The sequence below is a fragment of the Lepisosteus oculatus genome, chromosome 27 (genome assembly GCF_040954835.1).
Source record: "Lepisosteus oculatus isolate fLepOcu1 chromosome 27, fLepOcu1.hap2, whole genome shotgun sequence".
Classification (NCBI taxonomy): Eukaryota; Metazoa; Chordata; class Actinopteri; order Semionotiformes; family Lepisosteidae; genus Lepisosteus; species Lepisosteus oculatus.
Window position 1 is genome coordinate 2,492,370 of NC_090722.1, and position 129,585 is coordinate 2,621,954.

At 43.9% G+C, this 129,585-nt stretch overlaps 2 protein-coding genes and 1 long non-coding RNA gene across 5 annotated transcripts; 1 reads left to right on the forward strand and 2 right to left on the reverse strand.

Annotated features, from left to right (window-relative positions):
* Positions 1-450: 450 nt before the first annotated feature.
* sv2a (synaptic vesicle glycoprotein 2A) lies at positions 451-81,911 on the forward strand. 2 transcript variants are annotated; one of them, XM_015336673.2, is made up of 14 exons: positions 451-734; positions 21,795-21,898; positions 40,672-41,490; positions 52,668-52,848; positions 53,008-53,159; positions 54,095-54,228; positions 57,589-57,678; positions 62,315-62,425; positions 64,155-64,243; positions 66,679-66,843; positions 69,092-69,225; positions 70,161-70,364; positions 71,017-71,176; positions 73,114-81,911. In XM_015336673.2, the coding sequence occupies exons 3-14, from the start codon at positions 40,887-40,889 to the stop codon at positions 73,295-73,297; spliced, it is 2,208 nt and encodes a 735-aa protein (XP_015192159.1). In that variant the 5' UTR covers positions 451-734; positions 21,795-21,898; positions 40,672-40,886; the 3' UTR covers positions 73,298-81,911. The 2 variants fall into 2 exon arrangements, with proteins under 2 accessions (XP_015192159.1, XP_006641841.1); XM_006641778.3 differs by lacking the exon at positions 21,795-21,898.
* Positions 81,912-84,007: 2,096 nt separating this feature from the next.
* On the reverse strand, positions 84,008-88,174 carry bola1 (bolA family member 1). Of its 2 annotated transcripts, none has more exons than XM_006641777.3 (2): positions 88,055-88,174; positions 84,008-86,030 (listed from the first exon to the last, which is right to left on the reverse strand). In XM_006641777.3, the coding sequence occupies exons 1-2, from the start codon at positions 88,157-88,159 to the stop codon at positions 85,569-85,571; spliced, it is 567 nt and encodes a 188-aa protein (XP_006641840.2). In that variant the 5' UTR covers positions 88,160-88,174; the 3' UTR covers positions 84,008-85,568. The 2 variants fall into 2 exon arrangements, with proteins under 2 accessions (XP_006641840.2, XP_015192165.2); XM_015336679.2 differs by having other exon boundaries at positions 87,997-88,078.
* Positions 88,175-97,097: 8,923 nt separating this feature from the next.
* LOC107075465 (uncharacterized) lies at positions 97,098-100,458 on the reverse strand. The gene is made up of 3 exons (XR_001476985.2): positions 100,223-100,458; positions 98,888-98,921; positions 97,098-97,369 (listed from the first exon to the last, which is right to left on the reverse strand). It is a non-coding gene; the product is annotated as an uncharacterized lncRNA (long non-coding RNA).
* Between the last annotated feature and the right edge of the window lie 29,127 nt (positions 100,459-129,585).

A 129,585-nucleotide genomic window follows, 5' to 3' on the forward strand; every position in this document is an offset into this window, starting at 1 on the left:
GCATGGAATAAACCTATTACTTGTTCCTTTGCAGCCTACGCATACTGACGCAGCTACCCACCAGAACTACTAATTATAATAATAACATATAAAAATGATATTTCAATATTTCCTTAATAAAGGGTAGGCACCAATTTGTGGTGTACAATATGGATTTATATTACTTAAGATTTAATGTTTCTGGGTAAGGCGTGTGAACGTACTGTATAATCTTTATATAATATTTGAGTATATATTAATATTTAGGGCAACCCCATGTATGTATAGATATATGCATCACATACAGCATTTTACTGACGCAATGACCTGCCGAAGGCACACAGCTCCGAAAACCGTCTTACAACTGTTATGCAGAGCCTACTAAGTAGCTCGGAAAAGGGGGTGGCGTGCTCTCGGAGGGCAGCTTCTAACGGTAAGGGAATCGCGAAAGCTTTCTTCTCAAAACTGAAAACGCAACGCACTGCCGGCTAGTAACAAGTGACATCCCCCCAGATCTCCCTCCGTCCTCTCCCGCGGACCCTGCACGCCCCCACCGGAGCCGGCGAGTGGTGCGCCCCTTCTGGAGTGAGGCCGGGGGGGGGAGCGGGACTCCGGTACCTCTCGCATCCTTCCCAGTCTCCGCTGTGCGCCGAGCGTCAGGGAGGAGAGACGACAGCATCCTACTCGCCGCTGCTTCAGGGACAAGGGCTGCAGCGACCTGGGGCTTCGAGACCGATAAGCGTCGGCAGGAAAAGGTAAAGGACGCTGTGTTTGCTTCGTTATTTCAGCTTTTGGGACGAAGAACGAAGGTGACGTTCATTCTCCGTTTAACCGTAATAATCGTGACCTTTGTAAAGCTGATGTTAGGAATAATAACCTCGCCCTCTGTATCCAGTATTTTTTCCCACCCGGTTAAAAACGTGCTTAAGAAACGTTTGCATCTAAAAGCCATAGACAGAATTGTTCAATACATTTCTCATGCAGATTCACCTTGCTGTTCTACCATAACAGGGATAATCAGCATTTCGCAAACAATATTTAAAATGTCATGTTCAAGGATGGGTCTGTGTATCGCTGGGGGCAATATCTGATTTTATTTTCTAAAAGGGCATGCACATTTCTTGGCGTGTCATTAAAATTGCAAAAGCTGAGAGTCACTCCTGCGTGATAACACGAATCACACTGCTAGGGTTATTTTTAGCGACCGCAGCAATGGTATAAACATGTATTTGTCAACGTGGATATTTGGAGATTTGTGATTTTAATTATATTGTTTGTCGGGGGGGAAATAACGCAGTTTAAAAATGAAAAGTCAATCCGTTCGTTGGTTCCAATTTAATTTGACTTAAATCAAGCGGCGATTGCCCAGTGATGGTTAATGACAGCTGTCTCGCCTGTGCCGAGAACGAATGGTGTTTGACGGCTAATGGTGTTCAAGAAAACGAAAAATATGTTTTGGGCTGAAGGAATGACTGAAGAAGAAGTTGTATGTCTCGCATATTTTCCTGGAGACGGAGAGCGAATCTGTGCTGATTAAAAACGTGAAAATTTATTCCGGAGACCCCCGCCTCGCCCCCTCGCGAGTGGAATGCGTGGACGTGTGGGGGTTGGGGTGAACGTGAACGGTAAAGTGCATTTTTTTAAAAAAAAAACGCTGTAGTGATTAATTCGCTGACAGATACGTTGTGACCTTGCCTACTATGGATTCCAAGGTGATGTGATTTTCATACTTGGCAGTGCTGCTTTTTTTTAAGACGACAGATGAACCTTAAGAGAGAGGATAAGGTGAACGAGTTATATATATATATATCCAAATAATTTATCTTCCTCTCTCAAGGGGACGATATGACCTTGGAGGAAGTCACGCAGGGCTCGTCTTCTGTGGACTTAGTGTGAAGGCTCCGTTAGTCTAAGTACATCCCCAAATGGTTCTGTTTTTGCCGTTTGTGACAGCGCGTTAGTTCTGCTATGTCGACCTTGTCTTTAGAAACCATGTCACATACAAGTGTTTATTGGATGATGATGTGTAATACGCTGTATGGCTGCGCTTTCACCCCATATCTCTGGGTCTGCGAATCAAACAGGCATCAGCCAGGTGCAGTACAGCCTTTCGATTCTTATTGTAAAGCTGGTAAGCTGTCGTTTGGAATGATGATCTCGATCATCAAAACGTTTAACCCTTGTCAACGACAGATGCTACAACTGGCGTTTTGAGAAACTGTCCAAAAATGGACAAATGTAGGGATTCCGACGTCGAGACTAAAAGTGACTCCATACAAAGAGAATTGTAGGAATTTTGGAATATTACTGAAGTGATCATTAATCGATCAGTTAGAAATTCATCTGTGGAAGGGAACTTGGGAGAAAAGGAAAGAATCGTGGGAGGGTTATTTTGGGAATAGCCGACGTGTGTATAAAACGGGACTGCGTAAAACCCGGCGCACTGGAACGCCGGAACGCAATTGAACACTGAACAGATTTGAGTATTTTAAAACAATAAGACTTCCTGTCTGTTATTATTATATCTGTAGTGGTTCCTTCCCCACACGGTTACCACACTGGCAGGTAACATGTCTGTCATGAAAATAAATAGCTATTCTCCTTGGGCACAATTCCAGGGTAAATATATTACAGTTTAATGTGAGTTCTGAGGGCTTTGCCCCAGCATTTACAATCAGTGACACAAAACCATTTCACAATTTCCTAATAGGTACTAAACTATTGGACTGGAATTCAGGATGCCTGATTCCATCATGAAAAAGTGAAATTTTGGGGGGACAGTGATTCTAACTGCTGGGGCAAAGCCCACTTATTCTAAGATGGATCAAATGAATGACAGAGGGAGGGTGTTTTGAGCGGCTGGTCTTTTTTCCTGGACTTTGAATTGTAGACACCTATAAAATGTGAGAAAGTGAAATGATTTTGGGGCACAGATGTGAAGTGCTGGGCTGGAGCCCTATGGACTCAGATGTGTGAACAGTGTGGTCATTTCTTTCCCCAGAACTGGGCTGCAGGACAAAAGCACTTCACTTGGCATGATGACATTTATTTTTCTGCAAATGAAAATATAGATAGATTACAATAGATTACAATGAAAATAGTCCGGGGGATTAATTTTATCTGCCTGGGGGAAAGGTTCATAATATTAGTAGAATACTATTAAAGGTGTTTATTTGGATAGTTTGTAGAATAGGGACAGGCAGTTGTTGCGGAGAAACAGTGCAGAACGTTTTAAAAATGTTTTAAAAAGGGTTTAAGAACAGGACTGGCGTTCCGCCCAGGGTGTACCCTGCCCTGGGCCTGGTGCCTGCTGGGATAGGCTCCGGCTGCCGCACCGCCCTGAATTGGAAGAAGCAGGTAGAGGATGGATAGATGGATGGATAGCGTTAGTGGAGACTAAGATCTGTGCAGTTTCTGCCAGGGTTGTGGTGTCCTGGGTGTTACCCAGTCCCAGAAAATCCCCTGAAATCGTGACAGCTGCTGCTAACTGCACTGAGCAAGACGAACGCTGCTCTTCATTTTGATAGGTGGTGAGGAATGGGCAACTGCTGTACAGCTGAGATGTTTCACAATCGGCAATAAATCCTCGTGATTCCTTTGTTTGGTTTGAGCTGCACTTGGGGGCTTGATGTTTGTGCAGGACACTATTCAGTCAAGGGAATTTGTCTTTTGACAGATCTGTTCTTGCAGCAGCCTGGCCCCGTGTCCTTGAAGACCCTCCTGGATGTTTTTCAGTGTCAGGACTGTAACGGCGATCAGTGGTGGTTTTTCATGTTGTTCTGTACTCGGCTTTAAAATTGGATACCTCACTACCAGTGACTATTTAAACCTCCTCTGACATCAAATAGGGAAAAGCTCTTGCGTCCTGATTGGTGATTCAAGCAGTGTGTTTTCAGTATTTTCTTGTATTGGTCAGTTCAAAAGCAAGCGTCTTATAGATTTGCGCCCGGTTTCAATGAACAGAACCGTCAGCTGATCTTTGCCAGTTGGCCAGTCCGATCTCTTGCAGCTGAGGGCGGAGGTTCAAGGTTAGGTGTCCAGTCCTGGCCTAGGAGGGCTGGTGTATTCGCATGTTTTTTAAGGCTCTTTAAAGCTTAGGAGCTGAGAGAAGCCAATAAAGTGGTCCACAGAAACCAATAAAGAGTTTTACACCATTAAGAGCAGATGAATAATAAAGGACTAGAATTGGATACCCCTGGTTTAAACACTACACAGTCATTAACTTCCCAGGTTCCCAGTGATACCCCTGATGACCCAACACTAATGGACCAATTTACTGAGGGAGGCACAGCCTGGATTGGAACCTGGGACCAGCTGGCTGTATGGACCTCTGTACATACAGTAGGACAATCCAGGGATTCCCCTATAAGGCTCTGATTTCAATCAACTTAATTGATGAATCAGTCAATTAATTACAGTCCTTATTTTTTATTTTTCACAAGTTACAATAAGGCAATAAATAAACTGACACTAAAGGACGTTGTACTGATTTTGACAATATTTGTAGGTTAAACTGCTACTGTATGTGCTAATTGTGCTTCAGTAATTCTGAATAATTAATTACACAAGTCAAACTATCTGAGCTGAAGATGAAAATCTCTAAACAATAGCCGACTACTTGATTTCTTTTATAAATGTTAATGCTACATAGAGCTCACAAACTACTGTAGGAAATTTCACAGATGAGATGAGCCTTAAACGTGTTCTGAGCTTTACATTTATTTGATTAATTAATTGATTCATTCAATTAATTTTTTTGATTCAAATAAACAAATCAAGTAAATTGCCAAATGTACTTTTTTTGGAACAGTATGAAAATGTTTCTTGTGTACAGGTTGTGCTCTGGCAGCTCTAAAGGCACCCTGTTGAGGGATAAAAAGGTTATAAATAAGTAAAGGTGAAATGGACTGCAGATTTTTAAAACATGGTAGGCTTAATGTTGCTTCTTAAACCCCCCATGAAGTCAACAACATGACTTGAAAATGCCTTTTTTTTCAGTTTCCCAGATATTTGTCCATGATTTATCTAGTGGTGAAGGGGCCTAGATTAGAGTAGGGTTACCCTGGTGTCCTGCTCAAATTTCCTCCTGGCCTTTACCAATCATGGCCCCCATCTCTGAAATTGCTTCATCACTCTGCTCTCCTCCCCACTGAGAGCTGGTGTGTGGGGAGGACTGGTGCATCATCCAGGTGGGGCTGCACACTGGTGGTGGTGGAGGGGATCCCCATTACCTGGAAAGCGCTTTGAGTGGAGTGTCCAGAAAAGCACTATGATAGTGTAAGGATTATTATTATTAGGGTACTTCTTTAAAATACGCTTGAAAGTATTAAGTCTGCAAGGTACTGCAAACGTGGTAGGTGCTGAAGTGTGTCACTTTCATTAAAGCAGTTCAGACGATGCTCATTTTCAGATGCATAAAAAGAAGTTGCACACAGACAAATGCCTTAAGGTATTCAAAACCAAGGATAGGGTTGCAAAAGGAGGTTACTGACACCTTTAATTGTGGATCTCAAGGGACCAAGAAGAGGCAGTTTTTGCTGAGTGAGCGAAGAGGGCATTTGACACACATAATTTCTGCGGATTGTCTCATCTGTATCTTCAGACTGGAGACTCTAGGGAGCGAGCTGGCGACAGATATGCCTGGTGCTGTGGAGCTGCCTTTTGATTTAACAGGCAGGGTGATAAGAGACGCCAACAACGGGGGTGGTTAGTAAATTGTCGCTGCTTTGCAATCTTCGCTTGAGAAGGATTGCAACCTCTTTGCTGTCTGAGCAAGACGGGGTCTATTCATGTGCAGAAGTGTGTTTGCGCGTCTCGAGCGGCGGCGCGGCCCATTCCTTGAGACGCTGAGTGAGAGTGCCGGTTGAGTCCTGCAGTCCAGGCGGACCCTGTTCAAACCTGGATTATGTCATCCGCTAGGGGTTCTCAAGCAGCAGGGCACCGGTGGCTGAGCCCTGCTGGGGTTGGGCGGTTTTTATTCGGCATTCGGGTCCCTCAGATTCGTGCAGGAGGAGCGGTTGGGACCTGCACGGTGTGGTAACGTTGGTGAGTGGCCTTCAATTGGCTGGTTCTGTCATGGATGTTGGAAGGGACGAACCGTGGAGAGGCAGGAGAGCGGAAAAAGACCCTATGCGTAGCGGCAGAATGGGGGATTAGCCCGGGCTCAGCAGTTCAGGAGTCGCATAGAAACCTACGCCCTCAGGTAGCGGACGTGGGGCGACCTGGTTGCTAGGTGGGTCTCAGGACATCCGAACGTCAATGCTGAGCGAAGGTGAATGAGTGACCCGGAAATATATAGCCCCAGGGAGAGAGAGACCGGAAGGACAGCAAAGCACAGGAAACTAGGGACAGGACAGAGTAGGAGGCACTCCAGAACTCTTTGCACTGCCGAGCTCAGGCTAACTTCCCGTCTCGCCACTTCGCTTAGGGTCTTTTTCTGCTCTCCTGCCTCTCCACGGTTTGTCCCTTCCGACATCCGACAGTGCTATTGCCATCCTGTTTAGAGTATGGCACGGATCTCTTTTTATATAGAGATTGCCAATTTATATTTCTCCGCCATGCAGCAGAACGCCATCTGTTCTGTACGTGCAATCTTAGGAACGCCTGCTTGCAGAAGCTAGCGAGGGCAGTTAAAGATTAAAGTTCAGGTTGAATAGGTATATACTCTATATATTCTGTGTGAATGATAGTGTCCTGAACAGTTCTTTCTGGGCCCTATGCAGACGACACAATCCGGATAAGTGAGGAAACACTAGGAAAAAGTCATGCAGGAAAACGGAATGGAGACAGGGGGGTGTGTCCTAGGTGTGCAGGTGTCCAGGGGAAGTGAGGCGTCCGAGGCAAACGATCCATGCTGAATTCCAAACGGGAAACCGAAACAGGAGCATAAGTCCAAGGCCAGGCGATTCATCCGGGGATTAAAAACCAGGAACCAGGTCCGGACCGGCGGGGGGAGGGGGATCAGGAACAGAAAGCTAAAACCATAACGGAGCCAGACGCAGCGAGCTCTCACTAAACGGAATTCAATGAAGCTTTTAAGGAGGAACTGAAATCAGGAACAGGTGCGGGTAATGGGGCAGAACAAGGAAGGGCTGGAGCGCCCTTAAGAGGAGGAGTAGCGATCGTGACAGATAGTCAACATGCAACACTTCCTTTATGCTCAATTGCAGTGCTTTGATGCAACCAGCTCCTTTGTTAGTTGCTATATTAATTGTTCTAATTATCAGTTAAATAAGTGAGGCGTTAGTCGTTCTCTAATGGAGCTGATTGGAGAGCTTGCAAGCTGAGGCTGTACTGTACGTACTGGACAAAATCAGATTCTAATGGTATGCAGGGCTTGTGCAAACTATTTGATTAGTTTCCTAAACATTTAAGGAAGGAATCTGTTTCTTTCATTTTGAGCTCCTTTGTTTTCTGCGACTGCTTGTAATTAAGCTCTCATCCTATGTAAGTCGTCACTGGAGGTCTTTGTTTCGAGTGTAATTAAGCATTCTGTTAAGTCGGACAGATATTTCTTAACAGTGGTTAAAAGGATAACACTTAAAACTTTCACAACTAAACCCTTTATATTAAGTCACTCTTCACGGTGTTGACAATGAATCTTGTTTAGAAGAAAAAGGTATAGTCTATTAAAATAACAAACTGGTTTACTGTCACAAGTGGTAGTGCATTGTTTTCAGCTCCTATGCATGCAAAGGACAGGAAACTGTACAAAATTAAAAAACACATACTGATTATTACTGTGTGTCGAAGGAAACATACTGTATCACTTAGAACTGCAAGAACAACAGTAATCATCAGGAAAGGGACTTAATCTCTTTTGTCCTTGGCACACAGACATTTTTATTGAGCAGGCATGGCCGGTAATTGAATTATGCTTGTAACTATGTTCAGCAATCTATCAAGCCCTGAAACAAAGTAAATCCACATAATTTGTGAATGGAACTTCACTTATTTAAAACCATTTTAGAAAGATGGAATCAACTTTAACTTTCAATAAATAAAACAAATAAGACCATCTGCAATTAAAGTTCAGCTGAAACCCCACCAAGAAGAAAGTCTTTGCAATGTTACGTGTGAGACTTCACAAAAAATACCATTTAAAAGGAGAGCAAGAGGACTGAAGATAGCTGAGCAGTGCAGGTGTATGAATGGGCTCACAGACCATGCTCTTGGTTGACTATTCACCACTAATTGCTCTTCTGCGTAGTTCCCTCGAGCATTTAGTATAAAAATGACTCGTAGTAAAACTATATAAAGATCATATATTAAATAATTAAATATATGTAATAACATTTCTTTGGGAGTTCAACCCCACGGTTGGGAGTGAATTTAGATGGCATCTCTTCTGTTTACACACATCCTCATGGGGAAATTAGGCTTTTTCTATTTTTAAATTGGTGTATTTCTCAGGAATACGTTTCCTGTTAAATTGAGAACTAGTTGTACTTTAATTTCCAAAAACATCATTAAATAGTGTTTCGTTTGCTGCTCAGTGCTATATGTAACAAGTGATCCTTTCCGGGAAGAATGGTAAAATTGTACACAGGACCCCACTGCAATCTCCACAGTTGAATCTCTTCATCGTTTCTTCTGCCCAATTCTTTGCTTCATGGGCTGACAATGTCAGTGTGTGACTCATGTCATGAGTGATGGCTCAGGACATGAGGCACAGATAACTCTCAAATATTCCCTCTTAAAATATCACCCTGCCTCTCACAGCTGGCAGCCCACTGAAGCTCAGCAGGGCTGAGCCTGACTAGTACTTGGATGGGAGACCTCCTGGGAAAGCTGAGGTTGCTGCTGGAAGAGGTGTTAGTGGGGACAGCAGGGGGCGCTAAGCCTCCAGTCCATGTGGGTCCTAATGCCCCAGTATAGTGATGGGGGACACTATACTGTAAAACAGGCATCGACCTTCGGATGAGACGTAAAACTGAGGTCCTGACTCTCTGTGGTCATTAAAAATCCCAGGGCGTTTCTCGAAAAGAGTAGGGGTGTTACCCCAGTGTCCTGGCCAAATTTCCCATTGGCCCTGACCAATCATGGCCTCCTAATAATCCGCGTCTCTGAACTGGCTTCATCACTCTGCTCTCCTCCCCACTGAGAGCTGGTGTGTGGGGAGCGGACTGGTGCATCATCCAGGTGGGGCTGCACACTGGTGGTGGTGGAGGGGATCCCCATTACCTGTAAAGTGCTTTGAGTGGAGTGTCCAGAAAAGCACTATATAAGTGTAAGCAATTATGATTGTTAATTATGATAAAAATGCCTTTAAACCAGTCAGATATCACTTGCATGGGGAGACACCAGTTGGAGATGTATTCATTAGGAAATTAAATTCACTGCCTGTGCCTTCATTTTCAATATCGGTGTGCTTTTCAATTGCAGTTATTCCTAATGGACTCGTTGTATTGCCATAAGAAAGGTTGTCCTTGCGCTGTACTCCTGTAAGTGAGTGTGACAGCTGTGCTGCTCTTTTTTCATGCACGGTGCTTCTAATGACCTGAATCTGTGTTAGTGCTGTATATTAAGCAGTTTAAACTATAGTATACAGGATAAAGAACCACTTGAAACTGAATATAATGAAAATGTCAGAAAAAAGTCTGAGAACATTACCCTGCTGTTCTGAGTTGTTCCAATCATTTAACGTTAACAGTTTGTTTAAAGACCAGAAATACTGGATATACACCCCAAGTTGCTAGGGCTTCCTATTTCAAGCTGTCACTTATATTAATACGGCTATCTACTTCCTAGTGAGTCCTGCAGGAACTGCGTGTGACACACAGTGCTCTGACCTTCTTTATTAATCCTTTTGCCAATTTCCATCAAGGATTCTCAAGTCCAGAGAGCCACAAGGTCTTGGGTTGTGCACCTGCGCTTAAGTGTGACTGATTTCATTAAGCACTTAATTGGATGGATAATTTTCTTTATTTTATCCTTTTCATTTGTGCGGGAAATGAGAACCGGAGGATAATGCAGACACAGGGATGCAGGGAGGCCTGATCCGTGATTATTTCAGGCTTTTTGCTCTCCATTTTTGCTATCCATCCATCCAGCAGCCATATCACCCTGCAACTCACAACTGGCAGCCAAATGAAACTCAGCAGGTGTGAGCTTGGTCAGTACCTGCATGGGAGACCTGCTGGGAAAAACTAAGGTTGCTGCTGGAAGAGGTGTTAGTGGGGTCAGCAGGGGGCGCTCACCCTGTGGTCTGTGTGGGTCCTAATGTCCCAGTATAGTGACAGGGACACTATACTGTAAACAGGCGCCGTCCTTCGGATGAGACGTAAAACCAAGGTCCTGACTCTCTGCTGTCATTAAAAATCCCAGGGTGTTTCTCAAAAAGAGTAGGGGTGTTACCCCTGTGTCCTGGCCAAATTTCCCCCTGGCCTTTCCCAATCATGGCCCCAGAATAATCCCCATCTATGAACTGGCTTCATCACTCTGCTCTCTTCCCCACTGAGAGCTGGTGTGTGGGGAGCGTTCTGGCGCACTATGGCTGCCGTCACATCATCCAGGTGGGGCTGCACACTGGTGGTGGTGGAGGGGATACCCATAACCTGTAAAGCGCTTTGAGTGGAGTGTCCAGAAAAGTGCTATATAAGTGTAAGCAGTTATTAATTATTATTATTATTATTATTATTATTATTATTATTTATGCGTCATCCAGTGGTATGTCTTGGAAATGTAAAAAGGCTGGTATAATACCCCTTGCCTGGAAAAGCAGCAAAGAGAGACAAAACTGGAGCAGAGGTGACAAAAACAACGTACAAACGGAAAGATCATTTGGCAGCAAGATTCTGGGCAGTAATCAGGAGGGATTCAGAAAAGGCAGGTCTTGGTTATAAAACCTCTTCATGAGATTTTGAATACGCTACAGCTGTAATGGATAAAAACAGGGCATATGTTATGGTTTATTTAGATTTTAACAAGGAAGATGATAGGAATTAGATAGACTTCAAGACTGGGCGAGCAATGTCACTTGAAATTTTTGTTGTACACAGATTTGTATTTTTTTGGCAGCGACCTGCTTCGTGCCAGCCAGACAGGTAAGCTTTGTGCAGAGACGGGGATGTTATTGACTCGTGGACATTTTCTCCTATGTCAGCCGTCGAACTCCATAACTCTTTCAGAGTCACCAGTGGTCCCTCTGACCAGTCTCCTACTGGTCCGGCTGCTCAGTTTGGGGCTAGCGTCTAGGTGACACAATTACACTCCCCATTTCTTCATGATGGACTTCACCACGGTCAAATATATATTCAGGGTCTTTGTGTTTTTATACTCTTCTCCTGATCTATGCCTTTCTACAGCTCTGTTCCTGAGTTTTTTTTAAATCTCCTTGGTCAACAGGGTTGACTTTTTGCTTGAAATTCTCTACCTGGCTGAGGGATCTTACAGAGACGGCTGTATTTATTCTGAATTTATGTCAACCATGATCTAACGCACGTAGACAAAGGCCACACGGTTGACTGGGTGGCTCATTAACACATTTGTGCTCTGGATCAAATTCAGGTTTGCCAAAGTAAAGTGGGTGAATACCCCCTCAATCAGAATGCTTTAGCCCTTTGACCCTCTTTGACCCTTAAAATTGTTCTGTTTGAACATCCAAGATGTGATTACAAGCGTTCGTTTTAAAATGTGCATACATTTACAATTCAACAACATTGGATGTCCATCCAAAGCATGGGTGGTGAAATGAGCATATTTGGTTTAAAAGATGTAAATCAAGGGTGTTAAAGTTGTGAAATGCACTAGTGAGGCTTCATTTAGAGTGGGCATTGTAGAACAATTCTAGATCTAGATCAAAGAGAGATGTTATTCAGAAGCCAGCAACACAACTCTTCCAGCAGACCATTAAGACAGGGCTCGTACCCAGGGACTGGAGAACTGCGGATGTAGTGCCCATCCATAAAAAGGGTGACAAAACTGGACCAGCTACTCCTAAACCTGTAGGTTTGACTTCTATTACGTGTAGAGTAATGGAAACAATTAAATAGAGGATCTCCTATATGGAAATACAGTAATATCCTAGGATATATTCTGGATTTAGGAAAGTTAGGTCTTGCCTGACCAACATGTTAGCATTAAAGGATAAACAGTCAAGGATGCACATTGGCATACGATATGGTGCATTTAGATTTTCAGAATGTGATGTTCCCTAATAGACAATTCTCACGTTGCACGTTTTAGGCATTCGAGAAACTGTGAGGGTTTGGATTGAGAAATGGTTACTAAACAGAGAACAGAGAAGTGAAACCTCTAACTGGGACGATGTAGTTACTGGAGAACTGCAAGGATACAAGGGAACATGGTCATACAGAAGTGTAACAGACTGCAAAAAATGAAAGAGTTTAGTTTTGAAGTACGCGGGGAGCCTGTCACATTCAGACCCCTCAAGGGCATTGTGAAAATGAACCTTACGGAGTTCTTCAGAATCAACAAGGGAACAGGAACCAGGGCACAGAAATAGAAACTAGGAGGAAGTGTGTTTTTTAAAACCGAGAACCTCCTGAAATCAATAACTTCCTCAAGACCATTCGGGCTAAAAGGGCTCCTCTTGTTTCTCCACTTTCTAGTTTCTGTGTGTTCAGTGACGCGCGTCGCTCACGTGAACGGTGAAGAGTTAGGTGGCTGTGGTCAAGCCTTGTCACTTTGCTTCTGTGAGCCGAGCTGTTGTAGCGAAGAGGCACCCCTGGGTGGTCTCCAGGCCACTGTCCAGACAGACAGACAGACTGGCCGGCACCCTCGAAGACAGAGTGGGCTCAGTGCCTCCTCATCGCAATGTAATATATACTGTATACATATTTCTGCGAAGATTTGTAAAGTGAAATGCATTGTTCTTTTTATCTTTATTGGAATTTGTTTTTTACGTTGAGAATTGGTGTTCATGAACAATTCAGGAAGCACCAGACAAGGTTCTGAACAACCACTGAAGAAAGTGCCAAACAACTACTGAACACGTCCCCTTTAATCCCACATCTGGTTAATGGGCGTGCTGCTGCTGGTGTCCAATACTTAGTACACCTTCCAGCCCTGCCCATTCTGCCTCGGGGCAGGGCTGGAGGTCAGATAGCTGCTGCAGTGCTGTGGTTTCTGCATTGTTAAGCAGGTTGGCTCGATCGATATGACCTCTCGCATACCAGTGTACGGGAAATGAAGACGTTGTCCATCCATCCATGATCTAACTGCTCTTTCCAGTTCAGGGTCACAGGGGAGTATCTCTCCATGCAATGGGCGCAAATCAGGGTACATCCTGGGCAGGATGCCAGTCCGTCTCGGGACAGATACAGACAGAGACACCCACACCAGGGCCAGTTTTCCCAGAAACCGATTAACCCACCAGCATGTCTTTGGCCTGTGGGAGGAAACCAGAGGAAATCCTTGCAAACCCAGGGAGAACATTGAAACTCCGTTTCCAGCCATTTTACTCTGAAAATCCCTCTATTAGCATCACTAACAAAAGCTAGACTTCCTCCAGTACTGACCACCAGAGTGAAATTGGGGAGATGCAGCTCTCACCCAGGCCCCCTTCCTTTCAGCAGTGATCATGGAAATGTCAGGTTGGTACTGTGTTTGAGTTGCGTTCAGGCCTTTCGTGTGAGCTGTCGTTTGGTAACAGCTGTGTCTCTTGACTGCCGTTCAGATGTACAGAAAAGGAAACAGAGACGAGCACATGTGTGACAGTCCGTCTGGAATTGCGGTACCCTGGCATTTATTTGTCAACTGTTGCCGCATCTGCAATGAATATTTATCTGCGGGGCTTTCTGTCAGAAATTGGGAATCGTGACTGCTGGATATCAGCGCCCGTAACGTCACTGACAACACTGACAGCTGTGAGGCATCCTTGCAGTGAAGCTCGTAAGGCAGATTAATTTGCACATTGATAAATTAAACAAAAGTAACAGTGGTTTTCAGACAGAAAGTCTAGTACTGTATGTACTGAAGTTACAGTATTTAATGTTTGTGTGTGGGTGACTGTAAGCCCTTTAAAGACAGCTGATAACAGCTTTAAACAGAACAGAAATGTGGGACATTAGATGTCAAGTACCTCTTTAAAACTCTAAGGAAGTTTTGGGTCTGTGTTTGTATCGTGACTTCTGATATTCCATGGAGAGCAGCTTTGACTCTGGCTGTGTGGCCTCTCTGTTCTGTTTGCCCAGCGACAATTTTCTGTTTTTGTGTCAGAGGGGGAGTATCAACAGTCTCGGTGTGTTTGAGATGTGAGTCACTCCGGAGGATGGAAAGTGCTAATGTAAGCACTAAAGCTTACATTATAGCTCGCTACAACCACGGCTGCTGGTGCTGCTGTCCCTTCCATTGTGTGTCTCTGTGTGGGCCCACCAGGTAGATACATCTGTTCTGACCAGACTATCCTATTCTCCTCCCCGCATGTAAGGATGGCGCCCAGGCTGGGGACCATCTGAGTTGGATGCTGCATCACTGCCATGGATCCAAGAGGGACATCGTGGATATAGCTATCGTTTAGGAGGAATTTACTGGTCTACAGAGATCTGCATGGAGTACTGACACACAGAAGACATGATGGATGGATGGATGGATATATGGATGGATGAATACCCTTATTCATGTATTCCTTTTTTTAATTGTATAATGTTAGCATGCCCAAAGGGGTTGGGCAACCAGTTGACCTAGGACTCCCAGAGGTTTTTCTTTTCCTTACTAAGGAGTGTTTGGTTCCTCTCCTCCGTTTTCTTCTGGTCTTGTGTTCTGTATTTACAAAATGTATGGTCACTTGCATTATTAAGCGCCTTGGGGCAACCTTGTGGTGAAAGGTGCTATATAAAAATCAATTGAATTGAGAGCCAAAGAGCTGAGAATCTGATTATTACTTATGCACATGGTCAGCTGTGAGGCAGCAATAATAATAATAATAATAATAATAATTCCTTACACTTATATAGCGGTTTTCTGGACACTCCACTCAAAGCGCTTTACAGGTAATGGGGATCCCCTCCACCACCACCAGTGTGCAGCCCCACCTGGATGATGCGACGGCAGCCACAGTGCGCCAGAACGCTCCCCACACACCAGCTCTCAGTGGGGAGGAGAGCAGAGTAATGAAGCCAGTTCATAGAGGGGGATTATTAGGAGGCCATGACTGATAAGGGCCAACACCCTGGGATTTTTAATGACCACAGAGAGTCAGGACCTCGGTTTGACATCTCATCCGAAGGACGGCGCCTTTTTACAGTATAGTGTCCCCGTCACTATACTGGGGCATTAGGACCCACATGGACCACAGCGCCCCCTGCTGGCCCCACTAACACCTCTTCCAGCAGCAACCTTAGTTTTTCTCAGGAGGGCTCTCATCCAGGTACTGACCAGGCTCACACCTGCTGAGTTTCAGCGGGCTGCCAGCTGTGAGTTGCAGAGTGATATGGCTGCTGGCAATGTGCTGCTGAGAACAAGTGCCTGGGGAATGTGATCGGGTATAGCATTGTGGCACTAGTGAGAGCAGGATGTATGTCCAAGTCTAAGAAATTGGACATACACCTCAAGTCAGACATTAATAAAGGTAATATTTTTTTTTCCATCTGGTATATCTTGTGTGCATTTAGCTCACATGTAATGGCTTCCAGTGCTCATGCTTTTAGACCTGGCAAATGCAAGGCACCTTCATGAGTGTGCATGCCTGTTTAAGACAGACAGCTTGTCAAATCCAAGATCTGATTTTCTGCCTTTGCATTCATTTGCAAGCTCCGAAGCACTCGCTGACAGGTGAAAAACAGCTTCTGACAATCAGAACCTGAACTCATTACAAGGATGACTGTCACCATTTGTTTCCACTAATCTCCGTGTGTCTGCTGCAGCTGTAGGAATTTAAGTGTTTAAACAGAGAGATCAGTTGCATCTTAATAATAAAAATTACTAATCTTTTCGAGAAACACCCTGGGATTTTTTAATGACCACAGAGAGTCAGGACCTCAGTTTTACAACTCATCCAAAGGATGGCGCCCTTTTTACAGTCTAGTGTCCCCGTCACTATACTGGGGCATTAGGACCAACACAGACTGCAGGGTGAGCGCCCCCTGCTGGCCCCCACTAACACCTCTTCCAGCAGCAGCCATTGCTTTCCCAGGAGTCTCCCATCCAGGTACTGACCAGACTCACACCTGCTGAGCTCCAGTGGGGCTGCCTGCTGTGAGCTGCAGGATGATATGGTTGCTGACAAAGTTAGTTTTAAGTTAAGTTTTATGCCCAGGCGTAACTCAGGTGACACACGGAAGTCCTGTTTGTGCACTATGAGTACATCTGATGTGTTTCTGATTTCTAAGCCCGACGGAGCTAAGTCAGGGGTGCATGCTGGTGCACTCTAGCCCGGGCGGCATCTTGAAATGAGCAGGGCAATACCGAGACTTGCTCTCATTCTCAGGCTTGTTTGTCCCGAGTCTTTTGGTTGTCGCCATCTAGAGGCAAGGAGGTCAAACGCACAGGGTACAGCCTCACAAAGCCCCACAAAGCCAGTCTAGCTGGGTGAAAATCCTGCAGGTACTTTCCATACCAGTATCCCCCCCAGGGGAACCTGACAGAAGAACAAACCACGGACAGTGATGGGGATTCTCCATGCAACGGCTCGCAGCCATTGAAAACAAGCAGTTGTCGATGGGAGCCCATTGCTCTGGACAAAATGCCCTCATAAACGGTTGCAATTATTTTTCTTTCTCTCCTCTGTCCCCTGCCCTGTATCCAGCCTCTCTCTTGGTCATCCAGCGCCCCTGCTCTCCATCATGCTCCGCTCAGCTGCACACAGCCTCCGCAGTCTGTGTCCTCCCAGAGGACGCTCAAAGTGAATGTGTCACCGGTGTTTTCCTTGGGAACTGTTGTTATGCAATACATGCGTTTGGGGGTGGGAGGGCTTTTATCAATGAAAAGTCGAACAAGCTCTGACCGTTCAGGCCTGCACTTGTCAGACCGTTTTTGTATTAAATTCACTCCCCCACAGAGGGAGAGCCTGCGGATTTCAATTTGAATCTACCATGAAGCCAAGCTGTAGTCCACAGAGGTGGCTGAAGGTGCACATGGGGAATTCAGAAGTGCACCTCGATGCGCAGTTAAAGCTTGACAGATAAGTGGGCTGAAGCATTATTAATGTTGTTCAATAGACACTTTTTAAGAGCCGTTTGCTTAAAGTACAGTGTGAGTTAATGACATGGTGGAACATTGTGAATATGGCTAGCCACAGGAGTCATCTCTGGCTCTACATCTCCACTTGGCTGCCTGTGGTGTCTTAGGAACTGGAATTGAAATGTTTTTTCCTTTCACTTTTTAAAGAAAAAATGCCTCAAAATGCCTTTCCTTCAATTTTTTTAAAGGAGAAATCACATGGAGGGGTCTTTCGCTGAAGTATTTTTTCTGGAAAATCACTTTTGTGTGATTTGTGTGAATTTTGTGTGAACCTCTCACGAAAAGCACTTCAATTAATTAGGCAGGTACTTTGTCTTTGCTGTTAAGACCTTGATTAATATTTCATTTTGGGTGTTCCTGTAAGACCTGATGACAATTGGACTGTGACTGCAATGGGCAAAGCCTGACAATCTGTCAAACCCAACACCAAGTGCAACATGTCATGTCATGTCATGTACCAGACCGCTGTGTACCACACCGCTGTGTACCACACGGTGTCACGTGAAGCCGGAGCCTACCCAGCAAGCAGCGAGCACAAGGCAGGGTGCACCCTGGAGGGAGCGCCAGTCCATCACAGGGCAAGTGAAAGCCAGTCACACATGGGGACAGTTTGGAGGCCACGGTAAAGGCCGAGAGGAGAAATTTGGCCCAGACACCAAGATAACTCCCTACTCTTATCGAGAAATGTCACAGCTCAGTCTAATCACAATAAAGTCGCCGGTAGTCTGACAAAGTTCCCAACAATTATAATCAAGCACCTGCTAATTACCGCAAACGGTGCTGTCTGGACTAATGACCCAATCACACTCCCCGATCACTACCACACCCCTGGAACCCCAGAATACTGAGGGACTCTTAACCCTCATCACAGCACTTAGCATTGGGTAAATGAGCAGAGCTCTCTCTCTCGTGTCTTCCCTGCGTCTCTGTGCGATTCCCCTGCTAACCTACTGGCTAAACGTCCTGATCTATATTAGAACTATGACTTCGGATTGCGTCCTTGTACTGTTGCTCTTCTGATATTCTGGCTGACGGCTTGCACCGGTTAAGGACTACGGCTTTGGATAAGTACTCCCTGTTTTCTCCTTACCTGTCTTTGCCCAGTGTTCCACCTTTTTCTCTCCGGACATTACAAGATCTTTAATGACCACTGAGAGTCAGGACCTTGGTTTAACGTCAGATCCGGAAGACGGCGCCCAGACTATAATGTCCCCGCCACTATACTGGGGCATTAGGACCCACACAGACCGCAGGGTGAGCGCCCCCCCCTGGTCCCACTAACACCTCTTCCAGCAGCAATTGTAGCTTCCCAGTAGGTCTCCCATCCAGGTACTGGTCAGGCTCAACCCTGCTGAGCTTCAGTGGGGCTGCCAGCTGAGAGCTGCAGGGTGATATGGCAAATGTAACATGTAAAACTACAGTATACTGTTTTGTTTTTTTTATCCCCGACATCTTTCTCACGGGAAAGAGACTTTTTCTTGAGCAACACAAGTGATTCTTAGATAAGAAACAAAAAGCTGTTTCGTACCCTTCCAATTATGTCTTCCAATTACGTGAGGACCATAATTAGTACTCCGCGGCCACAGTGGTATTGACCCAGTGGACGAAGTGACGATGACCTGGAGCGTCTCACCCAGAGAAGCTGTGCAGTCCCTGCAGTGGTGAGGCTATTGCCCAACCTGCGTGTTCCTGCCTCAGGCTCATTACAGAGGACTGTGGCCAGAGTTGCTGTCTATATTTTTGTATTTTTACTAGTTGAGCCTGACACTGTATTGAGATGAATGGTAAAAGTTCTCTCTTTCCATAGAGCACCTGCAGTTCGGGTTTCCTGATTATTTTGGGAGAATGTGTACTCCAGTTCATCCTGTGTGTGTGTATAGAAATAGGAAACATCTATTCTATGATGCAGGTGATACATGATTCCGAACTAGTAATCAATAATTCCGGGATGTCTTGGACTAGTTTTTAGCCCTTTAATTGTTAAGAACAGTTACATTCTTAACCAGCAGAAGGAAGAGGCACACACAGATGGCTGGGAGTTAGGTAAGTATAACAGCTTCAGATATCCAAAGATCACATTGGAGATATGGCACTTAAATAGCTACTTTTAAAACCCAATCTTCAATACTGCCTTTTCAGGATATGTGGCTTTGTAGTTGTGTTTCTCTTAACTGGTGAATGCCTCAATTTGCTGGAGGTGCTGTTGGTTGCATTTAAAGCTCTTCCAATCCAAGGGTAAAATTTTAGTGTGCAGGCTAACCCAAAGTCACCCACCACCATCTGTTCAGAACAATGCTGCAACATTGCTTATCTCATCATGGTGTCACAACAGCCATTTCAGGTTGTTTCTTGTGGTCTTTTTGTTAACAAGTTTTCTCTGATTCCATATGGAAAATCCATAAATTGCAGCATGGCTTTTCTTCATGCATCTGATGTTTAGTGTGTAGAGCCCTTTGCATAGCAACAAGACCCAGGACTGAGGAACAGACCAGTCTGAGGAAGCAGGCAGAGGAAACAGCTAGTCAAAACTGCATATGAATGGGTAGACAGTGGGTTGGGACAGTCAGTACAACTTCAGTGTGTTTCAGACATGGAGTTGTGGTCAGGGACGCTAGGGGGTAGAGATGGTTATAGAATGAGCCACAGCTGGGACAGGTGAAGTGGATGAAAACAGTGAAGAGGAGTGAGGAGTCTCACTACAGTTGTGTGTAATTAAGGTTTACAGTACTAGAGAGATTTGTAAGAAACTTTAAGATTACAGACGTCAACTTGCTTGACATATTTAAGATCCTACCATTTTATTATCTATTCTAAAAGTCATTTTCAGTTTGCTCATAGACCCACAATGTCAAATCTCCCATCACCATCATTATCATACTGATGCCAAAGACAATGGCAATGATAATGGTCATTTGCACTAGGCTGCCCTGTCGAATGCTGGGTTTCATTGGAGTGACATATTCTGTCTGGAGCAGAAGGAATGACCTAATGTGTTGTATGCTCCATGATTTAAAAAAGTAAAGACTGGAAAGCATGCTGTGTTTTGGGAAAGATGACTGATGGACCACAAGTTTGCTGCAGCCCACGCCTCTGGTGCAACACTTAAGGTTACAGCAGACTTGGCTAATGCATTGACTCGGAGCATTATTCAGCATGCAAAAATTAACTTAACAAAATAATAATAATAATTAATAATTGCTTACACTTTTTCTGGACACTCCACTCAAAGCGCTTTACAGGTAATGGGGATCCCCTCCATCACCACCACCAGTGTGTATCCCCACCTGGATGATGCGACGGCAGCCATAGTGCACCAGAATGCTCACCACACATCAGCTATCAGTGGGGGAGGAGAGCAGAGTGATGAAGCCAATACATAGATGGGGATTATTAGGAGGCCATGATTGGTAAGGGCCGATGGGAAATTTGCCCAGGAAGCCGAGGTTACACCCCTACTCTTTTTGAGAAACATCCGAAGGACGGTGCCTGTTTACAGTATAGCGTCCCCGTCACTATACTGGGGCATTAGGACCCACATGGACCGCAGGGTGAGCACCCCCTGCTGGCCCCACTAACACCTCTTCCAGCAGCAACCTCAGTTTTTCCCAGGAGTCTCCCATCCAGGTACTGACCAGGCTCACACCTGCTGAGCTTCAGTGGGTTGCTAAAGAGACCGTCATTAGATTTGACGTGTTTTGGAAAGGCTAGTAAGTGGTCCCAAATCTCCAAGGACATCTAGTGAAAGTGGTGTTGCCAAGCATTATGACTGTAACCACCGCTGGCCCAACCCTCTCTTAAGGACATTGTCTATTATTTTGCTATTGCAACGTAATGCAATAGGACGAATCTAAAAGTTTTTAAGTGTGTGGCATCACATGAGTCTGCAGTTGCTAATTCCCTCTCGGTTTGACTGCGGTTGAGTTTGTCAGCAGGGCTTGGCAGCGTGGCTGGTTTTGGCCAGAACCCAGCCAGGGTAATGACATAATCAGCTGTGAACTAATAGCCCAATCTGTTTTCTCTTTTTTTTCCTATTTGGGAAGAATCCCTAGAGATCAGTGGCACATACGTATGCTGCCCCTCTTCCATCTGCTTGCAATTGTCATCTGAACCTCTTGAATTTGCCTTCTTTTGAAGACGAAGCTCATTTTCAAATTGCTCGGATTGCCTCAGTTTTATGCCCTAACCCCACTAACACAGACCCAGTATTAATCTCTCCATTAGCCAGCTCATCCATCCTCTTTGCGCTCAGAGAGGCAGTGAAAAAAACAGCTTATCTCTGCTTTCTGATGTGCCCCAGATGTTATTCTTGCTTATAAGCATTGTGTCTTACCGGAACCAATTTTTCAAGATGTGTTATCTAGGAGAGAGAAGAAAAAGTCCCATCCAGAAAGCTGACTGCCAGATTGTTTCTGTCTCCTCTGTTCAAACAGTTTCTGATTTGCATAATAAGGAGCAAGGAGATCACTGGCTGCTGTCTGCTTATCTGTGGGATGCTTGGTTTATCTGTGGGATCAGTGAGTGTGAGTGCCTAAGGCCTGTATTTAAATGTTCGTAACACTTCACGTGTGTGTCCACTTTCATGTTTTTTCATGCGATTCTTTTATTTTGGCTCTTAAGTGCAGCATGTCTTGCTCTTCCGCCTCATTGGTTTAATTTTGGCTTCTGTCTTTCAGTTGCCTTTGACGTGCAAGCAGAAAGTAAAGGGTCCTTCCACACAGAAAAAAGAGAGTCGAATACGCAAGGTTTTCGGCTCTGGAGCTTCCCTCAGGAGTTCAAGGTAAAGGGGAAACTGACAGTCTGACGCACACATTCCGAGGGATAGTATGAAAAGCAGTATCGGTGAACTGTTAGGATTAAGAAACAGATTCATCCATTGTGTAACAGCTGGGGGAGCCTATGCATGATTTTGGCCTTCGATATCTTTCTTGCATTTTGAGCTGTGAAGGGACAGAAACAGAAGGGTCTGTGTCTCCATGGCTGAGGGAAGTAAGAGAAGCACTGCTTATAAAAGCTTTCCTTTCATGTGAAGTAGTGGGAGATATACTCAGTGGCCACTTTATTAACGCAACTAGCTACAAACAGCGAATCATGTGGCTACAACTCAATATAAAAAGCACGCAGCATGAATGTGTGGCCAAAAATCTGCAGGAACTGCTATCGAGTCGGCATGGACCAAAATCCCTAAGGAATGTTTCCAGCACCTTGTTGAATCCGTGCTGCGAAGAATTCAGACTGTTCTGGAGGCAAAAGGGGGTCCTACCCAGGAAAAGATAGGTGTACCTAATAAAGTGGCCAGTGGAGTGTATTACAGTCTTGTACAGGTTTGAGCATAATAAATGTCACTTAACATACAGTTGCAAGAAAAAGTTTGTGAACCCTTTGGAATTACCTGGATTTCTGCATTAATTACTCATACAAATGTGGTCTGATCTTCAACTAAGTCACTATAATACACAAACACAATGTGCTTAAACTAATAACACAAAGCATTGTACTTCTTGTCAGTACTAAACACATCATTTAAACATTCACAGTCTAAGTTGGAAAAAGTATGAGAACTTCTAGGCTGATGACTTCTCCCAAAGCTAACTGGAGTCAGGTCTTCCAATCAGTGAGATGAGATTGGAGGTGTGGATTGGAGGTGCCCTTCCCTATAAAAAAGGCACACAAAGATTGGTTACTGACAGCATCTGGTCTTCTCAAGAGAGAGCTGTTCATGTGAACCATGCCCTGAGCACAAGAAATTCCAAAGGGTTCACAAACCTTTTCTTGCAACTGTAAGCACTGTACATCAGTACACAAAGTAAATTATGAGCAGTCCTTTTAAATATTTGGTCTGAAATCAGATTCATCCCATATGAGAAAAAGCAGCTGTGAGATCCATAAATTAATTAACAGGTTAAACTAGGAAACTATTCTCAGTTCAACAGCTCTCAAACAAGATAACTGAATTCCTGTTACACAATTACCTTTAAGACGTTTTTTTCAGTTTCAGCACATTGAAGATGCAGAGATGATTTTTTTGTATTGTGTCGTTTTACAAGTAATCCTTCAGTAGATTTAGTATTTTGCCATAATCACTGCTGTTCTATGAAAATAATTCAGACTTGATTCAGGAAGTGAACTGTTCTATTTATGAGCATCTATTATTTTCCAGTGAAGGATTGTTGATATTATAGCCCTGACTGGTTGATAAGTAAGGCCACTGCCCTGCTGGTTGCTAGAGAAGGCTTCTGCACACTGTTGCTAAGGGAGGCCTTTCTGCAGGCTTATCTCAATGTACACATTACAAGTGGGATTATAAAAACAGCTAAGGAAATTCTTGCATTGACAGACTGGAGCTATGGGACTCTGCTACCCAGCTGATAACAAATCCGAACTCAGCAATTGGTCTGCAATAAACTGATAGTCAAAACCGAAAATTCAAATGCAGGAGATTATAGTCACTGTAATTAACAAATACTGCTGAAATGCTCCTCAATACCGCAGTGCTGCTTTTTGACGCAGCAAATATCCGATGAATTTCTGGGGTCTTGTGGCGCCATTTCTTTAGAAAATGGTTCATGGCATGTACTGTAGCAATGTTTCAGTTTATCTGTTTGTTTGTTTTTGTTGTTGACAACTGACCTCTTGTCGGTATGGATCTTTAATACATTTGTTGTTTAAAAAAATGTGTTTTCAATGTCCTGAGAAAATCTTTTAGATTGTTTCACTGTAGCATTACAGTAATGACTGATGAAGTTTGTAGTTAAGACAGTACAAACTGCACAAACTGGAATTTTGAAGATGTAAGGGAAAGTATTGTAATGGTCATCTTTTATGTAATTAAACAGCAACCGAAAGGTCACAAAATACCATGTGTATTTTTAGAGGATTAGTTGTAACCACACCTTTAAGGAAAATATTTTTAAAAAATTGTGTTCTCAAACACTTTCACTAATGCCTTTTGTCAGTATAGATGTGTGAGAAACAAAACAGAAACTGTGAACAACAGCCTTTGTAGCTCCAAATCCAAAGTGCCTTTTAGAAAACTCTCTCATCCTGGTTATAGTCTTAGCAATGTAGACTGTTCCCCACACATGAGGTTAAAGTGGATGGATCACCTTTGATGAAAAAAGACCATGTGGAGTTAATTAGAAACCCTACTGCCATTGCATAAAAGCAACTTTTACCAAGCTTTGAGTTGAGAGCTCCCTTTGGCGTCATCTCAATCCATTAAAATGGAATGAAGTTACAGTATGTAATTAAGTCTTTTATCATTAGCAAATGAGTGCTGGAGCAGTATCACTCAGGGTTTAACGGAATTACAATCAATTTTTCTGCTAAATAAAGACTACACGCACTTAGGGAGTTGTCTGTTTGTTTCAAAGTGGAGGCTAACAGCAGACTAGACCACACTGAGTTCTGACCTAGTTGAGTACCATAAACTAAGCAAGGCTTAGTTTGGATGCCTGGATGGTGTTGTAGTTGAATAGGCGACCTTTTAAGGATGCCGGGTTGCCACGGTCATTGTGAACTGATCTGTAGTTAACAAATACTCTTTCCAGAAGAGGAAGTTCTCAGTTCTGGGCCCTGAGTCCTCCTGAATTTCCCTGTTCTTGAGCTTTGTTAACAGCTTAAGAAAGGCCACAGATGTGATGAAGCATTTCAACAGAAATGCAGTTTTGGTTATTTGAAGTTCAGTGGTTTGAGAGTTCCATCAGGCAGTCTCAGAAGGAGCCCTTTGAATCAACACCATGGTTAAAGACTTGGTTCTTGGTTCTTTTGACCCTGACTCAGCAGCAGCCAGGTCAGCTGCTACTTTATCAGTGTTTGTAGATTGCTGGCGGGCTACCCAGCTTAGTGGACTCTGACACAGGTTGCATTTGAGAGCTACACTTGTATTCCAGCCACAGAGAAAGACTGGAACTCCTAACTTTTGGGGTGAACTCGATGGGGAGACTGTCCCGGTCTTGCCTTTCAGAACATGGAGCAAACCCACTCCTCAGAGAGTATTCCAGGGAGGAGGCTCGACACATCCCTTGGGAAAGACAACCAGCTTCTCCCTACAGCTGTCCAGCCTCACTGTCTGTGCCCAACCTATCCCCTCTAACGTCCACAGCCGAAAGACTGATGTTAACAGGAAACTGCGATTTAAAATCTGCGATGTTAAACGATTGACTCTCTGTGTATCCCTCCATGTATCTCCTTCACCTATTTTAAAGCGAGGCCTCAGCTGCAGCAGTGTGTCGTGTGTCAGGTTGCAGGTTACAGGTTTGGAGGTCTAAATGACCTTTAAAACCATGACCTTCGGAAACCCAAAACTCTTTTCCAGATGCTAAAACTTAGTAATGCCCTCCGAGTGCCAGCTGCTCCGTTATGCCTTGCTTATAACACAGGAAACTGGGGGAGCCAGGGTGCCCCGAGGGCTCTGAGGAGGCTTGTGACTAAGCACTCAGAGCTGAAGCCACAGCGAGGAGAATGTGTAGGACGGTGAATGACATAAGAACAACTGCAAAGGAATGGAGTTCAGCCCTTTGATAGTTATTAGTTCATTGGTCTGTTCATCCAGCTAAATGGCTCCAGGGACCTTAAGTAAAGTGGCTGCTTCCAGACTTGTTCCAGACACCCACAACCCTTTGTGTAATGAAAAGCATCCTGTTTTCTTTAACTGCACATTGTGCCTTATTTCATAATTGGTTTTGACATAGTCCTGTTGACTCTGTATTATCCAGTACTATTCTTCAAATATAGTACTATATACAGTATATACTATTTCTTTGTGCAAAAACAGTACCATTCAATTAATATTTCAAATGATCCTAAGTTAACTAATTGCATTAAAAATGTAAAATTAAGCTAACGCATCATTCCTAGTTCTTTTCTGTGGTACCAGGCTATAAACATCCCCATTTTTCCATAACACAGTACTTGTGAGTGTGAGAAAATTAGACTTCTGGGCCTTTGCAGCCTGTATTAGTTGAGCGCTAGACTTGTATGATGTATTTGAAGATGTACTGCCATATATATGCGGGAGGTAAAACAGAAATCATAACAAAATATGTGAATGAGGCAAGTGGCGCTATTAGACAAGAAGAATTAGGCATTTGAAGAATAGTTCTATTCTAGTGGCCAGCAGCCATATCACTCTGCAACTCCCAGCTGGCAGCCCCACTGAAGCTCAGCAGGTGTGAGCCTGGTCAGTACCTGGATGGGAGACTCCTGGGAAAAACTAAGGTTGCTGCTGGAAGAGGTGTTAGTGGGGCCAGCAGGGGGCGCCCACCCTGCAGTCTATGTGGGTCCTCATGCCCCAGTATAGTGATGGGGACACAGGCACTGTCCTTCGGATGAGGCGTAAAACCGAGGTCCTGACTCTCTGTGGTCATTAAAAATCCCAGGATGTTTCTCAAAAAGAGTAGGGGTGTAACGCCGGCGTCCTGGACAAATTTCCCATTGGCCCTTACCAATCATCGCCTCATAATAATCCTCATCTGTGAATGGGCTTCATTACTCTGCTCTCCTCCACACTGAGAGCTGATGTGTGGGGAGCGTTCTGGCGCACTATGGCTGCCATCGCATCATCCAGGTGGGGGTACACACTGGTGGTGGTGTAGGGGAGTCCCCATTACCTGTAAAGCACTTTGAGTGGAGTGTCCAAAAAAGTGCTATATAAGTGTAAGCAATTAATTATTAATTATTATTAGGCACAGATATTGTGAGTATTAGTGATCTGCTTTCTTTAGATCCTGAAAAAATAACTCAGTTCTGTGAATACTAGATAGGCACAAATACAATAAGAATAACATGGTTACTTTCAAGACATGACTGGATGATCAGTTATCTACAAACTACCAATCTACATGGACCACCTCTCATTTGTAACTGCATGTTCTTAAAAAGAGAAGTTGAGGAAATGCTACAGAGAAAACTCATTGTCTTCCCTTAAAGAATGAGTGCTGTGAGGTGAAGTTAAACATTTTTATACTCTTGACACATAACAATACTCTTTTACAGTGCCTTTCTAAAGTCCCACCTATAACATCATTTTGATGAATGGCAAGTAATGTTTACAATTTTGTTTTCGACTAAACTTTTTTCAAAATTCAAAACTGAATGTCACAAAACTGTACTGATCATCCTGAGCACAGCTATAGGTGAAGGGGATTAGGTGGCAAGAAAAAAGAAAATGTGCTCATTTAATTTTACTCTTTGCATAAGTGTCAACGAATTAACATAAATTTGTACTTGGTGGAAACAACTTTGATAGCAATAATTGTTTTTTGGATACATCTCTACCAGATCCATCCAGTGGGAGTTCATAACCCTTACCCATTCTGCTGGCAATATTGCCCTAGTTCTTTGTGGATTGTTGGAAGACTGCAATCTTAAAATGTTGCTTTTAAATCTACTGGATTCAAGTATGATTTGGACTAAACAGCTCAATCTCTGTCAGACCAAGCCAGACCACGTCTGTGGGTCTCACTGAAATGTGAATTTTTGGCACTCTTCTTGCCTGCCTCTAGGTTTTTTCTACTAGGATTCACCTGTTCTTTGCACCATCCAGATTCCCAGAAGATTAGATTTTATTCACAACCGGAGGTAGCATATCTCATTTTCAGTTGCACTGAATATTCAAAACCTACTATTGAAATGTGAAAAATTAAGAGGAAGAAATTCTGACTTATCCCAAATTTACCTTATATCCAGATAGTTTGCCAAAACTTTTAATATCTCAATTGCCTCTAAAAAAGGACTTATTTATATCTGGAAGATGTGATATTACGTCATACACATAAAATCAAATGTTGTCATTTTTCTGATATACCTCTATACCCTAAACCTGTCCCGATGCTCTATAATCTTTCAAAATAAGGGCTCTGTGGCTAAACTGAAAAGCAAAGGTGAGAGGGGACACCCCTATTTAATACCCCAATTAAAATGAAAAGAACTTGATGAGCAGTTATTAATCATTGTCAGTGCCATTGTCATGGCCTTCTATATAAAATTTGAATCAATTTAATAAAATTAGGATGATAACCATACTACTCCAGTATATTAAAAAGGTAGCTCCATTCAGTTCTATCGAGCTTTTTCTGCATGAACTGTGCATACAGCAGACAATGACTTAATAAATTTACCATTAAGTATCAGATTATGGAATTTTCTTGTGTTGATAAATCCTCTTTGATCTCGATGTGTTAGTTTTGGTTGCCAATATCTTTGCCAGAATCTTATTGTCCATGTTCATTAAAATAATTGGACGATAGCTACCACATAACAAGGGATGTTTGCCCATTTTATGTATTAATTTTATTAAGGATTCCCTGAATGATAAAGATGGAGTACCTGTTGACCATTTGTTATTAAATGCCTGCAACAGAAGAGGACTAAGTTGAAGCTGGAACGTTTGATAAAATGCAGCAGTGGAGACGTCTGGTCCAGGCAATTTATTAAAAGAAAAACAGGCAATTATCTCTATTAAAAGTAGTATCTTCAAGAATATTCCTTTCTTGTGTGAAGAGTTTCAAAATATTTATATGAGGATGATGTGGATATCACCTAATATACTTCAGTCTTTGGATGTGCCTGTATCTAATTTTTAATAATAACTTAAAAACACTTTTATTTCCTTCTGATCTTTGCTGGTCGACCCACCCGCCTTGCTAATACTGCACATATTATTGTGCGCCAGGTCTTTCCTCAGTCTTCTCTGCCTTTTCTCATTCTTGACCATGCCTAAGCTGGGCTCTGTTTTTGGCTTTCAACAAATCATTATAACTTAGCTGGCAAGAAATCAGAGTACTCCAATCTCGATCATTAAAACTTTGAGACATCTTTGGCTGTAAGGCTTTGAGACAGCAGTACTGATTCCTTTATTTCTCTTTGCTTTTTGTTGTAACTGGCTACTCTACTAAATTCCCCCCTTCGACAACACTTGAGGGTCTTCCATCGGTGAACGGAGTTTGCATTGATCTGCACTCATCCTGTAACAATGACTTGTTGATTTCCATCTCCCCCTTAACATTTGTGTGCCAGGTGGAGTGAATTTTAATTGTAGGGGGCTATGTCCCAAGATAACAGTAGGGTGGAAAAATAGTATAAGATATTATGTGTAATAAAGAAATAATCTAATCTAGAAAAGGATTTATGTATATTAGAGAAAAAAATTATTATATATATATAGTCCCTCTCTTTAGGATGAATGGTTCTCCATATATCTGTTAAGTTAATATGTGTGTTAATCAACTTATTGAGTTATTGAGTCCTTACTGAGTCAGCAGCTTTCCTGATTTATCTATATTAGGGTTCATACCCAGGTTAAAGGGTCCTCCAAGAATTATAGAGGTGTTTTTAAAATATATGAGTCTGGCTTCTGTTGCTGTAATAAATACCGAGTTATCTAAATTAGAGCCATATGAAGTATATTGACAAGCATGACTAAATGTGAGTTCCATCTACCGCTTAAGAAGTAAATCTACCATTTTGAGCCTCGGTTTTATTCTCTAGCACAAATGGCACCTATTTATGAATTAAAATGGCGACCCCCCTTCTCTCCGATGAATTACCTGAGCTGAAAACATGACCAAACCAATCGGGGAGATACAGTGAATGTCTAAAGATTTTAAATGGGGTTCTTGCAGAAAAGTCGCTTGTGCTTTAAGCCTCTTTAAGTGATTAAGAATCTTCTAGCATTTAGGTGTATCGTTGGCGCTTTTGACATTCCCTGTCACAACGTTAATACAATCGTGCATCTTTAAATCCCAGTTATAAATAGGAAAGGAAGAGACTGCTCATCGCAGAGTAACCATTGTAACAATAGCTATTATCCCTCTCACCCAGAGTGTGCCCTGCAAATTCCTCGTCCCCCGTCCCCACCAGTATCCCCTCTCGGACCTTTCACTGTGGCCCTTACCACAGGGGACCATTTTTCTCTCTCACACTAAACCAAAGCAAGACATGAATAACTGGAGGGAAAAAAATGAACGGACATGAGGGCAAAGTGAAAAAGGGTTAAATGAACTAGTCATCTCCACATGGACTTGTTTTTTAGCAGCCTTAGGAGTGGTGACAGGATAACCTGAGGTAAATTAGTTTTCCTCACAAGCAAGTTGTAATTTTGGAGTCTCGGAAGAGCCCGGCATTAAGGTATAATTTATTTACTACAAGACAGACATGAATGCCCTGCTCTCGCATGCACTTTCACGACTACAGCTTCTTTCTCCTCGCTGCTATCTCCTGGGGAAACCGATAGTTAAGAAAAACCCTTTTATCTCCCTCTCCTTCTCCATCCCCATCATGTTTCAGAACGCGAGAGCCGTGCTGCTGTGGGCCGTGGTTGAGCTGTTTGTGAAGGTCCTGCACTCCTCCTTTGCCTATCATGAGAACCTCCTGAATACCACCTACCTGAGCCTTATCTGTCACAAATGCTTTCACCCCCGCCTCCGTTGGCAGCTCTTTCTCATTTTCCTTCACCCCCCCTTATAATGCTATTTGTCCTCATGCTCCCACACCGGATGTCCAGGGCTCATTTTTCTGTCGTTTTGATGAGCGCAGCGACTTTCCCGCTTGGTGTTTTGTTCTCTTCCCGAAGGTCTTCAGTTTGAGTATTATTGAGGGTCATTGCCTCTCGTAATTTGCCAACGTCACTGACAACTTTCTGCAGCAAATACAGTTTCTGCAATTTGTCAGATATTAATAATTATAATCGCTTACACTTATTTAGCGCTTTTCTGGACACACCACTCAAAGCGCTTTACAGATAATGGGGATCCCCTCCACCACCACCAGTGTGTATCCCCACCTGGATGATGCGCCAGTCCGCTCCCCACACACCAGCTCTCAGTGGGGAGGAGAGCAGAGTGATGAAGCCAGTTCAGAGATGGAGATTATTAGGAGGCCATGATTGGTAAAGGCCAGGGGGAAATTTGGCCAGGACACCGGGGTAACACCCCTACTCTTTTGGAGAGATGCCCTGGGATTTTGAATCCCAGAGAGAGATTCAGGACCTTGGTTTTATGTCTCATCCGAAGGACAGATCCTTTTGTCACTATAGTGTCCCCGTCACTGTACTGGGGGGTGTTAGGACCCACACAAACTGCAGGGGCCACCCCTGCTGGCCCCACTAACACCTCTTCCAGCAGCAACCTTAGTTTTTCCCAGGAGTCTCCCATCCAGGCTCACACCTGCTGAGCTTCATTGGGCTGTCAGTGGTGAGTTATAGGATGACATATGCTGCTGGCTGAAGTTACCTTTTCGAACAGCGCATAGCTGCTGACACAGCTTTCCTGGCTGTGCCCTCGTCAGACTCACTCGAACCCGTGTCAGTGTGTCCTGGTGTGAGTGTATAGCTGTCCGCTCGTGTTCACTCATAACTCCGCAGAAGCTGTCCGTGTAGCCCTCAAGGTCTTTATTTTTAGAAGACCCACTTCTATTAGCATCCAGTTTCATCAAGCCAATTACACAGCAATTTCTCAGCCCGTTTTCGAGCGATCAAAGGTGGAGCCTCGGCAATTCTCCTTGTCCGCCATCTTGTCTGCCTGTCAATCAGGCTGATGTCTGAAATGTGAAATCCGACAGAGGGGATGCAGAGGGACAGGTGCATTTGCTCGGATTCATTTGCTTGATTACCACTTCGGTCTCCTCGTGTTCTTTGAAAATGCGACTTATTTTGCATACAACCTAATTTTGCGGCTTTATCACTTTGAAGTGCATCGTGTTCGTTCTGAATATAAACTCCTGCTTGAAAGTGTGCTGATGGCCAGCTCAGACAGCAACACCATGTGAATAAGTGGAAACGTCACAGCATTGAATATGCACGGCACTGTATGTTTGCTAGTTTATATACAGCACATAACACTCCTTCTCATGTATTCAAACTATTTTCAGTCCTTTGGAGACTGCTGAGTAACTCAAGCACTTAAAGTGTGGCTTTGAGTGCTGGTTAAGTGTGCCCATCCAGGCATTACCAGTGGGAGACTGGCCCATGTCCCTAACCGGCCAGCAGAAGATGCCTTACTGCTCCAGTCGATGCCTTCTGCTTGATGTGGCTCCAAGTGTGTCGTACACTGGGAAGAGTCTTCACTCCCTCTGTGCTGGAGTAGGCCTGAGCCTAATTGATTCACAACTATTGATTTCAAATAGGGAGGATGTGAAACAGAAATACATTTCCGATGCCAGCATTTTGATCATTCTCGTTCTGTTTGACTAGCACGGCAAGAGCAAGTCCATCAAGGTGTGAACAGCATAACAATGGAACGGTTGTGCACCTGTGGTGACTAGTAGGGAACTGATAGGAATGTGCTCAGAGCGTTGACTTCAATAGACATACTCAGATACAGTGTGCAAGTGGAGTTCACACTTGTCTATCTGAGGACAAAAACTTAAATCTGTTTTAGAAGCTGAAATTCTCCTAGTGAAGCAAAAAAGTATAAAATAATCATTATTTTTCAAATGGCTAAAATGTTCTAAAATCTCCACAACATGTAGTTACATTGGATAATAGTTGTGAGATATCAAGCACCCTGGATTTGCATATAAAGGCCTACAGTATGTGTTCACCTATGTAAAGCTTGTAAAGCCTATAATAATAATTGCTTACACTTATATAGCGCTTTTCTGGACACTCCACTGAAAGTGCTTTACAGGTAATGGGGATCCCCTCCACCACCACCAGTGTGCAGCCCCACCTGGATGATGCGACGGCAGCCATAGTGCGCCAGAACGCTCACCACACATCAGGTCTCAGTGGGGAGGAGAGCAGAGTGATGTAGCCAATTCATAGATGGGGATTATTAGGGGGCCATGATCGGTAAGGGCCAATGGGAAATTTGGCCAGGACGCCGGGGTTACACCCCTACTCTTTTCGAGAAACACCCTGGGATTTTTAATGACCACAGAGGGTCAGGACCTCGGTTTGACATCTCATCCGAAGGACGGCGCCTGTTTACAGTATAGCGTCCCCGTCACTATACTGGGGCATTAGGACCCACATGGACCACAGGGTGAGCGCCCCCTGCTGGCCCCACTAACACCTCTTCCAGCAGCAGCCTTAGTTTTTCCCAGCAGGTTTCCCCTCCAGGTACTGACCAGGCTCACACCTGCTGGGCTTCAGTGGGCCAGTGGTGAGTTGCAGGGTGACATGGCTGCGGGTAATGAATGAAATGAAACCTCTGCGTGGTGGTAAGAGGTATAAAAGTATTTCCCTGTACAGTACATGTTTGCACATGGGACTGTCCTTGCATTAGTCTTGGATGGCCCACCAGTTAGTGAAGTGGTTCTTCCTTTCTCCCTGTGTTCTTGTGTTTTTTTTTCAAATGTTCTGGTGTCCTCCCACCTTCCAAAGACATGTGAAATAAGTTAATTGTTGTTCTCCTACTGTCGCTGTGTATCTCTGTATGCTGACCTAACATCCTGTACAGGTGGTGTCTTATCTGCTCTTCTGGAACAGACTGTGAGCTCCAGGACTCTCAGTCCTCTCTGGATGTCCCTGCACTGTGTTTTATAAGTAATGAGTCGAGTGTATCCTTGAACTTTTCCTTAAAAGAACATCAGATGTTTAGACAGATATTTAGAGCCATATGATTGTGGAAAGCTATAGCTGGAATAAAATTCAGAAAGCGCCGAGCACTGCCCACGAGAGGAAACGAACCTGAGTTGTCAACGTAGACAGAGGCACACAGCCAAAACCAAACATGAAAGCCCCAGCTGTGCTTCAGGGTTGAGACGCAGTAAAAAGAAAGCGATTGATAGATTTCTGAGCTGTCTGGTTTTTTTTTACAGAGACATTTTGAGGGCATGTTGTCCCGGGAGAGTTGCTTGGAGCTGAAAGGTTAACAGCTCTTTGCGAAGACAGGTTAGCAGAGCTGATGAGGACTCTGCCTGAATACCAAATACTCCACATGAAGCTCTTAGAAGACAGGCTGGGAGGGAGGTGTGAATTCCAAAAGAGGCCAGGACTCATTAGACTGAATTATTTCAGGGACTGGAAACTGTCAAACTACCATTTGTATCAGCGGGGTTTAATAACAGCCGGTCCCTGGGAGGAGTTGTGTGTTTTTATTTCAGCATTCCAAGTGAAGTGATGGGCGATAGTCTTCAAGGATAACAGACATGAGCTGCTATTTTACAGTGATGTTAAATTATTAGTGGGCCTATTTACCACTCAAACACTTAATTCTGCTTAGCAACTCGGAAAGGGGTGTTTCAGTTTTGTCTTTTGGTAATGAAATAAATACTGCAGTTCATTGCTAAAGATCTGAGAATGATTTTCACCATGTTGAATATAATGAGTTCATTGGTGGGAGACCCTGTAACTTCTGAGGAATGGAGTTTGACATTCTTTGGGTTTAGATGGTAGTAGTATTGGAATATTTAAAGACAAGACATTCAAAGTTCACTGATGGCTCGTTAATTTTATTACTAGACAAAATCATTTTTCATAACCAAATCAGCTGTTTGTATTTGTGTGTAGAAGCTAGCTGTCACATAGCATCTTTCAGGACCCTATGCAGACAGCACAATCCAGAAGGGAGTGAAGAGACACGAGGAAGAGCCGAGGAACAGGGCTGGTAGACGAACAGGGGGGCGTGACGAAGGTGGTCGGGGGGGTGCTCCAGGCAAACAGTCCAAAGGGTGTTCATAGGGAAATCCATAGGGAGGCAAAAACCCAGAGCCATGTGGTCCATTCTTGACAAAGACAAACGAAGTTAAAAACCGGAGTGGGATCTAGCGAAGGGTCAGGGGAATAAAAAGAGGGTAATGGGGCCAGTTGCTCCAAGCCCCAGACGCAGATGGTCAGGATGCCAGGGAAAAGGCTTGCCTTCGGACAACCCGGAAAATAGGCAAGCCTTGTGGCATCCATCTTCCAAAACCGAGCCAAGAATCATGGGAGCGTCTGGCTTTTAAAGGGGAGACTGGAACAGGAGGGAGGTGCAGGAGATCAGGCAAAATGTGAAAGAGCCGGAGCACCCTTCAGGGGGAGGGATCAGAATCATGACAGTCCCTCCCTCCTTTCCGGGGCAGCTCTGATGCCCTAAAACAAAAACAAAACCAGATGGAGTCCCGGGCTGCCGGACTGCCACCCACGGCGTCCTGGTGTTGGCTCAGTATTCTGTCAGGGAACCGATCGGTGGAATTGGAGGATCCTTATGTGTAACCATGAATCCCACAGAATGCAGAGTAGCACAGGAACAATCCAAAATACATCATCCAGGGGCTGGGACTCACACACTCACACAGGAGGCTTCTCAATAGTGAGGATGGGTTGGCGTGTGTGAAGGAATGCTGAAGGAAAAGGGACGTGGTTGGATAATTGGTCTGGGAGTGAGAATTTGTGGACTCTGGTGCACGTGGGAATGTGATGGGTTCAATTAGGAATGAGATTGTGAAGCAGTGGGTTTGGGAATGTAACGGCGTTTGCGAGGGAGAGTGTGAGGTGTGACACTAGCACGATGTAAAACTGAGGTCCTGTTTATATGAATAATAAGAATCCCCTGATTTATTTTCAAGAGAGCAAGGGGCCCAATTTTGAAACCGGTTAAGAGAAACAGAAGAGAGGTGCATTTGAAACAACAAAATTTGCTGTTTGCCATACTTATTAGTACAGTATTACCTGCAGGGGGATCCGTCACAACCCACCTGCTGTGTCGCATAAGGAGATCAGTCAGTTCATGCCAATCGATTGTTTTAAGCCAGTTCAGGCTTAAGCATCAGCCAGATCCTGAAAAGTGTCAGACAGTAGGAGTGGGAACAAGATAATTTTATTTGCCATTAGCTAGTAGTGATGATCCAAGAAGCCTTAAGAACAAAACGTTACAAATGAGAAGGGATAATTCAGCCAATATAGCTTAATTGTTTTTTTACTAGCACTGTGTTTTAAGAATATCAGATAGTTGTGTCTTGAAACAAACATTCAACAAGATGTATGTGGTTAGAGATTCACTGTTGATTCTGAAATCTTTATGTCAGTGCCATTGAGGTATTTGAATTCTTTAATTAAGCCCCCTCATAGCCTTCTCTTTTAAGACTCAAATTATTCAATGAAACTGTTTATTAAAGGGTTCCATGGAGTCAGCTTTAGCACAGTGTTCCTAGTGCTTGTTACACACACCTACAACTCTCTGTGTGAGAAGGTGTGCCTCCTTAAAATACATCTCAGGTACAAGTTCATGTATAAATGGCAGTGATTAATCCTGTAAAATAGGTCCTTCCAAGGAATAAGAAAAGCTGCAAACATTTTTTAAGCATGAACTAATTGTTCCTACAAAAAATGTCATGTAAGAGGAAGCCATTCAACATTTCATGCTCATTTGGTTGCTAGTAGCTTATTGATCAAAGAATCTCACCCAGGTATTTCTTGAATGATTTCAGAAAGCATGACATCATTAGATATACTGCATATATACACAGACAGATATACATAGACACAGACAGATATACAGACACTCCATTCTGCACCTGTGAGATTCTGATTCTATTATTCTGATTCTCTCTGCAGGATATTATTTGAGGCTTCCCTGATTGTCTGTGTAGAGTTTCCAAATGTGAATGCCAGTGTGAAATGCAAAACACGTACTGGCTTCAACTGTTATATAATTGGACTCTTATCTCCAGCCCCAGCATCTGAACCGACCCCAGATACCTGGAGGGCTTAGTAACAGATTGAGCAGGCTGACTGCTGCTCTGCAGCACTCACTACTGCATGGACTTAAAGAAACATTCAAATAAACCTCTGTCCACAAAAAGAGGGTTAATCACAAACTCACAACTGTTTCTAAAGAGAATAAAACACAAATGAAACGTACAACAGGTTAACTCATTGCGCAGTTGATTAGGTTGGCAGATGCTGTACATGAGTCATTTTTACCTCATTATATGACTTCTGTGACTCTTTATGGTAATAAAATAAAACAACTGTTAACGTAGGGTGGAAGTGCTTTATTCTTAAACTGTGTTACAACAGACTTGTTAAAGTCCCAGCATGATAGGGAATGTGACAACGGCCTCGGCCTGCTTTTCCAAATAAGAAACAGATCAATAAGACTTCATTTCATTCGCAGACCTCCAGGCATTTTATTTTCCATCCCATTATGTCTCTCTCTCCCCAGAAATATACTGTATATATCAGCCTTGCTCGTTTCTCCGCACGTTTGTAGAAATAGGTCTGGAAAAGACAGGGGGGAGCATGTTTGTAGCAGGCGGCAGCTCACCCTGTCTGCAGCTGTCAGGCTGGTTGTGTGATCACAGCCCTGTGGCTGGAGCTGCTGCCAGGCGTGTCCCTGGAGTCATGTACCAGCAGTCCGGCAACTTGCTATTTCTGCTGCCTCGCTGGGTCACAAGTCAAGGTGTACGTTTTTTGCACAGGAGGTCTACTGTCTTCCATGATATTGAAGGAACCGCTTTATAAGATAAGGTCAGATCACTTTATTGGCCCTATACAATTTCTTGCATTAGGAATTCGTCTTTTTGCAGACCCCAGCTTGCTCTCCATGAGACACACAGACAGGGAGAGAAGCTGGGGGTCAGAGCGCAGGGTCAACCATTGCACAGCACCCCTGGAGTAGATGGGGTGAAGGGCCTTGCTCAGGGGCCCAATGGAGTAGGATTCCTCTGCCGGCTGTGGGATTTGAACTGGCAACCTTCCAGGCACAGGCACAGCTCCTTAGCCACAGAGCCACCACTCTGCCCCTTTTTTTATCCCTTTTTTTGAAAAAAAAAAACTCCAAACTATAGACGGGACACCGATGGGAGCCATATTTCCTGCCTGCTTCAGCATTAGGATTATGATTATTCTCAAGATTTTTATGTATTCATTTAGCTGACAACTCCATACAAGTATACTTCATCCTTCATTAGTACCTCACATTAATACAATATCACATCTGTATTCACATCTCTGTATCTTTAAAGGAAGACCCTTCCAAATGAGGGTGCTACAGGAGACAGAATGGTCTTCAAGCATTTCACTCGGTCTTCTTGCACCTATAAGGTCAAAGGTGTAGACCTGTTAATTAAGATTATTAACTCACAAGTTTCAAGTAACTGCAGAATATGGCATGCGATGAGTTAAATGGTGAAGTGTTGTCTAGGTACTGTATATTATAGGGAGTCACAGAGAATCTGGTCGACCGGCTAGCAATGTAATCCACCTGCACTTTTTCCATTTGATTTTTAATTCCTGCATTGCAGTGTTTTACACGACATTTCCCTCCTTTGCATCTCTGGCAGCCCGACGCTCCCTGCTGGTGCCTCTCTGCTGTGTGTGTCGAACCCTGAAGTCACTCTGTGGTCTCTCAGATCTCTTCTCGAGTGTCTGAAGCCTTGTATATTAAAACATAAAAAAATTGATTTTTATGCTTCAGCATTTGAATAATTGTTTTTTTAAAATCTTTCATTACTTGTTTTTAATTGCTTAAGCTTGTTCTTTGCGTGTGTTTTATTGGATATTGTCTACAATTCCGTAAGACACAAACATGAAATTGTACTTCACAAATCAAATTTGATTTCAAAGTAGGTGCTTGATTTGTTTTTCTTTGGTTCTTCCATTGTGTTTTTATACATTAACTAAATCACTCCAACAGAAAAGTTGAGAATTATTTCAAAAGTCCTGGAAAGGGTCTTTTAGCCAAGAGCAATGTCACGTAGCATTCTTTCAGGACCCTATGCAGACAGCACAATCTGGGGGGTAGTGAGGAAAACACGGGGAAAAAGCATGCAAAGGGACTGGAAGGAAAACAGGGGGGTGTCCACAGTGTGCTGGTGTTCGGGGGAGGTGTGGCCGAGGCAAACAGTCCGATTAAATCCGAGGCAAATCCGAGAGTGTAGCAAATGTCCAAGACCGGGTCCATCCGGACCATCCTGACAGACAAACAGAGTTAAAAGCTGGAGCGGGATCCAACGGAGGGTCGGAGGAATAAAAGGGGGTAACGGGACCAGACGCTCCCAGTCCCTGACCCAGAAGGTCAGGACGCTGTAGAAGCCGATGCCGTCAAGTCGCTCCTGGACTCGCGGGTAGGCAGGGTTCCAGGCGTCCATGGCAGGAACGTCTGGTTTTTATAGCACGGGAGGCTGGAACCGGAGGCAGGTGCAGGGGATGAGTATAGAACAAGGAAGAGCCGGAGCCTCCTTTGGAGGAGGGGTTTTTCGAGCGTGACAAGCAAGGAAGTTAATATTGGAAGGTCATTAAGTGTTGTACTGACTCTAGTGCAAGGCGTTTGTGTGGTTTTCAGACCTTAAATGACTTCATTGAACCAATTAAGGGAAAAATAAATCAAAGTCTTTTCCAGGTTGTAATCGGGTGCTAATTTAAAGATGTCACTAACATCTACAGGATCCTAACACTCAAAACTCTATCAAGGTTCTAGTGCAGCTTGTAAAACCACTGTGCGTCCTCCACACGACTCATAGTCTTGAGATATCTGTTCAGTGCTTATTTTTATTTCATGTATAAGATGACATGTCGCTTCACAATGTAAGCAGAATCATCAATAGAGAATGGCGCAGAATGCAGACAAGGATTGAATTACTTTCAAGAGTCTGTGTAATCATACACAGAGAATTTGATTTAATTCTGCCTCCTGGTAGGATATCATATGACAGTCATTCCAAACTTAAAACAGTTTCTCATGCTTCTAAATTTAACATGAGTTGTCAGGAACAAATATATTTATCTAAAATATGAATCCTGCGTTTATTAATATGCTATCTGAGGTACCAGGTGTTCTACAGGAAATGAAATGTGACTTACAATAGTGATATGAATAAAAATGCATGCAGCTGTCATGTGTATGCCAATACAGTATCCCAAATTTTTTTTTGTAAAACCCATTTTCTCCTAATGCCACTAAGAGGATCATTTTGGTGTTGGTAAAAACACACATACAGAAAATACAATATTAATAAGTAGCTGTTTGATTCATATTCACATTAGGAAAAAACTGAAATATAATTCACACACAGCTTTACAAAGACTGCAACTTCAGAACAAGAATTCTGCTCGTATTCATCAGATAGAAAGAAAAAAATTAAGATTAACTCTTGTATGTGGCTGTTATTACAGTGCTCATCTACATTGCACATATTGACAGAGAACAATAGTAGGACTATGAAAAAAAATACATTCCCAAAAAAACACATCTACCCTAAAGCGCACATACCTCTGCCCTGTTAGTATTTAAGTAGGAAAAAATCCAGAACCAGCATATGATCTGGAAATGTCTTTCCATAAACTGAATTGTATTGCTATACAGTACATTATACATTTTCTAGAACTTTAAAAATATTAGTCAAAAATTTCCAAATATGGGATGTTTCCCCCCAGAATGCACACATGCTGTACGAAAGCACCTAAATGGATCTAGAAAATGTGTTTTAGAAAGCCTTTCCCCTGTCCATCTGCATCTGTGATCCAAATCTGATGCCGATCAGTTGCGTTTTTGAATGAATAAAGACGCAGAATGTGTTTCTTACATCAGAGCCAACAAAGTAGGTTGTCTTTTGTTTTAAAAAAAAACATTTTACAACCGTGTTTCTTCTGTGTAACAAAGACCTGATCTTTTCTTCCCTCCCCACCAGAATCTCAGCTTGGCAAAGGTGCTGTCCGCCGTTCCTGGTGCTGACTGGGGAGAGGGAGCTGTCCGTGGTGCTGAACCCACTAGCGCACATCGGCTCTTGCTAGAAGAGGAGACTTCCAGGAAGATCCCTTCTGACTATCTGCATGCCTTTTGGGCTTCCCTGAAAAAGGTCAAGAATTTCCAGGTGCGTTTTGTTGCCCCGCTATTTTTGCCAACATGGATGATGGGTATAGAGACCGAACAGCCTTCATCCGAGGTGCCAAGGACATCGCCAAGGAGGTGAAACGGCAGGCGGCCAAGAAGGTGGGCCGGAGCGTGGACAAGGTGGCGGACGAGTACACGAAGCGCTCCTACTCCCGCTTTGAGGAAGACGATGACGACGACTACCCCCAGCCCCAGGACGGCTACTACCGCAGCGACAGCCGGCACAACGAGGACGAGGGGGCGAACAGCGACTCCACCGAGGGCCACGACGAGGACGACGAGATCTATGAGGGCGAGTACCAGGGCATCCCGCGGGCAGAGTCGGGGAAGGCGGACGGCCTGGGGGGGCCTCAGGCCGAGGGCTTGGCGGCGACGGGTGCCCAGTTCCGGGATTTCGGGGAGCTGGCTGGCGAGAGGCGCAAGGACCGGGAGGAGCTGGCGCAGCAGTATGAGACCATCCTGCAGGAGTGTGGGCACGGCCGCTTCCAGTGGACGCTCTACTTCGTGCTGGGGCTGGCGCTGATGGCGGACGGAGTGGAGATCTTTGTGGTGGGCTTTGTGCTGCCCAGCGCCGAGAAGGACATGTGTCTCTCCGAGCCCAACAAGGGAATGCTAGGTGAGTAGTCGATCAGCAATCAATCCATCAATTAATCAACCAGTCATTCATTCATTCATTCATTCAATTAACCAATCAGTCAATCAATTAATCCGTCAATCAGTCAACCAGTCATTCATTCATTCAATCAACCAATCGGCCAGTCATTCATTCAATCAATCAGTCATTAATTCATTCAATCATTCAATCAACCAGTCATTCATTCAATCGATCAACCAGTCATGAATTAATTAATTCAATCAATCAACCAGTCAATCATTCAATCAACCAGTTAGTCAGTAATTGAAGCAATCAATCAATGTTATTTTAATATAGTGCCCTTCAACCCCGTTGCATTCTCAAGGCACTTTACATAAATTGCACATATGAAGAAGTACAATACAGCCATGTATAACTGTATAGCTGAGAAACTAAAGAAGGAAGTTACAGGACTTTAAGAACAGGTGCATTTTAAGGCAAGATTCTCTAATGTATTATTAAGGAAGAGTGTTCCAAAAATGAAGTGTTAGCACTGAGCAATGTACTGAAAAGCTGACAACTTGGATATCTAGGACAAATGAATTGACTTTTTTGGCAAGTGGATTTGTCTTTTTCCCTTAGTCTTGATTAGTCTTGAATTTGATCTCAAATCAGCCGCACATGATTTTTTCAATTTCATTGGCTGCTCCTGCAATTTTGTATCATTTGCAGACCTGAGACCTGGCTAGCTCACTAACTAGAGCAGAGTCTACATCACTGATATAAATGAAGAAAGGCAGAAGTCCTAGTACAGACCCCTCCCTGTGTTACTCCACTAATTACATCACCCTCATTTGCGCTTCCACCCCTTAACTGTACTCTCTGTTAAGGAACAGCATCAAAAGCCTTCTGAATCTCAATACATCTTAATGTATACCCTGTATGTCTCCGTTACTTGTAAAGGTGGCCATTTGGCATGTATATTGTAGCTTATTTGGTTGACAAATTATGTGAGATTCTCATCCTGTCATTTCTTAAACCTTTGTTTTCAGGGCATATTGCATTCTCACTGCTGTCAGAAAACATAGTCTGTGCTATAATTTTGCTATAACTTCTAAAAAATAGCAGTTTTAGGGCTGTAATATTATATATAGATAGAGATGATAGTGATGGATCACTCCAGTTCAAAAAGGTCACATGGTTCCTTCATTCGCACTTAATGACGTAATTCAGCTGGATGGGTGCCAATGAGAATGGTATGGATGAGGAAGTATTAACGTATGGTGCTACATTATTCTGGGTGCCCAGCAGAAATACAGTGAGAAGAAGGGAAAAGACAACTGAATTCAGTTCACTAGTGTTGAACACAAGAGTAGCAGTGCCAAGTGGTCAGTAGGTACCAGACAAAGGTGGAGACTGTTTCACTGTGACTTGGGAAAGGGAGGATCTGTACCCAGAGGTTTGACAGGCACCATGTAATGGTGTGCTAAGACCATACAGTATATTGTGAATAATTCTTTTCTGAAGCAACACATTTCTCTTGAGCGTGATGAAGCTCTTAACTGCAGACTGCTTTTGACTTCAGAAGAACTGGACTTTTTAATGTCTAAATACATCTGATGTGTTTTGCCTCATTACGTTCAATTTATACTTTTTAAACTCTGCATTGCAGATCACAAAAAGTAATGAATGCACAAAATAAAAATGCACAAAGTGCACCCTTTGACTGATCAAATGCAGTGCAATTATTTTTCAATTGTAAGCATTCTGGATACTAAACACACAGTGATGCCTAGATATGTGATTTAACAATCTGAAAGGCTTCCACTCAGATTAGAATTAGCACTGGAATTGTGTATACAGGTCATCCTGCAGGGTGTTTTAGCAGACACATGGAGATAGTGTGTTTTAGTGTACTGTGCCAGTTTGTGAATGCATGTATATGAGTGGGATTCTCAGGTTTCATCAGAACAGAAGAGGACATTCTACCCATTTTGCCCATTTGGTAGTTAAAAGCTAATTGATTTCAGCTGTTTGCTGAAAGAAATCAGGATACTGACGTTATCAACATGCTAGCTTGTTCCACACACCCCCACCCCTTGTGTACAGTTTGTTCTCTGTTTTAAATGCACTTCAATTTAATTTTCAACCGTTCCCTCCGGCTGGTGGTCAACTGTTCATTCTGAATAAATCCACTGGGGGGTTTCTGTGCACGTTTGGGGTTTTGTCTGTGACATCAGCACCAACGCCAGTGATCCATGCTTTGTCATGGCTCAGTTCTCTTATTCTTGGTCTCTAGCAAGCAGAGCTCTCCAGCTGTGATGTCAGACCCTGTTATGCAACACATCTGATTCATGCTAGAGTGCCCTCATTATGTATGCTGTGCAGCTGGGTTCTGGGGCTCAGTACAGTCCCAGCCTACATGAACACTGACACTGCTTTTGATTTTCAAATGAGCCATTCCATCTCAAACAAGCTTCTTTTTTTCCTATTAAGTGTTTGACTTGGACCAATTATTCTTTAAAAATTACTTACAGTGATTGGGATTTCCAGAATCAAAGCCTTCTTAAGTCCACACGTGTCCCCTGAAATATGGACCAAATGTAGCACAGAGGAGAGAGAGGAGAGTGAGTCTGCTCCCTGAAACTCTAGAATGCAAATGCAAAAATTGGAGAAGTGTACCTTTATCCAGATCCCAAACCTGCATCCCAGAGATGCAAGCTCTTCTTGGCACCTCAAAGAAATGCTTCGTCCTAAGTTGCATGAATCTGTATCAACATTTCATAAAAGAGAGGTGTTATTTGGTTATAATGAACAAATTAACAGTTATATTCAACCATCCCTTTTCTGTCCACTCTCTATCCACAATTGAGGGTCACTGGGGAGCCAGAGCCTATCCCAGCAAGCAATGGATACAAGGTGGGGTACACCCTGGACAGGACACCAGTCCATTGCAGGGCACACACAAATAAGCACACAATTCAATTCAATTCAATTCAAGGTGCTTTATTAGCATGACCGATGGGTACAATCAGGGTTGCCAAAGCAAATAAAAATTCACATGAAACAAAACAAAAAATAAAAGTCAAATAAACTCTACAGACATTTTACAGACATTTACAACAAAGACATGTCATAAAATATTTACATATACTGTAGACTGTACCCACTCGCTCCAGGGCCAGCTAGCCCACCAGCATGTCTCTGGCTTGTGGCAGGAATCTAGAAGAAACCCACACATACTGTACACAGGGAGAACATACAAACTCCATTGAACCCAGGGCCCTGTGTTGACTACTGCACCCCAGTGCCGCCCAACACGTATATTACAAGACATTGACATTCACATTATGTTAAACGTTAACAGTTTCATATTATATTTTGAGACATTTCTATAGAATGAAAATAAGACAACCAATAGCTTGATCTGCTTTACGGTTTTCCAAGATTTGCAGTGTTTCAAGTGCACAACAAATGAACACAACCAAAGCAATGGGCTGAGCTTTATCGTCATCACTATTTCTGGGCACATGAGAGGAATGAAGTGCAGTATATTGAAAGGACTGAGCCTTCTCAGTCACACTATGGATTGTATGGCATTTGGAAACATTTTATAAAGGATTTGATAATCACTTCTACTGTAAAATAATGGGATGTTACTAATAAAAATGCTAATGTAGTCCTGACCATAGACTGAACCATATCCCTAACCTTACTCATTTTTCTACCTGTTTGTAATATCTTTAATACCATGTTTATATATTTTTATAGTCACTTATAATGGAGATCACAATTACAGTGTGAACAAACTCTCTTTGTGCGTAGCTGAGCTGTACGTGATTTCAGCTGTTGTGCCATGACTCACATTCGAGAGTCTTGAAATAGAAGAGTGAGAGACGAGAGAAGAGAGATGGAGAGGGGGGAGGGAGAGAGAGACAGCGAGAGAGAGAGAGAGAGAGGGGGAGACTGGGAGAGAGAAACAAGAGACCGTGAAAGAAAAACAGGGAGAGTGAGAGACAGGGAGAGTTCAAATTTTTCAAAATCTTTTTTTTGTATTTCCACGTCCTAGTGCTGCTCTCCCTGTACAGTCATTTGCTTTTTGCATTCTCTAGTAGATGGTCTGTCGTAGCCTTAACAGATGCTTGTGGATTTTAAAACAGAATGCAGCTCGCTTGTCACAGTCCGTTCTACTGTTTATTTTTCCTCTAGGAAATGGTTGCAATTTCATAACACTAAAAAAGGAAAGAAGGTGATGAACAAGTAGGGAAATATTTACATATGCAAGAGACAGAAAAAGACTATTTTAGGGCACTGTATTCCTGCTGTTTCGCCCTGAATTCCCCGCAGCAGGACCTGCAGCTCCCATCCCCGCCAGTGGAGCAGCTGTGGACAGAATTGAGGAGAGGACGAGACCAAACGAGTCAGAGAGGAGCTGGCAGACAGCAGCCGAGAAAAATGTGAGAAAGGGAGTGAGGGAGAGAAATTCAGAGCAAGAGCGTGACAGAAAGAGAGAGAGAGAGAGGAGAGAATTAAAAATGGAAGTTTTCACACAGCATTGATAGCAGCAAAAGAAGAATCATAACCAAAATATCCTCTGCAGATTCGGGCAGGCGGTGTCTGTGCCTCTGCCTCTTGTTTCTGACAGTCAGCGTGCAGTGCTTTGACGCATTCTTGCAGAAAGGGGGGGCAGCCCCTCCGCTCTCCTGTCGGTCCACAGCCCTGCCTGCCCTGAGGCATCAGTTCTGTCACTTCGCTGAAGCTCACAGGCCCCTTGCATAGTCTTCTGTTAACTGCTACACTGTCGGCCCTGCTGTCTGGAGATCTCTCCTGGGCCGCTATTCTTGGAGCATCCCATTCCATCTCCTGCCAATCGGCAGTCTGGCACGACCCTGGAATACAGACAGGAAATGTTATGGACATTTGAGCTTGGGACACTTACTAGCAAGAAAATTTCAAAATGGCACATTCGCTGACAGCTTGCTTGAGCCTGTAAACCCAAACACAAGACACAGAACCTCTTCTGCAACGTGTTTTAGATCTAATCTGTCGGTGAGGGTTTGCTGGGATAGGCTCCGGCTGCACTGCAAGCCTGCATTTAAACGAAGCAGTTCGAGAATGGATGGAAGGGGGTTGGTTAGGCCGTTCGATATCTTATCTCTGGTTTTTGGTGGATTTACAGAGTAAACTGCAGTCGTTTTCCGTCCGTCCATCTTCTAACCTCTTCATCCAATTCAGGGTCGTGGGGTTGCTGGAGTCTATCCCGGCATCTATCAGGCACAAACCGGAACGCGCCCTGCGCTGGACAGGACGCTGGTCCCTCACAGGACACGCTGTAGTCCGGCAGGTCTTCAGCTCACATTATAAGATAAGATAAGATGACTTTATTGGCCATATACAATTTCTTGCATTAGGATATTTTGGTTTCACAGACCCCAGCTTTATCTCCATGAGACACACAGGCAGGGAGAGAAGCTGGGGGTCAGAGCGCAGGGTCAGCCATTTATACAGCACCCCTGGAGCAGTTGGGGTTAAGGGCCTTGCTCAGGGGCCCAATGCAGTAGGATTCCTCTGCCAGCCACAGGGTTTGAACCAGCAACCTTCTAGCCACAGGCGCAGATCCTGAGCCACAGGACCACCACTACTGTAGTTCTCATGTCTAAAGGCAGTTCAATGGAGCACTTCACTGGCGACTTTGTCCTCTTCACCTGTTTTGTAAAGTCACTTGGCAGAAACCAAGCTGTCTGAGACCAGAACTGGGCAGGTTATAAAGCAAAGGACACTGCTAAATTGACAAAACCCCACCCTGTCTTCCAGCTATGTGTGAACCGAGGAATTAACTCTTCACACTGAAGTAGCTGGTTTTTCACTTCCAGCTACAATTTTTCAGCACTCTGTGTGATACAATCACTTGGCATTTGGTAGTGTTTATGAAAGCAATCCTCACAAAGCGATCAGCATGCACTACAAATTCTCCATATGCTGCACAGCACCCTGTACGTTTCAGTGACAATCTGAATGTGTGAAATGACTTGGCAGTGGTAGAAAACGCCAGCTCTTTTGTCAAAGTCATATATACACGTGCGTGCCACACTGTGTGTACTGCACTGTGCGGAATTAGAAGTCTACATGGGGTTTTCCTAACAATACCTGAACCACTTAGTTTTAATATCGGAAAGGACACAAATGAGAGGCCATTTATCCCAGCATGCTACTATGGTTCTGTTTTCTCTGTAGTCTTATATCCAGTATAACCGATACTGGTTGTACTGAAACAAACTCCTTCCTTGAATGTAACCCTCCATCCCACCTACGAAAGGGACAGTTTAGAGTAACCAGTCAAAACAAATCTACGTTTCTTTGGGAGAGGTAGGGAAGATGGCGAAACACAGGGAGAGTGTGCACATTCCACATGGACAGGAATCCCAAACTGGAAATAAGCCTAGGACCCTGGAGCTGTGAAGCAGGAGTGCTCACCACCACCCTGTGATAGCATCACAACACCCTGGCACAGAGCGCCATGTGGAAGTGTGGAGCTGAAGAGACCAACAGGCGGTGTTTACAGATCTGCTGGTCCCTAAAGAACAACAGGCTGTTTGACAACAGCCGAACAGATTTGGTATGAATCTGGACCAGACGCTACCTTTGACTTCCCATTTATAACAGTAAGAAGGTCTTCGGAGCTATGGGTGTCATGTATTACTGGACGCCCTAGTAACAGGTAGAGGCCTAGGAGGCTGATGTAGAAGAGAGGATTCCACCAGTAAAAGTAGTAGCAGTAGTTGGCTTTGACTGGGAATCCCCAAGTGGCAGACCACTGCTGAGACAGTGCTCGCCCAACGTCCCTCCCCTAGAGGGTTACTCCAATACTCCACTATTGGTCCTGTGATTGTTGCTAAACTCCCCAGGTGTACCCTGTTATGCGTCATATTTAAAGACTAGCTCCTCCAGTCCTCGGGGCTCATCATTAGGGTAAAGATGTCACGAGGCCCGCCTAGCACCAGGAAACCCTACGTCCGTCTCCTGAGGGCATAGGCCTCATTCCCGACACCTCCCGTCTGGAGGACCTCGCCCTCGTCACCCTTGGACCTCCATGTTTTGCCCGTGTTCGTGTTTTCCCCCTTCACGGGGATTTTAACCTTGTCGCGTCCCAGGATGGATAACTTGTTGATGGACTCCAGGACTGAGCTCTGCCCTGCCTTTGGACCTGTTTGGAATTGGATGCCATTCTCCCCTGTTCACTTTCTCACGGACTGTCACTCTTATTTTGTGCACTATTAAACCCCTGTGTGTTCTCCCATACAATGCCTCCTGTTTCCTCCAGCTCTTACTGCATCACATAGGGTCTATTACAAGACCCGACACAGACTTCTGTCCATGGTCGTGACAGATCAGTCAGCCTGGACTCTCGTGGTTTTCTGGCCAACAGCAGCTCCTACACCTTGCCGTGATGTTAATGCAAGATGTGCAACTTCTCCAACTGGGGCTGCCTCTCTTGCCAGCCAGGAGCTTGCGTGCCAAGTGCTGAATGGCCCTGCAGGTTGGTATAGGTTGGCACAGGAGCACGTTTACAGTGTTGGAAAGATGGGATCAGCTAGAGTTCCCTCACTACTTTCTGAAAGCCACTGAAACCCCATTTCCTGGCACAAATCTAGCACAAATTGGTGATGATATAGAAAACGAATATTCTTCTCCCTTTTGTGCCTAGTTGTGGAAACTAGGCTTCATATTGTTGCAGGATTAGAACTTGGAGAATGCAGAGCAGAGGTCTGCACTGCGCAAGAACTGTGACGGTCGCTCGGTATCCATCGATATGACGTTGTCAAGGTTCTTTACCGTGTGACGGCTCAGTCTGAGGCATGTGAATGAAGTCTGCATTGCAGAGATGGGAGGCTTATCTGGCCTTTTTATCATCTCCCTTTCTTCTGCCTCCCGAGTCCTATTGTTGAAGAAGGTGACTTGAGTGTCCTGCTCTGATGGCTGCCTCTCATTTCCTCAGTCACCTTCGCACAACGATCTGGAGGGAAACTCACCACTGCAGCACTGTCATCCAACAGATCCTACTTTGTTCTACAGCAGACTCTCTGTACTTCACAAAAGCTGAGCTCTTAAGCTTTGGAAAGGACTGTACCATCCTATAAGAGCAATAAACAGGGACTTTGTCAACAAAACCTTTAAATGAAAATGCAATCAGCATGTGTTTTTGGATTTTACTGGTTATCTATTTTTTTTTAATCAACCTATGGCCAGTACAATAAGTAGTGAGGATTGTGGGTGATTCTCTGGCACACCTTAAGTATTAATCACTTGATATCTCACTCGCTGTGAACTCCAAATTCATCACAAGAGAGATCACACTGACTGATGGAGGGATGCTTTGCCAGGTGTCCCTTTCAATCAATTAGTGCTTCCTTTCAATCATGCATTGCAAAAGGAAAACACTCCATCAAGAGAGGCCACAGGCATGGTCTTCTAGATCACCCACACACACAGACGGTGGTGGACAATTATCTGGGATTTGAGGTAGCCCATTCCACAGATGATGTCGCCTCATGTGGTCTCATTTGAAAATGGTGAAAGGTGCAGCAATAGTCCTGACTATTAGGAAATGTCAGGAAATGCAGGATGTGAATCGCCCTTGTTTTTTGCTGCTCTGTTCACCGGATGAGTCCTTGGATTGTGTGAGCCTTGCAGACACACGTTTCAATCACAGACATTTTTAAACGTTAGATCCTACAAACACAAGATGAGCTCCCAGTCCTTGTTCTGGGGACTTCGGCTAGAAGAAGTACTTTAGACAGCTTATGTTAGTACAGGACGTTGGCTTTATAAACCACTACTGTAGTTTTGAAACTAGGCACAGAATGCAGGAAGTAGTCTAATTAAACAATCAGTTAGACTAGGCAATTAGGAGCTAAACTGCATCACAAACTAGAACCCTAGAACTTCCTGCGGCCAGGGTATCGTCATAGAAAGGGATCCCCAAACCCAGTGCTGGCTAGGCACAGCCCAGCAGGGCTTGTGGGTGTCTTGAACACATCTTAAAAGTCTGAGAGAAATGGTTCACTTGTCCCAGATTATTCTCGATTTGCTTCTTCTCCACAAATATGTCAGTTTGTTCTCGATACCCCTGCGCAGACTATATAAATCAGTGCATCCTTTATATGCCCTTAATATGCTTGTGTGCCTGGGTTCATTTTTCATTGATGATGCTGAAGTGGTCCTTCGGGTTGACCTTTGTAATTCCTTTCAGGATGTTGGATACTGGTGTCCTCGCCCTTCACGATCTCCTCAGATACGCTTCAGATGGACTCTTCCTGCCTCTGTGTTATGAGGCAGGAAGTTCTCATCCTCAACACTGGATTGTATTGTCTGCTTTATGAAAACAATGAAATACTGTATGTGTGCCAGAGCTTTTATATTTTAAAATACACCTCTGACGGCCATGACAACTCTAATCTCTCCGTCTGTGTTCTCAAAGACGGTATTCCGAACTCATACATCAGAAAGATTACCGAAACCAAACTTATCCTGCAGCTAGGATCACACATTCCCCCTTCTCTTAACGACAGACTACTCTTCTTTGAAATTTTCTCCATTCATTGGAAGTTTCATTTCACACCTCTCTACACCTATCCTGACTTCATACCTCTTGATTGGCCTCTCTGTCTGTCCCCTGCTCCCGCCTCTCACTCCTCCTCCCTCCCAGCCTTTGTTCTCCCGCTACTTTATCTTTGCCTACTGCCCTGTCTCTCTCACACCTGAAGAAGGCTCCACGGCCGAAACGTTGTGTTTTCTTTTTCATTTTTTCAGCATGGAATAAACCTATTACTTGTTCCTTTATATTTTAAAGATGACAATCACAAACCACACAATTATGAAGAGGTTAAAGTACAACTTCTAACACTATATCAGTTCTATGATGGTACTGTATCTCTCGCATAGCCTGTAGGAGGGCATTTATTACTCTCTGATTTGTAACATTTTAAATGCTAACCAAAGCCCTGATTGTTTTTTCAGAATACAATGGCATGCCCTTTGAAGATATGATATGATTTATGACCAATGATAAATATTTCCCCACCTGGAAGCAAATGAATCAATAATAAATAATCATACACCCAATTTTCAGGTAATGGTAAACAAGGTCTTGGCAAAATGACTACTCTTAATTTTCGGTGAATCATCTGGTGGTCGAAAAATAAACAGGTGCCATTTTCAAAGATAAATATTGTACAGCAGCACCAGCACACAAAACACAAACCCTTTCAGCTGTTTACAGAAGGGGTGAGTCATACAGTTCTTATTCAGTCTTTTTCCCCCTTGACACCTGGCCTTGAACAACCTAAAACACTCAGACCTTGTGATCAAGGAACTGACTTTCAGTCACACACCATAATGCATCCTGACTGGAGGATTTACAAAAGACAAAATCTTAAAAGACAAATATCTTAAAATACTTCTTCTTTCTATGAACATAGTAAAAGTTCCTTCAGTGCTCTGTACAGAGGTTTCGGGAAGAATCCAGTGCTCATTTTGGATGGTTTGTTGTAATTCACACACACCTGTCTCGTGCTCTGTTGCTTAAAATAATCCCTATTAAACTGCTTTTCATCCTTATATTTTGTCTACCTAGGTGCACCTACAGTAGCTACAGGTCATCTCTATAAAATTCTGAAGTGTTCTAGTCTGATGATCCCGAATGGCCCTCCTGTCAAACCAGGCACTTATTATCAAGCTAGATAAAGGCACAGCTATGTAAATATATTATCTAGTGACGTCCCACACACTGGATCCTCATGTCAGGAGAGACAGATTTTCTAAATAAGTGGCAGTGGTTATTAAGATGTACTGAAGATCCCCTGATCTGAAACACAGTATTTTAATACCCCAGCCTCCAGTGTCTCTAGCGTTTGTATCTGCCATCGCATATATTTCTACACTCAGAGGCCAAAATATTAGGTACCCCTCATTGGACAACATTGTGGCCTTTGTGAACAGTAAGGACAGTTGGGAAAGAATGTTGGTTAATGGTGTGTGACATGACACAGTGATCTACACCTTCCAGGATGGAGATCTTTGACTTTGGCTGGAAATTCAACACCAGTCATGCTTTGTCTAGACTGAGACAATCCACTTGCTGGAGTGGGGGGTTGTGATATTTGGGTCAGTTAGCGTGTTTTTGGTCCTTGGCTGAAGGCGATGTCTGTGTGCCAACCCAGGGCTGATCGTCTATCTGGGAATGATGGTGGGAGCCTTCCTGTGGGGCGGCCTGGCGGACAGGATCGGGCGCCGGCAGTGTCTGCTCATCTCCCTCTCCATCAACAGTGTCTTCGCCTTCTTCTCGTCCTTCGTCCAGGGCTACAGCACCTTCCTGCTCTGCCGCCTGCTCTCCGGGGTCGGGTAAGGGACTCTCTCTCGGCCGGGGCCTGCTGGGTTCAGTGCCCGGGGGGGGGGGTGATGGCAGCCGGGGGCCGAACGTGTCCTGTTGAGCGAGCAGAGCACTAAAAGATGAAACGCATGACAAGGTGGACGAACGAGAGGTCCGTGTCTCTCCTGCAGGATCGGAGGCTCTATTCCCATCGTGTTCTCCTACTACTCGGAGTTCCTGGCCCAGGAGAAGAGAGGGGAGCACCTCAGCTGGCTGTGCATGTTCTGGATGATCGGGGGCATCTACGCGTCTGCCATGGCCTGGGCCATCATCCCCCACTATGGTGAGACATTCTTCCCTCTGTGTGAATTTCACCTGGCGTTAATCCACCTCCCCCGCCTTGTCCGCCTGTAAATTCTCAGGGGCCTTTAGCCTCGTAGAGCAACTCCGAGGCTCAGATCTGCTCACGGCTGTTGCCCTCTGCGTTCACGCTCTACCGTTGGGAAGAGAACTTGAGAATTATTTCAGTTGACACCTTTGTCCAAACCTGGGGGAAGATGGAAAAGGGTTTTACTGAAGCAACGTGAGAAAGAGAAAGAACCTTTCTCAAGGGACACTCAAGTGCCCCCCAAAGGGATCAAGCCCACAGCCTGCTAGTTACAACTGTTGCTCCCTGATCAGTCCACCATATTGCTGAACAATTCTAAACGCCTCAGGCTCATATCTGTATTATACTCAGATAATACACACTCAGGTGAGTTGTTGCCTGGGACAAACCTAATGCCATAAGCTTCCCCAACATTAACGGCATCAGCTCCAATATTCAGATCAAATTCGGAATGTATTTCATTCACTTTCTGTTTTTAATATCCTTTTCGAGAGAAAACCCTGGTCTGTGTGACCTGTAACCACAGCTTCAGAGAAGCTATGTGGCCATTTCCTGTTGGAAAGCAGCAAAGTGAATCTCTTCTCGTCTGCTCTGAGAATGAAGATATACCTCTACGAGTGCCTGGAACGGAAACCTTCCTGGATCCACAATGACTGTAAAATTGAGTTATGGAAGTCAGAATTTGTCTTCATTGCCCGTTCTCCAGCCACCAGAAATATTACATTTGTGTGCAGCCAGCAAGCGGTCTAATGAATGATCCTGCTGATCCACTTCGATTTCTCTCCTCGCTCCTTCTCTTCTCCCTTTCTCTCCTTTCCTCCCCTCAATCTCCCCCGTGCCTTCTCCTTCCTTTCCTCGCTCTCTCGCCCCGCCCTCTTGCCCTCCGCCAGGCTGGAGTTTCCAGATGGGCTCGGCTTACCAGTTCCACAGCTGGCGGGTCTTCGTGCTGGTCTGTGCCTTCCCCTCTGTCTTCGCCATCGCCGCCCTCACTACCATGCCCGAGAGCCCCAGATTCTTTTTGGAGGTGAGTGAACAACTTCCGTTTCGACTTTGTCCCTGCTCCATCCCTGCAGCATTGCAGACCCTTCATAGTATTCCATCTTACAAGGACACAGAGAACATCAGAAACAAGAGGACGCCAGATGGCTCATCTTCCTCATTTAGTTTGTAGAATCTAATTCAGATTATTGATCCGTGAAGCTGGTCCTGGTATTTCTAAGCAATTCAGGGGATTTTCTATAGACAGTGTGGTTTGTTCTAGACCTTTCCCATCGCTGATGCAAAGAATTGGCTTCTGTTTTCAATCTGTAATGCAGAGATTTCACTGAGTTTCCACTTGAGCGCTTGAGTCCTGGGTGGCATTGCTGGTTCTTGACATAGTCTGCATTGAGTTGATCATTATCTGTTCCACCCCATGTCTTTGTTTTACTATTGATTGCTACTGAATGGGACATAATCCCCTGGGTTAAACATCTATATCCTGTAGGATCTTATATACCTGAATCCAATTTCCTCTCAATCATATCAGACTAAAGCCATTCAGCTCTTGTAGTCGTATCTGATGTTCATATCTGATGTTCCCCAGAGAGGAGGAGACCTTATTACTAGTCCTTCTGTGATGTGGTAACCAAAACTCAACACAATATTGTGTAAAGTGGGGTCTTGCTGCCGTGCTTTACATTTTTTCAAAATACAATAAAATGTTTAGTATGTTTAGTGTCTATTCCTACTACCAGCGCGGATCACTTTTTCTGCTTCCCAATGTTAAATATAATTTGCCAAGTACAGTATGTCCCCAATTCATTAATTAGTCTAAATCTGTTTTGACAAATTTTTCCTTCCTTCCCTTGCTGCTGTATGTATCTTATGCAGATTTAGTTTGCTTGCTATATCACAACTTAAAGAACTATAAATCAGGAGTAGTGTGCCCATCACCGCTGTCGTCTGTCGAATTAGAAGTTAGAAGACTGTCTCTTGTTTGTTAACCTCTCCTCAAACCATGTGCACTTATTTCCTTGTATTATTATCGCTTTTAATTAGAGAATCTACTTTTTACGAGGGACCTGATGAAACCTGAAAGCTCTCTGGAAGTCTAAATAGTCGCATCTGCTATCTTTGTTGCTTGACTGAAGAATTCATACTTTAATTAAGCAGGACTTTACTTTCAAAATCTGTTAGTTGTCTCGCTCTTCTTCTTTCTAAGTACTCTTATAATTTAGCTCTCATTTCCAAACTATAGTTTCCTGGTGGATTTCTCTTTCCTTTTTTAAAAGTTGGTGTTTGGAGATGTCCAGTTCTGCGACCTGTATGTACAGGTCCTTCTAAATTAGAGTTGAAATATCCTAAATAAGGGCTGATGAATAACCTCTCTCACTTTCTTGAGTATGACTAGAAGATACCTCGGGATTAATTCATTTCTCTCCACACTAGATCCTGTAGAACTGCCTTTTTTAGTTACAGTAAAATCATCTAGAACAAAAGTAATTATATAGAATTGCTGTGTAAATATATTGAACCATACAGGTCCTATTGATAGATGCAGCTGAGCTCTTAACCAAACTCTTCATAAAATCTGCAATTATGTTTTATTTCAGCTTCCATAGGTATTTTTATCTCTTAAGCAGTTTGAGATAGGGAGTGATCTATACAGTCCCTCAATCAGGTAGTGAATTTCAAGCAAAGACTACAGAGCTTTCAAAACAACTCAGAGATAAAGTTATAGAGAAGCACAGATCAGGAGGATTATATAACAAAAATCAAATTCACTGAATAATTCTTTGATTACTGCAAAGATGGTCATTAAGAAGTGGAATGTGGATTATATCACCCATACACTGCCTAAATAAGGCTACCTCCAAACTGAGTGGCCAGGCAAGGAGGAAATTGGTGAGATATTCATCTAGGATGCTCATATTGACTTTGAAAGAGTCGCTTAACTCAAGAGCTGAGATGTAAGACAAGGTTCTTGCCTAAAACAATCTCCACAAGGAGAGCTTGAATGGCTTTGTTGCAAACTCTTGCGTGGGGTTTACAATAAAGCACCAATGTCATGCTGCAAATATACTGTAAACGCAAATGATTTTGTTGTCAGACAAGCAACAAATTGGAACTTGGTGGTGTAAATTCAAAGTGTCACATCTGACACAAATCCACCACAGTGCATCATCAGTCATGTTATAGTTCTGCCTCTTTTCAGCATGGACTGGGAAGCTGTCAAACTGATGGAGATATAGACAGAACAGAGCACTGTTCAATCCAGTGTTAGAGTAAAACCTGCTTCAGACTGAGACAAAACCTCACCTTTCAATAGATCAGTGACCCAAAGCACAAAGCCAAAGCACACTGGAGTTGCTTTTTATTTCAGTAGCCCAGGCAAATTCCTGAAAATTGAAACTTGAAAATTGAAAATTGAAATTCCTGAAAATTTGTCAGTTTATGGCAGGACTTGAATACTACCGTCCGTAAGTGATTCCTAACCAACTTAGGAATGCTTGAATAAATGACAGAATGCAAGGAAAATGAGCGCAAATTCCTCCAAGCTGGTGTGCAAAAATTGGTAGATAATTTACAAATTGCAGTTGTAATTACTGCTAGAGGGTCTTCCACCCGATATTGAGTTCATGGGTCTGAAAACTTATCCAATCCACATATTTCAGTTTTTTCTCTTTTGTTTTTGCTGACATTTACTTTAATGTACCATTAGACGCCTTCAGTTTTAGCATTCAGGTTTTGAATAAAATATCATCATCATCATCATCACTTTCAGTAATCGCCTGTCTAATTCAGGGTCAAGGTGGCCCAGAGCCTCTCCCAGGAGCTTTGAGTGCAAGGCAGGACACGTCCCGGGCAGGACACCAGTCTATCATGGGGCATACGCACTCACACAGGGCCAAATTTAAACAAAACTGCTGGACTCACCAGCATGTCTTTGGACGGGGGGAGGAAACACATGTGAACAAGGGCAGAACATACAAACACCACACAGACAGCACCCCAGGAATTGAACCCAGGGCTCCAGCGTTGAAAAAAAAGTTGATGTTAAAAATATGAATGCATCATTTTGTAATTTTACAAAACGGGACACATTACAAATGCTCTGAATATTTTTGCAAGACACTGTACACAGCTTTATAAGTGTAAATGAAATGTTCGTCACAAATTATTAGTGATGTTCGGTTGCTGGGAGCTGGATGCAAACTAAAAGCAGGCAATGGCTCTTTTCCTTTGGGTTTAGGCAACAGGTGAGACAGAACATAACGGAAGCATTCCTCTTGCTTTCATTGGGATGTAATATTTGTATGTCCTTAGAGCGAGCACACGTGTGTTTCTGCAGTCTGCAGGCGTCTGTGCTAACCAGGTCCGGCTGTCTGTCTCTCTCCAACAGAACGGGAAACACGATGAGGCCTGGATGGTCCTGAAACAAGTCCACGACACCAACATGCGAGCCAAGGGCTATCCCGAGAGAGTCTTCTCCGTAAGTCTGACCTCCCCCTGCTTTCGGCTTCAGAAGCCACCAAGCTAACAGATGAAAAATGTCCCTCAGGTGGTAAGAGCGTTCAAGCAAGGCTATGCAGGGCTCATTTTACAAAGGCACCGGACCCCAGAAACACTCCAGCTGCCTTCAAGGTAATCACAGGGATCAATGATGTTTTTGGACTCTGAATTCTGTAGAATATGTATTTTGTGCATCCCCTCTTTCGGATGAGACGTAAAACCCGAGGTTCTGACTCTCTGTGGTCATTAAAAATCCCAGGGTGTTTCTCGAAGAAAAGAGTAGGGGTGTAACCCTGGCGTCCTGGCCAAATTTCCAATTGGCCCTTATCAATCATGGCCTCCTAATAATCCCCATCTCTGAATTGGCTACATTACTTTGTTCTCCCCCCCCTCCGACGGCAGGCGGAGCGATGCCAGTTGGAGTATTCTCGGTCGCATTTAATGGCAACGTCAGCTCAAAGATTTGGTTCAAACCACCAAAAGGAGACGGGTGTGCCGACAAGCGGACCCTGTTGATGTGGGATTAACGCTAGGATGAGAGAGATGTATTATGTGCATCAACTAGGTGTTTGTAGGGGGTAGCTGCTTCGGGTTTCAAGATCTGAAGGTTATAACGCTTCATACAGTTCAAAGCTCCGTATCGTTTGACGCTGTTATGCTGCTATTACACCATATTAAATAATCACCCCAGCCTTTGCAAAAAAATCTGTGGTCTTGACTTACTGCAGAATTATCAAACATACTACAGTATATATCTAAAATGCATGCGTACAATGTGGCGATAAAAATACAATCCCCCTAAACGAATATGTTTTTGTCTCATAAGATTTTATACACTTAAATGTTTAAGAGATGTGTCACTCAAGTTCTTTAGATAAATTATTTAATACTATTAAACCCTTCCTTAAATTGCCCCATAATGCTGATGTTTTGTGAAGCTGTCCTTAATTGCAATACTGAAAATGAAGAGATGAATTACACTGAGTAGGAACATAAACTTCATACAGTACAGTAGTGCCTCATTCAGTGCAAAGCAAGCATTCCAGAAGGTCTTTGCCCTAACCACATTTGTGCTCAAAAATGCCTTATAACATATACTCAATAGGGCTCAGTTTATTATTAAATTCAATAATTAAAAATGGTTTAAATACAAAAATGACATTTAAATCGTGCTTATATTTGCTAAATATTACAATATTCCAATTATAAATATCATATTTCATGAATGTATTTATTTTAGTTAATAATGATGATTTACTTCATATTTATTTTTATTGCTAATACAAATAATAAATGCAGTTATTCGAGTAAAGCTTGATTTACCACAAATTGTTTCAGAATGAACTAGTTCCCTTGTCCTTCTTTGATATAGCTCCTACATTAAACTGGCGATTTGTCATCTTCTTCTTGACAAAAGCATCAGGAGTTGCCTGTTGTTTTTTGCTACCTGTCTGTTCCTTGTAGACCAGAGTTAAACCTCTGGAATTTATACTGCAGTACTGCTCACACTCTGGATTGTTTTAAACCCTCTGTTTTATTATTTTTATTGCCCGGTGCAAATAAAAATTCTCCCCACCAAAAATTATCTTCATGAAATATGAGCCATTTTTATTTTGCCCAGTAAATAAAAAATGACTTCTCCTGGAGACAAATGCCAAAATTCTACTGTACAGTAATTTTTAAATTTATTTTTGAAAAACAAATCTTGACATCCTGAAATGCTAGTTGCGCTGACGAAAAAAAATGAATTGAACCAGGCGTTAGTGCACGTCCTTTTCCCCACAGATGTCAGGTCCTGTGGGTCCTCTGAGATATAACGTTCTCTTTGCTGCCTACAAGTTAAGCAGCAGAATCACACATGTAAACACACAGTGAGCTCTCACCAAACCACGCTCTTCAAACTAGAGTACATTCTGATCCCTCTCAATCCCAGCAGACCCTCAGTTATAGTCAGAACGCCACACGAAACACAATTGCTTGATCAATGTCAGGGAGTAGTGTGGACATGAGAGATGCAGTATCTGCTAACATGGGCCAACCTGTGAGCTCCAAGGATGATATCACTCAGGTCAATAGTGATTTGGAACACTGTTATTAGTCTTTTAAAATACCTTACACTTTATAAGTACAAATAAGTTCCTTTAGATTTTTCTTTACAAAACATATGGGCATAGCGCAGATGAGCACAATGATGTTGACAAATACAAATCCATATTGTGCTCTTGAGATATTGAATACTTTAGGTGTTTTATACAGCCACAAGGAAGGGAAGTAATTTGCAGAGAGCAGATAAAGTTCTGTTTCACATCATGCAAATCACTGGGACATAAGAACGATCACAAATGAGAGGGGGTCATTCGGCCGAATTACTTTGTTTGATTGTTAATAGCTAGTTGATCTGAGGATCTCATCCAGTTGTTTTTTGAAAGAACTGGCTTCAACAAAGTGGCTGGGTAGCTCATTCCATTCTTCCACCACCTTTTGGATAAAGAAGCACCTCCAGTTCTTGGTTTTAAATGCATTTCCATACAGTGAATAATAAAGGAAAGTTATTTTTTCTGTAAATAAGCCATAATAAAACAAGTTGAAGTAGGTCAGGTGGGGAGCTGCGTCAACATGCGTAGGCTGCAAAGGAACAAGTAATAGGTTTATTCCATGCTGAAAAGAGAGAGAAAACACAACGTTTTGGCTGTGGAGCCTTCTTCGGGTGTTTCAGCATGGAATAAACCTGTTACTTGTCCATAATGAAACCAGGACAGTGATGGAAAATGGAAGCTTTCATCTGGAGACAATGAAACTGGAATAAGAAAATGAAATCTGCAAATCCACTGGAGTGACATAAACAGGGACAATTGGAGTCACAAGAAATGAAGATGGTGATGATGATGACACAACAAGTTTCATAGTGTAGAAGAGAGTTAGAGTTAGAGTTAGTCTGACCCATATCATGGTAATGATATTCACCTGGTGGCCAATTGCATAAAACATCTTATGTGAAACCCCTTAAATGTTCCCTAAAGCACTTAAATGTTCCTTGAGTTTAAAGCTGTGGCACAGAGGGAAAAGGGGAAAATCCAGATTCTGTAAGTAAGAAGTTACGTACTTCAAGTGTCTAATGCAGACAGGGCCTGTGCTCTCAAGTGTGGAGATTCCCCATGTCAGGGAGCTCTCTGCTAATCTCACGTTATTCCGCAGTTGACCAATTAATTATAACGAGGAAGGAAAATGCCCTCAGTTTTATATGCAGTATGGCCCTTTACAAACATGACACATGACACCAGAAATACCTCTAGGATTAAAGCTGTGCTTTTTTAAAAATGAAACACTATTGAAGTGATTTTGCAACAGAACCAGAGCCTTGCACCTAAGGAATGACTTGTTTTGATTGGGTTGTTTCCAAAACACATCTTTTCATTGCTGTTATACTGCCGACAGGTTCTATATATCACTTTCCAGCACTGTACATAGCAGCAGTCAGGCCCCACGAGGGTAGACAAATGAGGGAATGGGCCGTAAAACTAACTGCTGCAAGTGCAATTTTATTGAGGTGACAAGAGAACAAGTTTCCAAGACGAAGCGGTGTTTTACAAAAGACAGAACGTGGACATTATTTTCACCGCAGCTGTCTCCTTACCTATAATAACTGATTCTAGATCATTGCTGGTGCTCTTCGCTGGTCTTAGGAGCCGATTCCAAGTCATTAATCAGGCAGCCAAGTGTGTAGCAAAACGCTGGCAAGAGTCCCGCTTATCACAGTTCTTGTGAACAGTTTGGCTACATGTGAAACATGCTCTAGCTCATTTAAAAACAGCAAGGTTTGTCACCTTCTGGATCTATCATTTTTTATTTCTCAGATCTGGAAAGAGAAACAACAAAAAGTGTTCTTCTTTCCAAAGATTAAGTCAATTTCCTTGTAATTTTAAGTGTTCACAATTAACACTTAATGCTGTGGTCACCCTGGGTGCAATTCCTGGGCTGCTGTCTGTGTGGAGTCTGTATGTTCTCCCTGTGTTTGTGTGGGTTTCCTCCAGGTGCTCCGCTTTCCTCCCACAGTCCAAAGATATGCTGGTGGGTTAATTGGCTTCTAGTGTGAGTGCATGTCTGTGTTTGTGTCGGTCTGCCCTGCAATGGACTGGTGTCCAGAGTGTATCCTGCCTTGAGCCTGTGACTTGCTGGGATAGCCTCCAGTTCCCCCTGAACCCTGAATTGAATAAAACAGTTTGGAAATGAATGGATGGAACGTCCTGATAAATATTCTACCACCAAAGTGGGACATCTGTTCAGGATGGTTTCAAGATGTCCCCTCTCTTGCTCTCCATTTTCAGTAGAAGGGCCTTGGTGTGCCAGTGTCAGTCTTCCAGACCAATATAACATAGGTCACAAGCAGGAGGCTAATTGAGCAGGGCATCAGTGTTCCAGACACCCACAACCCTTTGTGTAAAGAAATATGTGAAGTATTAAAATGCATGGACCCATAGCTTCTGTTTGTGCCTTCTGGTTTATGTGTTTGATTGTAAATCCAGGCGCTTCAATTTATTAAGACATTACAGAACTATTAAAAAAGTAAAAGACGTTAAAGTGCCCTGTTATTTCACATCCTTGTCCACTGTGCCCAGGTGACCAACATCAAGACGGTGAAGCAGCTGGACGAGCTGGTGGAGATCGGGGCAGATACCGGCGCCTGGCACCGGCGCTGGAGAATGCGCCTTACCAGTCTCTTCCACCAGGTACCACGTGAGGCTCATCGGAGCTCATCAGTCACTGATTAATCAAGGACCTTAATCTGCAGAAGGGACTCCAACCTGGAGCCCCTGCTCCACAGGCAGAGAAGGCATTGCTTTTCATAGCCAATGTCTTTAATGTTGTATGGTGTACTGTAATGGTGGCTTTGTGGCTAAGGATATGCGCCTGTGTCTGGAAGGTTGCCTGTTCATATCCTGCAGCCGGCAGAGAAATCCTTGAGCAAGGCCCTTAACCCCAACTGCTCCAGGGGTGCTGTACAATGGCTGACCCTGCGCTCTGACCCCCAGCTTCTCTCCCTGTCTGTGTGTCTCATGGAGAGCAAGCTGGGTTATGTGAAAAAATACAAATTCCTAATGCAAGAAATTGTATAGGGGCTACTAAAGTGATCTTATCTTATACTAGGTATTCAGATGATGCCCTTTAGTATGTCACAGTGTGCCTAACTGGGGATTTTGATAATCAGACCCTAGTGTGCCCACCACCGTGGTCACAAGTTAGATTGGCACATCAGCCAGAGGAGCCCAGAGCACTTTGTTTGCCTCCATCATAATTATTTACACTTTATTTTATGAAGACAACAGTGATCTCCCGATTTTATGAAGACATCTTCCAATACTGTCCTTACCATTTGACAAAAGGAATTGGAATCTTCTTAACGACTATAATTGCGTGTTTTTTAATGGAAGGTCCGTTGTGCTTGTGTGTTCTATTACTGTGGGGATGTTGAAAGTTCACCATCTTTCATGTAATCTCTGGCTGGGTCCTTGCTTTATCTCTTCTATTTAATCTTCTCTTTTAATCAGATGTGGGTCTTAATGTTTAAATGGATTGTATGAAGAAAGCTTGGGAGAGATGACAACAGCCAATTTCAGTCCTCCCCAGCTGTCAGTAATTAGCAATCACTCCCGAAGTCATTTCCTCTCCTAAAACATTATAAATACGGGAAGTGATCCCCTTCTCTCCTTCCCAGCCCACCGCCACCTCTGCAGCTGCCCCTTGGTCACCCCTCCCTCAGCAGGGGGTCTCGGCCCCCTCGTGCTTTAGCCAGGAGGCTGGCCTTCAGCCACGCAGGTTGAATTCAATTTACTGGGACTAACGCAGTCCGCAATCCCTTCAATACGCTTGATTATTGGGTGTAGCTATTCCTAGTGAGTCACACTTTTGGTTCGATCCTTTAGTGAGTGAAACGTTAGCCAATATAATCAACAGTACAATTGCTTGTTTTGTTGGATAAATCAGTGGAGAGATGTAGGGCTAGATGGCTTGATTAAGATTTTCCTTTACAGCTGTGCTTGTTAGAGAACTTGTTAAGGTAGATGCCCATCCAGTTCTATAAAATGCTCATTAATGCCAAGAACAGCTGAACGACATTGCAAAAACTGATATGCCATGATCTTAAAAAAGATAAAATCACTTGTTGCATACCAACATGTTCTGTGGTTTAATTAACCCTAATTTTAATACAGACATGGAACATCAGTACAGTACTGACATGATCACTTTAACATTGAACAACAACTGGACTAGTGATGGTCTCTTCTGACATAAATTTCTTTGCTAAAGTGCTTGAAAATGCACCGTTTTCCAGGGCTTTACAAACCGATCACGTCTAACGCCTGAAGCATTCATCCGGTGTAGAGGAAAAAGTAAGACTGGTGGGCTGAGTGCTCAGCTGTCTTCATAAACCCTTCCTTATGTCTCCATCTCTGGTAGGTCTGGGGGAATTTCCTGGCTTGCTTCTCACCAGAGTACCGCCGCACCACTCTGATGATGATGGCTGTGTGGTTCACTATGTCCTTTAGGTGAGAGTGATGAAAAACCGCTTCTCTATACAATGTGAAATTCTCCACCCAGCATTTAATAGTTTTTTATTTTGAATTGAAATGTCTGTTTTTATTGTTTACCCACCCAATTCAGAATCACACGCTGCTCCAAAATGCCCATCTCTCAGGAACATTGTCATTCACTGAGCTCCACAGCGCCTGTTAGGCGAGTTTGTGCCCATTGGTGGAGCATCTCTCACTTATGCCACAGCAAGTTGGCTGATGCCCAGGTTCTCCCAGGAGAACTGAAACCTGTGGAAGCCTAGGCAGCCCGGACAGCAGCAGAGCTGTCTGCACCCACTTAAGAGTGTTCATCTGCTTTATAGTAGATTTTATGAGGACATTAATTGATTAAACTTCAACCTGATGATGCAAGATCATTTTGTGTTATCTTAAAGGGGAACTGCAGTTCCAAATTCTCAAACCAGTTATTTACTCTTAATAAAGAAATTCAACATTTTACAAATTTTGTAACCAGTGGTTTGAGACAACATGGCGACTTACAGAACTTTCACAAAGTTCCCGATTTTGTGCTCAATTCAAAATTATACAAAATCGGGAACTTTGTGAAAGTTCTGTAAGTCGCCATGTTGTCTCAAACCACTGGTTACAAAATTTGTAAAATGTTGAATTTCTTTTGTTATTAAGATTAATAACCCCTGCAAACCCCTGGCCTCACCACGGGCGAGAGCGAGAGTTCCCACGATTTGTGATGTGAAGCCTCACAGTCCTTCCTGCTCACTAGTCACTGCAATGACTCATGTAGTGCAATGTACAAGTGAATACGTACAGGTCGTGCAGCAGACATTTCACACAGAAATACTCCAATGTGATCTGCAGGCAGAGTTAGCAAGTAAATTGTATTTGTTGGCAGCTGTCTTGAAATCGAGTGCAGTATTTCTATTGGATTAAAAGAGATATATGTGCAATCCTGCTTGTTTACAATGTTAAAACTTCATCTCACTTTTTTGCCTCGTTTATGAATATGGTGCTGCGCATATCTGGAAATGGCATCTATTTGGTGATGTAGATAGGAGTTTTTACATGTTGCTGTCTGCATTTTACTTATGTTATGGTTTGAAATGCTATGTCGACGCTGATTTTTTCTAACCCTGAAATATGAAAATAGTGCTGCAGTTCCCCTTTAAAAGAGAGCCCTGAATCCTTGTGCTACAGTTTCTGAGAAGCAAAATGCAACTGTTAATTGGAATACAACTTTATAGTGGAACCCAGCTCCATGGCTTGTAGGCAGGTAGCAAGGCCATTTTGGAAAGGACAGTTACTACACGTCCCAGTTGGAAACACCAATTACATTTCTTTGTTGCTGTCCAGTTTGGAACCAGCAGCTACGAACACTCACGCTAGCGGGAGAGAATGAGAGCCGTGAACATTGTCCTTTGGAAAAGTGCTTGTCAGGGCTCTCTGGCTTTTTCAACCTCTGAATCCCACAGTCTGCTTGCAGGTTGCTTGGAAGCAAGCTCATAATCGGCACATCGCTCACAGACAACACCACCGGCCCACAGGCAGTTTTGGCTTAAAAAATCGAGAATCTCCTGGCGAAACCAACCCCACACAGCCCCAACTGGCCAGTTGTAGTAGCATTATCCTGGTCACCATCTTATGACACAGCCCAGACACCATCCAGTGATGGCAAGATTACTTCTCATCGAGCTCTGTGATTCTGCCTGCTGCAAGATGCTTTTCACATCTCCAGTGACCAGTACTGGACTGGTACTGGACTGGTGCTGACCCTGTGCTCTGCTATGGACATGCTTTGAACTGGCATGAATACTGACAGCAGGCTAGCAGTTACCAACAGTACCAATGTAGGAGAAACAATCTTACTAGTAATTATTGATTACAGGTTGTGCAAGCAATGATTTTCAAGAATAATTCGAGCCACAGTCTCCTGAAAAGGATGGGAGTTGTGTTAATGACTCTATTGTATAGGAATGGACGTCGTGCAGATGTGTGGGTGGAAAATTGCATTGCCGGTAATGAGGTTCCCTCAAAGCTTGCAAAGTTAATTAAGAATATTTCATTTGCTAATTACCTACATCGGTAGAATAAATAGCTCCACCAGGCCACCAGTCAGATAGCTGGTATGATTGTAGTTTTTCTGAGATTGTGAGGCTTGTCTTTAAAGGATTTCACAGGCTAATCTATTTTTTTTACTCTTTTTTACAGAGAAAATGCTTCTCAATGTCTGCTTCGTTAGAATTTGCCACCATCCCTTTTTTAACAAAGAAATGTAGTTTGTGGTGGTGCAGGAGACATACTCTTCACAGCTGAACTAGAAATCTGATTTCCCATTTTCGTTTTGTCCCTTTCTCTCACTTCTGTCTCCCTCTGTTCCCTGATGGTGTCTCCCTCTGCCTCTCCCTCGCCTGCCTCTCCTCCGCTCCCCCGCTCAGCTACTACGGTCTGACAGTTTGGTTTCCAGACATGATCAAGTACATGCAGAAGCAGGACTACGCCATGCGCACCAAGCTCTTCAGCAGGGAGAAGGTGGAGCACTTCACCTTCAACTTCACTCTGGAGAACCAGATCCACCGCAATGGAGAGTTCTTTAACAACAAGTGAGTGAGCAGTGGCGCGTCGCCGGCCCCCTCTGGTTCGTCCTGTAAACTCGAAACACCATGACAAGCCTTTCCCAGCCACTTCCAGTCCGTGTCTTGTGCTTCCCTGTTGTGAGAATTGTACTTTTGCTGACCTGTGGCTGGGCTTCCTTCTTCGGTCCCAATGTCCCCTCTAACCTGTAGTGTCTAATCTACAACCCAGAGCACTCTCAGTCCAGGAGCAGACACCCAGCCTTCAGTGACACCCCATTACAGTGCAGCACCAAGAGGGCAAGGCAACCGCCTCTTATACGCCTGTGGAGATGGGAATGGGAATATACCAATGCAAACAGAGGAGGGGGGCATATAACATGACACTTAAAATTTTATATTGATTTTGAGGGATTTCATAAATGTTTGTATTACACTATAATGCTAGTGTATTGTAACGCTTACGGCCGACAGGCACTGTGTAAGAGCCGGCGTACCAGAGCAGGTGACGTCACCGCCCTTCCCTGTGATAGCAGGACTACAGCTACTGGGCTGTACAGAGATCTCTCTTTAGCTCACGGGGCTAGGTCGCTGCAGAGAGACGCGGGAGTCCCGGGTTCGAGCCTCAGTCGGGATGGGGCCGACCTAATGCGGCAAGGGCGCCCGCCTGAGCCCCCGTTGCGTTACAGTATTATTAATAGATAGTCAATGTATGTTTGATATTGGCCTATTTTATGATTCATGTTATTCCATTATGGTAATGGTATGGCCCAAAGGTATATAAAGGGATGCTGGGAAATGTTTAGGCAGTCAGTAATAGTGACTCAGGGAGGAGAGCTCGAGGAATATTGAGCTAACTAAGGCGTAAAAGCCTATGATTACTACTATGTTTTTATGTTACTGTACCTTGTCTGCAAATTATAGTATTTTTATCTTTTGATTTTTTTTTTGTTCATTGTGGTTGTTGCTGTCCCAGCTGGGACACACACGTGCCGTTTTTTTAACCGAACTGTCGGCTTGGCATAGTGAGACTCTTTCATCAACATGCCTGGAAGCCGGTGCTCACTCCATCATTCTTGAGACGAGAGGAGACTGCTAATCAGCATCAGCATCACCTGCTCGTTCATACACCTCTTGCACATATCACCCAGTCTCTTTAATAACCCCACCTCCATAAGTTCACCCCTACATAGTTCTCCAGATGCCAAATCAATCAACCAAACTCCCCCCCGATGACAGCTGCCCTGTTACTATCACTGCTCCTATCTTGTTGTATATTGTTTTACAACTCTGCGTATGTCTAAGAGTCTACAGACACACTGCCGGCTTCAGATTGCCCTCCTGGTGGGCTAGTGCCACCTGGAGGAGGCTGGGTGTCACTGCATTGCTGTTTTTCTGGGAGCCAGGAGACCGTGGGTGACCAATGCCCACACCTGCTCTGGCGGTGCTCTGCACATTGTGTGCTGATGCTCGGAGTCTTCTGGTCACCGAATACTGTCAAGCTTGAACCAGTGACATCTGAGCCTTAGGGCTTTAACTGGTTGAGCCATCTGGGAGTCTTCACTATCTTTTTCATGTGGGCAAGAAAACATTGCTTCTCAGACTCCTTCAGATTCTTGCTCAGGGTATTGGAGTTTGTTCCTCCAGGGCCCAAAGTGACCACTAGATTACCTTGTTTGCTCAACTTGTTTATCTAATTGGTCTTTGGGGCTCCAGTGTTTTTCAAGCTATAGAAGAATAAGAGGTTGATGCCCTTGTAGAATACAATCGTGGAAAAAAAGCAGTGACATTCTTCATTTGGTACAGTTAAATCCACCGCCCCCTTCTTTTAAGTAAAATTTAATAACTTATCAGTAATGTATTTTCTAATTTTGTTCAGCATTCATACACCAAGTAGTATAACAAGTAGTATCGATTCATGATGAAAGGACAGAGGACATTCTTGTGCCTGGACCTCTATAGTCTACTATACGGTACATACTGTAATAATGCATTGAAGAAATACATCTTTAGTAATGATCCAAAGAGCATATGCAGTATTCCAGAATGTCAAAGGTGAATAAGACAGTCCAAGGGAACACATGAATATCAGCAATGAAATGTAGATCTTAGGACACAGGTGGAAATTAAGAGGTGATTCCTTCTGGACTGAAGGTAGGAAGGTTTTTTATATATATAAAGAGCTGTAGCTGCTGGGAACAAACCACCCAGTCCAAATGACTGGATTAGATTCGGCTGCCAGCAATGTTTGCATGTTCCTCCTCCTCTGTCCCCACAGGTTCATCAACATGAAGATGAAGTCCATGGTGTTTGAGGACTCTCTGTTTGAAGAGTGCTACTTTGAGGACATCACCTCCAGCAACACTTTCTTCAGAAACTGCACCTTCATCAACACACTCTTCTACAACACTGGTGAGGGGGGGTGGAGATGGGGGTTTAGGTGTGAGGGATGGGGCAGCCAGAGCCCTAACAGGAGGAAAGAGGGGTCAAGGGGTCAGTTTGTTCTCTGGCGGCACAACCATGTCTGTGTATCGGCCTCCATCGCCTTACATAGCAAGTAGATATAAAAATAGTAGAGCAGTTTACTGCCATATGTACAGATACATTGGAATTCTTATTTTGGGACAGACACCCTACAACAGACAACACCACACAGTGTTGACAGTACGTTACAAGGTACTGTCTACACTGTTAGAAACAGAAAAAATAATAACAACAGAACAATAAATATGTAGTACTGAAAAAAAACCACGGTAGACCATGCAAAACGTGCAGATGTGCATTGAGTCTGAGGAATTGCAGTTAGCTGTTAAGGATGCGTATACTTTATATGAGCAAAATATAATGAGTAAATGGGGAAAAAGCATTCTAATAAGGTTTTTTAGCTATGTTATTATACAAACTTGCAATGAACCAAAGTCCTGGGGCAGGCTGAAATTTGGACGCCTCACAGGGCAGTGTGAATTTGAATCAGAATGTTGAGCAGCAGTGCTCTTTTTTCTAACTAAGGAGCAGGAAAGAAGAGACACCTACAAGACATGCAGCTGCTACACACAGACTCATGCACAAAACTGCAGTTCCATTCTTAAAATCTCTCAGAAACACAGACACAAATTAGAGTTCTGTTTTTCGAGTACTTTAAATTCTCCAGTCCTCCAGGAACTTTTTTGACATTGAAAGCAAAAAAAAAAAAACAGTATTGCTTTCTAAAATGCATGCTTGAAATTTGACTTATTTCATTTGGAGGAGAGATGTCTTTCTCCCACAATAGTGCTTTTTTTCCCCAGTTTCTAGAATTCCTTTTGTGCCCTCTCACGGAGAGCCCTCTCTGTGATTCCCTCCGCCAGATCTCTTCAAGTACAGGTTTGTGAACAGCCGGCTCCTGAACAGCACCTTTCTGCACAACAAGGAGGGCTGCATGCTGGACTTCAGCGATGACAACAACGCCTACATGATCTACTTTGTCAGCTTCCTGGGCACGCTGGCAGTGCTGCCTGGCAACATCGTCTCTGCCCTGCTCATGGACAAGATCGGCCGCTTGCGCATGCTGGGTGAGACGTCCCCTGCCTGACCTCTGACCTGTCTTTTGTAGTCTGTGCTGCCTAACATGCAGTTCCCCTCCTCCTGTACAGTTTCTTCACTCTGGTCAACATCTGCAGCATGCCTGAAGAAGCAAACACTTCAGAAATACTTGCCCTTAAAATGGCCTTCTTAATGTTATTAAACATGATTCATTTTCTGTTTGAAAATGGGGAACTAGTACCCTCCAGGAACCAGGAAGGGGACTAGGTCTTTGCTCATGACAAAGAGCGTCCAGTATGAAAGCAGCAATCACATTTCATTAATTAAAAACACACAAAAACACCACATCCCACATCATTCCATCATCAGGAATGAATCATCATTGTCCATTAGCATTGGTAATGTTGTCTTTACAGACTAGTTACTGTTTGACGCAGGGGTCAGCATTCCTACCTCTCAGCGCTGGGCCCTGGGATCAATTCCAGACCTGGGAATACTGTCTGTGTGGAGTCTGCATGTTCTCCCTGTGTTCGTGTGGGTTTCCTCTAGGTTTCTGGTTTCCTCCCACAGTCCAAAGGCATGCTGGTGGGTGTATTGGCCCTGGTGTGAGTGTCTGTCCGCCTTGCGTCCCGTCCAGGTTGTCTCTAACTGCAGTCCTCCTGCTGTGTGTTCTCTCCACAGCGGGCTCCAGTGTCATGTCCTGCATCAGCTGTTTCTTCCTGTGGTTCGGCAGTAACGAGTCAGCCATGATCGCTCTCCTCTGCCTCTTCGGGGGGATCAGTATTGCATCCTGGAATGCCCTGGACGTGCTGACTGTCGAGCTGTACCCCTCAGATAAAAGGTAAGAGCCATGCTGGTGTGCCAGGTCACTGGAGTAGCTCATGGTCTCTACTGTTGTCATCTGTGGTGCCCTGATTGAAGGGAAACATCCACAGATGAAACTAGGGTTACCGATGAGAGGAGGCCATGTGGTAGTTGACTCCTAATTAATTAACCCTTTGTCCTTGGCCTTGGCCTTTAATTCCCATGCATATGGTTTCCACACATATCCTGACAGAACGTGACAAACTGGAGAGGACATTAGCAGGTGTTGGAGTCTGGGCAGCGTCACTGGCCAAATGTTTCCGACACTAGCTGCTGCCAGTGTAGAGCACTGCTCCTGCCCAGTGCCCCAGTGCCCCAGTGCTCCTGCCCCAGTGCCCCAGTACTCCTGCCCCATACTTCTGCCCCAGTGCTCCTGCCCAGTGCCCCAGTGCCCCAGTGCTCCTGCCCCAGTGCCCCAGTACTCCTGCCCCATACGTCTGCCCCAGTGCTCCTGCCCCGTGCCCCAGTGCTCCTTCCCCTTACTTCTGCCCCAGTGCTCCTGCCCAGTGCTCCAGTGCTCCTGCCCCATACTTCTGTCCCAGTGCTCCTGCACTCCATCCCTGTACTCCTGCCCCAATGCTCCTGCCCTGTACTCCTGCCCAGTGCCCCAGTGCTCCTGCTCCAGTACTATTGCCCAGTGCCCCAGTGCTCCTGCCCTGTATTCCTGCCCCGTACTCCTGCCCCTACTCCTGCCCCAGTGCTCCTGCCCAGTGCCCCAATGCTCCTGCCCCAGTACTCTTGCCCAGTGCTCTTGCCCAGTGCCCCAGTACTCCTGCCTAGTACTCCTGTCCCAGTGCCCTGCTCACAGTGAGGCCAGACACCGGCACACCAGTGACCAGTGCTGGCCCTCCTGCGGGGCTGCAGCACTGGGCTCTTCCTCTGGAGAATAAAGGTGCAGCAGTCGACTGCTCCCCAGCTGTACTGGGCCTTTGAATTAGGGAAAGCCATGACAAATCACAACTATCACTACACTGCTGTTGTAATATTATTCAACATATAATTATGGTGTCAACACAGCAGGTGGATTCACAGAAAAGCCCAAGTAATTCAATATTTTAAGACATCATGCTGTTCTGTGAGGGAAAAGGCCGATAGAGCTGGTTTTGTTTTTTTAAGCCACTGATTCCAAACACTCTTCAAGGAAATACTCAGCTACAGTATGTGTTTACTTTTCAGTCAGTGGTATGTAAAGCAGTGTAATACTGTATATACATATAGAGCATACTGTATATAAAGCAATGTAAAGCACAATTGATCTTGAAGTCATAATATATTAATATAGTTAATCTATTATTAACCGAGGTCTTTCCGAACGACAAAGAATTCCATACTTGTGTCATGTGAACTAGAAGAGTCCTTAGATTTTGGTTGATCATCTAAGAAACGTGCTTGCTTTCTGTTCACGTCACGCTGTTCTGCCAGATTCTGTGTGAAAGACGTCATTTGCAGGAGCACAGTGCCACCAAGTGGAAACTGTGGCCTCCTGCACGTTGGTCTGCGTGGGAGTTGAAGTACTGTTATTCTTCACTCCTGGTGCTGTAGAGCCCAAAGCCACAGTGGTTTAAAAGGAAATCTCAACTCTTCAATGAGTGACCATGTTTTGAACATGCGCAACGACATGTTTAATTTACTTAACTGAAGTATTAGGAGTTCGCATGTTTCAGGTAAAATCTCTTTTTTTTCTTGAAAGGACTCTGGATCTGGCAGTTACAATAGCGTAGTTGTTATAGTTGATAGAATTATCTACAATTAAATAACGGCAATTAAATAAATGTATGACAAAGATACTATAAATGCAACGAAGCAACGGGTTAGTCAGATCTAACTCCTCTCAGGCTTGCATGTCGGTTAACCGATAGACCGACATGAGAAAATTCAACTCATCGTTTTGTTATTCATATTTTTTTTTTTTAGAACCACGGCATTTGGGTTCCTTAATGCGCTGTGCAAACTCGCGGCCGTCTTGGGCATCAGCATCTTCACGTCCTTCGTGGGCATTACCAAGGCCGTGCCCATCATGTTCGCCTCGGGCGCCCTGGCCGCCGGCAGCTTCCTGGCGCTCAAGCTCCCCGAGACGCGAGGGCAGGTGCTGCAGTAGCCCGGCGCCGCCACCAGAGGGCGGTGTGGAGCCAGAGAGGCGACACTGTGACTAGAGTTACCCACCAGGGCGCCATAACCTCGGGACACCTGGATGCAGCCGCTAAAGCTACATTTCCCTTTTGTTTTAACCTTTGTGTGCTCTTTGAGTTTAAGGGTGTTTCAAAAAGCAGCTTAATATGTTGACGTCAATTGCATAGCTAACTGAATTAGGATCAATATTTTACTACATGAGCTATTTAGGTATTGTCTGCAAACAGGTCTGGGCCAGTTTAAATCGTACTAAATAATACCATTTCTACACCACACGAGCAATTTATTGGGTTTCGAATACAGTACTTGTTACTAGGAGGGTAATCAGCGAGATTGGGCCACCTCCTTTGGAAACATGCTATATTAAGACAAGACAGATCAGTAGCACATTCGTCACAGAGTTTTAGTCTTCCTGTGCAAAACCTCTACATTAGAGAAGCCTCTTGGTTAGTTTAATTGCCCCCTCTCTGTAGCTTGAAAGCACCCTTAGGTCTTAGAACAAACACCTCCTGCACTGCCATGTTTTCGACAGCAGAGGGCGATGTTGCTGGGGAGCTAGTTTACAGACCAGTGTGAACACCATCTCATGACGTGTCCTGAGGCATTATGGGGCCAAGGTGGGAAGCCTGGTAGTGACCCATCTGCGTACAGCTCTTTCCCTCCTCCCTGAGCCGGCCCAGCCAGCTGCTGTGGGAGCCACTTGAGAAGTCCAGTCATCTCTTAGACTCGTGCTGCCCAGTTCTGGGTCAAGACAGATCAGTCTTGACCCCGTCTGCCGAAATGGACACGATTGATGTTAGCCCTCAGCCGAAATTAACTGCAAGCCTCCCCCCCGACAGAAACGTTCAATATTAACCGACATTGTGGCGCCACGATGTTAAGAGGACTTTCACCACAGCCTGTTCCTTTTCCCACATGGTTCAGATTGAGAAGGAAAAAAGCAGAAGAGTTGAAGTTTGGTTTGTTTCGAAGGCCAGAAAAAAAATGCCTTAAAACTCTCCAAAATCAATGGCTAACTGTATTTGAAAGAGTATTGTACTGTACCCGGAGAACAGTCCGTGCTTTAAATAGACAGAAATCTATCTCATCTCTGTAAATGAAAATCAAAACATTCTTACCAGTTTAGCACAGAACGTAGCAGCAGGACTGGTGTAAACATTTTTAATGAAAAGTCGATCCCGAGTCACTGGTCTCCCTCCCTTGGGCTTTCACTTTAAGACGGGGAGACAGTGGCTCTCAGAATGATGAGAGGAGACTTGGTCCTCCTTCCGCTGAGCTTCGAGGAGTCTTTCTGAATCCTGTTTACACTGCTGAGAACACCTCCTCTCCAGCTCTCTCCAGCCTGTCCTGGGCTGAGTGTGGCTGCAATGCCAACGAGAGCTCAGCATCTTGTACCGCCAGCCTGGTGACTGGACCAATCGATTCAATTTTAATTCAGTTCAATTCAAGCTTTCCTGTCCCCTAGGGGGAATTTGTTTTACGGCACAGTCAAACACAACACAATGACAAACACACATCATATTTGTCATTTGTCATATTTGTTGGCGACACTGAGGAAGACCAACAGTGGGTTTACTGTGCTCAGTAAGCACAGCTCAGTCCTCCTGCACAGTATACAGTACCATCACTTTGGTCTTCTCCCTTGTGGTCTGACTGAATGTTCTCTGTTCTGGGCTACAACTACAGACATTCCGGACTCCATGATCGGCCATATTAGGATCTATTCACAAGGATCGTAAATATTGTTCCAAGGACAACTTGGCATTATCATGATCAAGTGCAGCCAATTAAACGATTGCTGATCAAACCAGGTAAAACACGCATTAGAAAGCCATGGTACGAGGACTAAATGACCTTTTCGTCATTCTGAGCTATGTCCTGTCTTTTGAGTTAAAGGGCGCCAGGTCACAGGAAAAGAACACATTTCCTCCGAAGAGAAAATGCTAGAACACCACCAGGGAGTCAGGCAAGGTCTAGGCTGCTATAAACCCGGCAGGATCCATCGAGGTGCAAGCTGAGCCCAGTCACTGATAAATTAAATAGGATTCGTTTAGCTCTAGTATGTTTGGAACTTGTTGGAAAGAGCAGTGTTTGGAGCCCATTTCCTGCTGTTCGGAGAGGGCGTTCTGGCTCAGCGTTTGTCGCGTGTCGGTAGCTAGTTCTGTCCCTGTTGGGGTTTGGGGTGGCCTACTGATCAGGCACGTCCTGTACAGGCGAGTGCTGGGCCAGGGCCTCACTCCCATGTCAAACCTGTCTCCATGGATACATTGTGGAGGCCTAGGTTTCAAGGTCCCCCTCTGCAATCTGTGGATTAATTTTATGGCCTCAAGGTTCGAGACTGGGGCTTTCCGTCTCTGAGGAAACTAGCATACAATCAAACCAGGCAGCATTAAACCAGAGCGCTCCAAGTGTATCTGATGAAATGTGTCTTTGAAGGCCCTAATTCCAGTTCCCCTAGCACTGAAAGAAGAGTCCCCCAGTGCAGGTTTCTGTGCAGCCTTTACCCGGTGGCTCCCCCTGCTGTCTGATGCCAGTCGTGGCTGCGGTCCGGCGTTGCTCTGTCTCGTGCGGGACGTCTTTCACCCCTTGTTAAAGATGTTACGGAAGAGTCACGTTGTACAGCACATGATTCACGCAGTTCACCCACCGGCTGTGCAAAATTAGAAAGTCGTCCCTGCCTCGGGTCGTTCAGGAGCTCCTCCGACGTCGTGCAGTTCATCTTCATCACATAACAGAGCCCAGCGCAGAACCCAGACAGCAGTATGTCTCTGTCCCGTGTATTGCTGTGCGTGGCACTACCGCAACTCGCTGGGTCTAATCGGTCTCTCGGGACCTGTCCTGCCCCTCCCGGCTTGCCCCTGTCTCCTCTTAGCAGGTCTGCGTCGCCATGATTTTTCTAAAGCCACATTCCGTCTTTTACTGACACTCAATCAGCAATCTCGTCGCGGAGACGCCGAAAAACAGAAACAAAGAAATAAAATCCAAAGGGAGACATTAAAGCACAAGGCCGTTCTGACAACTCGGGAGCAAGACTATCTTTTTCTTAGCAGATAATGTAAAATATATATATAAATACAAAGCTTATTAAGGACATAAGTTTGATTTAGGTGTGATACAAAAGTCCGTGTATAAACTTGTATTAGCTGTTAAAAAAGGGAAATATTGAACAAAACCGAACGTCCACTTTTGGCTCACAGTAGCAAGACAGTAGTCTTAAATAGTTTTCCATAAAATGTATATATACATTGCGTTTTTTTATTTTGTTTGAAGGTGGGTGAAATGTACAAGTGTAAAAAGCCTGTTTTATTGACACGCAGTGTTTCCTTTTACCTGCTTTCTCGTCACTGTTCATGTGGTTTGCCAAGAAAACAGAGAGCCTGAACTATGTGCATATGTGTGTGTGTGTGGAGAACTAGATTCTATACTGCATTTCTGTGTTCACTTTCCTCTGAAAGGGGCGTGCAGGGCCCGAACCTAGCTGTGTCTCTCTTTGTAGAGTAATCTCAGTCTCGCACCATCAGATAAATCACAGGTGAGCTGAGTGCAGCACTATCACTGCCTTAGCTTCCCAAAAGGTCAAATAACATAGATTATGTGGGGATTGTGTAATGTCATGTGAGACAGCTGGGCCACAATTTAGTTTTGATGTTGAGGTAAAAGGGCAAGCAAACTACTGCTTTCTCACGCTGGACATAATGCACGTTCATATGAGAGGGTCATAGTAATTAAATAATTACTGTAAGTCGATCAAGAAATACACATCTTTGAATCTCTTTTACAACCCATTTTGTAACTGGTATCAGTCAGCTGGAAAGGATTCTCTTGGGCACACATTGGGACCAGCGGGGCCGATACTGGCTCAGGGTGCCCTTAACCAAGCCGGCCAGTGAAATTCAGACATTGCTGGACCCTGAGTCGAAGGGTCTCTACACGAGCGTCCGTTCTGAAAGCCATCGAAGTCTTTATCTGCGCAGGCTCTGTCGCAGATCTGAACTGTCGCAGCGTCAGTGAAAGCACCCGGCCATAGAAGCCTTATTTCTTTTTGTTTTCATTCTGAGCTTCGAATCTGTAAATAGAAAACAGTGGTGACTTTTGGTTAACTTTGGGCGTTTTTAGTTCCCTCAGTGCGCGGGAGTTGCTTTTGTGGCTGGTGCACATTCATACAAGCACACAGGCAGAAGAGCACAGATGACATTATGCCACTCTCTCTACTAGAGAGGTACAAAATCTACCACTTTCTTGGGCTCTTTTTACTTCTGCATATTGCTACTGCCTTTTCTGGCTGAGGGCACTTGTTCTCCAGTAGTCTTGAAAGATGCCAGGGTATTCGTTTCAACAGGGAGGCTAGCTAGCTTGTTCCATACTACCACAAACTATAGCGTAAAGTACCGCATGTTAAACATAATAGACAAACACCACAATAAAAGTGTCGTTCAGGCTCTGCCTGGCCACTCATTTCCAGTGTATTGTGAGAGTCTAAATCATTTCCCCTCAACCCTCGGTGGCTGCAGTCTTGTGCTGCAACAGTGAGACAGCAAAGGAAAAGCCAGCTTGTGGCACCCATTGGCGCACTGTGGGGTGAAGCCTATATCGAGAATGAGAATTCCTGGCCTGAATCTACAGTAGCTCCTTTCACACAGAATCTGCAAGGCCAATAACCCCCTCCTCTCAATATTCTTCATTCCAGCTGTAAGGATTCGCTGTAGGAATGAGAAAGGCTGTCCTGAGGAATCCACAGAACAAGTATGAAATTAATGTGACAAAATCACATCAACTCTATTATATGATCACTATTCTTAAGGATAGCAGCCATGAAACTTTATTAAGCTAGAAAAGTACAACTCAACAGGAAGCACAGGTGTTAGAAACTGCCTTAGGGAGAATTTAATACTGCCATTACTTTAATGCATAGTTCCTGGGGGGAGAACATTGAACATTTAAACATCATAGTACTCAGATTAAGGTGTCGGTGTCTTGGCTTTAGCCAAGAAAGTGGTGATATCGGTCACAAGTCTCAGAATAAATGGAATGAAGATGCTGCTTCACTGGACGTGAGCAAAAAATTCAGAAGTGACAGCTGTGCGATGGGCACATTCACCAGCAGTGAGCCCTGCTTTGAGGAACACTCGCTGCACTACAATACAGTCGAACCTGTCTCTATTTTTTTTTACCACGCCAGTGTAAAGAAACTGGCTAAGGCAAGGTTAGACACTTTTCACACCGCGACGTGAAGCTGACACTTAACCCAATAAAGATTGCATGTGTCAGATTAAACGGGGGGGAGGGGGTTCTTAGTTTAATTTATAGGATGGTTTAGTTATAAATGATTAATACTGTGTAATAATGTTGAGATCGAACATATATGTGAACTAGATCTTTTTAGGTCACAAGTGTGCTGAGTTTTATCTGAACAGCGCTTTGCAATAGTTTTTTTTCTTATAGGCGTTTTATACTCTACTTTATACTTTTATTTTAAACGTACCTTCTCCTTTGTACTATTGTAGATTGGATGATTACACAGTAAATAGAACTCCATAACCACTCCAACACATTATGATGCAACAAGAAACTGCAGATAAGTCTTGTGGCCTGTGGAACCAAGCCGTGTAGCAGGCTTGTGTGATCTAGAAATGGGCATGGCTATGAGTCACGTCCCATGCTGACTGACGCTTTGGGGACATTGCTCAATGTCTCTTTGTCCAGTGTGGCGGAACCTTTAGGGCTCGAGGACTGAAAACAACGATCCTTATCCTGCTTTAGGAGAAAGGATGGTCTCTCTTGAGTGTCTGGCAAAAACTCTCCGTTCTGTGTGGGAAACCTAGACCGTTTTGAAACTTGGCACTGAAAAACTGTGACATTCATCAGGCACTGTGTCCTGAAAGGGTGTGAAGTCCACAACAGTCAAGCACAAACGCAGCCAGATGTACCTGCAGTGACAAACACCTACACCAGGCACACACAAATCTCCACCACTGAGACTCCCAGGGGAAGGGACTGGAATTACTGATCACTGTCTCATTTTTCCTTTAAAACCATGACAGTTTAAAGAAGTGGACTGATTCTTTTGCTAAATTTGTGTAAAACTATATGCAGGTGAATCATACTGTAGTTTTTTATGGCAAATACATGCCTAATTCATGCTACAGTAATGTCATTTTGAAGGAAACATTGTGTTTTGTCAGAAAATGCCAATACCTTTCGCTGCCTATGGAGTATTTTTAGACTGTTTTTAGGCACTTTCTGAAAGGGCTTAACTTCTCAACTGGTGGCATCTCAACAACCCTGGACTAGAAGTTATGTTTGAAATCATGAAAGGGTTTCATGACAATAACAGAAGGCAAAATGCAAAGGATTTATAATTTATAAGGATTTTTAAGAGCCATCTTGATTATTCTTGATGTGCAGCTGTGGCAAAGACATCAGTTTTTGAGACATGGAATTTTTTAAAAGTTTATCTTTATTTTTTAAGAAACTGACTGCAGGTCTGGAAGGGACCCAAAATCTGACCCTTCCAGTAACCTTCCAGGCATCACCTGACAGAGCAGACGATAGGCTAAACAGGCCAGATCCTTCCTTGTGACCACGTCATTAGAAATTCCATGGATACGACCAGGAAATCTGGGATTCCTATTGGATTTTAGTTCCTTAGGATGAGGGAAGGCCAGGCCCAATCTCCACTGCTGTCACCATCGTGCCCTTAATTTTCCATCCCTGTGTTTCCTGACACACAAACACACAAGTGTGCACCAGCCACTTGGAAAACCCGCAGGAGAAACGTCATGTCGGATCAGGCTTGTCACAGACAGTGTGGTGACAATCAGTGTGTGTGTGCGTGTTTGACATCACTTGTTGTTAATTGCCAAATATTTTTCTACTTTCCTGGGTTCTGTTCTCTCCTCCGGTAAAATAAAAACTGAAAGAAAGAAATAAGCAGATATATTTAAAAAAGGAAATTAATGCAATAGCTGTAGACAACATTTGATGTTCTTTTTTTGGTAACTTAGAAAGTGGCCTAGGGTACTCTTTTCATGACAAGATCTGGTGTATGGGGCATTTATTTTTTTGTATTTTGTTTTCTCCTTAAGCAAAATGTTAAAGGAAGCTGGTGTTCCAGGTAGCTTAGGAAACACACATCTCTACACCAGCCCTCGGTTTATTTCAGAGGACCACAGTTTTAGTTCTGTTTGATGCATACAGCACATTATAGGGGAGTAGACTTTTATGGCTTTAAATAAAAGCTATAAAACTTGTGTCTTAGATCATAAACCAGCAAAGGTGTTAAGGAACAGACCATGCTGGCCTCTGTATACATTCTTGAAAACTGCGGATTTGTTTTGGTAAAAAAAAAGACAATTCTCTTCCAGCAGGGATCGATTAAACTACCTAGAAGGCTATTCATTTCTTAAATGTGTTTTTATATGATATGGAAAATAGTTTTAGTAGCATTCCCTGATCTATTTGGACATCTTTGTAGGTGGTTGAGTAGCATGACGTGCAATTTAAGCAATTAACCAAAAAAAAAAGATCCTTTAATACACAGTGAACTACCAAGGCATCACAACTGCATGTGCACATCTGCTGTGCTGGAAGATAACGAGAAATCAGGTCTTTATTTGACATTAGAGTTCATTTTTATCGTGGAACTAAAGAGGGTTATACATATCAGAAGAAAATTAGAAAGATCGTAACCCGAAAAGGAGAGAAAGGCCATTTTATTTGCTTTGTAATGAGTAGCAAATTGACCCAATCTTATAGGACTGTACCAATGGATTTTAGAAGTACTAAATGTTTTATTTTGATATTCATAGATTAATTTTTTTAATAACGAAGGTGTAAATAAACCTGCAATTTTCAAACGTGCCGCAGAATACTCTGAGCATAAATTATGTCCAGTGAAGACACTGGTCTTTTGAAATCAATGCAGTTTTTTTTTAATTGTTCTATATTCTAAAATATTGCATTTTTGTTAGGCAAGTGTAAACCAAGTAACGTCTAAGATCCTTCACCCTTATCAATTATTTTTCTTTTTTTCTGTAAAAAAGATTTATGAACTGAGTGAAATCATGGATCTCGTGTAATCGAAGCAATAATCGACAGATAATTTTGTTGGCTCAGCACTGCCTTTTAGAAAACTTGAGTAAAGCACACAGAGAAACTTACCAGCCCCTGCATCAGGTCTTTTACCTAAAGAGTCTCCCGGGTCTATTTTAGCTTCTGTCGAAAAACCTTGCCATTATTTAAATGTGACTAAAAAAAAATGAAACGTTATCATTGTACTGTGTCGTAGATCTGTAGGTGTTTGTATGTACAAGTATAAATATGTGAAAAAAAATGAGTAACAAAAAATCCTTAATGAATGGACACTATTGTATGTTGTCTTTCTTTTGTGTGTTTTGTAAATGACAATTTAAAAAAGTGAATAAAATCAATAACTACAACTAGATATGGAGAAGATTTCAGTGTAACACCGTCATGGTGCCGTCTTGAGGTTTGTGTGAGATTGTTTTCTTTGATGCTGGAATCTGCCGTTGCACTTCCCAGTGCTACAATGGGTTAAAATGAATAAACTTACTTAAATAAGACTGGGTAAGAAAGTATGACTTGTTTTCCCTACAAGAGCATTTCCAATTTTCTTGCAGTTGTTTGGCATTCACATAATAATAACTATAATAATTGCTTACACTTATATAGCGCTTTTCTGCACACTCCACTCAAAGCGCTTTACAGGTAATGGGGATCCCCTCCACCACCACCAGTGTGCAGCCCCACCTGGATGATGCGACGGCAGCCATAGTGCGCCAGAACGCTCCCCACACACCAGCTCTCAGTGGGGAGGAGAGCAGAGTAATGAAGCCAATTCAGAGATGGGGTTATTAGGAGGCCATGATTGGTAAGGGCCAATGGGATATTTGGCCAGGACGCCGGGGTTACACCCCTACTCTTTTCGAGAAACGCCCTGGGATTTTTAATGACCACAGAGTCAGGACCTCGGTTTGACATCTCATCCGAAGGACGGCACCTGTTTACAGTATAGTGTCCCCATCACTATACTGGGGCATTAGGACCCACACAGACTGCAGGGTGAGCGCCCCCTGCTGGCCCCACTAACACCTCTTCCAGCAGCAACCTTAGTTTTTCCCAGGAGGTCTCCCATCCAGGTACTGACCAGGCTCACACCTGCTGAGCTTCAGTGGGTTGCCAGTTGTGAGTTGCAGGGTGATATGGCTGCTGACATCGTCAGAGATCAATGAGAACCACATCCCAGTGAGTTCTGCGTCTAACAGCTCTGAAGGCTGTTAAAAGGGAGCTGCAACATCATTTTTATTGAATCAACATTGATGGGTACATTTCAAACCCCAATGAATATAAAATGTATACAGTAACGTGTTATAGCTCCAATTGACATCACAAAAGAGATGGCATTTCCAGGTTTGGCAGCGCCATGCTGGTGATAAGGGGCACTGTTATATTGGGAACAGGCAGGCTTGTGAAGACTGTTAAATATTGCTCTTCATTTGGAAACAGTTGTGCCGACCAATACTATTCACTTGCAGATTACGGTGGAACATTTCTGTGGTGAAATGTCTGCTGCACAACCTGAACTTAGTCGCTTGTACGTTGCATGACTTAGTCATCACAGTGACTAGTGAGCAGGAAGGGCTGCTTCACGTCACAATGCTCACGATCTCTCTCTCTCGCCCGTGGAGAGACCGGGGTTTGCGACAACATGGTGAGTATATGGTACAAGTAGCTGACGCAGCCTGCAAAGGAACAAGTAAAAGTTTATTAAGCACAAAATTGTGAACTTCGTGGAAGTACTGCAGAGTCCATGCTGAAAAGAAAAGAGACATAACATTTCAGCTGTGGAGCCTTCTTCACCTCTGTTGTCTCTCTTCTTTTCAGCATGGACTCTGCAGTACTTCCACAAAGTTCACAATTTTGTGCTTAATTCGGAATTTGTGAAATTTGTGAATACGATTCCAGGGCTGATGTCTGCCCATCACTAGCATTACTGATGATCACTATGAAGGAGGTAGGGCAGATTTGTCAGTGGCTGGCACAATGTGATTGCAGCTTTTGCCAACTGGAGAAGCCGTTTGTGGTATTTTGTATCTGAATTGAACTCAACTAAGCCTGCAGCAGAGGAAGCCAGGCAGTCTTAAGCTTTGCATATTTGCAAAAAATGTTCTTTGATTGTATGTCGGCAGAGACAGAGTACAAAAGCTGTATCCCCATGCTATTGCAACTGCCCACCAATACAGCACTCTGCATACTTCATAGCTCAGCACACAGCTGGAAAAAACCAACCAATTTCATTGTTTTGGAATCTTACTTACTTTTATACAGGATTTTTCACGTCTGAAATATAAAAGTACTTAAGATTGTGACCCTTACAGATTTCAGAGTCTTGTCAAAATGTGACCACTAGCCAGTTTTCATGAAAGAATTAATTTCAACTCATCAAAATCATATATTACTCTTGACATTTCCATATGATAAGAATACTGCCTCATGTATGTGTTGTAGTTTTAGAAGTATACACTCTAAATCAAGCTTGTATCCATCTTCATTTTAAACCTCCAGACTTTGACACTGAAACTACCAGACCCTTCTGATCTAAGCCATCACACGGCTTAGGCACAACGTGCTCGAAGTGACTCATCGTTAACGAACCCGATTATAACAGTAAGGAGCTGGCTTTACTACAGAACACAGTACATAGTAAATAAAACAGTAAAGCAAAAACAATAAAGAGGATAAAGAACATTCATTATCCCATCAGATGCTTTAAAGAGGAGTTGATAAGCAGAGGCTTATAAATAGTTCTGATGGGGAGCTGCATCAGCATCCGGAGGTTGCAAAGGAACAGGTAATGTGCTTATTCCCTGCTGAACAGAGAAGAAAGGAAACAACGTTTCAGCTGTGGAGCCTTCTCCACAGCTGAAGAAGAAGGTTGCTCACACCTGAAGAAGGCTCCACAGCCGAAACATTGTTTCCTTTGTTTTCTTTTCAGCCTGGAACAAACCCGTTACCTGTTCCTTTGAGGCTTATAAATGCTTTGGAACAGATCAAAGAAAATCTCCTGGTTGAAAAAAAAAATCTGCATTATTGAACATGTATACAGTATTTTTCTCATTATACAAAACACATTAATCTATATGTGTTCAGGTGCTTTGTCCAAAACCCTGAAACTCAAAGGTCACTGAAGTTAAGTGTGTAAGTTAAAGTGTTTTATGCATCTGGTCAAAGGATGAAATTACTCGCTATAAGATACAATGCTGAAAATTAATTTCGGCTCACAGACGAAGCTTATGTAAGACCTAGACTGGGAAATTGGGTCTTTCAAAACAGAAATCTAGAAGAAACACAAACAAGAGAAAGCCTGTTTGGTAGCTTGTTGCCGATCTGTAACTTAACTTGAAGAGGAGCCTGCATTTTCCAAAGCAAAATCCAGAGAGACAAAGTTGAAGGGCTCATCAGAAAGGGTCAGGTCTCCTAAAAAGGGGTTTAACATTAATAACTGGATATGTCAATAAGATGTGGACTTTTAAAAATCCAAGTAGAATCCTTGTGCCTCTTAACAGGATTTTTCTCTTTAAAAAGAAGACAATTCGCAGAGACACAAGCTGCTCCACAACTGTTGAATACAGAAAACGTCCCAACGAAAAATGAGAAATAATCCAACTCAACATTAGCAACTACTGGTCCATACTGTTCATACTGAAGCGCCGTTTTGACAGGTCAATGCAATGAGAACATCTTTGTGAGATGACAAGGAAATAGACAGGCTTGTTTTTTCTTGGCAAGAAAAAAATCACTTTGACAAGGCAAGGAGTAAGTTTCCTGCTGGAATCAACTGCACCTCTGCTTCCTCAAGTGTCTCGTCAATGACGTGGCTCTGTCAAGCAATAACCCCTTGTGCCAGAGGTTCACTGACAAATGGGTATCTAAAAGAAAAATCCACTGGCTTGTGGGGTGTGACTCCCATCTCTATAAGATCCTGGGAAGATATGATCACACAAGCAACCCATTAACCAGAATTTTTAAGGGCTGGATGGTTTTACAGTTTACAACTAAGAGGTGTTAAAATAAACAAGTTACTTTTAATATCATGGAAACACTTAAGTCAATACAAGTTAAAAATGAGATCCAAATGCCAAGTGCAGTTTTATTTACTTCATAACAGGAAGTTGGGGTCCCCGTCCCCGTGGACTGAGGGTGGCGTCAGTAGCCGGTGGTCAGTCCCGGCCGGACAGCTTGTGCGCGGCGGTGCCGTCGTTCTTGGATCCGCCCAGGCAGGGGGGGCTCCTGGCCAGCCGGGGGTCGCTCTCCCACTGAGCTGGGGTCTTGGCCTGGATGGCCAGGGCGTGGACGGAGGTGGCCAGCTCGTCCCGCAGGGCCTCGTTGACCAGGCGGTGGCGCTGCAGCAGGGGCAGCCCCCCGAAGCGCTCGCTCACCACCAGCACGCGGAAGTGGGACTCGGAGCCGGGGGGCACGGCGTGGAGGTGGCTCTCGTTCCGGACCTCCAGGTGGGCGGGCGCCAGGGCCCGGCTCAGCTTGGCCCGGATGGCGCTCTCCACGGGGCGGCTGGGGTCCATCTGGGGCGGCTGGCCGGTCACGGGGCGGAAGGGGGCAATCGTGGACACGAAGGGGCCCCTCGTTCTGAGAATCCTCAGCAACATGGGCCCGGACACCGGAGGCTGGAAATCGGGGAGAACAAGCAGGTCAGGCACTTCCACCCCAAGAGCTGTCGCAGCCCTCGTATCTTTCAGCATCGGACCTGGTCCAGGAAAACAGGGATCTTTAAAGGGGATCTGCAGTCCCAAATCCTCAACCACTTATTAAATCTCAGTAACAAAATAAATCCACTGACATTATAGAAACAATTTCCAAATTTTGAATTAAGCACAAACTAGTGAACTTTGTGGAAGTACTGTAAGTCCCCGCGCTGTTGCAAACTCGCATTCAGGTTCCCACGAATTGTGACGTGAAGCAGCCCTTCCTGCTCGCTAGTCACTGTCATGATCAATGTAAAGAGTTCACAAATTAGTATTTGTTGGTAAAAGTGTCTTGAAGTCAAGGGATTTCTACTGGATTAAAAGAGATGTATTAACAAGCCTGCCTGGCTTCACTGGAAGTTCTGTTGCCTCACTCTGAATCACGGAATATGACATGACGCATACCTTGAAATGTATTATTATTTTCTGATTTAAATCGGGTTTTACAACTTACATTTGACTTTTCCTGAGCTTTAAAATTCACTCATCAATGCTGATTCGTTTTCACCCTGGAATATGAAAATAGTTGCAGTTCCCCTTCAAATCTGTTTTCTAACTAATTTATCCAATACAAGGTCTTGGGGGAGCCGAAGTTTGTCCTGGGAAGCAACAGACACCAGTCTACACACAGGGCTGAATTTCACAGAAGCCATTTAACCCACCAGTACGTCTTTGGACTGTGGGAGGAAACTGGAGCACCTGCAAACTCCACACAGACAGCAGCCCAGGTCTGGAATTGAATCCAGGGCCCCAGCTCTGCTGGATCTTTAAATCCCCAGTGGCAATGCAAACATACATGTGTAGTGCCTGCTTTTGAAAAGCAGTCACTTGTTTTTCCCCCCATTCTTCATTGAAAACTGATATTTCCTTTACTCATGTCAAATAAGAGAGGTAAATCTCTCTCTCTAGATGGGAGACTCCTGGGAAAGCTAAGGTTGCTGCTGGAAAAGGTGTTGGTGGGGCCAGCAGGGGGCGCTCACCCTGCACACCAGTAGAGGGTGCTCACCCTGTGGTCTATGTGGTACCTAATGCCCCAGTACAGTGACGGAGACAATATACTGTAAAAAGGCTCTGTCCTTCGGATGAGATGTAAAACTGACATTTTCACTCTCTGTGGTCATTAAAAATCCAAGGGCTTTTCTCAAAAAGAGTAGGGGTGTTACCCTGGCGTCCTGGACAAATTTCCCCCTGGCCTTTACCATTCATGGCCTCCTAATAACCCCCCTCTCTGAACTGGCTCCATCACTCTGCTCTCCTCCCCACTGAGAGCTGGTGTGTGGGGAGCGGACTGGCGCATCATCCAGGTGGGGCTGCACACTGGTGGTGGTGGAGGGGATCCCCATGACCTGTAAAGCACTTTGAGTGGAGTGTCCAGAGAAGTGCTATGTAAGTGTAAGGAGTTATTTACTTATACACTGTCAAAAAAAGTGTATCATTCACTTTGCTAAGGTTGAGGTTGTGGAAGAAACACCATTTGACAATTAATGTAACCTACCGATGTAAACTTTATTTCCCTTATTAGAAAAGAATCCCTTAGCGCACAGGGGTGCGCGCCCGTGGCTACATTTGAAATGGACAGTAGGACTTGCGTACAGTCAGTAGCTGTTGCTTTTATCAAGTATAAACACTTTTCACAAGATTGCAGTCGTATACAGTGACTAGATATTCAGTGACATAATGTGTAGAATTCCGTAACAATTTATATAATACACGTACATTGCAATAATGATAAGAAATATATTACTCGCCCTTGCCAATAAACAATTTCGTTGTGACGGATTCATTACGAAATAAAAAATATAGAAGCTTACCTACTACACTAACAGTGAAAACCCACAGATATTAATAAAAAAATACTCGCAGCTAAAGGACAACAATTATAACCTACCCGTATTCACGCCTATTAGATTGTTTTCCAAACACAAAATACCTCACGACCTACTCACCGACACTGTCCTCGCAGTCCTGAAGCAGGGCACACGTGACAGGAAGAACCCGCGCGGTATATGCTGGGATTTGTAGTTTGATCTGTCGTAGTCCGTATAGCACATCAAAGGAAATATTTTCAGCGAAATACTACATAACCCAAAATGCAATGCACAAAGTAAGTGCGGATCGGGTTGTAATAGGTGAATGAAAGCAGCTATTGAGTACATTTTTTTGTTGCGAGGTTTATTGTAAAAATATTGTAAAATACAAGAAGTACGCCTCCAGGAAGACGTTTGATTGCGATTAATGTTATTGCTGCGATCGCAGCTGGGATGTGGCCAGCGGCAGTGCATTTCATCTGTCGAATCGGTGACTTTTTTCATAAATAGGTCTATCGTGGCGACATTTTAACCATATGCAAAAACAATTCACACATTAAGAATTGTTTGATACCGTAGGGTATTTTTCTACACGGAGATACTTGACGATAAATGCCTTGCTACTACGATGAGAGTGCTAATGTTTCGTTGCACAAGATATATTGTTAAATAATAATATTGACTTGCCTGGTCTTGTAAGTTTTCCGAAATCCTAAATATTAAGAGAGATTCAGGGAAGTGCCAGAGCTTGATTAAAGGGAACTGGTCTTCTATATTGTGTCCGTGATACACCGCAAATACAGTATAGCTCCAGGGAATCTCAAAATGTGTACCGTTTCCAAGTGTTACCACACGGGGGCCCTGCAAGACAAGTTTTAACGATAGGGGTCCTTAATTGTTCACGTCATTTCTTCATGAATAGAACATTTTACCACATAGTGGAGACCTGCTAGCCGTCCAGTAGTCCAGCTGCCACCACCGTGGTCGGAAGAGTAGAGCGTCCAGGAAGTTCAATCATTCGCCTCCAACGTCAATCGCTAAAAGAACCAACAGATTTGCTAATGCAATGAAAGAACAGACAGAAATTAAAATCACATAGGACTAAAAAGTTTTACAACAGTACAGGAGCTGTAAAAGCGATAGTATGATTAGGAGATATAAAGGGATTAATAATGAAAGACCATAAAGATATAGTAAACGTGCTAAATATATTTTACACAAGTGTTTACAACAGTTAAAAAATAAATCACCAGATCCTGGTGGTATTTTCTCAGTCGTACTCAAGGAAATGAGGAGGAATGGTATTCATAAAAACTGTATATTTCGACTCTCATTTAATATTTACAGATTGGAGAATTGCAGAGGTAACTAAAGTTACTTCTAGAGTACCTAAAATGTGAAAGAGGCCAGTTTCTCAAAACAGGGACTGAACCAGGACACTACAGACCCATCAGTATAACCTCTGTTAAAGGCAAAGGTTTACCAAGAATAAAAAAATCGTCAAAACATAAAGTCTTAGTTGGACTAACGTCCCTGAATTCTTTGAATAGTCAACAAGGACAGCAGATACAGCTAAAGCGACACTGTGGTACATTTACATTTTCAGAAAGCTTTTGGGTTGGTCCCTCATAAAAGGTTGATGATCAAATTAAAGGCAGTAATTATACAAGATAATGTGTGCGCATTGATTGACGAGAGGGTCATCACCTCCTAATTAGATAGATGTTAGCAGTGTGCTACAGGGATCTGTTGAGGGCCCATGGCTTTTCCTGATTTATAGCAAAGCTTTAAATTCTGATAATAATAATAACATCACTTTATTAATCCTATACAAACACATCATCCAGGTGGATGCTGCACATTGGTGGTGGTGGAGGGGAGACCCCATTACCTGTAAAGCGCTTTGAGTGGAGTGACCAGAAAAGTGCTATATAAGTGTAAGAAATTATTAATTTCTTGCATTTAGGAATTTGTCTTCTCACATACCCCAGCTTGTTCTCCATGAGACACACAGACAGGGAGAGAGCATGGGGTCAGAGCACAGGGTCAGCCATTGTACAGCACCCCTAGAGCAGTGGGGGTTCAGGGCGTTGCTCAGGGGCCCAACAGAGAAGGTTTCCTCTGCCGGCTGCAGGATTTGAACCAGCAACCTTCCAGCCACAGGCGCAGAGCCTTTGCCACAGAGCCACTACTCTGCCCCGTGACACATTAAGCAAACTAAATTTTTGTATGGTACAAAAACAGGGGAAGTGACCAACAGAAGAACTGGAGTAGCAATGGTATTGTAGTGCTTTCGAGTTCTTGTGGGTATGTGTCCTCGCCGATCCTGCCTCAGGTTGGCCCCCCCACCGCTGCGGCTCGAACCCGGGCCTCAGGCATCACTCAACAGGGACCCAGCCAGCTGAGCTAAAGGGAGATCTCCCCCCAGCCTGCCGGCTGAGGTCCCTGCTATTCACACGGAAGGGCGGTGACATCACCACACAGGTAAGCTGACTCGCACAACCAGTAATGTCAGCCGTATGCGTTACAGTATTAAACAGTATTAAACAGATAGAGCCATGACCACCAAGAATACAGTTTCAGTATCACAATATCAAAAGGATATTATAGCCTTGAGAAACATTTGGAAAGAAGATTCCTGGTCTCAGACAAGGTAGCAGGTTAAGGGTGTTAAAATATCTTCATAGTCAAACAAATGAGGACATTTGATTGAATTATACATGACCCTAAAGGGTACAGACAACAGAAATCCAGGAAACAATTTCACGCTCAGTGAAATCAAGGACATTAACCCACAATCTGAAAATAAAAGGGAATTAATTTAAAAAATCGTCTTTTTTAAGGCGTGGTGAGTGTCTGATACAGGCCGTGGGGTTGAAGCCCCATCTCTGGTCATTTTTCAAAACTGGATGGATGAAAATGTAACATTCACTGAATGAGCAATCAAACAAGATGGGCCCAAGTAAACTGATTTGTAAAAAAAATTGAAATCCATGTGACTTCAGGAAATCTCTGTAAAATATGTTCTCTCTCATTGTAACACCAGTGAGAGGGCACTGGGTATAAGGGCTTATTTTAATGAAACCAGTTTATGCTGGAGAATTGGCAGTAAATGATTTTGCCTAACTTAAAGGAGGATTCTATGGCTTGAGATATCCTTTTTGTTTGAATATCAAATTATCCATCTGTATAGCAAATTATTTATTTGAATACATACTGTACATTTTGTGTGACTGTCAAATTCTCTACCTTTTCCTGATTCTTTTAGAAATGACGTAGCACCTTACCAAAATGCAGACATTCTAAGCTGCCCTACTTTTTTTTCAGTGACCTACATAAATGGAGTTCAGGGGCATTTAGCATTTTAACCTATTTCCAACCTTTCTGGATTGTAAAGATCACAGAATTCATGGTAAAATACAATGGCATATTATTGTGAAACAATAATTACTGTGAAATAAATATGAAACAGATTTGTGAAAATCTGTTAGAACTTCAGAGTTCAGAGTGATAGACCTTAATTTGGAAAAAAAATGTCTTAGTTGACTGATTGATCAAACTCAGCAATTATTAGGAGTTAAAAATAATAATCCAGGGATGCCATCCAGCTGTTTCTTTAAAGAAGCCAGTGTGTAAGCTCAAACAATATGGCTAAGGAGCTTGTTCCATGCTTCCACACCTCTTTGTGTAAAGAAGTGTAACCTGTTTCCAGTTTTAAATGTGTTTGCTCTTAGTTTACATTTGTGTCCTCTGGTTTTCTAGTCGATATTTTACAGATATCAGTTCCGTGTTAACAAAAATGTGTAGTATTTGCTGTACACCCATGTTTAGGTTCCACCCAGTGCACAATTTAAAAAAGGTTAAACTGGGCTTCTTTGGTATCGTCCACAATGCGTCTTCATTTACACTTGCCCTTTGTCACTCACCGTGTTTAGCTGTAACTTGTACGTAAGCTGTATAAAACATTTAAATCGGAAACGGACTCAGAAAAATATGCACTTATAGCCAAGTCTCTTTCTATACATTGTAATTCATGACTGCACAAACCAAACATTCCAGGTAGCTGAATCGGGTTCTACAGGCGAAATATTCTACCTTTAATATGAAGTGAAATAATAGCTTATAGAGCCAGGCAAGATTCACTAGACCACAGAAACACTTTGATTACATTGTAGATTAGTGATGTACTAGCTTGAAATGACAAAAAATGCATTTTATATAATTATATCGTTTTCTTCCCCAATACAGGGTGGCGTCTTCTGCATCTTTGAAGCCCAAGAGAGAAGTGGGACTTTCTGCTATCTTAAAGATTATAGATGACAGTAGTAATTGCTTAGTGAATGTTAACGTCCTCTGTAGTCACAGATTAAATAAACATAAAAATTTGCTTTAATCTGTTTACTTTCAGTCAGATGTTTGGTGTTGGAGCCAGTCCTGCCCAACAAATCTATTACGAAGACAGCAGATTTGAAATAGGATCCTGCACATAGATGTACAATTTTAATGTCCCCTCAGCCACAGTGTCTCTTTACTGTTTCTCGGAAGCCTTTTTCGTCATTATCCCTTTTATTCTTCATCAGAAACAGGCAGTGTCATCAGAGAATATAAGGCAGCCGAAGGACTGAATTGTAAACTGTAGATAGACCCAGACTAATGGCTATTTTTGATTAATTAAATAACTAAAACTAAACCCCGAAGTAAGTGCTGGAATGCAGGTCAGTCTTTGAAAGAGTGGGTTGTTCACCTCCGAAAAGACAAAACTGGGAGAATGTAATGAATTTATGTGAAGGGGAAATGGGGAGGAGAAAATGGGAAGTTAGAGGAAGAGGACATGATCCCTCCCGAGCGCAGGAGTGAGAGCGAGAGGGGAGAGTGAAACGAGAGAACGATCTGATCTGTGAGATCTGTGACCCAGTGCCGTGTTGTTCTTGGCCCGGGCACAAACACTCTTCCCCCAGTTAGGAAAACAACCCTGGTTTTTGGGAAGAGAAAGTACAGCTGGATGTCAACAAAACAACCCCCCTCCACCTCCCCCTTCCCTCATGTGCAGTGATGATTCAGCCCACGCTGAGAGAGGAGCCAGGAGTCGCTCGGTCTGTTTGTCCATCTTGCTGAAACACAAATGCACAAACGCACAGAAAAGTGAAGAGTTGGGCAGAGGGGGGGGGGAGGCAGACCCCCCTCCCTGTCCCATTTTTGACCACGAATCCAGCTCTGGCCATTTTTAGAAAGATCCCCTGTGTGGGAGACTCTACAGAATGACTCAGCAGTGTGCCGCACAGCTGTAACATGACTGCGACTGCCGTCTTGTGCCAACTACTTCTGCAAGCTGGGGTTTAACTCTGGTTGTGGAGCTCCTGCTCCTATCGCCTCATTCGGGTCCTGAGTGAAGTTCGTTTTGGAAAAACCTTTTCCTCCGCGCATGTGTTTTAATATTTATTTAATACTTTATGTCCAAAATTCAGCAGCCAGAATCCTGACCAGGTCTAGTGCAAGTGTTCACATTACTCCTGTCCTGGAGTCCTTGCACTGGCTTCCGGTCAAATTCCGTGTAGACTTTAAAATCCTCATGCTCACCTATAAGGCTCTGCATGGCTTGGCACCTCAGTACCTGTCTGAATTATTATCGCCCTACTCCCCACCTTGCAACCTTCGCTCTTCTAATTCTGCTCTCTTTACTGTCCCCCAAGCCTGTCTACATTGTATGGGTGACAGGGCCTTGTCCTGTTATGCCCCCAAGCTCTGGAACTCTCTCCCCAAGGATATCAGAGAGTCACCTTCTCTAAACTCCTTCAAATCCAGACTCAAAACCCTCTTCTTCAGAAAAGCCTTTACTGAACTTAGTACCACCATCCACAGTCTCCTCTATATATTGTAATTGTGTTTTATCTTGTGTATTCTTTTTATTTATTGTTGTTGTCATCCTGTAAAGCGCTTTGAGAAGCCACCTTTAAAGGCGCTATATAAAATAAAGTTTATTATTATTATTAATAGATCTCTACACTTCAAACCATCACACATGCAGATGGAGAACCCAGGAGCAAAAGTTACTTTAAAGCCAGGATGGGCAGGGTTCTGGAGTCTGCCTTCTCCCTTTGATCTTAATCTCGCCCGCTGAAGTAGTTATTTGGAAATGAAGTCAGATCACCTGTGTTGTTAAGTGGTGTTTGCCATTGTTAACTGATAAGCACCTGTGAAACCTGCAGGAGGCTGGCCCTTGGCACTGGACTCCAGACAGACAAATGCAATGCCTTCTTTCCTCGTAAACGAGCTGCGCACTGTTCTCAGTTGTCAGATCTGCTTTTCCGATTCGTGTGTGCTGAGGGTCAGCTGAGGGTTGCTGGGGTTAAAGGGACTGAATGTATCGAAGGTGTCGCACGACAGAGAGAGGTTCCTCTAACCTTCCGAGCACCTGGGAGATAGAGCAGCACTTTCATCACAGAACGCTGCAGCGGACCTCCGACAAATTCCCTGATATTTCACATTTTGGAGGAGGGGTGCCTGTTGTCTTCACTGGTAATTTAATTTGAAAAGGAAACACAAAGAGATCAAATGTAATGAAAGGGAACCACCCCCTGCTCCTTTCTGTCCCAACTTTGTTTACTGAGCTATTTTTTAACCTGGATGTGTGAGATAATTCTCTTTGAAAGTAGAAAAGACATTCTTTCCCTTTCTTCTCCTTCCCCAACCCAACTCTTAATGGATACCGTGACAAATGTTATTAAAGAAAGCAAATGTCTCTCTCCTGGGCCCCTGGATGTGCTAAATTAATCTAAAGAGGAAGTGTTTCTCCTTCTGGTGGGATTTATTTGTCTAAAAAACCCACCCAAATCTTTTTAAAAGTAGAATGGAGGAGTTGGTATTTCAGTTCCATAACTGAGCCACAATAACCCGATGGGCCAGATCTCATCACGGTTTCCATGGTTTCCATGGTGTTAATGGGATCAAAAAGTGTCCAACCCTCCCCCCAACCCCCAGGGGCACAGGGCACCAGTCCGTTGTGGGGATTACCCCCTTATAAACACTGGTTCCCATTCGTACAGGTGGCTGGTCTCAATCAAGGGTTCAACAGTTTTGTCTGAAGCCACAGACCTCCAGGTGGAGGAGCAGAAACACACCCACTTCACCATGTTGTCTGCAGAATGGAAGAGAAGGTCAAGCTTTATAGACAGAGGAGGAAAGTGTTTGAGGTTTGCTAGCCTAACGGAATCTCTGACCAGCTAGCAACCAAATGTGCAAGATAGCTCTTGTGTTCTTCAATGGGATAATGTGGCTGAGAGAGCACTTTATTACCCATATACAATTTTTTGTATTAGGAATTTGTCTTTTCACATACCCCAACATGCTCTCCATGAGACACTCAGACAGAGAGAGAAGCTTTGGGGGTCGGAGCTCAGGGTCAGCCATTTATACTGCGCCCCTGGAGCAGTTGGGGTTAAGGGCCTTGCTCAGGGGCCCAACAGAGTACGATTCCTCTGCCGGCCGCAGAATTCGAACCGGCAACCTTCCAGCCACAGGCGCAGATCCTTAGCCACACAGCCACCACACCACAGAGGTGGTCTGAGAACAGCAGTAGCAGCACCAGGCTCTGTGGCTCCTCTGCGACACTGGGACTCCTGTCTGGTCGTAATGAAGCAGTTAGCCTGGCCCCTCCACCTCAGCACACCAGAAGAGGGGTTTTAGAGCCTCTCTGCCCCAGGCCTTGTCTATATAACTCTGTGAAGACAAACATGCTCTGACTTACTGAGGTACCGTGGACAATGCTGTGAGGATACTTGAGAAGACACATTCTTTCATTCTAATTGAGCCCTAACCTCATTTATTTTCTTATGTGTAAAACACAAGTATGTGTCAACATAGTGTATCTAAAAGATTTACCCTCTCTGTTTTATATATGAATACATCTATATAAAGAATGAATTTATACAGCACATCTGTAAATACCACACATCATTCACCCATTTTCTAAATGGTCCATCCAATACAGGGTCCTCGGGCAGCTGGAGCCCAGGCATTGAGCTCAAGAATTCACCCTGAGTTTGATGCCAGTCCACTACAGGGCACACACAGACACACTCACGCCAGGACCAGCTTTTCCAGAAGCCAATTAGCCTACTGGTATGTCTTTGGACTGTGGGAGGAAACCAGAGCACCTGGAAAATCCTGTGCAAACATGTGGAGAACACACAAACTTCGCAAGGATAGCACTCCAAGGCTGGAATTAAACCCAAGATCTCAGCTCTATAAGGCAGCATTGCTGACCACTGAGCCACCATGCCACCCTCTCAGGATGTTAATTTGGAACACTTAGATTAGAAGGAAATGACTTATTCTTTGGAAAGAAGAACACTGTTGTTTGCCTTTCCCAATGCTAACCATAGTTGCGCCACTGTGCAACCTATCATGTTATATTTGTATAAATGTATATGAATAATTAATTTATATATTTGTGAATATCATATACAGTATATAATATAGCACTGTACTGTACATAAATGCCCAAATTCCCTTGGAAATTAGAAATTGGAAGTAATTCCTGTGAAGCAGGAAAGACTGATGTGTGCACTGTGTGTGACTGCAATATGGCTTATCCAAGTCGGATTTTAACAGAACCAGGATAGGGACCAGGATCAAATCCCAGGGAGTAATTTACAGTAATCAATCCCAACATTCATGGTTTTGTGAGGTGGGACAAAACCTGTAGCAAACTGTGAAAATCCAGTGGGGCAGCATGCAAACGTCTCACAGACAGAATCAAACCCAGGACCCCAGCACTGGGAGGCCAATATGAATTTTACCTGCTCTTACAGCACATTGTCCGCTCATGGAGAAAAGGCGCTGGTCATGCCACTTTGCGTGATGTTTCCCAGGACAGTTAGGAAGAGAGTTTAATTTCAGAAAATGAGCTAAATCACAACTGGCTTAAAGTACTTTAAATAAATCACATCACATGCGATGATCTTGAGCAAGTGTGAATTTCATTTCCCTAGATTTCTTTGTGACTCTGTCTCCCCAATGCATCTTTCCTAACCACATTTACAGGCCAACAAAAAAGCCAGACATTCACAGAGGCTGACAACAGTAACACAGCCTCTGTGAATTCAGCTTTGTTGATGAAATGTATGATTATGTATATTTTCAACAACACAGTAACTATGGTTGAGTGAAGACCATTTATTTTGTGATTTTAAATGACCTTAGCTTCTGACAGTTAAGCAATATCATTGGTCAGATATACCTCCACCTGTGACTTACTGACATCATGCATTTATTCCTCACTTGATCTCTAGTAGCAGCATGAAACTTGCCAAATTCGACAGGTTCCCGAAACACGATTCCTGAAACAGCTGGGGGTCACTCGGAGCATCAGGAATAGTCATTTCTTCCCGATTCCAAATGGGATCCTATGAGGGAGCGTGTGTTCCTGTGATCAGCCTCATGTGTTCCCGGAAGCTGAGGGGGAGTGAAAAGGTAATTTATGATTTTGAAACAGACTGGTCAGCTGAGAGACTTTGCCTCCAAGCTGAGCTACACCAAATGGGCTAGTGTGCGAATTCACACCAGGCCCTCATCACGCCTGTTGCTCTCCAGCTGAGTCAGTTAGTTCTAAAGAAATTCCTGGAGAAGCTCATCCGTGCTTGGATCATTGTCCATTTTCACCCCCCCTCTCCCCTCGCCTATTGCCTATTGATTTTTCCACATGCAGGACTAAATTGGCATGTATTTGAGTTGTACAAAAATGCACTATATTCGTAAGTTATGTGCAGCTCAATCTGAATAAACCTACAGTTCTACCCAGTTTATTGAATGCTTACTCAGGTTAGCTGGCATGAGCATGCCAGTTGGAGTTAAGAAACTTTTGTGAATGAACTGAGATCACACATGCAGTGTATTTGCTGTTGGACACTCATGCTTCTCTTGCTTGTGATTAAAGTTGAAGCCAATACTTGAGTTTTTTCAAGGAAGGGCTGGATCAAGTACTGGGATCAATAAGCAACTAGCTCGCAAATGGTCTGGGTATTTCCTGCTCCTGTTTGTAACCTGTCTTATGTTCTCTCTAGTCCTGTGTTTGAAATACAGAAGCAGAGCGCCAATAAGTATCTTCAGGGGGTTGGATTATATAAAAGAATTGCCAGTATAACTACAGGATATGATACGATAATACTTCTTAGAGATTTGTTATCCATCAAACCGCCTATTTTTTACCCACACAAAAGCTTACAAAAGCATACAAAACAGTACAGGTAAATGTTTCACTAAAAATAAATATTACATAACAGACATCCACCCAGACACCATGATTTCTACCACGCCTGCTGGAATCCTTACAGATCCTGACCAGAGCCTGTAATTGTGCTCCATCCACAGTTAGATTAAGCCCTTCTCAATCACATCACCCCCTTCATTTTCACACATAATCCACTGACTGCACTTGTCCATAAACCATCATGCCTTTGTTGTGAACTCATTAGTTGATTGAGCAGGGGATGAAAGAACTCCTCATTTTGTTAAGTCCACATTGAGGGAGTCTAAAACGTCTGTTGTAGTCTAGCAATGTAGACTTAACAAAATGAGAAATATCCATCTGTTAACCATAAACATCTGATAACCATCTGTCGGGTGATGTCTGAGATACAGAATTATTGAAAAAGACTACATGTATCTATCTGCCTTTCTAACTATGTCTGTCTATATCAGGCTGCCTGGTTACCTTTCTGACTGTCTCTGTTCATTTCTCTTCATCCCTTTAATTCAACTATTTTTGTTACCTAAACATTTAGCATGTAAGGGTCCTGTAGCCCTTGTGAAGATAGTGGGAACTCGGACATGTACAACATAACATTGGGATCAAACACCAGGTTCCTTCTGGTCGGGCCAGAAAAGGACAGTCCAGTATGAGAATAATCAGAGCAACATCCAATTCGACACATTAACAATCACCTGCTCACAAAACAAATGTTTTCCACTCACCCTATCATCTCCAGACCTCAATCCACTTGAACACCTGTGGATTAAAGTCAAGAAGGTTGTTCAGAGACTGAACCTGTCATGAAAACCAGGAGCAATTGTCCCTGTAGGAACGGCCAAAAGCCCCCTTCAGTGTCAGAAGCCCACAGATCTTATCCCTGCAATCAATACCACACAATGCAAAAGAATTTGACACAATACAGTGGTGTGAATTAATGTGAACTGGACTTACATGAATTCTTTATGACAAATATGAAATTGCTCCATGCAATGCTATCAATATTACAGTGCAATTTTTTAAGAACGACACATTATGCAGTTTTTATGATGTTTTTGTGGGCTGGAATGAACCTGGGGGAATCTTAATCAAGTCTGCTAACAGCTGCTACCACTCACATCTGAACAAGGGATTGATGAGGACAGCTGTGGGTGGACGAGTCCACTGTGTGGATAATAATAATAATAATTCATCACACGTCTACAGCGCTTTTCTGGACACTCCACTCAAAGTGCTTTACAGGTCATGGGGATCCCCTCCATCAGCACCAGTGTGCAGCCCCACCTGGATGATGTGACAGCAGCCAGAATGGGCCAGAACACTTACCACACACCAGCTATAAGTGATGAAGCCAGTTCAGAGATGGGGATTATTAGGAGGCCATGATTGGTAAAGGCCAGGAGGAAATTTGGCCAGGACACCAGGGTAACACTCCTAATCTTTTTCAGAAACACCCTGGGATTTTTAATAACCACAGAGAGACAGGACCTCAGTTTTACATCTCATCTGCAGGACATCGCCTTTTTACAGTATAGTGTCCCTGTCACTATACTGGGGCATTAGGACTCACACAGACTGCAGAGTGAGCACCCCCTGCTGGCCCCACTAAGCCCATCCGGAGCCCATCCCAGTAAGCAAAGGGCCCCAGGAGAGTCCATCCCAGGGCAGACAAACACAGACACACACACTCACACCAGGGCCAGTTCTCCCAGCAGCTTATTAACCTACCGGAAAGTCTTTAGACTGTGGGAGGAAACTGGAGCACTTAGGGTAAACCCACATGAACACAGGAATAACATACCAATTCCACAAAGATCACACCCCATGTCTGGAAAGCAGCGAAGCAACAATGCTAACCACTGTGCCACCCATGTGATATAACCCTCCCTGCTAAACCTACCACCTCACAGATTCCTGGCAGACCACTGTAACCTGGCAAACTTTGTTAAGTGGGAGGCACTTGGAAACCCACCCCACACTTCCACTTGTCACAGTCATTAGTTCTTATATCTAGAAAGTGGCACAACATAGAAACACTCAACACATGATAGATCCCTTACCATATTCCACAGTGGGCAGGTCAGTGTTTCTCCTTTTTTACTCCAATCATCACACAGAAAGCTCAGTTTCCAAGTCTGGTTCTGCTGTTGCTCAGATGCAGTCTGGCAAATTCAAGTCAACCAGAGAAAAAGGGTTTCTTCCTTGTGTAGAGGATACTATGCTTGTAACTCGACCATGATGTGCTACATTCATGCAGGTTACTATAACGGTTCTTTTTGACACTTTGTATCCTAGAAGTCCTGGTTCATACCGGAGATCTCCTTCTGCTGCCTAGATTTACAGATTCCTTTCAAGCCGCTTTGTGACAGTAACACAATGCAATAGTGACAGGGTGGGGTGGTCACTATTCTAGTTGCTTACAAGGTATTACTAACGGACACGGGTAGAAAATGGTAGTTTCAGCTTTTTGTAGATTCTTTTATCCTCCAGCTTGTGGAGGTCAATGAGCAGTTGCGTGATGTCTTTGGAGAGCTCTCTGACCTTCTCCATAAGGATGCTGCTACTGTAGGCCTGCATAAGGCTCCATTCCATTGCCCTTCCAAAGGGCAGAATGGTACTAGAGATTTGTTTTGTTGGATGTTATTTCAGGGAGAAGGCAGGGGTGGGAATATATGTGATCCTTGTGTTCTCTGGAAATCAATTACATATTTCTGACAGACTGTTTCTAATGCGTGGAAGGAAATCCCTCACACAATAACATTAGATATAGATACAGTACGTAATGGCTTGTTAAAGTGAACTCCAGCTCTGGCCCTCAGGGACAGACAGAGCTTTTCATCCCACCCACAATCTGCTCCTTCATCACACTGCTTATGTGGCTGCTACAAACTGGAGGGCTGGAACTGGCAGACACTGGCTGATGGGTAAAGTGTAGGTTCTGGAGTGCCGTGAGTCAGCCGGGGCCTGAAACTCACCTCAGGGCCATAAGACTGTATGTACTGGAGGTAGACTGAAGATGATGGCAGGAAAGGGGGGCATCTCAATTTCTCACGTAGCTGATGGCTCACGCAGGGCCAGTCCCTCAATTTATGAGCTGAGGAGCAGGCAGCTGCTGTAGTCTGTCCCCACACCTTCACTGAGCTGTTGGCATGAACAACTTGTTAGCAGTGATGAACTAATGTTGTCCAAAGTCCTGCGGGAACTACGCTGCACATACTTGTGACCGTCGTGGTCACGTGCGGGCTCATGCCCTCTGCCTCTCCACCCCACTGGTTCGTCCCACAACACCTGGGGCGCGAACCTGGGTCTCTGGCGTAACGCCACAGGGAACCAGACGAACGAGCTAAAGGAGACCTTGCTCAGCCCAGGCGGCTGAGGTCCCTGCTACATGCTGGGAGGGTGAAGACGTCACCATCACCCAAACTAGCTCCACTACATACCATCAACGTTGTAATAAAATATCTTGGGTCCTGCTTGGGTAAGTGAAATTCATGACACCTGGGCTAGGCTGAAACCAAAACATTGACCCACTTCTCCAATCACGAATAACAAACTCAGTGCTTGATGGAGGCCTGCTGTTTGACAGAAACCTCTCACTCCTACCTGAAGTCAATTCTCTCTGAAGTAAGGTTTATAATCAGTCTGGGCCAGGAGCTTTGTAAAATAAACTAGGGGAGTCCTGAAACCGGGCACTTTGGAAAGACAGAGCTCCCGCAAAATTCAGTTTATTTTTCAACCCCCCGTCCTTGTTTAAATTAAAGTTTTTGAAAAGCGCTGGTTAGGCAAACAGTTAATTTAAAGGGTCCAGTTAGCCTAAATAATTAAGGCTCCACCTGGAAAAACAAGAGATTGTGTGGAAGAGTTGTAGAACAGGGGGAGTGAAAGCAGGGCAGATGGACTAGCAAGCAGAGAGCAAGCGAGGGAGTAACCACAGCACAGCCACCCGGAGGGAAGGGCAGATGAGAGAGGCTGTGGGAAAGAGCTGGGGAGGGCAAAAGGCGGGTGCAGAAGGAAAGGGAATGGAGAGAAAAAGGGGATGGAAGAAAGGAGGAGAGAAAAAAAAGAAAATACGCTAAGAAAATGCACCGGGCCGCCGACACACACCTGGTCTGAGGTCATGTTTGAGCTTGCCAGCCTCTGTGTCAGGGCTTGGACCCGGCTGGGGTCCTATCCCCCCTCTAGCTGTGCTGTCTTGTCAACTGCCCGACTGTCTGCTGGTCAACAAGCTTCTAACAGCACCAATTAACATTTTTACCTGCAGCTTACCACCGCCTCAAAGACCTTGTGTGCTGACTCTGCGGTTCCCGAGCAAAAGCCCTTCCCCTTTTTTCATTTTCATTCCCACAATGGCATCTAAAGACACCCCATGACAACAACAACATGACAACAAGATCCTGACCCATCTATCCTGTCTACAAAAATCAAGATGGCACTTATCTAGAGTGCCCACAGTGTGTGGAACTATGGCAAAAGGCAATACATCAGGTTTCTGACTATCACTTTTAGGGAATCTGATGGCACTTACAATTCTTCATAGAAATTCTGGAGAAAAAAGTCAGAAGATCCAATTAAGGAAAAACATTCAAATAATTTGTCTCACCTGTGCCATCTCTCCACCACACCTGTAATGGATGTGTCTCCCTTATAAGACAGGTAAATTTGTGATCGTATTGTGGCACTTCTACCATGATTTCAGCATGGTAAGGCACAGTGAAGACCCATTGAAACTATAAGAAAGCACAGAAAAGCTGTACTAACCACCCTGCGTTTATAAAGATAAAGTTCATACGAGTTCCACTGTGATCAAAGCATACCATCCCAGCACACAGGGGCTGTCCAGGCGGCCAGTTAATTTGACATCAGTTATAAAGACAGAAGTGGACTAACCAGCTGAAAAGGTTTCTTCTTGCTGGGCGAGACTTCTACGTGACAAAAGCTATGTTTTGAGTGCAGTCCATTCCAGCACTGCCTGCTTTCTGTGCCCCAGCTTGCTGAAATGCTTGACATTCTCTGCCCTGCAGAAGTGACCAGGGAGTGTTCTCTTCAGACGGATAGAACAGAGATTAGCCTTTTTTATCTCTAGTCGTGCTCACTCAACAGAGGCAGGAAAAGGAAAGCTAGGGAATTGTTCAAAACGAATTATAATATCTGTTTTTCTTACTGTCTATCATTCAAACCTCAAAACACATCGGCATCATGACCAGCCACTGTCCCCTAACTAACATGCAAGGCAGGAATGCACATACACTCTCAGTAACGAACCTTTAGAAAAGCAATTGGAATCCTTAAATGAGCACATTTAGGTAGGAAAGAATAACTTAAATTTGGTAAATAATAGAGCACACAGGACAGCAGTGGTTACCAGTCCTGGGTTCAACTCTGGACCTGGGGTGTTGTCTGGGGGGCGTTTGCATGTTCTTCCTCCCACAGTCCATAGAAATGCTGGTGGGTTAATTAGCGTCCGTGAAAACTGGTGTCTGTGTCTGCGTGTGCCCTGTGATGAACTGGCCTCTGGGATGTATCCGCCTTGTGCCCACTGCCTGCTGGGATAGGCTCCAGCCCCCCAGCAGCCCTGTACTGGATAAAGTGGTTAGAAAGTAGATGGATGGTTCTGCTTCATTTTGATTGGAGGGGAAAAAAACAGAGAAATAGCTTGTTACCAAGGTTTGAAAATTCACTCTTCCTTTGAAAGAGGGTGAAATGATTGATTTTAGAAACAGGCATGGCTAAGCTTCTTACAAGGGCTTAATTCAGAGAACTGTTAAAAAAGAATATTCAGTCGCGTCTTAAAATTACGCTTTGCCTAGTATTTTTGTTCCCTTTTTAAGATAGTTTCATTATTAGTGTCGAATTCTTTTAAAAAAATTTCATTTCCTGCAGCTGTCACATTTCGGGTGGTAGAAAACGCAGTGAACCGAAAGGAAATTGCTGAAACACGATTCCCAAAAGGCCAGAATCAGATGTTACCACATTTTTGTTTTAGCTTAAATTAGGATATGGGACAGATCTACCTAAAATGCTGTTACTTTTGCTCTTTCTTGAAAGTTCGTCATGGAGAAACCTCCTCTGAGTAGAAATATTCAACAGAACGGTATCTCCTGACACCCCCACCTATTCTACCGGCCTTTGTGAAATTCCTTCTTTTTGGGAGCAGAAGAGCCTAACCTGGCCTTTCTTCTCCTTTCTTTAAAAGCCTCCCAGGTCCCGCGCTTGAGTGCTCCTGGAAAACTGGGGGAAATCTGCTTCCTTTCTCTCTCTCCTCCTTTTTTCCTCTCCAACGCTTTCGCAAGGGAGATGTGCCGATCAGCTTTCGCCTGTTTACAAAACAGACACAATTCCCTCCTCTGCCGCCCCCTCCCCCGCCCACACCCACACACACACACACAGACCCTTCCTAAGGTCCCACTCGGGTTGTGAGCCTGCCTGTTTCAGACACACATGCGCGCACACACACACACAGCTCTTTGTTTGGGCTCATCTAACCAGAAAACGTCCCACATCTGTTGGCTGTGATGTATCTCTCCTGACTGTCAGGGCTCTTTACGCATTTGAGCTAGGAGAGAGCATTCCAGCAGACCCAGGCTCTCAGTTCCCCTAAGGTCAGAGCAGGAAGAAACTGCCGAGGAGACAAAGAAAGTGACCCATGAATTATTTCATACCAGCCCACGCTAAGAAACCCTCCTTGTGAGAGCAGAACGGCGCAACACTGCACAGCATCAGGCTGGTCCTGCAGTAAAGCTAAGATAGCTCTGTTACCTGACTAAGAAACTCTGTCAGGTTTCTTACGCGGTGTGATCTTCAACATGTTCCGCACGGCTTTTTTGTTTAGACTTCAATCCATCATGCCGATGAACCACTCCGGTTAAAGGTTAGCTTTCAAAGCAACTGCCGAATGAGAAAACCATACTGTGTGGGGGCATTCCACTTCCCACTGACCAGATTTGTTTGGATGTTTTTGCGAGGGGACATTAAGTTCAGCTCGAGGGGTGAAGAAGAAGGAGAGAAAGCATTTTTTTTTTTGCGGCCGTCTGATCTTGTGCCAAAGACACCTTTGTCCGAAGGTGTCCTTAAATGTTGCTGTTTAACGAGGCCGCTGCTGAGTGCTTTCTCAGATTCTGTGCTGTAAGTTGAGATTTAAAATTGAATTTAAAGATAAATTTGTAGAGTCCCGCACATCAATCTATTAATGGAAATGAGGTCTTTAGAAAGTTCCAAACTACCTGCCTGGAAAGGCCTGGGATTTGATTTTCCTGTTTATAAGTCAGGGTATTCCAGAAATGCATTCAAGTAATGACAGGTATTTTAATTAAAGACAGTCGTGCACGTGATTGGCTCCAAGACCTGAGACTTGCTCCTCAAACACTCTCTCTCTCTCCAGGTGAAGAAGACTGAAGACTGGTCTCTCTCTGCGAGGACCAGCTGAATCCATGCCGATTCCTGCAGCTGCTCTGCAGTGTCTCAGTGTCAATCGTTTCAGCCTCTGCCATCTCAGCCCCACATGCCAGCAAGCCCCCCGGACGCGCCGGAGAGAGAGAGGGAGGGGTGGTGGCCAGCGTGTCAAGTGGGTCAGGGAAATTGACTGGGGCAAAGGACTCACCCACGCGTGAAGAGAAGGTCAACCGTAAAATCGAACCCCTCCACCCCACCCCCGACCACTACAGCAGCCCCTCTGCCCCAGGGTAAAATGTGAGCTTGGAGACAGCAAGGCTGGGACTCACAAATCCAGCGAATCGCCCCCCAGCCAAGCCCGTGACAGGCCAGGGCAGCTCTCAGGCCCACCCTGCTGGGGGGGGGGGGGTCTGTCTGATGTCCCACCTTTGCTCATTTTGTCTTCGCTGTAATTAAAAGTGCTTCATCTTCCGAAGGCAACAGGGTGCTCTTTGACGACATGCCACTGAAATAATAATAATGCAACAGCTAATATGTAATACAGCATAATAATTGCATTACTAGCTTAAATTAAGTAATGCACAGTAAATGATATAAGTTATTGTGATTTTTATCATTATTGTTTTTGTTGTTGTTATGATGGACGGCCTGTCAAATTATGTGCAAATTCATTGCAAGAGTCTTGCTGATGCTATGATCCCAATCGTGCATGTGAAATCAAAATGCTTTAGGTGAAAGTTCTAACTAAGTCACTCTTCAGACACTACAATAAAAAGGGAAGAGAAAAGGAGTTTGGAGCCCTAATGCGTTTGAGCACCGAGAGAACATGCAAACTCCCTCCCCCCCCCGAGAAGGAAACACGCCTGGAATCACATCCGGTGTCCTGGTACATGAGGCAGAAGTGCCCCACTGTGCCACTGCACACCATGTTGCAATAAGGTATTAAACATTTAAAGAGGATCCGCACATAGACAGATCCCCTGTAAGTGCTGTCAGAACAGATATTCTGTCAAAATGCTGATTTTAAATTCTGCAAGATGGCAGCATGGTGCCTTGGCTGTTACTGCGTCGCAGCTCCTGGAAATTCGATTCTGTCTGGGGTCAACTCGTGTGGAGTTTGCATGTTCTCCCCACATGCATGTAGGTTTTCTCTGGTTGCTGTGGTTTCCTCCCCACAGGCGCCTCTAAAAATTCCTCTCTTATTGTTGCTTAGCCCCATTGTCTACAATTAGTAAGTGCCTTTTTTTTTAAGCTGTATGGTATTTAACCTGTTGTTGCTGCTGTGCCTCTGTGTTTATGTTTTTGGTGTTTCCTTAATTTCTTTGTACTGGAGCACACATGCAAACTAGCATTTCATTGCACTGAACTGAACGTCATGGCCACTACCAGCTCAGTGGTTCCCACTGGGTATTCAAAGTTGATGTTTTTGCTGTTTCACAAGCAATATTCCTCCAGTTGTCTTCGTGAAACCCCATCTGCAACTTTTTTTGACATGACTTTGAATTTTAGCTGAATCTTTGGGAATTTCATTGACTTCTCCTAAATGTTTGCTAAACTCTCCTTAGTTTAGAATTCTTATTGGACAAATAGCAGTCCAAGGAGAGACAGCCAGATGGATCTGTTCAGAATGCACTCATCCGTACATACAACAGAAAAGACCGGGCAGTATTCCTGTTACCAGGATGTTTCTGGTTTAATTCCAGCTCTCCTGATGGCTCCCTGGAAGACACTGTGAGCAATTTGCTGAACCACCTGTGTCCTGTCCTTCCCGTGAGCAACAAACTGAAGTCTTACTGCTATTCCAGCAGCTAGCCGCCTGAGATAAGACTTTAAGCTGATCTGTCATTCATTCCTCCAGTCTCTGTCGGTCTATTTTGAAAAGAAAATCTGCTGAATGACACATTATTGTAAATATTATTATACAACAAAACAGGCCTATAAAGAGCATCTTTCAGAGAATCTGATCTTTTTTTTAGTCAAGACAGAATAAAATGTGAGGAATCCTCACTGTTCATCTTTACAATTTTCAGATCTTTCCTCCTTTCTTTAAAGATCCCCTGGAGGGTGCAGAGGGCTGGGAGCCGGTGGATTTGGGGCAGCTCTGGGGCTCGGTGCAGATTTCAGCCGGATTCCAGAAAGACTCCATGGGGTGTGCCGGGCGCAAGGATGTTTGGAATGTGCCAGCCGTGACTGACAGCATTCCACCAGCGCGGCTCTTGGGGAGCTCTGGAGAGAGAGGAGACCGGTCTGTATTCTGGGGAGGACACAGCTGGAGAAGATGGGCAGAGATGCGGGGATCTGGGGGAGGGTGGATCTCTCTCTTCCCCAGTTTAACAAGCGAGGGGATGAGACCTGTCACTCTGAAGGCTAAATGAAGAGGACGCTCACTGGGGGAGCCATTGTCCCTGGGCGGTGGGGAGGAGTGACTCCTTAGTGCTTCAAACAACACGGATTGGGAACTGGGGGTGGGGCCCAGTGAGGGACGACAGAGAGAAACCGAAGGCGGGGGGGCTGTATCTCACCAGGGAACACTTTTGCTTTCCAGTCCTCTTCTTCTTCTCCTGCTTTCTCACTGACCAGCTCCTCCAGGACCACAGCTCCACACTATCATCAGCTCTCCAGGCAGATGCACAAGTGCTTGAGTCTCTGGATCTTTCCCTGATCCTTCTCATTCCAAAAGGATCCCAGAGATGTTTACATGCTGGAGGGGACCTGCTCCATCATTCACCTACTTCACCCACTGCTGAAGTGTGACCCGGGTGCCCCCCTCCCATCTGCACAGTCCAGCAGGTAGAGAAGTAAGAAACTGCTCCACCTGTCGAATTCAGGAGGAATGTAAGAAAGACCAGATTGTACTGGGTTAACACCCCTTGGTTAACCCCCCTACTGTTAGGAATACTGTCAAGGGATCTATAATGACCATGTAGTTAGGACTTAGTTCAACTTCTCATCTGATGCACCTCTACCACCATGTCCTTCATCATCACACTAAGACACAGAAAGTCTGGTCCATGTAATAATTAATAATAATAATTGCTTACACTTATATAGCGCTTTTCTGGACACTCCACTCAAAGCGCTTTACAGGTTATGGGTATCCCCTCCACCACCACCAGTGTGCAGCCCCACCTGGATGATGCGACGGCAGCCATAGTGCGCCAGAACGCTCCCCACACACCAGCTCTCAGTGGGGAGGAGAGCAGAGTGATGAAGCCAATTCATAGATGGGGAGGCCATGATTGGTTAGGGCCGATGGGGAAATTTGGCCAGGACGCCGGGGTAGGATAGTGACACCAATTGCTGACCCATCCAAAACTCCTCCCAATCCCGTTCTGTCCAGGCACAAGCTTGCTTAGCTTCTGAGGTGTGGCCAGAAATTTAATGCTAACAAGAAATAGGAGAGGCTACAATTAAGATTTAACACTTTATGTTATGGGACTCGATAACCCTTTAAAATAAGAAGGATTGCATTTCATTACCATTCATTTCTGAATGTATTTACATAAACTGCATTTAGAACACTGTGTCCTGTTTTGGACACCATGCCACAAATAGAGTATTAAAGACTTATATAGTGCTGAAATAAGATCAGTGGGAATGATTTCTGTTCTCATGGAATTGTCATTGACAGAATAACTACAACCCAGAACTAAATTTCTTCAGAGATCCAGAGGAGATGTGATGCAAGTGTATACAGTACATTTCTAAGGGTAGAGGCAGAATCAGAAGAATACTTTTGCCAACAAGGACAGCAGGTCACAATTGGAAAGGAAAAAGTACACTATGAATATTGATATGGCTGGGCACAATTTTTGATTCACTTCTGAAAATGATGACTGGCAGATCTGTGCTGTCTGGAACCAACCCCACACACTGTGCAGCACAGATGAAGACACACATGTACCTTACAGGTTCTGCCTGGGCAAGGAAGGTGACTGTCACTCTGTGCTGCTCGTAGGACATGGATCCAGGCTGCATATGCAGATATGAATGAGTTTACATTTGCAAGGTGGAGAGGCATTTATTTTTAAAACAAATACTGAATTATTTCTCTTTGCTGTCTTTTTAAGGAAAGGAATACAATTAAATATTTAGACTCCCATCTACCACTTAGCCTTGATAGAAGTTAAAAGATTCTGGTCTAAAACATGAAAAGCTGTTTATTTATTCCCTTCTGTTGTTTATTGGGGATATGAGGAGGCAATGTTAAAATTACTGACATTCCAATATTTGTGCTTCTTTTTAAATTCATGTTCAAAAGGGGCTGATTAACTGAAATGTTTTGAGTTCATTTTTCATTTAATGAATTTTATGACATACAGTAAGAAACAAGGAGGCTCTCAGTTGATCTATATTCCTGATCATAGTTTAAAGAGTCACCTAGATAATTTTGCAGAGTACATGAATTAGTTATTCCTCTTATTAATTAGTTTAGGGTGTTTTGGGGATGTGCTGGTGGGTGGCACGGTGGCACAGTGGTTAGCATTTCTGCCTTGCGGGGCTGGGACTCTGGGTACAGTTCCAAATCAAGGCTACTGTCTGTGTGGAGTTCATATGTTCTCCTCATATTCGCATGGGTTTCCTCCCCCTGGCAAAAGATATGCTGGTAGGTTCATTGGCTTCTGGGAAAACTGGCCCTAGGTGAGTGTGTGTCCTTGTCTGTCTGCTCTGTGATGGACTGGCGTCCTGCCCGGGATGTATCCTCCCTTCCACCTGCTGCTCGCCTGAACTGGATGAAGCAGTCAGAAAACAGATGGATGGGTGGGATTTGTTGGGTACCATGTTCAGTGAGTCCTAAGTGAATATAGGCTGGTTGTCCTAGGTTTATCAAATTCATATTAGGATTGTGAGAGATGCCTGGAGATACCAACACACACCAGATGTCCACCCACATTCAGGCACTAGTTATACACAACTGTTGTATTACAACATGTTACATGTTGCGTAAACGTGAAGAGAAACCTTGGCCAAAATAGAAAAACCATTGATGAAGGACCGTGAAAACTCCAGGAGCACCAAGAGAGGCTTAATCTCCACAGTTTAGAGGGTCTGAGGTGTTTAAACAGCTTTTGGTAGGCAAATTGAGATTTCGGTTTATTTCGCAAGGAAACCTGAGATGTCAATTCCTAAAGCCAGGCAAAAGTCCAAAAAGGGACCTGACCTAAGCTCTCCAGTGACCTTTCATGATCGTAGCCGAAACACAAGTGATCCACAAGGGACACCTCTGACGGGGCAGCAGAACACTCTGGACTTCAGAGGAAGTCTTTCTTTGCTCCAAGAGAAGGATATCGATTTGCTTCACTTCCTGTTCAGCCTCTATTTGCCACAAGCTTCCTGACTCCCTGCTTGGTTGCCTTGTCCACACCAGTGCTTGTGGCTCAATGTGCTGGCCATTAGAACCAGCAGCACACACTGCATGATGGGAAAGGGCTCAGAAGCCATCACAGATGAGAAACGCTGGACTTTTTCTACAGCGGGGGCTGTGTGAAGACCCAGCCCAGCTGACAGCTTCTGGTTAAGCTCTCCTCCTATGAGAAACATTACTTTGATGCTGGTGCTTTCGTGGAACGTGCTGAATCATTCACTGCCCCGATGAGATGTGAAGTAGAAAATTATGCCCTGGAAGCAAAACGAATGAATAAAACTCCAAGGGAGGAAAAAAGAAAGGGAAAGAGGGAGAGAGGCAAGGAGAGAGAGAGACAGTTTTTCGGTGAGAAGAAACAATGGAAGGAGTAGCCTGACAGAGAGAGGGAGAAAAGGCGGTCGCAGAGGAGGGGGGTGTAGTCAGGGAGTTCCAGCACTGTGGCTAATAATCACTTTCCCTGGTGACTTCTCAGGAGCCTGAATGAAAGATCACAGCACTGGAAACAAAGGCCAGCCCCCCCCAGCCCTCTCCCATTCACTGGAGCGCGGGGTGGCTGGTCGTGGGCACTGTGCTATTCACCGGTGATAGATGGCTTCATAAGCTATCTTTCTTTTCCCCTGACTGCTAACTGCCTCTGAACCCTGTGCTGGAATGTCACCAGAGACTCTTCAGGCAGAGGACAGATGCGCAAGAGTCCAGGGGCTATTTCTTATCCTGACATCCGGGCCGGTTTCAAAACACTAATTCATCATAAAGAGCAATTAGCACCGTTCTGAAAAATACGCTGTCATGCCTTACCCACAGCAAAAGTAAAATGCCTTAAATTTCTCCTTCCTGAAGCACTCTGCATTCTGATTACTTTTGTGGTGTGAGATATAGATATCGTTCCATTGTTTTCCAGACATCATCTCCGATGCTTTGTGTCGTTAAAAGGGGGTGTGTGGCTTGTTCTACAGGTGAACTCTTTGATCTCCTGCAGAAAAATGCTTGAAGGTTCGTTCCCCATAAAATGATGGTCTGGCTACAACTTGCCCCATGACAATCGTTAGCAGGAGTATTTGAATTAATTTCATTTTTTTCCCCTGAACTTAAACTAAATTTAAAACAAAACAATACTGTCATATTGTCTTGCTTATCAGTTTCAGGTCTTCACAAAGACATATCTTGATAGATCTGAGTTGTTCAGCTCCAAAAAGTAGAGCTGGCTGGATTTGGAACAGTGACGTTTTGGGAAGCAGGGTAGATATTTGTGAAGAGATTGTGTACCTTTGGATAAATCAAAGTCGTCAGACTTCAGTTCTTTTTTATCATGTTTATCCCATCTTAAATGTTAATTAAACTGCTGCTTCATTTGCTTCTTTAATATGTTTTATGGTCTTTTCTGAGTGTTGTTTAGAAACATGAACTTGAATTCATGAAACATGCAAGGGGACAGAGAAAATCTCACAGATTTATTGAGGAACAACAATCTGAGGGCCCTGCAACATGCATGGGTTTAAGATGAGTAGAATTCCGGGCAGGGGAAGGCATACCTTTTACACAGAGAGTAGCAGGGGTTGTGGACAAACTTCCTAATGTCATTCTTGAAGCTGACAGGGTGGGATCTTTAAAGAAATCACTTGATGGGCTTTCAGGCCCTTAAATTAAAAACAACCAGAAAGACACGATTCCCACTTCAAGTCAGGGAAGATAATGAACCGCCTTGATCTCTGTCTTTCTGAAGAGACAACACTGGGCCCCATTATAAGCTGCTGTTGATGGAAACGTTGATCCCTGATCAGTGTTTGGCAAAGAACTAATTACTGTTGACTTTTTAGGCAATGCAAATCACACAACTGTCCTTTAAATCATGGAAAAGGGAAATAAAAACATCATCATTTGGTTTAGCGTGCAGACCAAAGCATAGGGAAAGTGTAAAAACCACAAAATGCACCTTTGAAGAATGGCCACATCATTCTGAATCGGCCTCTGCAATGTAATCTCTGGAAAATCCCTTGACGTTCCGGATTATTAACTAAATATTACAAGCAATTATCCCCGGAGCCCTCTGGGACTGAATGGAGAGGTCGAAAAGGTGGTGCTGCTTTTTCTTCCATTTTTTTTTTGGGGGGGGAGGGTGACATCCTGAGTGGGAACAGGAGTCACAAGAACAGAGTTTTTTTTGTGTTTTGAGGTAGAGAGCAGGCCACTTCATCTTTGCTCCTCCGGGCTGCCAAAAAGTTCAAAGGTCAAATGTTAGGGCGAGAGAAGAATTTGGAGCCGCATGCCAACAGATCAGGTTACAGAGGCTCGGAGAGGGGAGGCAGGGAAGGGGCCATGTGTGCATTTGAGCGAGTGTCTTCTTTAGGACAGAGCCTCACACCTCCAGCACCGCAGTATCTGCAGAACTTAGCACCGAAGCCACTTCAGCCCTACTGCGGCTTCACCCTTTCAAATCCTGACACAAGCATTTTGCTCCCAGACAGTCACTGCTGTGCTGACGTTTATGTCGAAGAGTATCAAAGACGGGATCGGTCTATGTGTTTTTTTTTACAGCATGACAAAAACCAAATAAACAAGCAATCCTCTGCTCCATTTGTTTAAAGTCCACATGTCCCAACTGCTGAAACATCTGTTGCTTTCATGTAAGGAATCACATTTCACCTAAAAGAATTCCTTATTTATTAACCAGGGTACACTGAGAGTTAAATTTGATGTTAAATTTGGATTTGTGAAGCAGTAATGTTAACCACTGCTCTACAAAGGAAAGCGTAAAAGAAAATATGACTTTTTGTTGTTTTTGAACTGTGCACATAGCATCTTCCAAAAGGTATGTAGAGTACTCCACACTTCACAGTTATGTAGTTTGTAGCAGTACACTTGCCATGATAGAAAATATTTTGTGATAATGGCGAGAAATGTCATTTACTGCTGTTAGGTAATTGTTTGTGGATTAATCTTTTCATCCGATACTCAAATTGAAAACTCATTTTTAAAGAGGGATTGATCCTGTTTTAAAAAGCCATGCCCCTCTAACGCCCACCTATCAGAGAGATTCAATCACAGCCACACTGTAAGCTCCACCGTGATGTACAGGAGAGTTAGCACGGATTGGATGACATCATTGCAAGTCACAGTCTGCACAGGAAATGCAAGGAGAACATGCAAACTCCACACAGAGACGTGCCTGAGGCCAGAATTAAACAAATAATCAATTAGATTTAAATGATTTTTAAACTATGACAGGAAAGTGGTAGATGCGAAGGGGTAGATTAAGACATCAATTAAGTCTGGATTTGAAAGTGCTCAGGGAAGATGCTCTGATATCTGAGGAGGCCCTGTCACCAATATTACAGTATGTAGACAAACCTGGGGGACAAACAAGAGATGGATGAACAAAGGTTGAGAGGTGGGAAATAAGACAATAATAAGTCAGACAGATACTGAGATGCCAAGCCATGCAGAGTCTTGCAGGTGAGCATGAGGATTTTGAAGTCAACATGAAACGTGACAGGAAGCCAGTGCAAGGACTCCAGGACAGGAGTAATGTGATCACTTGCACTAGACATGGTCAGGATTCTGGCTGCCAAATTCTGGACATACTGGAGTATTTTCAGTGTGGATTTAGATACCTCAGGGAGTAGGGCGTTACAATATTCAGTTCAGGAGAAGATGAAAGCGTTGACCAGCTTTTCAGCTACAGACAACATAGGAAGTAGTCTGGCCTTATTTTTGAGATGGAAGAATTCTATTTTTACAATACTTTGCACATGTGAGTTAAAGGTCAAGCCTGTGTCAAATATCACCTCCAGTTCCTCAATTTGGAATGAAACTCAAGTACAGTGTCATCCACAGACAGGCTTTACATGGTTGATGGGAGGTGCTGAGAAACATGACTTCAGTCTTGTTGCAGTTTAAATGAAGGAAATGTGGAGTCATTCAGGTTTTTTATGTCAGGAATGCAATTACAAAAAGGAAGAGACAGCCATTTCAGTGTCAGTTTAGTGTGGACAAAGATTTGAGTGTCATCAGGATAGAAATGATCATTCATGTGATTTTAATAACTGACCCGGTAGGAACATGTTAGTGCTGACTGGTAGGAGGCCCAGACTTAACAAACCCAACATCAGAACTGAAACCCCCAAAAGAGACAGAAAGTGTCTGTGAGCAGTAGGATAAGATTTGAACAAGAATGTCAGAAACTCCAAACCCAGTCTCAAGATGAGAAAGTAAGATGTCATGGTTAACTGACAAAAGCAGCACTGAGGTCTAGGAGGATAAGGATAGATAGAGAACCAGAAACAGAAGCCTTTAGAAGATCAATAGTGACTTTAACCAGGGCAGTTTTTGTGCTGTGTGATTGTCTGAACATTGGAGGAGTTCAAAAAGGCTATTTGCAATGAGATGATTATTTAATTGAATACCAACAGCACCATCTAAAATTATAGAAAGAAAGGGCATATAGGAATAGGGCAGCAATTGTTTGGGCTGTCCAGGACAGATTTATCTTTTAGACACAGGGGTAAGAGTGCTCCTTTTAAAGGCTGTTGGTACCATACCAGTGCTCAAGGACTCATTAATTATTAAACTCATTAAACTCTAATAAAGTGCTGCAAAGTTTGAAAGAAGCAGGTAACGGAGTCAGGCACCTTGGTATAAGAAAAACATTTCCAACTTTGTAAAAAAGGAGGGCAATTTATCCCCTCACTTGTTACTTGACCAGGCCAGTGGCCTAATGGATAAGACATCAGTCTCTGAAGCTGGAGATAGTGGGTTCAAGTCCCATCTGGGTTGACTAATCATGGCATTGTTGAGAAGATTAATCCTTGTTCATTAAGCAACAGCAGAATTTCCCTTTGGGATCAATGACATCTGATCTTATCTCTTAACAATCCTAGAATTCTGTTGTAGTGTATGTTAGCTATGCAGTCCTTGAAGAAGTATATAAAAGGATGTGTGTAAAGTTGTTTTAACATAACATCACTTTATTAGCCCTATACAATTTCTTACATTAGGAATTCATCTTTCTGCATACCCCAGCTTGCTCTCCACGAGACACAGACAGGGAGAGAGCCTGTGGTCAGAGTGCAGGGTCAGACATTGTACAGCACCCCTGGAGCAGTTGGGGTGAAGGGCCTTGCTCAGGGACCCAACGGCAACAGGTTTTGAAGCGGCAACCTTCCAGCCACAGGCACGGATCCTTAGCCACAGAGCCACCACGTGATATTTACAGTAGTATTGCATGCCTGTAACAAACACATTTAGAACATATGAACCAAAGCTTAATGTTCATGTACAGTATTTAGCAGTCAGGTGACAGTTTTACGAGAGACAAAGAATGAAATGTAAAGAAAATTCCAATCACACTACAATGTTCACATGAAAAATAGAACTTGCAAAAGCACTAAAACGAACTAAAAAACATTATTAAACTTGTTCCCGTAATACAAAAATGTATACAGAATTGTGCACGGCAGAAATCAAAAGAACAATATATTGAAGAATAGCATACAACACCAATGATTACATCATAATTCAAATTTAAAGTATGAAACATTTCATAACAATTATAACAATTCCTAAAATCTTCTTCCTCCTCTTATTATTATGGGCCTACTGAATCAACATTATGTTAAGATGCAAAACCTATAGTAGTTATGAATGTAGATGGGATGTAAGCATGTACAACATAGAGCACACTGCCATTATTCCTGGTGATCAGGAGTAGTAGCAATAATAATAATAATACTGGCTTATAAATTGTCTGGACACTCTACTCCAAGAAACTTACAGGTCAAGGGGATCCCCTCCACCACCACCAGTGTGCAGCCCCACCTGGATGATGCAGCAGTACTCTCACCACAAGCCAGTTCAGAGATGGGGATTATTAGGAGGCCATGATTGGTAAAGGACAGGGGGAGACTTGGCCAGGATGCCAGGGTTACACCCCTACTCTTTATTGAGAAACACCCTGGGATTTTTAATGACTACAGGGAATCAAGACCTCATTATTTACACATCTCATCGCAAGACAGCTCCTTTTGTACAGTATAGTGTCCCCGTTACTATACTGGGGCCTTAGGACTCACACAGACCGCAGGGTGAGCGCCCCCTACTGGTCCCACAACACCTCTTCCAGCAGCAGCCTGAGCTTTCCCAGGAGTCCCCCATCCAGGCTCACACCTGCTGAGCTTCAGGGGGCTGCCCACTGTGAGCTGCAGGGTGACAGAGCTGCTGGCTGAGTGACTTGTGCAATGATGCTACATGTAAAAAGGCTCCGTCTCGAAATTGATCCTACTTACTGTGTTAAACGCAGGCAATTTGGTAGCAGGTTACTTAGGACCTTTAGTCCTCCTGTCATGAAAGGGCTGTTTATTGAGAATGGCCTTTGATGTGGCAACACAATGAGTCCTTTGTGTTAGGAGGGCATTGCCTAGGGACAAGGTGGGGGGGGGAGGGGGAGGGACAGATTCAGCGGGGAGCTACCTTAACTGAGGATTAGCAAGTAATAATGACCGTGCCTCTCGTTGATCTTAATTAGAGCTAATTAGGTGCTCGTTTGGAAAACAACCTGCATTGGGGGTTTGAAGGGAGAGAGCTGACTTTTCAAATCCACACTATGCGCTGCACTCACGTCGTCTCTTAATAGCTTTCCTCTTTCTTTTCTTGCCTCAGTTCCCTTGTCAGTTCAGATTGGGTCTCAGTGCAGTAGCTCTTAATCAGGACGCTTGATATCCAGAGTGATCGAAGTCCTGCTTTTTTCAAATTCCACCTTTTCTGCAGAGTCAATAACTTGGCACCCAGTGCTTCGGCATGGCCTCACTGAGGTTCCCTGGTCTGAGCTCTGGCAGCTTAAACAGGTGTCACTCGTGTAACCGGTCTTTTTTGATGTGAGCCTGTCTTACAGAGAGGTAAGACACCGGAACAACCAATATCTCTGAATTCACCCTGAACGTGGGGCTGGCCATGTGGCGGAGAGGAATTTGTGCCTTTTATTTGTCTGGTTGCTTCAGGGCTGGGCGTCTGCCTGAGATCAAAAATACTGGCTGGGGATGATCCGTGCACACTTTGGATAGGGGGTGGGTTTCTCCCTCATCTACAGTTTTGTGCACATTTATGAAAACCCACCCCCCCTGAAATGTATCGCAGAATGAACTTCCACACAAGAAATGCGCTGATCTGCTCCTGAGATCTGTGTTTTGTAACCTTGATCTCCATTAAAACAAAGCCATATTTTTGGATCTTACGTGAAAGCGTGATGAGGGTCCTGATCTTTTTGGAAAATTGTCTCTATTTGACTTGGAACAAATCTCGCTTAGAGCACAATTTCATCAAGGTAACAGCTAATCCAGAAACAATTATCATCAAAGCCCTGTTTCTGGACGATCACAGTTCACAGCTGAACTAGATAACCAGGACTGTAAACAGAGAGCATGAGTAAACTCCAACATGATAAAAAGGATGACGTTGCATAAAAAGTAGGGAACAAACTGACTAAAGTTTATTGTGCCGAAGCTGTATTTTGCTGGAATGCTTGCTGATGAGCTGTCATGAATTCTGAGATGGAAGATAAGTAAGGAGAATGAAAACAGACCAGCTCTCTACTGCAGCTTCATTATTACAGCACTGTCACAAGATGCACTGTCTTTGACTTACCCTTCTGTAAATAGCCCCATGTTAAATTTAATTTAGTGTCAAAGACATAACCACTCACACCATGAACCATTGCAGAAATACAGTACGTTTACTCTTCACATGTTTCGATTACGATGTAATGGCATAACTATTCCAAGTATGGCTCTGCTTGTAGACCTTATTCACAGCTTCGCTTTTGTTATTACAGCAGCTTGTCTGAGCACTTGAAGAACAAGGCCCCAAGCAAGCACATCAATTAACCGAACCAGAAGGATGTCTTTTCCTGCAAAGAGAAAAGACAGACAACCTGGTGCCAATGTTTCTTATAAGTCAAAAAGGAAACTCTTAGAATTTGATTTGTTCACTTTTGGTTTGAAAAAGTACTTTGATTTTTGGCATTTCCTTGAAGGAGTTTGAAACAATACATTTTCTTTTCCGCTTAGTATCCTAAGGAAATACATCGAAATATGTTTTTTTTTATTAACTTAATTTTATTCATTATAAAAGGAGGTGGCATGGTGGTGTCCAGTGCTGTGGTCTGGGGCCCAATTCTTGGGGTGCTGTCTGTGGGAAGTTCGCATGTTCTCCCTGTGCTCGTGTGGGTTTCCTGTGGATGCTCAGTCCAAAGGCATGCTGGTGGGCCAACTGGCCTTGGCGTGAGTGTGTGCGTGTCTGTCTGCCCTGCAATGGGCTGTCATCCCATCCAGGGTGTATCCTGCCTTTTGCCAGTGCTTGCCAAATTCTCAAAAGAATGGGATCTTACGTTTTCCAATACAAAACATTTACTCCCTCTACTTTGATCTTGATCTAACCTCTAACAGATATTGCAGAAGTATTGAATGCTTTACCATGAACACTAGAAAATCTCTTACACGCTGCCTTCTCTGGTCTGAGCTACCTTGCATGCATTTTCCAAAGCATTCAGGGTTTCTTCCTTCAACCTGTTAGGGGGTGTAGTGACAAACTCCTCCAGGGACATTCTTTAGAGTTTAACATGCAAATAAGCATTGTGGTGATGTGTAGGAGATATGTATCAGCATAAACATCCCGATGACAGCTCTTTGAGGCTGAAACATGTTGATTATTTCCTGTGGGCTTTGTCTTTATAAAAACCAAACACTGCTCTAAGACAGCAAAATATACTGAAACAGCCAGTTTTCCTTCTATTTCATTGAGACATCTGCACAGCTAAAACAAATGATGAATTCTTCCCAGCGCAAAGATGTCTGTTTTTAGGTTTGTGTGTAAATGGGGATTTTTCATATTCTTGCTGTCAAAAACATTTAAGCCTGCATTTGTATTGTATTGCTAATGAAGGAAGCAAACAGCAGGACTGAACTCTGACCTATACTGTCTAAACTCTCCTGTGTGGCTGTTTCAAGCTCCCTCTCCCCTTTTCTGTCTTTCTGTTCTCCCTCTATTTCATTCTCTCGCTATCAAAACCTACGTCTGTCAAAAGGACACAATAAAATCAATTTTCTTCAATACTCACAAAATAATCATGCTAATTTTGCAAACCCAGTGGTCAGCATTGCTTCCTTGACAAGATGTCTAGCTGAGGGAACAGCTGGGAGGACATGCCTGGGCAAACCCCTCCCTCATTTTTGTGAGGAATGAGCTGGGGAGCAGCTACAAGGCTGAAGATGGGGAGGCAGGAGGGGCTCAAGAGAGATGCATGAAGGGAAACTCAGGAGGCGAGATGTATATACAGTACATACTGTAGGAGAGAGAAAGTAGGAGAGGTGAAGATCTGATCCTCCCCTGTTTCTGTTAAAAATCTCTGTGCTTTTTAGGTTATGAATCTGATCTGAAACCTGAAATAATATTGTTTCTTTAAAGGCACAAGATCATGGGGTTTGGTTTTGGTGAGTCTACTTAACATTTTCTTTTGCTTTTCTATGGTGGAGCTACGTCTCTTGGGAATGTAAGTCTGAGCTACCATTGCCAAAAGTCACCATCTAGAAATAAGAAAAATTAAGATGAACCCTCTGTTGAATATTTTCAATAGATAATAGTTATTTTAAATTAGTTACTTCACGGTTAGCACTGTGGCACAGTGGTCAGCATTGGTGCCATGCAGTGCTGGGGCAATGGGATCAATTCCTGGGATTCTGTCTGGATGTTCTCCTTGTGCTTGTGTGGGTTTCCTCCCACAGTCCAAAGACATGCTGGTAGGTTAGTTGCTTCTGGGCCCACCCTGCGGTCCATGTGAATCCTAATGCCCCAGTATAGTGACGGGGACACTGTACTGTAAACAGGCGCCGTCCTTTGGATGAGACGTAAAACCGAGGTCCTGACTCTTTGTGGTCATCAGAAATCCCAGGGCGTTTCTCGAAAAGAGTAGGGGTGTAATTTCCCCCTGGTCTTTACCAGTCATGGCCTCCTAATAACCCCCATCTCTGAACCGGCTTCAACTCTCTGCTCTCCTCCCCACTGAGAGCTGATGTGTGGTGAGCGTTCTGGCGCACTATGGCTGCCGTCGCATCATCCAGGTGGGGCTGCACACTGGTGGTGGTGTAGGGGATCCCCATTACCTGTAAAGCGCTTTGAGTGGAGTGTCCAGAAATATATATATATAAGTGTAAGCAATTATTATTATTATAATACAATTGCCCCTGGTGTGAGTGTGTCTGTGTGTTCTGCCTTGTACCTGTTGCATGCCACAATAGGCTCCAGCTCCCCTGCAACCCTAAATTAAATAAAGTGGCACTGAAATACCGGAAAACACAAAAATAGTGTTTATATTATTTTAATAATAATAATAATAATAATAATAATAATAATAATAATAATAATAATAATAATAATAATTTTCCTCCCCGGATCCTATAAAATTAACTTTTCTACAGATGCAGGAATGCTTTTTTCAAGCATTATCAATCCAGTGCAATCAGTTTGTCTGGACCTCCAGTCCTGTGTATAGTATACATCCTGAAGGCTGAAACCCACAATGAATCTCACGTTTCTTTAGACTTTTATGGTGTCGTGGCAGATTGAGCACATCAAAGGGTTTCAAGCTGCTTCCCAGAACATCTCCAACAATGAAAATTGTTGCATGAAATACAGTATTAACCTGGTATTAATACACTACAGTGACAATAGCAAACGTTTTTCTCCCCTTGCGTGCCATGCCCAGCTAACTAGTTCAAGCCATATTTAACAGACGTTTACATCCAATGAAGTTTTAGGAAGCAGGTCAAACCCCTAACCTTGCCCCCTTCCACTCTCCTGCGTGTAAATATCACACATCTAAAGCGCAGAAGACAGGGTAAAGAAGAGAGGAGGTCCCCATTTAGCCCATTTGACAGTAGGTAACTGATCCCCGGATCTCATGCAGCTGTTTCCTGACGGAGGTCAGGGTCCTGGCTTCAACACCATTGGCGGGGGAACTTGAGCCATACTCCCGGCACCCTTGGTGTAAAATAGTGGGCCCTGTCCTCGGGTTGAAAAGCATGTAGTGCCCAGCTCTGCTACCCGGCCCTCTGGCTTCAGTCCCCCATCATCGTCCCCTCCCCTCCCCCCCATCTGCACATCCTCGCTCTATCTCCTTGGTTCACCCCTCAGAGCGAGAGGGGAATCCTCCGGCCAGCCTGCTGCTCCCTCAGCCCGGAGAACTGAGCCAACAAAGCAACTAATTCAAATCACTCCATCTAATTAGGGTTAATTAGGGCCAAGCCACTGAGTGCACAATTATCCACATTACCTCCATGGCTTACTTAGTGCTTGTATAGCTAAGTACAGTAAAACAAGAGTGTAAATATGAATTTGTGTCATACAGGGCACCGAACACAGGGTTACACAGGGTTAGATAAGTAGTTTTATGGAAAATAATGGAAAATGTAGTGGAATAGTCTATCTCAACACAGTGTCCAACGTGATGTGATGGAACTTATTTCCTTATTTTAAGCCAGAAGCTATATCACCTTGCAACTCATAACTGGCAGCCCACTGGAGCTCAGCAGGAGTGAGCCTGGTCAGTACCTGGAAAAGCTGCTGTAAGAGGTGTTAGTGGGACCAGTAGGGGGTGCTCACGCTGTGGTCTGTGTGGGTCCTACTGCCCCAGTATAGTGACGGGGACACTATAGTGTAAAAAGGTGCTGTCCTTTGGATGAGATGTAAAACTGACTCTCTGTGGTCATTAAAAACGCCAGAGTGTTTCTCAAAAAGAGTAGGGGTGTTACCCCTGTGTCCTGGCTAAATTTCCCCCTGGCCTTTACCAATCATGGCCTCCTAATAACCCCCCATCTCTGAACTGGCTCCATCACTCTGCTCTCCTCCCCACTGAGAGCTGGTGTGTGGGGAGCGGACTGGCGCATCATCCAGGTGGGGCTGCACACTGGTGGTGGTGGAGGGGATCCCCATTACCTGTAAAGCGCTTTGAATGGAGTGTCCAGAAAGTGTAAGGATTATTATTATTATTATTATTATCCGTCTTTCTGATGAGATGTTAAACTGAGGTCCTGACTCTCAGTGGTCATTAAAGATCCCCAGGCATTTCTCGATAAGAGTAGGGAGTTATCCCGGCGTCCAGACCAAATTTCCCCCCTCGGCCTTTACCGTGGCCTCCAAACTGTCCCCATGTGTGACTGTGTGCACTTGCCCTGCGATGGACTGGCGCCCCCTCCAGGGTGCACCCTGCCTTGTGCTCACTGCTTGCCGGGTAGGCTCCGGCTTCACGCGACACCTTATGGTACTAAGGGGTTTGGCAAATGACTATTATTATAATTATTATTATTATTATTATTATTATTATTTTTATAATAATGATTCTCTCTGTGTGTTGGAGAACTTCAGTCGCTCTGGGAACGCCACTCCTCAATTGACCTGCTGACGTGATCCCACACACTCCCACTGCCGATCCTGTAGACACACGGTTACAGACCGTTGGTTCCTCATTCGCAAAACGAGGCTCACAGACGTAAACGAAATCAGTCCAGTTTCTTGATGGACATATTTTTCTCTTCCGCAGTTCAGTTGGATCGGAATGCGAGAGAGAGACGGGACACGCAGAGTGTGTTTGGCGTAGCGTGCCTGGCAGAAGCCACAGGCAGCCTTGGCAACTGAGGGGATAGAGGAGTACGAGCCAGAGAGACGAGCAACATGAGGTCCCAGGCGCGAGACTTACATCCCGTACGTAGCCAAGCATAAGTGTGCGAAATCAGGATCTAACTTTTCTCCAGAATTTCTATTAAAACCTGTGTTATTATTCCACAAATATCCTTTCCAGGCTTATTAAAGTCTCACCACAGGAGATAAAATGATGTTGTGAACTGGGCAGGTAATACTCTGTGAACTCAGTCCTTCCCCTTGGTGCTGCGTTGTCCCTTCACAGTGTTTATCGACATGGGTGACTGACTCTGGTGTCCTGTTTGGAAACAGCGCTCATGCCGTAACTCCCGCTGCGTGGAAATGGGACGTCAGTTGGTAAAGTGCTTAAGCTGCCCTGAGCTCGCCGACACATGGTATCACTTTATTAACGCTGTGGCGACCTGCCCCCCTCCGCTCAGGCCCAGAAAACAGTGGGGCCATTCTGTGGTGGGAGCTGCGTGGCACTTCTGTCTCTGAAGGGAAAGTGACGCCCCACTTTAAAAAACCCTGCCGATGACTTTACCAGTGTCATGACCCCTGTGACCTTTCCAGCTGCTGCTTTCCATTGGCTGGTCGGCAGCAGTCATAGAAGCCGGAGAGCTAGAAGGAAGACAGGACACAGGAGGGGAGCAAAGGTCGACTAGTGGTCAGAGGTTTATGGGGATTGAGAGCGAGGGACAGAATATGTTAAAGACCACCGTCCACGATATTAACTGCGAGAATTCGGCTTTCTGAGTCTCGTTTTTTTCAAACATTGAGCTAAGGCAGAGAACAGGCATGTTAAGCAAGTTGTTCGCCTGGATGGCTTTTAGGCTCTGGAATGGGCTTAGTATGAGATCAATCAGATCCATATCCGTGGTTCAGAACCAAGCCATACTACTGGGAATGTCCAGGAAGAGAAGGACATGGAAAGAGGAGAGTTCTGTGTTTCCCCAACCTCCTTCACTGCAAAGTATGACATTTCCAAAGCGCTACTTTATATAGACTCCTCCCTTTTAAAAACGACCAAACAGCACATACAAAAACCTAATACTTAGCTCTACCACTAATCATACAGAGCCTTATTTCCCCGCCTGAATCCTATAAAATGAATAAAAATTTCCCCCCCTGAACCCCATAAAATTAACTTTTTCTATGAGAGATGAAGTCCCCCTTTGGTGTTAATTTTGCATTTTGGAGTGTGTCCTGAATGATCAGTATGAAGACGTGAGCCTGTACTGCTGTTCTGTAGAATTATTCCACAGCACTAATCATGCAACTGAAGTGTTTACTCAACAGCAAATCATCGTGTCTTAGAGAGACCGGTCTTCAGCTCCTCTGGGGAATCGATCGTGACGATTGCGGTTGAGAGTATCATGTTAGAAATGTGGCTCACATTGACACAGCTCTGAAGACCATTTTTCGTTGCCTCTTCTCTTATCTGTTGCCCTTCCCATCCCTTGCCTTTTACACCACTAACTATCACAGCAAAGAGAAGAACAACCACTGGAAGACAGCCTTCAAGGCACAAATGTCAGGCATGGTACGAAAGCTGCGATGCTTGGAGTGAAAAGCACTAGTCTTCACAGCATAGTGTAATGCTTGGTGTAAATGGCTTCCTCGTTCCTGTGCATGTCCCAGCCTATGAGCTGTTTTTGTAGGGATTGAAGGTAAAGATCCACAGGGGAACTGAGAGAACCATCGGGATGCAAAGTCCTTTGTGAAAAACTGACCATGACGTCAGAGAGCTGTTTCTGAGGCTGAACCGGACAAGTCACAAGGCTCTTTATTAGAGGCCGGTCGGAAGATTTATTGCTTGATTGCATAAGATCAGTTTGGGGTATGAATTGGTGTAAACATCTCTGAGCGTGAGGAGTTGCTGTTTGTGGGGGTTCTGCCTTCTTAAGTCAATTCGTCACAGCCTTGGGGCTTCAATTTATGGCATCTTAATTACCCTTGTCTGCTTCTGGCTTTCAATGCTTTGGTCAAAAAGTGACAGGATGTGGTTCACCCTACTCATCATCAGATTTAACACCATTATTTTACGTTGGTCCACTGTTTTCTTTGCTTTTTTGGGGCTTGGGCTGTATTTTTAAAAGCATTTTGCTTTGTTTTACTTTTCATGGAAGACTGCTAAACTGTTAATGCTCCAGATGGAGCTCCCCAGTGTATGGTCCACTTGTCTGAAATCTGAATGGATGATGCTATAGCCATAGCTTATATTTAGAGCCCAGTGAGAAATGTGGCTCAATGACTTGTTCAATACACATATTGGAGCTGTGAAGCCCCTTCAAAAGAAAAGGAGACAGACACAGACACACTGCATCAAGCCTACTCTGTCCTGGGACAACCAGAGTCCTGTCCCACACACACTCACCCAAACCAACAGTGGCTTGTAAGTTGAAGCACAGAGTGATCTGCAGGATGTCTGATTATTCCACACTTTTAACACATTTTATACAACAGGTAGGCAGAGCCAATTAAAAGATTAAGTTGCTTGAGTTATTATTGCTTGAGTTCCACATTGGTGATGGAAAATGTCTGTTTTTGACAGCCTGATTCATGTAGCTGGGCAGGGCTATTTTTATAGGTTATTTCTTTTCTGACAGTTTACAAGTGGCATTTCCCCAGTGTATCTGTACTACATCTAGTGGTCTCAGGAGCCATGTGGAAGCTCTGAACTGTGGCTTTTCCATGACTGGGAACTGTCCATCCACATGAACAGCATCTTTCAGGATTTTCTTCAAGCCCTTTGATGACCAGCTAGTTGTAGGAGCAGCTCCTTGAATTTTGAGAAGCTCCCACAGTCACAAGAAAGCTGTGTAGCACCTGGACAGAAACACATTTTGGCAGCAGCGATTGAGACTGACCAGTCCTGTTCCAATTTAACGCTCAAGAAGGACACAGACTTGGGTCTTCACTTTTTGACTCTGAGGGACCCGAAGGCACTTGAACTTCTGACATGCAACCATTGAGAAGAATGGAATGAAAAAAGTTAATTCCCTTTGCATTCTCTTCCCGTGAAGCATTCACTGCAATGCAAGGACCAAAGGAAAAGCCCAGGACCAGCCAGGCCACTCAAAAACACCTCCCCAGGTGCTCAGGGAGCCTGTTAATCCCCCATTGCTTTGGTCAGCCGTTTTTGGACCTAGAGATTCCACAATTGTGGATGACGATCATTCTAGACTGCGAGGGATTGCTGGAAAGCTGAAATGGATACACAGAAAATGAATGAGCAGAGAGAGATTTTACATCTTGTATTTGTCCAGTTTTCAGCAGGAAGACTAGAAGCAGGAAGCAGGAAGACCTTATTTTCATTGGCATTTGACATATTAAAGAGGCAAATATTTAGGAACTCCCTACCAAACCACCAAAGACTCAAACATACACGCATATGTATGTTGTCCATGATATCTCCAAAGCACCTCCTACATCATTTTTCTCTTTTGGATTTTAAGTTCTTCTGTCAGAATGAGAGATGGCCTAAAATTCAGCAGCATGTGAAAGAAACCTACTCCAAGACCAGAGACCATATATATCCTCCCCTGAAAGAGCTATTGCACATAGGTTTCTGGTTTCTGATGGCAGAGCTTTGAAAGTATCACTCTGAATGAATTGTGCTCACTGGTAAGACTTTGAGTATGTCTGGTAAATGTGTGGTTTGAATTCACATATAAAGCTCACAGTCTACTGTATGTAGTTCTGTCTCTAGCTGTGTAATTCCGTAGATCTTACAGAAAATTGATTCAGTATCAATTTTGTTACAAACTGCTAACTTAATGCTACGAACAACTATCCAGGCACTATTTTGTAAGTTAATTTTATTGGAGAATAATGTAATAATAGAAATACCCAATGTAAAATGGATTCAACAATTCAGTGTTAATATGCAACAAGTAGAACTTGTTATCGATAAATTCCTAAAGTGAATGATGGGATAACTTGCTCTAAATTCAGTATAATACATTTCCACATCTGACAACAACCAGAAATATTTCATCTATATTTGTCCCACTGCAAACCTACTGCTTTGGGAGAAGTAAAACAAAATCTATTTTCTCATTTAGCTTAAATGGCCAAAACCGCTTTATATACAATATATTTTAAAAAAGATATACTCCTTTTTCTTTTCCTCAGTGATATTGTGTCTTCCTAGTTCTAAATTATTTAACTGCTATGGGTCACTTTTAAAAAAAATCAGGAACATTTTGATCTGATTCAAATGATTTTCAGAATCGTTCTGCTCATTTCTTCTGCATTTCAGTGAAAATGTGACTTTTATGGCACCATCCAATAATGTAATAAAAATAGGCTTCATATCACATCAGAATTAATTTACAAGCAATGAATATAACTACTATTTGATTTCGAATGAATATATACGGCGAGCTTGCAAATCATAAAGCCACAGACACATTACATATCTGTGTACATAGAAGCGTCCTTTACCAAAAGCACATTGTGAAGTTTAGCCAGTGGGATTGACTCTTTCCCTGTCTCTCTCTGTCTTTTTGTTCTCGTGACATTCCCAGAGTGGCAGAAACTGAACCCCCTGCTTGGTGAGAAATATATAGCCAGCCTCGCTCCACCAACACCCCCCTTTTCCTAGTTTTGGCTCCTGGGGCAAAGGTCATGACCCCCCTGAGGCAGGAGGCTTGCTGGGTCATGCTAACCACATAACATTCTCTGTATATCTTCCAAAAATAGGCCCACTGTTCTTCCATGACTTTAAAGGGTCCTTTAACAAGGAGCACTGTATGTTATATTCAGTTTTGACCGACACTTCTCACACTGGTTACAGCTGTCACAAGAGCCACTGGTTAATGAGGACGTAGATGGGAGGTAACAACGTCTAGGTACTTGACAACTGAGTACTGTGCATTCTGGGGCAAGCTGGACAACAAAATGGACATGTCTCCCTGAAAGAGCCCAGAAAGCCACCATAGTTTTGCAAGAAAGTGCAAAAATGTACAAAGACAAAAGAGTCTGGTCTTCTTTGTGCACTGTTTAGAACTTCAGCCCACACACTTATAGAGATGGAGAAGAGGCATGCGCTGTATTAGTCGTTTTGTTGGCTTAAGTCACCTGACGGACTTAATGGTCAATATTGGCAGAGCCACCTGAAAGGTAGTGAAAAGTGAGGCTGTTCCACTGCTGAAGAAACAACAGGTCCCACAGCCCTAAGTTCTGCAGCTGCTGTCCAGGGTTATAGGTGCTGCAGACGTGCTATGGGAGAAGGAAGGTTGAGGAAGAGAGGGCAGCCTTGAGGGGTGATGGTCATGGCGTGTTTTAAGTGATCATGGAAAGGTAAGAGCCAGAGCAAAGTGAGAATCACCCTGTGTGGTCGGGTTTTGCTTGTAGCAAGGAGGCACAGAAGGACTGAGAATGACAGACAGACAGTGAAATAATTCAGCAGCATATCCTGAAGAGATACTGTACCAGTGATGAGGGCTCACTTTCCCTGCACAAATGCCCTATTCTTAATGTTGTTATCCAGTGACTCTTTTTTTTCAAATCTGGTGTCTCCTTGGGACAGATTAGTAGACTTTGGTCAGGATCTTAAAACAAGTGGTGTGGGATTCACAGGTCGAGAAAGAGTCCGAGTTAGGAAGAGTTCCAGCCCCGTGAAACAGTGCTCAGGAGCAAGACCTATCCTTTCTCTCCAATCGACTGGGAAGCAAAATCATGATCAAAGCAGAAATGATGATGATGATGATGATGATGATGTTGAAATTGCCATTAGCCAGTTTTAAAAATGAGCAAGATGTTCGAGACCAGGAAGAACAATTGCAGGGCGCACGCCAGGGGCTGCGACCCCTTTAGCCAAATAAATAAAGAAATCAGACAGAGCACTGGCAGAAGCTGAAGCAAACAACACAGCAAGGACAGCTCAGGAACAGATAAATCTCTGATGAAGACGTCAGGGTATGAAGTCTTTAACCTCGTAATTAACCTTGGTCTGGGAAGGAAGTAGCCCACGCAGTACCT

What these genes read in the sequence shown, in the direction of transcription:
- sv2a (XM_015336673.2), top strand. Translation starts at nt 40,887, where the DNA reads ATGGATGATGGGTATAGAGACCGAACAGCCTTCATCCGAGGTGCCAAG. An exon ending in GCCCAACAAGGGAATGCTAG is followed by an intron (nt 41,491 to 52,667) that starts GTGAGTAGTCGA and finishes GTGCCAACCCAG; the next exon opens with GGCTGATCGTCTATCTGGGA. An exon ending in CACACTCTTCTACAACACTG is followed by an intron (nt 69,226 to 70,160) that starts GTGAGGGGGGGT and finishes TCCCTCCGCCAG; the next exon opens with ATCTCTTCAAGTACAGGTTT.
- bola1 (XM_006641777.3), bottom strand. Translation starts at nt 88,159, where the DNA reads ATGTGCTATACGGACTACGACAGATCAAACTACAAATCCCAGCATATA. An exon ending in GGACTGCGAGGACAGTGTCG is followed by an intron (nt 86,031 to 88,054) that starts GTGAGTAGGTCG and finishes CCCGATTTCCAG; the next exon opens with CCTCCGGTGTCCGGGCCCAT.